The sequence below is a fragment of the Nymphaea colorata genome, chromosome 8 (genome assembly GCF_008831285.2).
Source record: "Nymphaea colorata isolate Beijing-Zhang1983 chromosome 8, ASM883128v2, whole genome shotgun sequence".
In the NCBI taxonomy this organism is placed as follows: Eukaryota; Viridiplantae; Streptophyta; class Magnoliopsida; order Nymphaeales; family Nymphaeaceae; genus Nymphaea; species Nymphaea colorata.
Window position 1 is genome coordinate 18550481 of NC_045145.1, and position 117418 is coordinate 18667898.

General features: G+C 39.3%; 11 protein-coding genes across 15 annotated transcripts; 7 read left to right on the top strand and 4 right to left on the bottom strand.

Annotated features, from left to right (window-relative positions):
* Positions 1–7189: 7189 nt before the first annotated feature.
* Positions 7190–8873, top strand: LOC116258419 (FCS-Like Zinc finger 6-like). Its single transcript, XM_031635565.2, has 2 exons — positions 7190–7734; positions 8431–8873. The coding sequence occupies exons 1-2, from the start codon at positions 7337–7339 to the stop codon at positions 8582–8584; spliced, it is 552 nt and encodes a 183-aa protein (XP_031491425.1). The 5' UTR covers positions 7190–7336; the 3' UTR covers positions 8585–8873.
* An 8971-nt stretch (positions 8874–17844) lies between these two features.
* LOC116259245 (uncharacterized) lies at positions 17845–28017 on the bottom strand. Of its 2 annotated transcripts, none has more exons than XM_050079227.1 (14): positions 27821–28017; positions 26929–27054; positions 26297–26496; positions 26074–26178; positions 25088–25188; positions 23681–23759; positions 22868–22879; positions 22633–22698; positions 22245–22313; positions 21894–21950; positions 21020–21097; positions 18711–18808; positions 18577–18622; positions 17845–18367 (listed from the first exon to the last, which is right to left on the bottom strand). In XM_050079227.1, the coding sequence occupies exons 1-14, from the start codon at positions 27939–27941 to the stop codon at positions 18188–18190; spliced, it is 1338 nt and encodes a 445-aa protein (XP_049935184.1). In that variant the 5' UTR covers positions 27942–28017; the 3' UTR covers positions 17845–18187. The 2 variants fall into 2 exon arrangements, with proteins under 2 accessions (XP_049935184.1, XP_031492826.1); XM_031636966.2 differs by having other exon boundaries at positions 26929–27036; positions 27821–28016.
* Positions 28018–29412: 1395 nt separating this feature from the next.
* LOC116258893 (NF-X1-type zinc finger protein NFXL1) lies at positions 29413–33977 on the top strand. The gene is made up of 2 exons (XM_031636336.2): positions 29413–29843; positions 30435–33977. The coding sequence occupies exon 2, from the start codon at positions 30559–30561 to the stop codon at positions 33739–33741; it is 3183 nt and encodes a 1060-aa protein (XP_031492196.1). The 5' UTR covers positions 29413–29843; positions 30435–30558; the 3' UTR covers positions 33742–33977.
* A 2836-nt stretch (positions 33978–36813) lies between these two features.
* Positions 36814–43707, bottom strand: LOC116259492 (GPN-loop GTPase 3). Its single transcript, XM_031637348.2, has 10 exons — positions 43549–43707; positions 41397–41581; positions 41150–41258; positions 40947–41028; positions 40076–40161; positions 39683–39786; positions 39480–39610; positions 39272–39365; positions 37715–37770; positions 36814–37238 (listed from the first exon to the last, which is right to left on the bottom strand). The coding sequence occupies exons 2-10, from the start codon at positions 41439–41441 to the stop codon at positions 37118–37120; spliced, it is 828 nt and encodes a 275-aa protein (XP_031493208.1). The 5' UTR covers positions 41442–41581; positions 43549–43707; the 3' UTR covers positions 36814–37117.
* A 1206-nt stretch (positions 43708–44913) lies between these two features.
* LOC116258657 (nuclear pore complex protein NUP155) lies at positions 44914–65510 on the top strand. Its single transcript, XM_031635934.2, has 13 exons — positions 44914–45463; positions 47944–48113; positions 49395–49521; positions 56557–56819; positions 56906–58547; positions 58629–58841; positions 59065–59312; positions 61023–61446; positions 61581–61786; positions 61951–62308; positions 64112–64330; positions 64449–64777; positions 65217–65510. Exons 1-13 carry the CDS (start codon positions 45302–45304, stop codon positions 65320–65322), a joined length of 4467 nt encoding a protein of 1488 aa, XP_031491794.1. The 5' UTR covers positions 44914–45301; the 3' UTR covers positions 65323–65510.
* Positions 65511–65772: 262 nt separating this feature from the next.
* On the bottom strand, positions 65773–70118 carry LOC116258576 (pentatricopeptide repeat-containing protein At3g49170, chloroplastic-like). Its single transcript, XM_031635772.2, has one exon. It carries the CDS (start codon positions 69892–69894, stop codon positions 66700–66702), a length of 3195 nt encoding a protein of 1064 aa, XP_031491632.1. The 5' UTR covers positions 69895–70118; the 3' UTR covers positions 65773–66699.
* An 864-nt stretch (positions 70119–70982) lies between these two features.
* Positions 70983–79295, top strand: LOC116258597 (SUPPRESSOR OF ABI3-5). 3 transcript variants are annotated; one of them, XM_031635801.2, is made up of 11 exons: positions 70983–71119; positions 71316–71538; positions 71772–71900; positions 71977–72132; positions 73520–73655; positions 73945–73986; positions 74467–74805; positions 74891–74933; positions 75070–75147; positions 77136–77249; positions 78746–79295. In XM_031635801.2, exons 1-10 carry the CDS (start codon positions 71025–71027, stop codon positions 77203–77205), a joined length of 1311 nt encoding a protein of 436 aa, XP_031491661.1. In that variant the 5' UTR covers positions 70983–71024; the 3' UTR covers positions 77206–77249; positions 78746–79295. The 3 variants fall into 3 exon arrangements, with proteins under 3 accessions (XP_031491661.1, XP_031491662.1, XP_031491660.1); XM_031635802.2 differs by lacking the exon at positions 78746–79295 and adding an exon at positions 78218–78616; XM_031635800.2 differs by lacking the exon at positions 78746–79295 and having other exon boundaries at positions 77136–77520.
* A 1226-nt stretch (positions 79296–80521) lies between these two features.
* LOC116258596 (microtubule-associated protein 70-1-like) lies at positions 80522–88991 on the top strand. Of its 2 annotated transcripts, none has more exons than XM_031635799.2 (11): positions 80522–80536; positions 81901–83307; positions 83465–83550; positions 84136–84201; positions 84301–84471; positions 84569–84739; positions 84867–85022; positions 85111–85257; positions 85443–85514; positions 85628–86173; positions 86296–86484. In XM_031635799.2, the coding sequence occupies exons 2-11, from the start codon at positions 83082–83084 to the stop codon at positions 86482–86484; spliced, it is 1830 nt and encodes a 609-aa protein (XP_031491659.2). In that variant the 5' UTR covers positions 80522–80536; positions 81901–83081. The 2 variants fall into 2 exon arrangements, with proteins under 2 accessions (XP_031491659.2, XP_049934995.1); XM_050079038.1 differs by lacking the exon at positions 80522–80536 and adding an exon at positions 88598–88991 and having other exon boundaries at positions 86296–86480.
* A 1793-nt stretch (positions 88992–90784) lies between these two features.
* On the top strand, positions 90785–92080 carry LOC116259575 (aspartic proteinase PCS1-like). The gene has a single exon (XM_031637431.1). The coding sequence runs from the start codon at positions 90785–90787 to the stop codon at positions 92078–92080; it is 1296 nt and encodes a 431-aa protein (XP_031493291.1).
* A 954-nt stretch (positions 92081–93034) lies between these two features.
* LOC116258930 (cleavage and polyadenylation specificity factor subunit 3-II) lies at positions 93035–109611 on the top strand. Its single transcript, XM_050079196.1, has 14 exons — positions 93035–93168; positions 93257–93428; positions 93546–93618; positions 95403–95520; positions 97264–97337; positions 99451–99587; positions 101480–101543; positions 102465–102530; positions 105146–105215; positions 106477–106581; positions 106773–106914; positions 107331–107427; positions 107589–108596; positions 109383–109611. The coding sequence occupies exons 1-13, from the start codon at positions 93144–93146 to the stop codon at positions 108453–108455; spliced, it is 2010 nt and encodes a 669-aa protein (XP_049935153.1). The 5' UTR covers positions 93035–93143; the 3' UTR covers positions 108456–108596; positions 109383–109611.
* Positions 109612–113135: 3524 nt separating this feature from the next.
* Positions 113136–114208, bottom strand: LOC116258931 (uncharacterized). Its single transcript, XM_031636428.2, has one exon. It carries the CDS (start codon positions 113880–113882, stop codon positions 113310–113312), a length of 573 nt encoding a protein of 190 aa, XP_031492288.2. The 5' UTR covers positions 113883–114208; the 3' UTR covers positions 113136–113309.
* Positions 114209–117418: the final 3210 nt, after the last annotated feature.

The following is a 117418-nucleotide window of genomic DNA, read 5'->3' on the forward strand; positions in this document are numbered from 1 at the left end:
AAGAAAGACTAAAATCTTTCACACCCTTGTTTGTTTCGGGTATGACTTGTACGCCCTACAGTAAAGAAAAAAAGTGAGCCTCTCTTGTCTTTTAGTTAGAGAGGTGTATGTTCACCATGTCCTGCCAGAGCTACCTCTCAATGTAAAAGTCCTCATGCCTAAGAAGAGACGGCTTCTTGTATTCTTTGATTCGATTCTTCTTTGACAGTAAAAAACTCTGCAGTCGTGGATGTAGGAGAAGCTTGTCTGCCAACCACTTAAAATCCCTGTGTCTTCTTTTCCCTTCTCTTCTTCTTCGAAAGGGCATCATTCCTCCTCACTTTCTTCGACTTAAATCTCTTAATCAAAGTCGGGTAGCAACACTCTCGGGGTCTTTTGAGGCTATTTCCAAATGAAAATGAAAAATATGTAACGTTTGCTGTCATAACTTGGATAAAATATTTTTCATTGGGAGAGAAAACTGGTTTGTATTCTTAGTTGGACGCCTTCTCAGAGTCGTCACTTTCTAGGCACGAAGTTCCTGTGACCGAATGCATCCTCCACCGCCAAAACGCTGCCATTTTTCTAAACTGCATTTCTTCCTTAGTGCTCACTTCGAAAGCATGACATCACATGCATGCTTTTTCCACGTACTTCGAAAACTTTTATGCCAAAGCGCGTCTATGACGCATGGAGAAAGAAGCTATCATTACTTTACTGCTGATTTTTCTTTTCTTTCTAGTGCTGGAAGCACCGGCCACTAATTTTTACCACGAGGCCCATGCAAATTTGGAACCTTGGGCCCCGGCCTTAATGATGCACATAAGTTTTTTTTTTTTTTTTTTTTATAGGAGAAGAAAGTCTTTGTCCGTTTTTTGTCCTGATACTGTTATTATACAAAACCGACCGACCACATATATGATTTACGAGGGAGTTGGTACAGAGTTTGTCTTGATACTGCTATTATACAAAACTGACCATATATCATGAGTTGGCACAATGAATAGAGTGAGTTGAAGCATAACAAAAGCCTCACCTGAACAGTGGCAAAGCCACATATAGGCCACCTGCCCACACTAGCTCTTCAATTTCCATTTTTTTTTATTTCTTTTTTATATTAAGATCTTCTAATATTCACTTTGTTTCTAATATTCACTTTGTTTTATATGTAATTGCTTCTTAAGGTATGAAAAACTATGAATCAGTGTTCTTCCAGAAATTTTTTTTGGACGAATGGGAAGAAGGGTAGGCGCTTCAATTCTCTTGCTGGGCAGTATGATGAAATATTCCTCCTACTCTTGCCCAAGTGCGACCATTTTTTTATAATCCAAACCCTAATGATGGCCCTAACGATATCTATAACAAATAACATTGGCAGGAAAGAAAGATGAATGGGTGATTTTTCTATGATGTTTAAGACACTTCTTCTTCTTCCAAAAGTAAGATGCTGGAGAAAGAAAGATGAAAGTTGTGTGATGTTTAAGACACTTCTTCTGCTTCGACATGCAAATCGTCCTTCTCGACTAAGACAGTAGTCGGCAACTTGCCTTAAGACTGTGGAGAGCAGTCTCGAACAATAAATACCCTTACCTTTCTTTCTCACTTTCGACGTACGCTCATCTATGAATTAAGTGTTAAGTTTCTTAATAACATGCAAGATCAGTGACCAAGACACACCCTAAACATAACGAGTCCTTGATAGACAGACTGGGTTCGATTCGATGGGCCTAGCTAGCCTTGTTCCGACAGGACCCACTTGGTCCGTCCTTGCCTCTCATGACTCAACTTCGACCATACATGTAAGCAGGGAAGCCTTATTTAAGAAGTACTTTTTATTGGATCTGGATCTTCAGATCCAGCGCCAGGCCTGCTCAAGGTTCACATCTCTGTTCAGCGTTGGTTCGGATATGGGGCCCATTTTATTATGCTTGGTGTTGTTTACAGTAAATGAGTAAGACAAAAGAAAAGTTAGAAAGGTGTTCTAACATGGACCTTTAATATTTAATGCTTCCCTTTATTCTTTTCTAGACGGTTTTACAAAAGGCTCCTTTTTTTTTTTTTTTCTTTCTCCCCATGATGCATCTTCCACTTGTTGGATGTCCTTTTTTGAACCTTTTTAACGTGCCCTTTGCATTGGATCTGGATCCGGATCCAACTCCTTCTGGTGGAGGCCACCAACTGATTTTCAGGCAAAAAAGAGAGCATGGCAAGGTTTCAAGAAATTGGACCATCAAGATCCGAATCCATTATCGTGCACGGGTTTGGATCGATGGTCTCTCGAAATCTAGACCCTGGCTACAATTGGATGTAACAATAAAGGGTAGAATGGGCAAATCCAGTTCTCCTAGAAAAGGTGCTGTAGATCTTCGATTCTCCGACACTAAAGCGGGGTAGGTGGGTTCTGTAGAAAATGACTGAATTACCCTTCTATTCTCCAAATTATTGAATAAAGTAAGAATTTTTTTTCCCACGAGAGAGAGAAAAATGGGCGATGGGAAATTGGTTATTTTCTGGACATGGACCCCTTGCTAAATGTTATTAAATTAAAATATGTTTAAAAAAACGTAAATTTTTTTGTTATCACACATTAAATTTTTGTTTTTTTGGGAGGCTAACAACACAATGCTCATAGAAGACTCAATACTTACTTCAGAGTTTTAAGTGGTATCGGAGATCGAGTGAAGTACGATATATCCTTTAACTTGAGTGTCGTGATCCTACCTTTTATGGTTCAGAAGCATAGCAACACCCATAAGAATCGAACAGACAACATGCCTTAGGCATGTCCATCTGTCCGACCAATTATGTTGAATATTGGTCCTTGATAATTTTTAAGACTAAATAATTGATCAAGCTCTAACTGGGATCCACATGATCTAGATCCAAAATCTCAACTCGGGTCCACCGAAGCCGTCAAGCGTTCAGATTTGCTCACATGTTCCCCGACTGGATCATGATTAAAAAGTGCCATGACTGATTGACCATACTGGATCTAATTTGGTGGTGCAACCTTTGACTGATTACTATAAGAACTGTCTAAAGGATCCAATATCCCACAAGATTTAGAATCATTCATCTGATTAATTTAGATTTAACCAGTATATAATGATACTTCTTTTTCCTCGCTAAGCTACTTATAAATGACGCTAAGTCGAAGGCCCATCGTTATCTGATTCCTTCTACTATTCTATTTGGTAGTGCAAGATTGAAGCTAATTCAATTACAAGCATCTCAATGTGGAAGATACTAAAGATTTCATGTCGCGGTATTTTAAGCTGTTAACAAATAAACAACTTAGATGGAAGCGCAAAATATATATATATATATATATAGAGGAACGACACAGTGAAAGAAATGTGGGGCATGTACATCTAATCATGATCTCATATAAAGTCCTTCTCCCATGGTTAAGCGCTTCACCAGTTGAGTCCTTCGTCCTGGTATATTTGATCCCTCTACAGCATATACCATATTGTTTCAACTTCTTTATATATTCTCTTCAAATGTGAAGTCGGTGCTTAAAATGCATATATGATGTTATAACATCGGCTGATTTTTTTTCTAACGTGGAAAACGTGTGTAGTTGCTGGAAATTTATAATTAAAATGTACACATATATATATATATATATATGGGGTCAACGGCCAAATCTGATTTAAATTTCAGCCAAGATTTGAGATATATTTTTGTTCATCCTAAAGGTATGAAATATCTCGAGTGAAAATGAAAGATTGTTTAAAATTTATTCATGAGCGAGCCACGGAGGAAGAATGACAAACCTACATATACGCTGGCGTGGGCAGTTGCCCTTGCCAGCAACTGAATTTTTATTTGTTTTTACATAAATGTTTTAAAATTATTTACTTATATATATATATATTGTGCTCCTTCAGAAATAATTTTTTTTATAATAGTGCCTCGTAACAAAAAAATTTTAGCTCCGCCACTGTACGGGGTATCAAGCTTGTAAAAAAACTTATAAAGGAGCATTTCAGATCTAAGATCCAACCTTTTAATACAATGTGAGGCTCATCTAACAAGTTACTGAGTCGAGAATTACCAATTTAAGTCTATTGTTATCATTTAAATGCATAAATGTCTAACCATAAAAGTGGACTGACACGCAAGTTGAAGCACAATGATTAGGATCTACGTTGCTCATCTCACAAACTAAAGAGGGTGATTAGGATCTACGTTGAAATCCATGAATTAAAGATGCAAGGAGGATTATGAATTTGTGCATCTTTCTTAAACAACAAATTTAAGATACTTGTTATAAATCAAATATATTGACAGAGTTAAGCTAAGAGCCGTGAGCCTTTGGGTATGAATTTTCTCAAAACATCCCCTCTTTTTATTTTGATCCTTTCTTTGCCTCTAATTATGGAAACTTGGGATCCTTGAGATATGAGGTGATCAAACGCTTCTTAAGACAACATTTGATAGGCTTCGATATCTACTATTTAAACAAACAGTGGATTTAAAATGCAAGACTGTTTGTCCGATTTACATAGGAAGACGGTAGAATATCTAAGATCAAGAACAGCACCACAAGGTCTATTTAACGTGAAATAACAATTAGTGACACCTGGATGGGCTCCCCATGAGACATTGTTTGTTTGCAAAGGCAGGAAAAGATTGTCTGTGGGGTCTTTTTCTTTATGATGCATGATGGAAGCATGACCTCGCTCGTCCAGCTAACAACTGCAAGGCCCCTTAATTTATTATTTAATGCATTAATCATAGAGAAGTGAAAATACTAGAAGATATTATTAAACGAAGTCAAATGCAGTACTCTTCTCATAAACATAGCTGTATTTTCTAAATAAACAGATGAAACATTCAAATTAAAATATAAATAAATAAATAAATAAATCTCCTGGCCATCAATACCTTGTTTGCTAGGCCCCCTGGCGTCCAACCTTTTTTCTCCAAGATTTTTTCTCCCTCCTCCCTTTTCGTGTTCCGTTGCTGATCAGTGATCACAATGGAGTCCGTCGTTTCTTAATCAGCCTTAGGGCTGACGTCATTCATTCAAAAAAAAATTGAAGGATTCGTACCTTCCCTACTTTTAGGCTTTTTTTTTTTAATGGCTAACCTTTCTTTTTAATTTTCTGTTAACCTCATGGGTCCCACTCCCATTTTCCACCTCAATAATTGACGTCGATTTCATAATTGCGAAGAGAGCGGGAATGATTCACCGCACGCACACACACACCAGGTGGGACCCACTCGCACCGGCTCAGCAGGTCACCGTCTCTCTCTTTCTCTTTCTCTTTCTCTCTCTCTCTCGACTCGGATCTTTCTTCCCAAAAAATGGATCCAAGTTTAAACCGGGTCTGGTTCACTGCCAGGGCCCTTTCAAATACATGGAGCCAATTAAGCTACTAAAAACTAGCAGCATTTTGTTGGTGGAATTTTTTTGTTCCATCTTTCATTCATCTCATTTTTTTATTTCACATAACTTTTATTCCGAGCATTGAGAAGCTAACAAGCAAAAAAATTCTCTTAGCACTAAATTTTCACATGTTCAGGCGAAACTTTAATGTTGGTATTAAAATTTCATAATTCTAAAGCTCCCAACACTAAAGTTTGGTGATTTTCTGCAGCTGGAACTTTTCATTGAGTTTGAACTAAAGTTTTCGGCTTCACAAGAAAATTACACGTGATTTTTAGAAAATTTTACTTGTCCCGTATAAAAATTTTGAAAAATGATATTTCGACTAGTGTCAAAATATAAAAACTTTAGTTCAACTTCTCCTCATGGACAATTTCTAGCTCTCTGCACCTGGTTATAATACAGAAGACTTAAAAGCAGTAAGCAAGCTATTTATGCCCTTCTAAAAATCGGGTTTTCTTACAAACCCGATTTCAACTGTCTCCTAAACAAGCATTAAATACCATTTTTGAATCCAAACCCGAGCATGTGATCTAAACGTGCCCTAAGTTTTAACAACATTGTTGGATACAGATCTTAAATATCCAAACCCAAGCAAAAGACTAAGAAAGTTATTTTAGTCCCAAGAATCAAATTTGGCATCTAGCATTGGAAAAAAGAAAGTGTTGAGAGAGCCGATAAAATGAGAAATATATAACAAAATTGAGGGTCAAGAAGTCCCCTATATACAAAAACAAAAAGAAGTGTTGAGAGAGGTTGTTTCCGCGCAAAGTCACAAAAACTATAACACAATCATTAACATCTTTTCAGGAAAAAGTATATTATGTAAAGTACAACCGATATGCTTTGATTAACAACATCACCAAATATTTTATGTGAGCACCTGTCCGATCTCCAGCCCCGCCTGATTGCATTGGACAATGAAGGAATGGAATATAAACAACATGCGCTTGAGAAATTCATTTACATATATGGTTTGGTAACTTATGCATATGCAGGATTGCAGTAGTTTAACTGCTTTCTAAGATTCAAATGATATTAATGTCTAGAGGCATATATACTGAAAACCCATTTTTGTGATGCAATCTAAAGCCAGGTTTCAAAGAAAAATCTAGCTTTTGTATGGTCATTCAAACATATAAACCAAGTTTTCACAAGAACCTGGTCTGGTGAGTTTTGATTTATCGGGTCAACTAAATTTTCGATACGGTTGCAACGATCCGGGTTGAATCGGGTGGAGTTGGAGTAATGCCGGTGGCCGGCGGGCATTGAAAGCGGAAGGAGCCGCCAGTTTTTACCGGTACGGACCCCGCAGCTTGGCGGTGGAATCGGAGCAGGAAGTCCACACAGTAAAAACCCACCAAACCCAGTCTTAATATTCGCTCAATTTAATAAAAAATAAATGGGCAATTTTACATATCTATGAAACCCCAAGCTTTTACCCAAAATATGAAAACGAGCCATGAAGTTTTCATAGTTCCACACTGTGTTTATTTTTAGGCAGATAAACTCATTTGGGAAAGCTAATTAAGGGAGGCTTTCTGGAAACTGTGAGAGACCTGTGTGAGGTGTTTTAGTTTCGACAAAGTTTGCTCGAGTTTTAGAAATTACTGCAGAAAATAAAGTGGGGGATTTTAAAAAAAAAAAAGAGAAAGAAGGAAAAGGGCTTCTTGTTCATTTGGCCTTGTCTGCAAGGTTATGAAAGAGACAGATACGTGGACCCCACCCCTGTTTGGAGATGCCCCCACAATGGACGGTCCAGATTCCTTCTTCCACCATTTTTAGCCTTTCCCAGGCCTGCCAGAGCGCCTTCCCCTTTCTCCTCTTCCTCTTCTTCCCCGAGAGAGAGAGAGAGAATGAGAGGTGGGTGTGTCTAAGGTGAGAGTGTGAGAAGGAAGCGAAGAGAGGGTGTTTTCTCTGTGCTCTCTCTGTTGAGAGAGAGAGAGGGAGGGAGGGAGGATGTTGCTGGGGAAGAGGCCGCGTCCGCCGATGAGGAGGACGACGAGCATGAGGGCGCTATCGGCGGAGGAGCTCAACCTGGAGGTTCCGGACGCAGGGGCTGCGATCGCCATGGTGATCGAGCAGCAGCAGCAGCAGCAGGGGCACCAGCAGCGAAGGGCCTCCGGCTCTGCTAGTGGGTTTCAGCAGCCGCATCTTCAGAGACCAACAGCCAACGGAGGTTACAACCCTTCCGCTGCTGCTGCTGCTTCTGCTGCCGCCGGTGGCTTGTCGCCGAGGGCCATCACCACCAAGGGGAGGAGGAACTCGGCGGACTTCATGGAAGCAAGCCACTTCCTAAGGGCTTGCTCCCTCTGCAAGCGCCGCATCGGCCCCGGCCGCGACATCTACATGTACAGGTTGGCTCTTCTCCCTCTCCCTCTCCCTCTCTGCTGAAGAGATCCAAGAACCATTTTGGAAAGTATACTACCTCGATAACGCGACTTTTATGAGACGAATATTTATTGCCAGAATATGCTCGCGATTTCGTTCGTAGATGGATGTTATGTTGTAAATTGGGTACTCGATCTTAGGTAGATGTTAGACTACAGGTTTTATGAGTTATGTTCTCGATTCTTAGCGAGATATCACTTGCTTGATACTTTAATCGCTTTACAAGTGAGATTTTTCCTTGGGGTTCTCAAAATTTTTTTAGCTGGTAGGTTGGTATGGATCAACAATAGCAGGAAAATTTTACATTTCAATAACATAAAAGCAAGTAATTCCCATGATTCCTGTATTCAATCATACTTACCTGCTACAGATCTTTGTCAGGGACTAGTTCTCTATCTTCTCCTTTTCTTTCTGAACTTATTTCTGCAGATCATCTCTCTCTCATGCTATATATATATATATATATATATATATATATATATATTGAAAGAGGATTGGAAGGTGTAACTTAGAAGGAAGAAGCATGTTGTCATCCTTATTGGAAATGATTTCTTTAAACTCCGTAGATTCCTTCCTCTCGCCAGTCACCAATATATTTTGATAAAAAGATTTTCCTCAGCTAACTCTAGCTTTGTTTCGTTGCTCCTTTTTGTTTTGGTCAGGGGTGATACTGCATACTGTAGTCTAGAGTGCAGACAGCAGCAGATGAACATCGATGAGAAGAAGGAGAAGTGCTCGATGACATCCATGAAGAAGGAGGCAGTCCCTGCTGGGTCTGAGCCATCCGGGAAAGGAGAAACAGTTGCTGCAGCATGATGATGTACTCATCGTTCAGCTGTCGTTTTCTATGTTCTACCCTATAAATATGTCCTGTTGTATTTTTATAATTTGTAGCAAGGGCAGAACTAGTTCTGAAGTTAAAAGTGGAGTTAGGTCCTTGTTTTTAGAAAAAAAAGTTGGGGAAATGAAGATTATTAGCTCCTTGTATGATTGGCTAGGGTGCAGCAAGAATTTTCCTTAGATGGGAATCCAATGTTCGCATGAGTTTTGAGAGAAAAGAAGTGAAAAAGAAAAGGGAAAAGAAAGGATAAAAACTTAATTGTTATTGTCTTGGACTTCTTACTTCTTCATGTGAAAAGATGGTAAAAGAAAAAAAAAAAAAAAAAAAAAAAAAACTTGGTTGTCTTGTCTTTCTTCTTCCGTCTTTCTTCTTCCGTCTGTGATTGAAACTTCATTCATTCTTAGATTCAAACTTCATTCATTCTTAGATTCGAGCCTTTAAAGGTAACCAGCAGCCATTGTTATGTATCTTCATGTTCAGAAAGGTTTAGTTAGACATATTATGATCTTCTTCACTCATTCTAATGCTCGTGACTGCAACAGATTCCAGTCAGCAGTCTTGTTCTTGATATTGGTGAGGAGGTTAGTGGCCATTAGACCCCTGATTTATTTATTCGTGAAAAGAAAAAGTTAGTGAATTTATATCGTTGGGTTGCTATTTGCCAAGGCAAAACCACGATAGTCATGCATAAATATAAATATAAGAGAACTGGAAATTAGAAAAAGGAAAATGGACTTTCTTTTTTAAATCATATTGCTTTAAATATTTGTAATTATAATAAAATAATTACAATGATACGCACGCGCGGACACACACGCACAAAGATCAGGTGCACTTTTATCACAACCCTTCATTCTCTTTTTCCATTTGTTTATTTCTTATATATTATATATTATATATATAAGATTAAATAATTGAAGCTGCCGACTAAATGGTGTGGAATGAAAAGTTATACCGACGAAATGATAGTGTTATATTGAAAACATCACGATTTTTAACACTTAAGAACGGGATAGAACTTTGTTGCGATATTTTCAAAAGATCGTTGATATTTGTGTGCATGATTGGGCGATAATATATGCAATTGTGTTCTTCGGGGTTTGTTATTTTGCACCCATAATATTAAACTATTTTTTCCGGAAAAAAAGTCGCTTCCGGTCTCACAACGTGGGACCGGACATGATTTCGCACCATCAATGTGAAATGGACGGCACAATTTATTTCCAACCATAACAGTTGAAGGAGCTTTTTATATATATATATACATGGATTCCAGATTCTTACACCACACCACTCAATGCAATACATTGGGTGCTATTATGTTCGCTCCATGCATTGGATGGCAGTGACCGGATGGAATACAATGCAGCAGAAAATGATTATATATATATTCAACAAAGAGAAGTAGGAACTATGTGGTCCTTGCAGTTTTATGTTAAAATATTGGCATTGAACTCTTCTTTTATTTATATATTTATATATATATATATAGTTTTATGTTAAAATATTGGCACGGAACTCTTCTTTTATTTATATATTTATATATATATATATTCAAGAAAGAGAAGTAGGAATTATGTGGTCCTGCAGTTTTATGCTAAAATATTGGCATTGAACTCTTCTTTTTCCCCTCTAACCTCAAGATATTAAGTCCAAGACCCGGATCAAGTCTTGTTGGTGGAAGGTAGAAAACAATAATGGTGAGTTTGAAGGGACCACGCATTAATTGAGCGACTGATTATTCAATCAATCCCGTATTCATTTTCCACAAATTGATGGTGCAGATGGAGATGTGGGTGTGTGGGTCAGACCTAGCTAGGCACTTTTTGTTTTGAGATCTGACCTTATTTGAGTGAGTAGTAAGAGTATTTTATACTACCACCTAGTTAAAAGCCGAAGTTTCTATCCTATGTCCTATTGTTTGAAGGTATTAGGCCTGCTTTTGGTGCATCGAGATGATACTTTCACTATGTTTCAAATTACATATGGGCAACATCCCCGGTTTGAAAATACAATAATTGATGTCACGAGGCTTGAAACAGGAAGTAGCTGCCTACCACCCCCAGTCCCATCTGTTGCGCTAACTCCTTGGAGTCAGATCCTTGTTCATGAAAGTTGACCTAAGGTATTCAATATCAAGCACTATTTACATCACAATTAAGTTTAGTATTTTTTTGTTGGATTCATAAGTTTTAACCCTTGAGTTAGACAAACAGATCAATACCATGTCAGAATCTGAATCCAAATAACATCCGATTTAAACTAAAAGACCCAACTAAATAACTTCACATTAGATCAGATCTAAAACCCAGGTCTAAATTGTTCATATTCTTAAACGTAGATTCAAAACACCCTGAAAATTGTCGGTCTGTGAAAACCAGGATTTGAGAAAACCTAAGAGGGTGTTTGCATGACACTCTAAAGTATAAACTAGGTTTTGGAAGCAAAAGTTGCATTAAAAACCAAGTTTTTGGAGCAATTAAGTGCTATCAAAACCGGGTTTGAGAAAAACTCAATCTTGCCAAGACTTGATTTTATAAAATGGGGTAAAGAAACATGAGCCCTCAAGTTATTCGTGAAAAAACCCGGTTTTCGTGTATCGCCTAAGCAAATAAACCAAATTTTTAAAACACTTATCGAAAAAAATCGGTTTTCATAAAATCAAGTTTTCACGAAACCAAGTTAGATGACAGTATCATCCAAAGATTCCAAACCCTCCTCAATCTTTTAACCAACTTATCAAAACATGATTAGATTATTCGTGCTCTTTTAAAAATATCGTTTTCTCGAAACCAAGTTTTCACAAAACCGAGTTTCGCACAATTAAAACAGCATTTAAGGGTGTCATCCAATCATGGCCCAAAACTTGCATACTTTTATTATACCATTAAAAGTTCTCTTCAAACAATAACAAAAACAAAATAAAAAAAAAATCATAAAAACAAAAAAAATATCATAAAATAAAATAAAAATAAAAATAAAAAACCAAGAAGGAGAATCTCAAGAATGGTTGTTGTGCTAAGAAGAAGTGACGGGTAGGTGTGGGAGCCCAAGAGAAAGAGATGCATCTGGAGTTTGGAAGGAGGGGGTGGGGCCTCTTTGGAGTTGGGCCCCACCTGGGCTTTGTCTCTGAGTCCACCCACTTGTCTTTGGCTCTCCAACACGTCTACTTCACCCTTGCTGTCTTTCTTGCATTCAATTCTCTTTTGAGAGAATCCTCTGCGGTCCATTTCATACTATATGGCAATTTGCTGCAGCATTTAATAAATTAATAAAGTAATATATTATTAGCTTTCACTTTCTGCCTCTCATCAAGGCCCTCTCTCTTTCTCTCACTAAATCATTTTGTATGAAGAAGGAGCTTTCTATGGTTAGGGGTGAAACTAGGAATTTTTCATTGTAAAAATCGAATTATAGTTTTAAAATTGTAATAAGGTTCGAAATATAAATTTTTTTAAATTTTTTATAGAGGTTAAACTAAAATTTTTAAAATTTAAAAGAAAAACTTATGTCTCTAAGTTGCAAGTAAGTAAGGAATGTGAGTGTGGCGCTCTTCAAAACTTCAGCAGAAAACAAAAGTAAAGAACATATCCAAAATATATACGTACTTGTCTAGATCTACCAGATTAATGTCAAAGAGAATAAACCCAAGAAAGAAGAACTTCACTTTAAAATGTGAATATTGTCAAAAAAGACTCTTGTTTGTGTAAACACACACATGTGCAAGTGTGAACACACACACACACACACATATATATATATATATATATATATACCAAAAAAATATTCTAAACTAGATCCAACAGAGAATCTACCGCCATTTTTATGAATCTCATTGTTTAAGCTATCAGCATTAATTCATCACTCTTGACTTTTGTGCAAGTTGAAGTAGGGACAGGAGGAAAAGAAGAGACTGAATGGCAGACTTTAAGGCACTGTCGAGGTGTTAGATACTATATATATATATATATATATAGAAAGAGAGAGAGAGAGGGAGAGAGAGAGAGAGAAAGAAGAGATGGAGAAGGATGGACAAGAACTGGACAAGAACCGATCAACTTAAATTCGATAATGGCACCCTTAGTCTCAAACTCAACATTCATGGATTCAGCTCAACTCGTTGCACTGTCCATCACTTGGTAGAGAGAGAAAGAGAGAAACTTTGATATGCATAAGAAACATTCTCAACATCTGATTTTTCTACATGACAGTAGATGACAGTAGAGATAAAAACAAAAACAAAAAAAAGTTGTGAACACACTGTCTCGTCACCTTCTTCTCTTTGTTTTTCTTTCAATCGCTAATCTGAAAAAGATACATCACTCTTAACCGGATCGTGTTGCAACTAAGTGTCTATCATCTAACCCCGTGTGTGTATATATATATTTATATATAAAAGTTGTTTGGTGCAGCCTATTTTTCAAAGGGTAGTCACATCCCAGAATGCCTGGACAGTTGGTGCAACCTATTTTTTCAAAGGGCAGTCACATCCCGGAATGCCTGGACAGTTAAAGAACTAAAAAACAGAGGGCGATAGCACCCAAAATCAATCTCATCAAGATTGGTAAGATGCGACCTGAACATGCTGCATGCCCACGCGTATATTAGCTCTTTTCCCAATTGATGTTTATATATATATATAAGTTGTTTGCTCCAGCCAATTCAATAATACTTGACCAAAACTGCTGGATCCATCCAGATGGAATATAAACGAAGTTTAGCATACTTTGTTGAGTAAGAATTTCTTCGATTTTTGGTAATTTTAGAATAGGTTTTAGAATCATTTCAGAATCTAACGTTGAATTAAAGTTTCTCTCTCATACCCATCAAACTGGGCCAAATATATGACGATGATTTCAATAATGATGGCGGAGGTGCAGCGGAAAGAAGGAATCAAGCTGCTTCCCAATTGGTGACCGTCCCTCTCTGCTTGTCTTCTTTTACTAATGAACTGTGTTGCACTTTCCGGCGCTGCCTCTCTTTCTGAAGGTTTGTTCTTCTATACATTCTCATACTGCAAGTTTATTGTCTCTGTCTCTCTCTCTCTCTCTTCAATATATATACATATATGTGTGTGTGTATAGAGGCACACACACACACATATCTATAACTAGCTTATAGAAACAATAGGCAAAGCTATAATAGAGGCTATATCTATACTCCCAATTACAGAATCAATAGCTAGAGGCCTACTATAGGCTGTATTTATCTGTTTCCGTGGGTTTCTGCACTATCCTGCAGCAGTTGCATGTAAACTCCATTAGCAAGAAATAAACAACTTACCAGGATCTCCATGCTCCAAAACTTTGGTATTGTTTCTATAATACTAAAAATAATTTTCTTATTAAGGAATTCTATTTATACGTCAGAAATATGTGATTATAGTTTGCAATATATAGAGAGCTCGACTTGCAATTCTGGAATCATTATCGCCGGAAGAAAAAAAACGAAAACATGACTTTCAAAGTAGATGGTACGTTACGTGCAAATGACAGCAGAAAATGTATATCACTAAATACAAATCGGACACACAGGCAGACCGCCAAGAGTAAAATATATAAAACTTTACTTTATAAAATACATGCATTATTATTATAAAGTCATGGGCATCCCAATTTGGATACTGTTGGATTTTATAATTTCTTTATATAATGCCACAAGATATGCAAGTTGCACCTGTTAAGCACTAAATATGTGTTATATTTTGCAGATATGGCGTTTAGGAGTATGTTGTGCTTCCAAGTTTAGGGACAACTCTTGCTTTTTTTATCAGTATCTCTGCCATGCTCACGTGTTGACACTAGTTAATACAAATCTTATTCGTTGGTAAACCTACAAAAAAAAAGGAAGAAAAGAATTTTTAGTGGCTTGGGAAATGCAAGCAACAGAGCCATTGAATTCCACTCATTTAAAGTGACTAGCTGTTCTAATTGATAGTACTTCAACTTATAGGCTGGCGCAGAAATATAAAACGTTCCCCAAGGTTTAATTTATTCAGAGTGAATCGATAATGGCTTGCTTTTATTGGGAGATGAGAATTTTTTTTAGCAGAAGTGCAGATGGTACCTGTAATTGCATGGTTAACCACAGAAGTCGCGCGTTAAAGGACCGGACAGATCATTTAAAATTCTAATATCAATTGAACGTCAGGTGTTTGGTTTAGAGTTTCTTTTGAATCTTGCACATGGGGAACATGAATCGCCATTCAGAGCTCAAGGGGACAGAAGATTTATTTAATCGAGTTAAGAATGAAGTTCGTTCTTGGATATTAGACCCATCTAAATTTTATTTCGGTACTGTTGGATGCAGCCTTTCCCGTGTCTTTTAATCTTATTTCTGTACTGCGTTGCCTGCTTCACTCGAGATTGGGAAAAGAAACCTTTGTGAAAGCATCGAAATGAAGCTTTGAAAAATTATATCAGGTTTGCGCAGATGTTCATTAAATCCCAAACGGCAGCCCCATTTTTGTCTTGTTCATGCTTACGGATAGGGATATGCATAGTAACAGTTAGAAACGCGTATCAAATTACCAGGTAAACAAAACAAAAACATGTCATTTTGTTTTGAATTCCAAGACATCACTCTATTGCACAAACACTGTAAACTCTGAAGTGAAAACCCCTTGACGCCAGCAAAACAGTACATCTATTACTCTTTTTTTGTGAGATCTTTTGCAATATACACTGCCAAAAGGTGCAACTACGAACTATATGCGTCTGAAAATATGTGTGAAAAAAGAATTAAGTGAAGTAACTAGAAGCTAGCGTAAGTTCTGTAGAACCCAAGTTTGCTCATCATGTAAATGGGAAAAAAACCCAAGCTTGATGAGGCTTCGTGCTCGATGTGATAAACATCAATTCCAATGGCTGCCATAACTTAAAAACCCCGCCGACTTTGATCTGGATCTGATGTAAATAACCAATATCGAGTAGAAAAGAAGAACCCAAATGAGCTATCAAAAAGAGAGCGGAAATTTAGTTCTCATTCATGTGCTGTGTGAATAATGTATGCATGCGTTCCCCCTAATCTGGACATGCTAATTCAGTAGAAAAATTCCAAAGCTTTGTTGATTTACGGCATCTCTACTAGCAGCAGAAAATTTGACAGGCTTCCTGTAGCGCCATATAACTGATCTCTTAGTAGCATGGCGTTGGAAGGAAGTAAAAGGGAGAGAAAATGAGAAACTCTGAATTCCAAGAAGATTGCCGGTTTCTGAGCAAACTGCTTCTACCAAATTCACTTATGAGTGAATATGCAAGGAGTATAAGTTCTAAATAGAGAGGGTATTTCCCATCTCTGCATTCGTCGAACAGAACCTAAAAAAAAACGATGGATCTTTGCAGTTATGAAAAGTTGTTGTCTGTTTTTCATCGCCTGCATTAGAAAAAAAAAGAAATCTAAAATAGAATTTTTCAAATTTCCATGCATTTTGGTTATTTAAATTTTTTAGCAGAGGCAAAACGCCACATTTTCTCAAGTTTCCTTTTGTCCAAGCAATGCCAATAAGTGGGTGACAAATTTAGTAAATTGCACAATCCTGCATGACTTAAAATCAGAATTGCAGATTGGAGGAGATGGTGGATCATTGGCACAAATTGGTCTTGTATAGGGTCCTTACGATGAGTGTGCCAATCTTGCACAGGTGAGGATATCGTTATCAGATTGATGCATGTGAGGCATCATTTGTCATTGCAAGCCATAGACGTGTCATTCACCACAGACCACAAGAAACGCAAGTAATCATCGTAGCACTTTGCAAGCTGGAATATTGACATGTCAATTGCTTCTGGTGAATGCAGCCAAGATTTACGTGTCATGGCACCGTGCCTTGGACAACAGACTTCACGTCAATGATCAGTACAGAATGCTGATAGTTTTTCTTGTGTTCACATGATGATATTTGTTCTCTTTTTCATATTTGTTGATATTTGTTCTCGTTTTCATATTTCTTGGATAAGTAAAAGTATTTTACTCTACCACTCAATAAAGAAGCCGAAGTTTCTACTTTTCTTCCATCCCCAAGATATCAAGTCTGTTTCTATTGTATCAGGGTGACGCCATTGTTATGCTTCCATTTTGTCGTTTGTTTCTTTTCGCATTCTATTCTTCAGGCAATGCCTAAATGTGTCTTCATAAGAAGTGTCGTTCTTTCCTTTGTTCCATGACAACACTTGACTGCAGTAGGAAGGCTTAGTTGCACTTTCAATGGATAGCATAAAACCAGGAGACTTAGTTGCATGGCTCCACTGCCGCGGAACGGTTTTGAACTCTCACTGCTTCGTTGACAGTCACGCCACCAAATTATGAAGCCTCAAGTTTTCAATCTCTAAACTTTGTTTTCAAGTCTCTTTCCTTCATCTAATCTACCAACCCAGCGGTGGACAAAATGGTTGGGAAAATAAAAAAGTGAAAGGAAAAAAGGAGGTAAGAGAATGAGCATGTCCGAGTGTGAGAGTGAAAAAGGCTTGGATTTGCAAAAGCACGTACAATTACGAGACATTTGATTGGACTCATAAATACAATTTATTTATGAGTTCCATCAGATTTCTGATAATTGCATGTGCTTTTGCAAATCCAATCATATTCATATGGATGTAATGGTAATCCATGTTCAAATTTGAAAAGTCAATACTTAAATTACATAATTATGATCCATATATTATGAGGTTCTACAACAATTTAGAAGTCAATGATCTATAAATTACCATAAATATTCTAAATTTCAAAAAGTCATTTTTTAAATTATAAATCATGATTCAGGTGCCTATTCCTAATAAATGGACTATTATATAGAATGCGTTTGTGGTGCTAGATTTGCATTAAAAACATATAACTTCAGAAGATTTTTGGTGGTTGGGATAAATAATTGTAGTCTCTATATCACATCGACCGTTGCTATCGCATCTCCGGGAACAATGTAGAGTAAGGCATCCACTATATTAAGACTCTAACGTGAAGAGGGGTTGATTTAAATGATACAGAAATCGAATTTTCACAACGATGTAATACATTACAAGCAATTGGGTCTTTTAGGAAGCAATCATGTAATCCAGGAAAGACGGCTTACCGTTCAGTAGCGCGAATACCATCTGAGGGAGCATACCCTTGTTTTTCTGAAGCTAACTGCCGGACAAAAGAGCCAACCACGCCTATTCTTATGTTCCGTATATCATAATCAAAATGCTGAAAGTTTTTATTGTGCGAAAGCACCCCAAAACATCGACATGGAACTAAATTTAACAAACGAACATGCTAATGCACCAAGTACTTTATTATTCAATCAAATTATGTCAGATAACTCATATGTCTCGTCAGAAATAATTTTCTATGGTCGAAACAACAGATGTCAGTCCTCTGATCTAATCTGGTAGGACAGATCTATGTGTGTGCGCGCCTGTCTATATATTTATATAATAGACGGATAGTGTACCAGACGTGCACCCCTATGCCGGCTGATGAATCAAACCCATTTATCGCTGGCTTGATACAAATCGGCCCATTCAGTCAGATTTTACAAGAGTGATTCAAGCCAGCATAAAAAAATAATAATACGAAAGGGTACAGCGCACAGCAGTAACTCATTTTTTGTTCCTCCCACTGCTTTGAATTTCATTTTCTACTCGCTTGATTTCCTCTTCTACTTTTCTCAACTTGCCCTCTGATTCCTGGGTATTCTGCCTCGTAAGAATACTTCGGAGACCTTTTAAAGACCTGAGGTACTGCTTTTGAGCATCTGCTGCTGATCTACCCTTGCCAAGCTGTTATGGTAGAGAGAAATTAGCGCATAGCTCTCCAATGGGTACCGACATTAGTAGCATTTAAGTTCTGCAAAACCTCCATGGTTCTAGGTTTATTCACAAGAAAAAGTCCAACTCAAGCAGGCAAATTCCACTAAAGATTAGACACTTGCCACAGTAATTTTGTCCAGTCAATAGAATAAGCAGTAAATCGAGTAAAGAAAAGAAACCTGGGCATGATCCAGACTGAGTAATTCCTTCCTGATCTTCAGACACCTGCAAAGGAGGAAAGGAAGTGTAGCAAGCGAATCAACTGTACTAGAGAACAAGACCATGATTCACCATTCCAGGAGCTATAATTTACCTTTCAAAGAGTTCCTCAGCCTCATTTAACCTCCCACCAGATTGAAGTATTAAAGCTAAATTTTCTCTTGCAGCTATAGCATCCAAGGAGTCCCATCCCTAAACAACAGGTTGTGCATGCAGCAATAATCATGCAATAGAAGACATTGCATCAACGGTTCCATCCAATCAGAAACTTAATACATGGAAAAGGGTCACTCCACCTAGCCTAGCCAGTATATAGAACAACACATGCCTCGAAGATTGCAGCACTGGAAAGCCACTAGCATAATACCGCTACTTTAAATGAATCACTGATTTGAAAAACAAAGCATATATTTGAACTTCAAACCACATATATGCACTCAACTTCCATCTGAAAATAAGAATCCAACTACATACCTCCATTGCAGGGCCTTCATACACAAACTAGTTACAGGGTCAAGGTGCACATAACGTCATAACCACAAGATATCTAGCATTGCAGATTCCACTAGCAAGGGACATGGAGTTCCTGGCCTTGAACAAACTTTCGACCACTTTTTAGTAAAAGTATACCACATGGTGGAATGGTTAATTTCTAGTAGAAGAGTGCAATTAGACTGCTTATCATTTTCTTGAAAGAACTTGGATTGGCATGAACATTTTGATTATGATTTTTTCATAGCTTGTACTGAAGATATCTTAAAAGAAATTCCACAACCATGGTTTCCTATATGGCACACACCCCACATCTATCTTTACATGTCCAGAAATGATCATCGTTACTGTGCATCTACATGACACAACTTCCAGGCATCTATATAATGCAAGACAAGTAGTTGCACTGTCTTCACATACACGTACTTTCATATTTCTTTCATGAATATACTCTTTATCTTACACGTGCGGCATGTTGAAGTCAAAGAGAACCGGTTCAACGCTTCCAAGCTCTTTAAAGCTCCTGATCAATTCTCATCGGTCATGAACCAATAAAATGTATAGAACAAATGGTTGAAGAAACAGGGCCAAGCTACCAAAGCAAAACACGACTCTTAGAAAATAGATGTTTGTTTTAATGCTACAATAAATCTGATAACTGACAAGGGGCATTTCCTATGTAATATGTCTATTTAAATGAGAAAACGTACAGTGACATGGTGTGGTAGGCTTAACACCGAATTACTAAAAACATTCTTCCCATTTCGATTTGAATTTTTTTTCATGGTGTCAGAGACTTTCTAAAAGTTTTGAAGTGCTTCTGTTACCACATCAATCTCTTCCAACTCGACTTCATTTTCTGACTCACCCATTGAGCAGATCTCAGCTTTATGCAGAATGTTCTACTTTTCGTGAGTACCTAAGAACTTGCATCATTTTGACAATCAAACTTGCAACTGATACTTACTGGATTTAGGAGTCACAGCTCAGACCGATCCTTCTCACTTACAATTTGGTTAGATACAATGATGCCCCAAAAGTGCCCCAACCAATGCTTATCAAAGGTACTTTTCATCCTAACCCTGAGTATATTCTCTGACTAAAGTGAACAGCTTCTGTTGAGTTGGATTCTTGCTTCTATAACTGGCCTTGGCTGTTCTGTGAACCATGTGAAAAGCCCAGTTCTTCAGCTCGACCATGTTTTTGGCTTTCATCTTATGCTAAAAACTCAGAATTCAGAGGCTCAAGAGTACCTCACAACAGTCAATACAGAACAACAGTCAAATTGGAAACAATAAAAGGTATCCTGGCTCTGTAGCAACTCAACATGTAACCAGTAAGGCAGTAACTTATACATGCATGAGCTATCCTACAGTTCATATTCTCTCAAGTGGGTGACAGTCATGATTCAAAATCTCTAATGTTGGGACCATCTACAAAAAATAATTTTGTTTTGAATGATGTCCTACATGTTCCTGCTACATCAAAAAACTTATTATCAGTCAGAAATTTAGCAAAGATAACCATGTTGAATATGAATTCTATCTGTCATATTGTTGTGTGAAGGACTTGGTTACAGAGGGACTTCACAAAGGAACAAATAGAGAGGGTTTCTACAGCATGTCAATGGAGAAAGAGGAGTCCAATAAGATCATTCATGTTGGTGAGAAAACATTAGACAAAGACACAGTCAATTCGATCATGCTGCAATGAGAATTGTTAGACAAGTTCTGAACAGATCTGGTTTGCTGTTAGACAACATAGAAAACTCATCGAAAAGTTATGTTGTATGCCACGTGAATAAGGTTAGACTCAAGTTTGTTTGTGCCATATCAAAGACACTAAGACACAATTGACGGAACCTTTTAACTTCTCAACAGTTGATATTGGAAAGAAAATCAGAATATTAACCTTTAATAGCTCCAGAACATGCAGGATTTTTCTTTGGACGTTCTCTGCCTCTTTAAATTGACTAGATTGCAACAACATCTACAAAGTAAAATTCCTCCATCAAATTGGAAAGCACTATAAGAAAATATAGCAGAAAGCTTCCAGTTGATATATGACAGAAAACTTTCCAGCAGAAATGTTAAACAGGAAAAAAGTTAAAAATTTACAACGGACACTTTAGACAGCAAAGGTTAAGATTTATAACATTAATGACTAATTCACACATAGCTTCGACTAAAGGATTTAGAGAAAAACACATACACACAAAGTATTCAGAAAATGGACACTTTTGGGTGCTGTCTTTGCTCAGGCATTCCCAGGAACAGACACTCAAGGCATGCTCCAAGTTTAAAGTTTAAACGTGAACCATGCAAAAGTAGTAAAACCACTCATGTGGATCTGGGCCGACCAATTTATTGGCTTGGAGCAGGCAAGTTGCGAAAAAGAATGCAACTCAGGAAGTGCTTAGACTTAGAGACACCCTATCAACTGCCATGAACTCATCAACCTTTCTACTTGATAGGTGACGCTGGAAATTTTTCCAACTGCATCTAAAAACCTTAAGAGTTTAAGACCTTAAACATTAAAAGTGTGAAGTGAAAAGAAACACAATAGGAACTGAATATTGAGATTTTAGTGAAGCAACCGAAGGTATCCTATGAATTGTGAATTTCCACGTGATTAGTTGAAGAAGTTTCTGGAAAATGCATAGGAGGCAAAAAAGAGGATTTTTCTGCAATGAGCAGAATAACATAAAACTAGAAAGACCTGGAAGTATCTAAGCTCAATAAGAATTTCTTTTGTCAGAAAGAACACTAATATAAAATGGCATTACCTGAACAAGATGCTGCATTCTTCGTAAGCAAGTTATTGACTCCCCTTGACCTGCTTCCTGAAAAAGTTGAATATGCAAGACCTGATGATTATAAGCTTTAGAAATTAAAATAGTCAAAAGTATACGCAGTGGCCCTCCGCTAAACAGCAAGTCCTACTTTGACTAAAAACCATAAACACCACCGGGAGAGTGTTGACAACCCCAGTAAATGTTTCAACGCCCACCTCAAAAGCTGGTCTTTGTGAACCATGTGGCTGTCCACTATGGACACCCATTCTGGAGATGTAAACCATATAACCCGTATTTCATTTGCATAGTTTTAACACATTAAAAGTAAACTCTTGTAGGTACCTCTAATATCCTGATGGAATCTTGGATAAGAGCCTCAGAATCTTTAAGATCTCCAAGAAGATGCAAAACCTAGACAAACTTGAAATACTGAGAGATCACTTTTCAAATAGGAGTCATTACCAAACATTTTAGAATAACTGAGACAAAGCTAAATGGACATCCACACAACAAGAATAAATCAAATTAGTTATCAAGCCAAAGGTGACGACATGACACAGACGCCTCCAGTGACAGCTTGATACCTAAAAATATCACCTCAATGACTATAAATGCATATGTGCACTGTGTGCATGCACACATAAAAATATGATACCTCATATCACTTATACACAAACACAACGCAAGTTATTTCTGGTAAAATATTTCGATCCATTGAGACAGTTACTACCTTCCCCAGATGAAACAACGTATTGGCATAGTCTGCATTTCCTAGACCTAGAACCCGTCCCTTTATCTGTGAAAATATTAAAAAGACTATGTCACATGAAAGCAAATGCATGTTAAACACAAACTGCTTTCCAACTTCTCTCACGATAGAAAGGATGTACTGAAGTGAAAGCAAAGCACAACTCCACCATAAAATTAGCAGGAAGAGGAAAAATAAGATAAACCAGATCTCTTACCTTCAAAGCCCGCTGCCATATGAGACATGGAAAGGCATAAAATGGGGAAAGAAACAAAAGAAAAAGTCAGTTGCTAAAATATCACAAAGATCACACTTTTGGGAAAAAAAATATCTTTCATAGAAAGGAATATATCAACACCAAAAATTCTTGCAAAATGCACCGGAACAGAACATGAAGCATCCAACTACCCAGGTGTGCTTCCCCATGGCTGAAAGCCTAGACAATGACTTCCTAATCATGGTTTTCTAAAGTAAGGATTTTATCAAATTTTCACCACTATCACTACTACATTTTTATCCTACATTAGGAAAAAAAAAGCATTAACAGCTTACTAGTTGGTCCTTAGGTATGGAGGTCACATCTGTGCTGTTAGTGTTGTAAAAATAAAACAAACAAAATGAAATCCATGAATTAGATATACATATGAAGAATTGCAGCAAGTACATGCTCAAAGACACATATATGGTCTGGACTAGGGTCTGAGCAAAAGGTATTGGTACTAAACCCAGAACTAAATCCTGCTGGATCATTCCACAAGAAAAACCAAGCTTAGGTCCAGAAAAAGTATAACCCGAACACAATTCACACAAGGTGGAACAGCAACTTTTATACTTACAAAGAAAGTTTGGATCTTAACTGTGTGAAAATTTCCTGACCTTCTTTACTAATTGAACCTACAAAGACTGGCTCAAGTACTTACAAAGTTACAATGCAGATCCCATCAGTTCATCTGTAGGTCAGGATTGGGATTTACCTGACCATGACACCTCTTTTTGGCACGATACTTGTGGGTTAACAGGGTTTCCTTACCTCATAGCATAATCGAGCTTTTTCAAGTTTGTGCTGAAGAAAATAAAGGCTGCCAAGGTTGTGAAGAGCAAAAGCAACACTGCAAATATGAGAATAAATATAAGTTGTGAATTGTGCGTTAAAGCAACAAAGAGCACTATGATAGAGCATAGAACAGTGCATAAGCAACATGCTCCAAAGAAGATATAACAGTATATAAGCAGCATGTTCTGATTTGAACATTAAAATCCTGTTTGAGTACATAGGTTTAATATAAAAGAGAACAACAACCTGCTACAAGGAGTCTCCCAAAGATAAGCAAAACATGAACTCAATTTCACATAGAGAAATACAAATTTTGCTAAGGTCTATAAAATCAATAACTGCTTGTTCTTTTACTCCACAAAAGGCCCTCGGAAGCCGTCACTAGATGGATAGAACATAAATTATATTCTACTTAGCACTTAATCCATTTCAAGCTTCCGTCTGACATAAAGAGTATTCTGCAGACTTCATGACCGAGAAGAAATAATCCATTCCCTCCCATTCCTGCTTAACAACCTGAAAGTGGCAGGACATTGTAGTGCCCTCCATTCCTCCAAGATACAATTTGTTCGAAGAAAAGCATGATATTTTCATTTTATATGCATGGAGTAATGATTTACACATACACTTGCAACCTTAAATCATAAATCTACATTCTAAAGAACAAATGAATGGTATAGACTGTAGCATCATTATTGTTGCATAAATCCTTCGTTGTGTATGTAGTTTGTAACTGATAAAAAATAAATTCATTATATAATCATGCATTATCACAAATTTTAGCAATGTAAGGATCAAAAACAGTAAAAAAAAACAAGAAAACAAAACAAAATAGAACCATGACCACAGTATCATTCTCAGCAATTCATTGACTAAATTTTCCATCAGAGACTTTCTTTCAGAAAATGGTTTTTCTTTGGAAAATTTTGGAAGTTTACAATTTTTTAGAAATGTAAAAAAAACAGAAAAAGGGTGAAAAAATAGGATTTACAGTTTTATTGCTGGATAAAGGAAAAGAACAATCACAATGTTAAAAATGTAGGAATCTAAAAGAGAAAACGTTAACGCATGAAAGAAAAAGTCTAAAAAATTACACTATTTTTGGCCACATATTCTAAACATATCATGATATTTTACCAATATTTATTGGCAGGGTTCAATTTCTGATAATACTGTCATATCTAATGTGGATGTGTAGGTTCACTATGGTTGATGATCTGACCCTAAAATGGCATACTTTAGCAACTTGATGGGATCATTTAGTGGAAACAAAAATTTTGTTCATGCAATTTGCAAAGTGTACTACATGCACACACACACACACAAAAACCAAAGTTGGTGGTTGAGAAACAGGAAATTTAAAGGATTTTTAGATTATTATACCGTACATCTTCAGGGCCCAATGACCTCTCTAAAATACCAACTGATTCCAAGTAGAGTGGTTCTGCTTTCTCATATGCCTTCCGTATTCTATAGAATTCTGCCTGTGATATGGGTGCAAGTGCAACATTAACTGATGCATGGTAAATAAGAAAATATCAATTGCACAAAGTTGATAGTGACATTTGTAAACTAAAGTAAGATTGAACCAGATAAGGGACTAACTATTGTACAAAGTTTAACTGTTTAAGAGGAAGTACTTGAAAAGAATATTTCTCCCCAAAATAAGTCAGCAATTTAGCAGAAATCATACCTGAACTAGTTGTAAGAAGTATGGAGAGGGGCAGAGAAAGTTTGTTTTTCTAAATGAGAAAATCATGGGAATTCAAAAAACTAATAATAGAAAAATTACATACCATCTTATTCATGCAAGAAGGTGATTGTCCCATCACCCCATAATTTCAAACTTTATAGTGCCTGAACTTGCCTAGAACCTCCAGGATGACTTCTAAATGTTACTTACTAATAGAACAGTTGTGATTACACCTTGCACTACTTACTTTCTTTCATCTACTGCTTCTCAATTTCAATTCTTTTTTGGCAACCTTGGTCAGGTCAGCCTATCCATATTTGTATTAGCGACTTCCCTGTTAGTGATAAGAATGCTCAGGCTTAAACATAAAGACAATCTTCTCATGCAAGTTTTTGTTATGTGGAGAGGTTATAACAAAAACTCAATCCTTCAAATGGATGGCTAGCAATCCATCCATACTAAGAGTCCAGCTTGGTCTTAGATCAACTGTTTGGTTACAATCATTCAAGTCTAGTTGCAATTTCAAACTTGTTAAATCAATGGGCCTAGCACAGCTAAAATTTAGATGTCTTTCAGGATCAAAAACAGAAGAAATTGATCGACTTGCAATCTCAAATAACAACTACTCAATACTTTAGCATAAAAATAAAGAAATAAAATCAAAGTGCCAGTTTACCAAATTGTTGCATGCAGACGCAACATGTGCATCACTCTCGCCAAAACCTTCTTTTGCCTCTTGTAATGCTAACAAGAAATATTTTTCTGCTTCATCTAGTTTTCCCTGAAAGGAGGAGCTCCATACCAGGTAAAATATGGCCTCAAAATAAAAATACCTGCTAATAAAAAACAGTGATGTAATGCTGAGCAGTTGGACGTGAAAAGAGACTATGGATACTTACTTTAAAGTAGAGATCCCTTGCGTTGTCTGTGAAGACCCTCCATTTAGATGTATGAATGTTTGAGATTACTGAGTCGTCTTCAATTTTTCGTAATCCAGAAACATATGCCTTTCCAGTAGCACTCTCACTCTCAATGCCCATATCAGTTGAAGATATGTTCTCTGAAAGTATCGGGCTACCACTTATCCCAAAGAAGAAAGCTGCACACATAAGGTTCCTTTTTAAGAAATTTGTTAAAGCAATATATATATATATATATATATATATATCACCGAAATGTATAGTCATAGAGGATTACTTTCATCCACTAATGCATCTGCAAAAAAAAGGACATCTGACAAAAATAAAAACGGTTCTTGTCAAAAGACCTTTACTATAAGATATAAAGACAGCAGTGGTCATCATTTGCACCTACATGTGTGAGAACTGTACTCATCAATTAATAGTTTAAAACTTTAAAGAAATCTATAAACAAATATATGTTGTAAAATAACAGGAAGATCTTTTATGAAACTTCAGTCGTGAAGACAAAGTTAGTTTTCACAAGTATAACGAAGTTGGAAATAAATTAAAGGCTCCATGGAACTTTTGAGACAGAATGTGATGTGGACAGTCACATTAATAGTTTATACCTCCTGATGCAAACAAAGTCATCCACAGAGGTATGTCCTGATGAGTACTCCTCTTGGCCGCAAGATAACATCCAACGGGGTAAAGGAACTTCACATCAACTGCAGTAACTGAAAAGAAAAAAACGTCTATGTTTTTGATAAATAAGCAACTCAATAGTTTCCACGATCTGGATTGCAAGATAGGGTAAGCAACTAGAGAAGCAAGATGACCATTATAAACAGCACTGGGCCAAATCGATTAGTAATGTCATATTCCTTTTTCCCCGTGGGCAGGACAAACGACACCCATGTCCACATATAGCACCTGTATCCCCGTATAGGCACCTAGCTTCACCAATGTAATGAGAAATCAAGTAATTGCAGCAAGCAAAGGCACGCCTACCTGAGAAGAACGGTAACTCAAATTTCCTATTGCTTCCAACAGTTTATCCTAATCAGAAGACTTCTACAGTAAATATGATATGCCTAAGAAGCTGGTTGCCATATAACTCAACAGCTTTAATTGGACAAGTACTGCGAGAAGAAAGGTGATGACCAATAATGGAGCTATTTGTTGCCTCAATGGCCGGTTGCTTCCAGGAACGTGTTGTCCAACACCATACCCATTTGTATATGCCAAAATGGCCCAAATTTCGATGTCGTAGTGAAACCTATACATCGCTATGAGCGCAAAAGATTCAGCATTTTCAGATTCAGCAAGGTTTTACATCCGCCTTAGTATCCAAAGGAACAAGCAATCCCAGTGAACATCAACAATTATAAGCCCCAAGATCATGAACTGACGTATATCAAATAAACTGGTTTTATTTTAGACAGTGAATAACCGCCAGAAACAGGGACAGATCATGCGGAAATGGAAGAGAATTAAAACAACCGGACAGGTTCAACTCACCCACTCGAGGGATCATCGGGGAACGATAAACTCCCATTTTCGTTGCTGAACTATCCAGCCAGCGAAGAAAATTTCCCGACAGCGAGACCAAGGAACGTCGGGACATCGCACCGGAAGCCATTTAGATCGCAAAGAAAATCAGCCGTTAATTATTCCTCCCCGCGGAGGACCCAAACCAAAGAGCGGGAAGAAGGAAGAGGAAAAGAGGAGGAGCGGTTTTACGATGAAGCGAACGGATCGGGTACGGGTCAATCAAGTTTGGCCTGAAATGCTTCGTATTGTAATCATTCAGGTTCAAGATCTGAAACCGATTGAGACCTACCGTTTGGCATAACTTCTTGAGACTGGAGACTCCAAATCATAATTCCAAAAGGAACTCGGAAAGTATAGCATAACTGGTCACGTTCGAAAGACTCAGTTCTTAAATACACTACACTTTAATTATATCTTGTTTTTGATCCACGTCTCAAAGCAATGTTGAACCGCAAATTAAAATAACATTTTTGACTTCTCATTCAATCGCTAGCAAATAAAATTTCAAGTTCCGTTTTGATTGTGTGTTTGATGGCATGGAATTTTAGTTCCGGCTTTAAAATTCTAGAGTTGGGTGTACACGATCAAATGCATGACCTTCTCACAGCCAAACACCACTTAGATATACAGGCATCTCAATCAAACATGAAGGCATGAGTGCCACTGAAATTGCAGATGATACAAACAATGTTCTTTAATAGTGATGAGAGTACACCACCAACTAAAATCGAATAAAAAATAAGCGGCGACCTATTGTCTCTTGCATTACTAGCCATATAAATTGCTACGTTAGATAATTTGTCTCAAACCAGTATCTTAAACGACCTGTTTTGAACGCAGGCATTTTAGGCACCCAGTTTATGCCATTTAAAAATGCATCGAAGTTTGATTATTTCGTAATATCTCGAGCATACTGTCTCGTGACTCAATATACAAGACCGGTTATCTCAAGACGCCCGAGAAATGTTTCAAACACGCTGAACGTAGTTCGACTCTGCTCTTACTTCTGCGATCCAAATCAATCATCAGTCGACCCATCTCCAGTTTTGTCTCATTCCACGACTTCTTGACGGTCCGCCAAAAACTAGACCGTATGATTTCTCGCAACCAGAACTATTTAAAGTCGGGTCTTGGATACGAGAACCCGGATCAAATATTAAAAATGCTTGGGCCCTATCGGGTTGTAGCCTGTAGGGCCTAGCAAAACCCGATCTGGACTCGAGCTCAGTATCGAAACCGGACTCGTCTGCAGCTTTATCGGGTAGTTGCACACACGTTTAAACCCACACCCGAATCCAAGAATCACGTCCCTTGCGGTGCACGAATCTCCAGTCAGCAACAATTACCGCCATCAACACCCACGCTTCAATCCCCTCTCTCTTCCGTAGCACGTAGGCAGATGAGAGATCTGGTTTTGTAAATTGACAAAAACAATGGTGCTGTTGTTGGAACAGAGGGTCGCGCTTATAAACGCGTCCAACTGAAATGAAGGGCTTGTTTTTAAAATAGTTCCTCTAAGATGCTCCCTTCAAAGAAGGATGCCTTTTGCTTGGTCTTGACGAGCGGTTGTTTCCTTCGGTCTCACGACATCGCACCGACCACGCGACTCCTTATAAACTCATTTGTTTCGACCCTCTCGACCGGCTCTCCCCGTCCTTTCTCCCCCGCCAGTTTCTCCTTCTTGCGGCTCACAAGGCAGAAAAAGGGTAAAGGTCTCTCGGCTTGCTATCTCTCTCTCTTTCGGCCTTTCTCTTCTTCGTCCGCGGCAGCAGCCTTTCTCTCTCTTCCTCCGCAGCAGCGGCGCAGGGCCGGTTTCTCAACGCCATCTCCGACCTCTCTCTATACCTTTCCGGATTTTCTTGTTCACCCTCAGCCCTCCTCCGCACGCCCCCTTTTGTCCGGTCGAGGCAGGCGTTCACCGCCTTCATCCTTTTCTCGAGCAGCTGAAGACTGTTTTCTGATCATCAGGTCGGCCTCCACCCCTCCACAGGTATCTGCTCTATCTATATCTCTCCGTCTCTCTCTCTCTCTCTCTCTCACCCCCTGCACGTGCCCCCCTTTACTGCAGCTCGGTCTTTCACTGTTGATACGATAAATGCCACCGCCTCTTTGATTTTCAGGTTTGAAATGTTATACCTGAAACTCTCGTTAATTTTCAGAAGACACGTTTCTTAGCTGAGAACGAAAATGATGGTGGACGCTGGTTACATATAATTGCATAACGCTGATGGTATCAGTGTAATCCTTCTTCATACAGAAGCATATTGGTATCTGGCCAACCAAAAGACGTTTTAAGTGTACTTTGTTGGAGGAGTTTGTCGCCATAATACGCCCTTGCATCAAAAAACAGAAATTTCTAACAGCTCTAGCATTATTTTTTTCTCTTTAACTTGGTGACACATATGCTTTTTTAATATGCATTTATGTGCTTATTGCCACGGAAATCGTAATTGGCAATCTGGTGTTGTTCTTGCTCTTCTCAAGGGTTACTATGGATCTTTTTTTTTTCTTTTGCTTAGTTTGAAAATCTTTCGTATTATGACAGAAATCTTGATTTGCAATTTTCTTGTTTACTCATCAGAAAACCACCCGTCCTTGTTGCGTTCTGCTGTTCTTGATCCAAAAGAAACATCTCTTTCTTTCTCGATTTGTCTGTGGCGCATCAGAGTGATCGGAAAAGCCTTAGAGGGCAACGCCACAAGGCTATGAGGCCATCATCTGACAGCGGCAGCAGCTCCAGGAATGATAAAACCCGAGGACATCATCACCACCACCACCACCATCAGCAACAGTCAAATGGTAGCAATGCCAGACCGATGCGCGCCGAATGGGTCCCCAAGAACACTAACCCTCCTACCCCAGCCGCAGCACCAGCCGTGCCTCCCCCTGCCCAACCCGTTGTGCCCTCTGCATCCAGGAGTCCAGCCGGCATCTTGGGCAGGAAACCTCATCAACAAAGCCATAACAACCCCCACCATCACCATTACCATCGGAAGGAGCCGAGGCGGCGGCTTCCGGACGAGTCTTTGCCGCAACTGGTGCAGGAGCTGCGGGACAAGCTTGCCAATGGCGCCGTGGAGTGCATGATCTGTTATGACAATGTGGGTCGCTCTGCCCCGATCTGGTCCTGCGGTGCCTGCTTCTGCATCTTCCATCTCTCTTGCATCAAGCAGTGGGCGAAGGCCCCAGTGTCTGCTGCTGAGGGTGGTGGAGCGGCTAGTTGGCGGTGCCCAGGATGCCAGTCGGTCCAGCAGATGCTACCATCCGAGCTTCAGTATACCTGTTTCTGCGGTAAGTCCCGCAACCCTGCCCATGATTTCTATCTCACTCCGCATTCCTGTGGGGAGCCCTGCGGCCGCCCACTGGGTGCCCCGCCTTGCGCTCACTCCTGCGTTCTCCAGTGCCATCCCGGCCCTTGCCCTCCCTGCAAGGCCTTCGCCCCTGCCTGCTCTTGCCCTTGTGGCCGCAAGTCCTTTGTTCGCCGATGCACTGAGGGGTTTGCGGAGCTTAGTTGTGGCCAGCCATGCGGACTGCTTCTTGCTTGCGGTCGCCATCGCTGTAAGCGTGTCTGCCATGCTGGTGACTGTGGTTCGTGTGAGGCTTCGATCCCAGCTTCGTGCTTCTGCGAGAAGGTGTCAGATTTGTCGTTCTCTTGTAATGAATTGGATCAAAACGGCAAGTTCTCTTGCAACTCGGGGTGCGGGAAGCTTCTAGGATGTGGGAACCATCGTTGCAAGAAGAAATGTCATTCAGGACCCTGTGGTGACTGTGAGCGAGCGCCTTCATCCATTCAGAGTTGCCCTTGTGGGAAGATGAAGCTTACTGGTGATCGAGCTAGCTGCTTGGATCCAATTCCGTGCTGTTCCGAGGGGTGCAGGAGACTTCTTCCTTGTGGGGAACATCGCTGTCCGGAAAAATGCCATGAAGGCGACTGCCCGCGTTGCTTGATCCTTGTTAGTCAGAGGTGTCGATGCGGTTCATCCTCTCGGACAGTCTCGTGTGCTGAGAGGGTGGAGGGAATGTTCCTATGCGAAAAGCCATGTGGGCAAAAGAAGAATTGCGGCCGCCACCGGTGCAATGAGAAATGCTGCACTCTTTCTCGCTCCAGTTCTGATGGTTTTGGTGGTGGTGAGGATCCTCATTTATGCACCGTGGTCTGCGGGAAGAAACTTCAATGTGGAAAGCATTTTTGCACTGCCCTCTGCCACAGTGGCCACTGCCCACCATGTCTGGAGACCATTTTCACCGATCTCAGTTGTGCCTGTGGCAAGACCTACATTCCCCCGCCTGTTCCATGTGGTACACCCCCGCCAGATTGCCAACTTCCATGCTCAGTTCCTCAGCCTTGTGGACATACTGCCTCACATAGCTGCCATTTTAGCGATTGTCCACCTTGTGCGGTCCCTGTTGCAAAGGAATGTGTGGGCAACCATGTCGTCCTGAGAAATGTGCCGTGTGGGTCTCGGGACATTCGGTGCAATCGGCTGTGCGGGAAAACGAGACAATGTGGAATACATGCCTGCACTAAGATATGCCATCCTCCACCCTGCGATTCCCTAGACTGCAGCGAGAATGGTAGCAGATTAAAGGTTTCTTGTGGGCAAGTTTGTGGTGCACCACGAAGGGACTGCAGACACACTTGTGCTGCAATTTGCCATCCAATGGCAGCCTGCCCAGACATCCGTTGCGAGTTTCCAGTGATGATTACATGTTCTTGCGAGCGAATATCAGCAACAGTCCCTTGTGGTGCTGGTGGCAATGGAGTTCACGTTTATGGGGTCTTTGAAGCATCTGTGATTCAAAATCTGCCCGTTCCACTTGTTCCTTTAGATACAAATTCAAAGAGAGTGGTGCCACTTGGACAAAGGAAGTTGGTATGTGATGAAGAATGCGCCAAGTTGGAGAGGAAGAAGGTTCTTGCTGATGCCTTTGATATACCGACAAATCTTGATGCCCTCCATTTTGGAGAGAGCAGTTTGGCAGTGTCACAGTTAATGGCAGATTTGATGAGAAGAGAGCCGAAATGGGTCTTAGCCATTGAGGAGAGGTTCAAGTATCTAGTGTTGAGCAAGGGAAAGGGTGGGAATGCTAGTGGAGTTCGAGTTCATGTGTTTTGTCCTGTGAACAAGGAGAAGAGGGATGCTATTAGGCAGATTGCTGAGCGGTGGAAGCTTTCTGTGAGTGCTGCAGGGTGGGAACCAAGACGCTTTCTTGTGGTTCATGTCACAGCTAAGTCGAAGGCACCTTCACGGATTTTAGGATGTAAAGGAGTGGCTACTGCCGTGCATCCTCCTGCCTTCGATCCATCGATAGATATGGATCCTAGGCTTGTTGTTGGCCTGTTTGATTTGCCAAGGGATGCAGATATAAGTGGATTGGTCCTGAGATTTGGTGGAGAATGTGAGCTTGTCTGGCTGAATGACAAGAATGCATTGGCTGTGTTTGGAGATCCTGCAAGGTCTGCCACTGCACTCAGACGACTGGACCATGGATCAGTTTACCATGGAGCTGTTGTGATTTTGCAGAATGGCGGGTCTTCTGCAGGTTGTTCAAGTGGTAATGCATGGAGTACGAAGGAGAAGACTGGTCCTGATATCAACAGCGAATCGTGGAAGAAGATGGTACAAGGTTCAGCCGGATGGTTGTCTCAGGATTCATGGGGAGGAAATGAAGCATCTATCCCTGCATGGAAAGGAAAAGAGAATCCTATCTTGGCATCAAACAATCCCTGGAATGTTCTTGAAACGGTGGATACTGTCCCAAGTTCCACAGGTTCACATGAATCACATCAAATTGCAGGCAACCATGTGGCGAAGAGCGGTGATCGAGTTCCTTCTGCATCAGAACCAGGTGAAGAAGTAGAAGATTGGGAACAAGCTTATGATTGAAGTTCTCCATGTCTGTGGCTATGTTATAGTTGAGTCGTTGATGTGGGTTTTCCAGTCATTAGAGTCTTTTGCGGGTTAAGGGGCCAGAAATGATCAGTTCATTTTTGTGGAATGATCCTCCATTCAGGTGGGTAGTTGGTTGTATTTCCGCCATTGGTTGTGTGACCACAATTGAGTTTTTCATTTTTTTTTCCTTTTTTGTCCAATTTTTTAGAGGAACTAGATATTCAATTACAGAGTTCTGGATACTTGAGAAAGAAGCCGGTTGTGCTGTCATGCTTGAGCGGCCATACTTTTTGTGTATTGTATATTCAGATCTATGCATTTAAAGATAATAAATTTGCTTGTTTTTGTGCAAAAGAGATTCTGTTTGTTCTTTAATAGATATACGTGTGAAGGTAGTCTAAGTAGATGAAATTTTGGTGTCGTCCCAACCTCTTCTGTAGCTGAAGGTGGTCTTGTTGGCAATCCATAACCATTTATTTTTGGAGCTTCTAGATGGTTGTGATGTGCTAGTTTTGTAATCACTTGTGTGTTACTGAACGTTCTAATGCACATCCGTGCATCTTCTGTCATTGATTTTCTTTTGAATGCCTGGTGGCAAGAAGCAGCTTCAGCCTGGATGTCATCTTATTCTAGAGATGGGTGGGATGCTAATTTCTGTTTGATAAGCATCATCTTGTGCTTGAGCATCACAGTTTCGAAGTAGTGAGAAGCTGAGAGTGCATGGTTGATGCCTTTAACATTGTATTGAGGAAATGAAATTTGTTGTAATTTTTCATCGTTATGCGTCTTAAAATGTGCTATGTTGTCCTTCTGTTGTTATTATGCAAATTTGTTTGTGGCAAGACTCTATTATTACTAGTCAACCGGTTATCGTTATCTATTGTCAGGAAAAGTTTGCAACCCCTTCTAGTTGAATACGCCAATTGAATACGCCAAGGGGTTATAGCACAATGGTTCAAGGGGTTATAGCACGGTGGCAAGGCGGTCTAATTCAGACCCATGTTGTAGTCGCTGTCACGACTGTATGATCATTTTTTGAACCGTAAAAAGTCCTGAAACAAGCTTTGTGAACTTGAGGTGATGGGCATAGAGGCAGTAGCCTCTTTTCTGGGTGCTAGAATGAACCATTCACTCTAAAAGTGAAAAAAAAAAATCAAAAAAATCGTGAAAGGCCATTATGAAAACTTGAAGCTGGTCTATCCTAAAATTTGAAGAAATATTTTCTACATAAACAATGTAAGCCTATTTGCAGTTTCTTCGCCTGGCAAATGTGTTGTGGTGCCCTGTATTTTCTTATCCTCATGGATGCTGGGAATTGTTTCATTTGGATTTGATGTTGCCCTGCTGAACGCAAGTGATCCCTTATTTACGTGGCTGTCATTTGGTCTGAAAACCGTGCATGGTCTTCTGAAGTTAGAGACTATGGAAAATGGCAGCCACTGCCCAAAAAATGGTTTGAATCCAAGCAAATCTGAAAAGAATCTTTCTTTAAGGTGAAAGAAGCAGAAGCCTGTGGCAGTTGACCAATGTGGAAGCAAAAGAGGAAAATATAATGGTTTTGACCATTAAGGTAGCATTAGTTTCATTGCCAAAGCAACCTTTACACTCGCCCGGTACATTGAAGTTCCTTCACTAGGCAAAATACAGCTGCCACCCTATCGATTTAAGGCCAGAAATCGAAACACACATGCTAATATCCTTAATAACCCAAAAATTCTCACCAAAAGTAGACAAAAAAGAACGAACACTATCAGTATAAAATTGAACCGGGATCACAAATTGAAATGTGTGGAATACATGAACATTACATGGAAAATGTACTATCAAATACCAAGAACTCCGCCATCTTTGCCATCGCCACTGAATTTTTATTTCGGAATATAAGAATGTGCAGCCAGATTCACGCTATTGAAATAGTAAAATTTAGCATTGGAACTTTTAAATGCATCTGCTTTATTAATACACGAAGATACATCACAGACAAATGACAGGTAACTCGTCCTTCCATGCTCGCCCCACAAAACTACATAGGACAATCCTGAAAACCGTGTCAAATCAGCGTAGATCAAGACCAAACAAAGAAATCCGATCGAGTGTTGGGGAAAACCAAAGTGAAGGGCATAGTGGAACTGACAGCAAGGAGATTCAGGCCACGCCTATAGAAATGAAATAAGCTCCAGGACTAGTAGCAGATCTTGTCGATAAAGAGCTTCTGGAGTTCCTCCGTGATGGCCTGGTCCAGGGGGGCGACTATAGCGATACGGAGGCTGAGGGTGTGTTTAAGAACTTCAAGAATATCTCTCCCTCTCTCGCCAAGTTGCTGCTTCTGTTAGTATAAGGAAACCTAGTTGCTGCTTCTGTTAGTATAAGGAAACCTCGGAGAGAGAGAGAGACAGGTGAAGAGTATTGTGGTCTGCTAGGGTAGAAAGGCGAGACACTCAGGTTCCGTCGGACGAGTGAAGAAAGCAAATACAGACCGTTGTTAAGAGAGCCGAAATGGGTCTTAGCCATTGAGGAGAGGTTCAAGTACATGTGATACTGCCTGCAAGGACGCCTTCAAACACGCCAAAATCGTAGATAATCCATAGTGATATAGGCTTTACCAAGGCAACCAAACTTCCCCTCCCTCCGAAATTAATTCAATAAGACAAGGTAGATCTCATGCGCCTCAAGGAGGCGATCTCAGCCGACCCAGATACGTCCTAAATTTCTCGGGGAAAGCTGCCACTAATGTCGTCTTCAATATAATGACAAGGCAATATTTTTTCAGGAACAGACAAGGCAATATATTTAAGACCATTTCATCGAGAGGGTATGAGTGTTTTCTTAGCTAAAATTGCGTATGGTCGTGGGTGCTCAAGTTTCTGATTATGCATGTGGTAGCGAGAAACTTGTGAAGAGTCGAGGAGAAAGCCCTTAAATGAAGACTCATCAGTCCTGAGCTTCTCAATGGTCCTGTCTTCACAAATCAAAGTGATGAAGGAAACTTCGCCTTACATCCCAAAAACTAGGTAAATTAAGAAGTCATATCCTACTATGGTTCATTATCATCATAAGGAAAAGGGGGAAAGACAATGAACAACAATATTGTATTTTTGATAAGGTTTCAAGTCAACACCATACGAAAGCCGTGACCAACCAAGTACAAAAGTTTGCAGCACAGACCAGGCAAACTCTAACCTGATTTGCAACGGATATTTCTCAATAAACCAAGCATATAGAACCAAACTCCGAGTCTTGGCTCCTTAATACCCGTAACCGCAACATATGTACAGCCAATTGCCATAACTGAGCCCGTCAAAATCCAAGATATATTCACGGGACTAATACTGATCATTTACTTCCTACTGGTAAATTATCGTTCTACTAGCTAATCATCAATATCTGGGGCATCCATATCGATATCATCTGGATCAAAATCCCTAATCTTCACATCTGCATCTTCTCCAAATTGGATTGAATTGTCTATATATGACAAGACGTACTGGATACTGCAAAAACGAAAAGAACATACATAAAAACAAAATAACTGCAGACTAACATTCAGGTGGCAGGACCTACGTGCATGCCCAACCCAGATAAGGGACAGTCTAGAGTCAGCATACTACTTGCCACAAGCCCCACGTGATAATATCTAGGAGCTCGCCGGTTCAACCTGTTTTAACAGGCCAACGGGCGGTTCACAGAGCCAACAAATGCAGGGGAGTGGTCGTTCCTTGTGTCCAGATGCCTAAGTGGGTTGCATCACCCCCAAGTTAGCCTGAGTATACACACAAGAGAGAGAGAGAGGGGTATGGGGGAACAGGCTGGACCAGCCTGCTGCAGATGTAGAGTTTGGGCTTTAAGACCGGATAAGAATCAGGCCAACCCTGAACATCACAAGATGGAGCAAAGGTTGCAGTAGGCAAAAACCTTCAGCTGGCTTAATATATCCACGTCTAGCATCAAAATTTTCTAAATGACATACCTGCTTTCCTTTCTCAAATCCAGGGGCAAGAAATTCACCATGCTGTAGTCATCCACCTAAAAGAAACATGTGAAACCATCAGCATTTTGCAAGTCAGATAATGCATATATTGCTACTAAGAAAATAGTAAGAGGGAATTTCAATGATTACTAGCACCAAAAGAGATTAATACTTCATTGCAATTTAATATTTGCATCAGATGCCACCATGTACATGTGATACTGCCTGCAAGGACTTCACAGGCCAGGTTATGTGTATTGGCTTGAGGCCTACGAGTTGACGAAAGTCAGGCGCTTGGTATATTTGGCAGACATCCTTGGTGCAAGTTGAAGCAACATACTATTCTTATGCACCAGAAGGTGTAAACGATGTTTTTTATGATGAAACAGTCAGCAGAGAGCAAACATGCACCTCATGGATGGGCAAGTTTCATTAGTCCACAAAACCCGGTCGTTTCTGCATCCTTACAATTAGAAAGGAAAAGGTATGCATGAGATTTGAACTCTTAACCCGACGGTTTGCAAGTTAAACACTCCAATTTTCCCAGGTATATGATTTCCCAACAGTGTCTTGGATATCACTTTGATATTTTTGCCATAATACCATACATTAAGTCTAGCGTTCAAGAGCTGGTGGACATGTCAAGTGGAAAGGGGAATGAAAAATAGATCGGATATTAAACATCTAAGATTGTTTTCTATCCAAGTCAGTCCTTTCATATGCAAGGCTAGACATGGGCTGGGAGGAGACAAAAATGGGTTAGAGATAGGGAGATTGTTGACGGTAACCAGAATCTAAGAATAATTACTACTGTGAGCAGAAATAATCATGAGTATTATTTCCATTTGGACAACATGACGAACATGCGCATGACAATGACTTGTAACGATGACAGGAAAAGTGCAAAGATGCTATGACTCGAAAAGAAAAGTTATGGTGATAGTTCATAGCAAAAAGAACAGGGACAGCCTATGGAATTTTATCAGAATATGAATCTGGACATAATTTCCTGAGAAACTAATACGCTTACAGGTCAGCCCCGGAATGACCAAGTTAATCCCAAACTAAAGTTTGTTTAGTGACGGTATGACATGACATTGACAAGTTTCTGAAAGATAAACAAACAATGTTCAAGAGAAGCAGTTGATTGTCCAACTTACAGCCAACAAGCTTAACGTTGAGCCCATTGATTTAGCTCCAGCCATGGACAGGGTTCACATCCCCACTAGAAGGGGATCCAAAAGAAAAGAGACCCAACATGCTGTAGTAACTACAAAAGGTTGAAGAGAGTAGTACTCAAGAACTACCATTTGTGTCTATTAGGTCCTTATTTTCACCATCATCAAGAACAACTTTTAAAAAACTAATGATTCTGACCTCAAATGAAAAGACACATATTTAGCTTGGAGGCAAAGTAAAGAAGAACACTCCTTATGAACTATGGGCATGGTTAACAGAGGAAAATTGTTGACATTACATTCATCACCAACCAAACATGTTAAGTGAAAATGTCCCAACTCTCAAGTACTTGAGAAATTTAAACTTTCAGTTACTCACCAACTCAGCCAACGTTTTGTTCAACTTTGCAAACTTCGGAGCCATATTCTGATTTAACTCTGACAACAAAATCTTTGGGTCCGGGTTAAGATAACTGTCATAAACAGGTAAAACAGATGTTAGTGTGAGTGCTCCTGCTAAAGTAACATAAACACATATTCTTAAGACCAAAGCAAGACCATAACAGGAATTAAAAAATGGAACCCACTCTTCAAGGCCTTTTTTGTTCTTCACAAGATCCATCTTAGAAAGAATATTAACATGAGGGATTTCGAGTTGAATCATTGCTGAAAGGGATGCCATACAACCACTTATATACTTGGTCACATCAGTCATGAACTGCAAAATGTAATAAAAATTTAAATTCACGGACCCAGACTTAATCAAGATAGACAATAGTAAGACAGCTACCTGAGAGTCAAGTAGGTATACAGCACATATGTTGAAATTCTTGCGTTTTAGATGGTCCACAAAATTCCGTAGGACAGGAACATGAGAAAATAGTTCCATCTGACCTGATTAAGAATTACAATTTGTCAGATTATCACATGAAATTGATAATTCTTGTGCTTATGAAAGACAAAAGTGCACCACAATCAGCTGGCTATTAAATATTTTACAGTACCATAAGGAAAGGCATCTAGATAGTTACTAGAAACTTATAAATATACACCTGAGCTTCACTGTATCAAATAAGAATAAGAACGAAAATGCATCCCATCCAAAAGGTCTTGTCAATTCCAAATTTTAAGTAATTAAGTTGTACATGACATGACATTATAAAGCATGTAAAATGCAAGATACCTGGGCAATCAAAAACAAGGTAGTCATCGTCCAAGTAGTTCTCTAGTTCTTCTTCCAACCAATCATCCAGATTGTCTTCCAGGTGCCTGAAGAAGTGCTAAGGATAACAACTGTGCGTGAGAGAGAGAGATCTACTGACCTTCTTTTTTCTCTATAACCAGTAAATTCTTTTTTACTTTTAGTGATTCTTGGTCTTTAAAGTTATTTGTAAGAAGAATGGATTACTTTAGGGGAAGATTATGCCAACACAGTAAAACTTAGACAATGCTTCACGATTTTTGCTTTAGACATTAAAAGGCTACTAGTTTAGGTACTGCAAGTACGGCAGCGTGTGAGTGAGCAGGTCGGTATAAGCAAGATGCAATAGTCACTCAATTTTGGTCAATTTTTTAATGAATTTGCTTTTGAACATCAAAAAATGCAGTAATGTAGGCTATAACAGTAAGGCTGTGTTTGTGCATGCATGCATGGGGTTGAGAGAGACACACACAGACAGAGACAGAGAAAGGGAGAGAGATGGAGGAATTGTAATTCTAAATCGGACAGACGCATGGCAATACACTTTGGTGCATTGAAAAGTCTAGCCCAACTATTTGTCTACATGCTGACAGAACGTAGTAGTCTTTCTCACAAGATGATGTTTTCCGTCTCCATTGTCTTGCACCAATCAACTGTGCCATAAACAATTAAAGCTGACACAAGAAGACAAATACAAAGGCCCCATTAACCAGCTCATACCAGTCCCTTATGCTGAAACATATCATTCAAGGTCCCTAGATATTGTAATCTCAAGTACAGTAGTTTCATTAGAACACATGAGCCTTCGAAGAGAACTCACTTATCAACAAAGAATAAACAAAGAGAAGGATACTCCATGCAGTATATAAGAGCTCCATTTGGGCCCAAGCCCATCGTCTCCATAACATCCTCCAAGGTAATAAGCTCCCTGATATCTGACAAACCAACAATTTAAACTTTAATCATCAACAGACCAAATATATGTTTCATCACCAGTCACTGTCACAAATAAGCTTAAACAGATAAAAAAACAAACATCGTCCTAAAAACACACACCCATAGAAACAGGATAATTGAAATTCTCAGCTGCAGGATCAAGGTTCACAATATGGACTGTTCGCCCGATTGCTTCACAATGCTGCTGCAAACTGGCACAGTATGTCGACTGCCCAAAATCCAACAAAAAAAACAATCAATATAAGATAAATACCCACCGTCAAAAGCTGCCATCAGTCAGGAGCCAATAAGAAACACGAAGAAAACAATTAAGAAGGACCAAGACAAGTGAGCGAATAGGTAGTACCTTCCCACTCCCGGCAGGGCCGATCACGAGCTGCGCATAACCCATGTTGGGATCAGTGGCGACGATTCGCGAAGGCGAGGAAGCAAAGAGAGCGCTGGACGACAACTATGGCGTAAGTAGAACACCAGAGGATGATATCACACAATGCACTGAGAAAGGCTGAATTGTCCATGCAGTTATATCATCTGAGACCGTGTCAAGTCACATGAAAGCAGGTTAATGTCAGATAATAGAACATCCAAAACGATAAAAGAGAAATGAAAACAATTCCAGATGAAGCCATAAAAGAACAATCCTAGCACGACAACATAAGATGAACCAAAAGCAACAAGCGAGAAAGCCATAAATAGAAACTGACTGATGGGAGTGGGTACATGGTAAGTGGAAACATCAGAAAAGGGAGAAGTTGGTGGAGAAGATAATAAGAAGAATAACAACAATAATAGAAACTAGACGAATCTTCAACTGTGCATCATTGGTGCATGCTCATAGACAGGCGGAGAGAGAAAGAGTGAGAATAGGGAAGGAAAACATGGGATTCAGCCTGAAATAAGATCAGAAGATTGGTTTCTTAAGATTGATTGGATAATTGTTGTGGCATGTTAATCTGTGAGACGGACTTGGCTCTAACGTGCATTTGAAATATTGGTAAATATGAGCATTTTTCCACTGAATTCTTTTTTGAGGCTGATAGTAAGCTTTGCTTCCACTCTCACTATCTCTGCTTCAGTTGCATTCTCAACTATTATTAGATCAGGCTGTCGACCAACTGAAGTAATAAATTTCACTAGTAAATATCACCACTAAAGAGTAAAGGCTGTGAACAAATTTTTGAAAAGGAAAAATGAACTTGAGAAACCACTCTTGAGGTAAGAGACTTAATTGATCGCATTGCAGTGTAATACTCTGCTGAGAGACTTGGTTGTTAGATTGTGTAAAACTCCAAAATTGCTATCCTGCCTCTAAGATCATAGCATGCTTCGGCAAGAACAAGATAACGACAACCACAAAACTTGAGCCAGCGACTGGCCACCTACAAGCCACTTCAAAATTGTGAAGTATACAATATCCATAAAATAATGTTTAAAGTGACGAATAGTAATTCTAATAACTAGAGACACCTAACCCTAATCTTAAAGAGTCTAAAGGTTAACAATTAATACTAATAAGATTGATAAGGATCAAGCTAAATTTTAGCCACGAGGTGGCATCTCCTGTAAGAGCGTGACGGACGGCCCCTTTTGAAACTCAATTTTACCTTAAACGTTATAAAATAAAATAATGCAATGAACTGATGCTATGCTAAAATGATCATGCAATGTTTCACCTAAATGGAATGCGTGACCAAAAACTGTTGATTCTAGCCATCATTTTACATTTAGGAAGGATCATCTGGTCACCAAACTTAGCCGCTTGTTTGCACTAATTCAAACCAAAAATGAAGATTCATATGGTTTTCTTTGATATGCCGCGAAAATTCTACAGCAGAGATAAACACTGTTTCAGTAACATTTGTTAACATATTTTTCTATGACGAACTTCTGAAAAAACTAAGCATTCAGGATTCGAGGTTTGTTTAATGGCAAGATCACCACTTTCTCCGCAAAAGCAGCAACTAAACAAATGAGTTTCTCATTTCAAAGTCAATATTTTAGTGGAATCAACAAATAAAATCTGAAACCACGAGTGAATACATCAAAACCAGAAGCAACAAAAGCTTCGGGCTACTGAAATCACCCATTCCGGCACCACCGACCAAAAACTAAACAAAAACCAGCAGCCCACGGCAAATTACCTCAGTGAAGGAACCAAACCTCCAACTTGATGCCGTATGGAGTAACAACGGAGAAGGCATCGGATTCTCCTCGGAAACAAGCAGGGGCACCCGATGGTGCCTGTGTTTTCCAACACCGAAGACGATGACTTAAGCCTCAACCGCCAGGGCAGGGCCGACCAATTAAGGCCACCATAGAGGCTGACCGTGTAACGCAGGCCAAGGCTGCCAGCTGGTGGCGCTTATGTAAAAATTAGAACGGAGAGAGAGAGAGATATATACTGAGCGAGAAAATGGCTGTCGGCCAGTCAGATATTGCGGGCCGGCAACCTTCGATCAAGAGATAGAGAGGGACAGAGAGAGGGCAAGATAACTTACCGGAGCTCGCCGGCGAGAGTGGCAGCCTTCACCGCAAAGAGAGAGAGAACAGCGCCGGTACGCGCGTCCGTCGGAGAGACTCAGAGAGAAGGAGGGAGAACGGTTTTTGCGCTCATCCGAAACAGGACACAATCCAGCCCGAGGGTTTCCCGTTTAGAAGACCCCTTTTCTCAACGGGGTGATTTTTTTTTTTAATAAGGAAAAAAAAATGATGCCTGAAGCGTGCGCTTCGAAGCGCACACATGAGCCCTGTTTCGCGCCTCACCCCCTAGTATGGAGGCAATTTACGAAGTGATGCGCTCTGGGGCGCGCGCTTCTTGCCTTAAAAGTTAACTGGCAGGTTTATCAAGCACAACTAATTTTCTTCACATCCAAACAACCAAACTCAAATTACAAAAACTGGCTTTCTAACCATGTTTTCAAATAAATTGATTTATTTGACGAGCCTCTCATACATTGTCTTAGACGGCCACATGCATAGCCTCGAGAATGTACCTAAACAACTTTATACTGAAGGAAAATTATATGAGATTTTCGAAAATACATACATATGATCATTATAAGTCTGATCCAATGTCACAAAACGATGGGCATGGAAAATTGTAAAATTTTTAAAACAAAGAGGGAGTGTTTTGATGTCGTATAGGAATATTTCAGATTGAAACCATATCTAAAGCAAGCACATTTTAAATTTGCTAAAAATTTCCACTCATTTGCGGTTTCAAATGCCAAAATGTTGAGGAAAAAAAAAGCGCTTGCCATGATGGGATGTCTGAATTATTAGAATGTTGAAATCAGGTAGTTGCTGGAGTGGTTAGATGTTTAAAATTTTTAAAGACTAAAAGCACTATAAATTGTTGTACATGACACTACAAATTGTCGCTACACCACTAAACGTTGCTAAATATCTCCAACCCAAATTCGAGGGTGGAGACATTGAAGAACTACTCATATGAAATTTATATAAGATATCAATTATGATTTAAACTTGGGATTTGGAATGGTCGAGGTCCTTAAAAGGTGTGTTTTGAGAGATACATTGTTTATTGTTTAAACCAATGGGGGGAGTCTCATTTTAAAACCATAGAATTAAGATCTTTGGATCTCATATCATTGCTTATATGTAGTGAAACAAATACAATATAAAATAAAACAATTTAAATATCCATGTAAAAGATTTCAAAATCTCCTAATAACTAATGCAATCAACATCTATTTGAATCGAGTTTTTCACTGTATAGAGTTTTGTACTGCCGTCGTTCTCATCCTCAGCTTGTTAAAGCTTGAGCATATTGCTGAAATTCCTCGTCGGAAAATGATTTCAGTCGTCGACCTTGAATCTTACTAAATTTCGTTCGGAAGCGATCTTGAAAAAGGAAGAAATACCACCCTGGTGAATTTCCCTTTTTAGAGCAGCCCCTCCTTCCTGGTTGGGGAAGCTACATTTTGAAAACCCGCCTCAGACCCCGCCAAATCGCGCCCACACTGAAAAACTTTTCTTCCCTCTATTCCCTCTCTCCCTCTATTTCCCTCTCTCTTGGGTAAGGTAGCAGAAGAGGGTAGGAAGTGGTAGAGGGAGAGAGGGCGAGGGCGAGGGCGAGGGCGAGGGAAGCCGGTCTCCCTTCAACCGATTCACCTCGGTCCAATTCGTTTATGGTTCAGCCGGTTTTTCAGTTCCCAAGTATAGGGTTTTAGCTCTAGGGTTTTAGGGGTGGAGTAGAAGAAGAAGAAGAAGAAGAAGAGAAGCGGAGCGATGTTGCGGGCCTCCGATGAGAGGATCGCGTCGGACACTGCGGTCGCCGGGCGCATGGTGAGCGACTATATAAGCCGTGATTCCGCCCGGCGGGTTGATCTCGAGGAGGCTTTGGAAGCTTCTAGATACGCCAGCCACCCTTACTCGTCTCCTCCGAAAGAGGTATGCTTCTGTGAAGATGCTGCTTGCCCAGAACCTATCTTGCATGGATTCCGCGTGCGATTCAGATACTTTCTTTTGCTTGTGACATTGCCACGAATCCTTGTAGCTTGGAGAAACCTTCGACTTTCGTGTAGGCAGTTAATTTTTATTGGTGTGAGCACTCTACCCGTTGTGTACGGCGAGGCTTTGGCACTTATAAGTGGGTAACTCGCGGTGAATGATAATGGTGCTTCACTGGCTGGGCTGCGGGGGCGTGATTTGCTGCTACAGCTACAGAGAGATAAATCACACGCCCTACGAATTGTGGTGTCTGGCATCTTTTAGCTAACGACCAACTGGCGAGTAGCTTTGATTCACTTTCTGGCCTTTTAAGGGAACGAAACGTATGTCACTTCTGGAAACACACATATCATCTCGGTTTGGATCTTGAATGTTATGCCGGTACAATTTAAAGGGATTACAGTACTAAAGAAAGGCGCAAGCCTTGGAGTCATCCGTGAAAATCTGCACCGAGAATAAAAATAAAAACGTTATTTTAAAATGTATGCGGTGTTTAATCTAATGAAAGAATGCGTGCTTATGTGTACATGTGCATGGATGTTTCTATACCACGTGCACATGTTCATGCTTTCATGTAAGTAAGACGTGCTATCTGAGTGTTGCAACAGTGTGGCCAAGGTATGGTATATATTGCAGAAACGGATGCAAAGGTTAGTATTACAGTTTCCATGAAGCATGAAGGCAGATACACTGGAGAGCAAAATGGAAATAAATAAGTGACTGAGAAACAGAAAACACGGTGTGAATGAGACCAGGACAACAAAAGCACGAGAAGCAATAATAAATCAATCAAGAAGTAACGGAGCAGCAAACTTCCTCGTGCATAGGAACTAGGAAGTGAGATTCCTATTAAGGAGAAGAGTTTCTCCAGCTTTCTATCTTCAGCAGAAACATGAAATTTGCTATTAAATTTCCATGTGTTACACACGGGAACTGATGTTTTATCTCAAATTTGCACCAGAGAAGGAGTTGAGTTTAATTCTGGATGTCCAAGTTCATTTCCCCAGTATCCTGATTGAGTATAATTATTGGCACTCCTATAAAGGAAGAAGACTCAGTATGATATCGGGATTAGATTTATAGGTCACTACAAAGTTGCAATCTGTACTTGAAAGTTGAAACCAAGGGCAGCCAACGTTTATCATACAAATTTTGTGTCTCATATTTTTTATGCTTCTAGTTCCCATTTTTAATAAATGGGATGTTACATACATATTTATGTCCTGTACCCATCTTTGAGGACATCGCAATGTTGTGCTCACACTTGCATCCACACCTATGTGACATAGGTTTATGAGTTTACAAGTTTTTTCCGTTGACAGAGAATTACATAATGAAATACTCTTGAAGTTGAAAGTTATTATGCTAAACATGTCTTTAGAAAAAGAATCTAATATTGTCAAGATATTATATGTCATATGAACGTGATATGATATGGCCTGTTTTGAGCAAGTTTAAAGTCCTCCATACTGTTCTTCTCTCTTTTCTGAGGTGCTTGATAAATAATTAGTCAGGTTGATTTGCCTGCACGATCTCAATAGATAATGGATTGTTGCCATTGAGCTGGGAGCACACTCTTAGTACTTGTATACTTAGGGCCCTATTGATTTTACTCTTTCCAGTGAAAAGTCTTGACAACATTAAAGTGGAAGCTTTAAAGAGAAAAAAAAGGATCAAATTTCAAAAATCTTTATATTTACATATATGATGTACCAAACCCATAAATACGCAGTCCAAGCTAATACTCATAAATCTTTAGGATTAATGTGCTGTAGCGCAGGCATACCTGAATAGGGACATCAAAAGTCTTCTTTATTTGAAGTGGCCCCATCGGGCCCATCCTCACAGCGATGTTATTTCATGTGCATCTGGCTGTGATGATTCAAGGCTCAAGTTCTTGGTTGGAAGTTACTAGGACAATCTTATGAACTGTGTATCTTTAGCCTGTTTGCTTGTGGATGACTTGTTTGGCGTGTTGTGCTTTGGATTATTTTAGCTGAAAATACTCACATCATTAACCCCAAGATTTCGTGGTGTATTGACACTGAGAATTCAATCTCTATTTTATATCTGTTTGATTTTTTTTTATTCCTTTTGGACCTTTGGTATGGCTGGGGATAAAACTCTATTGATCATTTACCATTGTTTATGTTCCCATTAATTCCTTGCACTACATTTTGGCATGGTACTAGTCCATTCTTGCTTTTCATACTAAATAATTATCCGGTGCTTTGATAGATCTGAAGGTAGAACCTATTTGGAGTTTCGGATAGTTGAACTTGATTTCGTTAAGGCATCAATATTATTAATATTTTTGCAATGCATAATCTTGGCAGTAACAGTATCACAATTCACAGATGTCGAGAGGTGCTTTTCTTAGTGATTTTCTCAGTACTTATTTTATGAGCTGATTATTGCAGTGGCCTCCTTCTGTTGAGATAGCCAATACCAGAGATCTGCCTGCTGTGCTCATTGATAGATACAATGCAGCTGGAGGAGAAGGAACCGCTTTATGTGGAATTTTTCCAGAAATTCGACGAGCATGGGCGTCTGTGGACAATTCTCTGTTTCTGTGGCGTTTTGACAAATGGTACTAACAGTTATCTGCCTCAACCTTAGAATTGTGTGCATGCTAGAATTGTAAATCATTAAGTTCTTAAGGACATCCGTTAGTTGTCACTCTCAAATCATGGTACCGTTGGAATAGCTGAAACCATCTGTGGAAGTAAATCTCCACTCTGAGTTGCCAACTAGGCTTGTTCTTTATCGAGCAATGTTGTCTAAAGTGTATGTCTACTTTATTAGTTTATTCATGTCCTTTCGTGGTCCTGAAGATTATTTACTAGAATCTTATAGGTTTACTAAAAAGCTGCTATTTCTCTTGATTGTGCAAAATTGGTCCTAATAAGTATAGCATTCCAGCTTACTGGAGTTTTTTCTTTTGTGGTTCGTACATGCATGATCTTTAAAAGGCAATAAAGAACTTGCTTAGTGTTTGACTTGAACTATGTCATACATACTTATGAGGGTGAGGTACCCACATTGACATGTCAGCAAGTGCTAGCATGGCACTGGCACCTGACAAAGAAGATACAGAGTTGCTTCTATTGGATCTGGGTTGGGTGCTTTCTCTTATTCTTTTCTTGTTTCTCCTTTATTCTTTTGTTCTTCCTCTTGTTTTATGTTTTTTTTTTTTGTGGGTTGAGGACCTACCCATGTTTGTTCTAAGTCGATACAGTTTTTGACCTAGGCAGTGTTTGGCATCTATAGTGAAGTAGATAATATTGCTTATTTTTTTGAATTTATTTTGACCAATTGAACGAATCTTCTTTGCTAATCATAACCAATTCATATGATAAATTAGACCTTGTGATGTATCAATATTTTAGCTAAATTTGATTGAAGCAACATCTGAAAAATTTTAACATATTGATGTTCCTTTATTCATAAGTAAACCTGTATTTAGTTTAAAAGTTTGTCTGCATATACAGGTTCACGCATGATTTATTTGTGGATATTCACGTGTATTATATGTCAGTATATATCCTCACCACACACTCGTTCTTGTAAAATTTCAGGGTAGCATTCTTTACACTCATATGTGCATTTAAGATGTTTTTTTACTTTCTTCAAACAAGTTATATTTGCTTTAAGGTCTTCATTGGAGTAGAACTGCTTGGAAAATTCTTGGCTGCTACCACATGCATTTAACAAATGAACTCTGTATCATTAACATAGCTAGTTTGCTACCAGTTTATTTAATAAAGATCTATCTTGTATGCAGAATTTACATAACTTGTTACCTGTTTTATTAATTCTGTGAATATGGTCCTTTGGTCTTCATGCATCATTTTCTTTTTTTTGTTTGCAGGGATGGTCAGTGCCCTGAATACAGTGGTGAGGAACAGGCTATCTGTGCTGTCGGGTTGGCTAAAGCTAAGCCTGGCATATTTGTAGAAGCTATTCAGTATCTTTTAGTTTTAGCTACTCCTGTTGAGGTGATATTCTCATTCTCATTGTGTTCTGTCATCATTGTATTTAGAAAATATGATTTACAGAAGTGAAAAACAGGTTGCTTAAAGCAACAACCAGAACTTAACCTTGTGAATGTGAAACCCCAGTAGGAATACATCCTATGCCACACAGATGCAGGGTGCATGGTATATATATATATATATATATATATATATATCACACACACACAAACACATACTACACAACACTAATAGTTAGAATCAAATTCAATTAATCATATTTTGATATTTCATAACAGTTAACATTTAAGGCTGTATAGCTTTGTCCTAGAAGCCTAGAGGCTTCAAAAAAATATATGATATATAATTAACTTTTATATATTGATATTGTAGAGATACGAACAAGAAGAAGAGGAAGAGAAACAATGATCACGATGTAACGTGGAAAACCCTCAACACGAGGGAGAAAAAACCACGAATGAGGAGGAGTTGGTGCCCACTAGCAGCCAGACTCTCTCTCTCTTAAGATTATCATTAACACATAAGGATTAGGGTTACATGACTTAAGTAGAGCCCAAAAACGGGCTACAAGGCGGGTCGGGTATGGATCCGGACCCGAACCACACAATCTATCAACACTCCCCCTCAAGTTGAGCATACATATCAAACATGCCCAACTTGGATACATTCCTCTCAAATGAAGCTGAAGGAAGAGCCTTCGTCAGAACATCAGCAGTTTGGTCTTCAGACTTCATGTAAGGTAAGATCAACTCTTTCGCATCAATTCTTTCCCGAATGAAGTGACGATCAATTTCAACATGTTTTGTTCTGTCGTGAAGAACAGGATTGTTGGCTAAGTTGATTGCAGACTTGTTATCACAGTACATCTTCATAGGTCCTTCAATCTCTATTCCAATGTCAGTCAACAATATCTTCAACCATAATTGTGACACTCCCATAGCAATTGCCCTATATTCTGCCTCTGCACTGGATCTAGAGCAAACATCCTGTCTCTTGCTCCTCCATACAACAAGGTTTCCTCCCAAGTAGACACAGTACCCTGTAGTGGATCGTCTGGTATCACTACAACCTGCCCAATCCGCATCAGAGTAGCCCTCGATTTCCACAGTCTCTTGTTTCACATACAGGAGTCCCTTGCCAGGATTTTTCTTCAGGTAGCATAGCACTCTGTCCACAGCCTTCAGATGTGCATCGGTTGGCGCATGCATGAATTGGCTCAAAACATTCACCGCAAAGGTGATATCAGGTCTCGTGAGGGTAAGATAAATTAGCTTCCCAACCAAACGTTGATATCTTCCCTTGTCTTCTTCACAGAGAGGCTCTCCATCTCTAAGACTCAACTTGTGCCCAGTGTCAAAAGGGATAGGTGTAGGTCTACATCCCAATTTACCAGTTTCTTCCAGCAGATCTAAAGTATATTTCCTTTGGTTTAGTACAAGACCAGTACTAGACCTAACAACCTCCATACCAAGAAAATACCTTAGCTTGCCAAGATCTTTGAGGTCGAATTCTGTAGCCAGTAACCCTTTTAGCTTGATAATCTCCTCCTCATCATCTCCAGTAACAATCATGTCATCTACGTAGACGAGCAGGATAGTAACCCTGCTCTCCTTCTTCTTCACAAACAGAGTGTGATCTCCATTTCCTTGTTTGTATCCATGACGTAGCATTACTCTTCTCAGTCGTTCAAACCATGCTCTGGGCGATTGCTTAAGGCCATACAGGGCTTTTTTCAGCTTACAACATTTTTCTGGTTCTTCATATCCTGGAGGCATATGCATATATACTTCTTCTTCGAGGTCACCATTTAGGAATGCATTCTTAACATCCAATTGATACATCTTCCATTCCTTCATCACAGCAAGGGATATAACCACCCTCACAGTCTTCATTTTCGCAACAGGAGCAAATGTTTCCAAGTAATCAATTCCATATTTCTGGCTAAACCCCTTGGCCACAAGTCGAGCTTTATATCTTTCAACACTCCCATCTGGTTTGTACTTGATGGTATACACCCATTTGGATCCAACTAAGTGAGCGGCTTCAGGAATCTTCACCACTTCCCATGTCAAGTTTCTTCTTAGGGCATCTATTTCTTCTTTCATTGCATCAACCCACTTGGAGTCACTTTGAGCTTCAGCGACAGTCCTGGGAATCACAGCCAAAGAAAGAGTAGAAACAAAACACTTGTAATCTTTCCCAAGTCTGGAATAAGAAACAAAATTACCAATGGGGTGTTGAGTACATGACCTGACACCCTTTCTCAGGGCAATGGGAAGATCGTCATTCTTCTTTTCAACCTCATCATGAGTCTCCACGGTAGGACTTGGTTCATCCAGGGAAGGAGTGGCATTGGGATTGGAAGTAGATCTAGCATCACAAGTCATCATCTCTGTCCGAGTACCTCGTCTAGAGTAGAACTGTCCAAACAACTGAGGGCCTTCCTTCTCAATGCTATTGTCACACCTTTCCTCCTTCTCAGGTACATCAACATTATTAAGTGATTCTGCTTTCTTGTAGTCCAAAAAATCTATAAACTGAAGTTCCTGTCTCTGAGAATACTCTTCCCTGCCCACAGACTGCTCCCCCTGAAGAGGATTCGCACCAAAGTAAGAGGCATGTTCCAAGAAGGTAACATCTCTCGTAACATAGGCTCGACCAGTAATAGGATCAATACATTTGTATCCTTTTTGCGTAGGGGAGTATCCAACAAAGACACCTTTGATAGACCTAAGATCAAGTTTCTTGACATTTGAACTGTGATCATGGATAAAACATACACAACCAAAAACACGAGGAGGAAGAGGAAATGGTGGACGACTGCCAGGAAGCAACGAGTGGGGAGTCTTACCATTCAAAACACGACTGGGCATGCGGTTAATAAGATAGGCACTAGTAAGAACGGCATCACCCCAATAGTGTTTAGAAAGATTTCTTTGAAACAAAAGAGCCCTGGTGACATTAAGAAGTTGACGATTTTTCCTTTCAGCTACCCCATTTTGAGGGGGGGTATAACTACAGGATGTCTCGTGAACAATCCCTCGTTGTCTAAAAAACTCCTCAACAAGCTGACACATGTACTCACGGGCATTATCGGACCTGAAAGTTTTAACATTCGCACCATACTGGGTATGCACAAGAAGAATAAATGTCTCGATGATGCGAGGAACCTCGCTGCGGTCTTTTAACAAGTATATAAATGTAGCACGAGAGAAATCATCAATGAAAGTGATAAAATACTGGAAACCTTGACGGGTATGAATGCCCGAAGGTCCCCATACATAAGAGTGAATCAGGGAAAAAGCTTCATTAGCACAACTAGAAGAAAGAGGGTACGACGCCCTCACATGTTTGGCAAACTGACAAACATCACAAGAAATGGAAGACACATCAAAGGAGGAACACAAGTCTGGAAACAAATGTTTCAAAATCCCAAAGGTAAATGTCCAAAACGTTCATGCCAGTACATAAAAGACTGAAGACAATCTTCTCTTCTCTTATCTGTCTTGCGGATTGCTGTCAACAGAGCAGTAGCCACACGTATGGGAAGACGATATAATCCGTCAGAAGCTAAACCAATCCCAATCCTCTTCCCTGTCACCAAGTCCTGCAAAACACAACGATCGGCAGAGAATATAAGTTCACAATTCAATTCTTTAGTAAGTCTACTGACTGATAAGAGATTTAAAGGAAACTGGGGAACATGTAAAGCGCCCTGCACATGAAATTTGTCCAACAAGGACAGAGTGCCTTCGCCTGCCACACAGGTAGAGGAACCATCTGCAAGAGAAACACGTTCCCTTCTCGAGGACAACTTATACTCATGAAACAATTTTGGATTACCTGTCATGTGATGAGTAGCACCACTATCGACAATCCATTCCCCCACAGAAGAGTTACCTTGATTGCCAATAACTGCAAGAGCATGATTAGCTGTAGTTTCCTCTGAGGTCTCAGTCTTGTTGACATCGATCCTGCCCAAATAAGCCCTTAGTTCACGAAGCTGGTCAGCAGAAATGGAGACTTTTTCTCCACTAGAGGCTTGCACCTCAGACACAGGCGTTCTCCCAGTCAAAGATCTCCCTCTGTTTCCTTTCTTTTCTGGTTGAAGATCCCAGCAATAATCCACAGTGTGACCTGTCTTCTTGCAGTGAGTGCACCGGCGAAGAGATCTAGATGGGCCGCCAGGACCACGACTCACGAGAGCAGATCTCTCGTTATAGGGCACAAGTTCCCTCTTCCCTTCTTTTGTAACAAGCCTTCTCTGTTCTTCCGCTTCAACACAGGAGTACACATCTTCAATACTGGACACCTCCCCTGAATTCAGAATCTGGCTTCGAACACCTTCAAACTCATCATTTAAACCTGCTAAAAATAGGAACACCCTGTTTTCCCATTCATGAGCAACATAGAGCGCCTGATCATGGGGACAATGCCAAGGAATATCAGAATGATAGTCAAGCTCTTCCCACTTGGCTTTCAAAGCCCCATAGTACTCTGCAACAGACGAGTTCCCTTGTCGAATGCCATAGACTGTCTTCATAACTTGGTAAGTACGAATTGCCATTTTCTTTTGGCCATACATTTGCTCGAGGACCACCCACATGTCTCTAGCAGTCTTCTTGCGAAGGATAAGGGGCTGAATATCGGTAGAAACGGAGTTGACAATCCAAGTTTTCACTTGATTATCCTCAAGAAACCAAGTATGCCGCACATCACTTGTTCTTGCTGGTTCGGGGTTGCTCCCATCAATATAGGCCATGCGACCACGGCCAGCAATCCCCATAGTCATAGCAGGTGACCACGAGAAATAGTTTTCCTTGGTGAGGCGGAGAGTGATGACCTGCATGGGAACATTCTCAGTTCTAGAAGCCCCTATTTCAGTCGGATTGGTGTTGACGGTGGACGAGGAAGAGGCTGCCATAATCACAGACCAGGAGGCAGCAAGGGCAGCAGGAAGCAACCACACGATACAACACCAAAAAAACGGACAGAGAGCAGGAAACGGAACCAGGCAAAGTGGCGCGGCGCCGGAAAAGGACACGGCGTGGGGCGGAAAAAGACCGCCGCTGGACAGGTCGTCGTTTGGGCAGGCCAACGCTGGGCGGAAGCGGCTGAACGGGAACGCCGCTGGGCCGGTTGTCGCTAGGCGGAGACGGCGGAATCCTGAGCGGCGCTGGGCGGAGACGGCGGCGGGATGACAGACGACGCTCGGGCACGAGCGTCGGGCACGGGCGAGACGATGAACAGTGCCGGGCGATTCTCCTCCAACACGGGCAAAAGACAACCAGAAACGCCGAAATTTCACGGCTCTGATACCATGTAGAGATACGAACAAGAAGAAGAGGAAGAGAAACAATGATCACGATGTAACGTGGAAAACCCTCAACACGAGGGAGAAAAAACCACGAATGAGGAGGAGTTGGTGCCCACTAGCAGCCAGACTCTCTCTCTCTTAAGATTATCATTAACACATAAGGATTAGGGTTACATGACTTAAGTAGAGCCTAAAAACGGGCTACAAGGCGGGTCGGGTATGGATCCGGACCCGAACCACACAATCTATCAACAGATATCAAGAACAAACAATATTGAAAAGTTAATATTTATGCATTCAAACTATAATCTGTTTTAGGCTTTTAGCTTTTTTAGCTAAAAGCGTGAAACAGATAATATAAATAATTAAACCAGTTAGTTAAAACAGATTTTGAAATTAATAAATTATTAGGCAATCAATATCAATATTATCAAAAGATTCAAAACAGTAAATCACATAAAAATTATATATCTATATAGTGTATATATATATATGTGTGTGTGTGTGTGTAATGGAGGCTAAATGTAAAGCAGATAATGTAATATGAATGAGTAAATGACATATGTAAAGGAACACAAAATTGGATAGAAACAGACTGAGAGGCAAGAGCAGATAAACACCCAATCTACTAAATGAATCTTTTGATAAACATCTAATGCTGCAACTACTGAATGAAAAGCCAGAGCTCAGGGTTCTTAGAGAAACTGCACTGGAGTGATGAAAGTCATCGATAGCTAGTTGCTGGTCACCCCAAGACCCAAATGCGGAGAGATCTGAGAAGTAAAAGAGACATGCCACTGATTGCCAATTGCTGGCAAGTGATCACCCAAAGACAGACTAGTGAGAGACTAAAACTAGAAGTTGTAATGTTATCAGTCATGGCAAAAGCAGAGAGAGATGAGAAGGAGAAAGTCATGCCTGCTGGTGAGGCTGAAACAAGGAGATCGAACCTCAGTTGTTTTTTGTTTCCCGAAAGCTCCATCATGGGACGACTTTAGCCTTGTATAGAGGATTGCACCCGACTTGCTGTTGACTTGAATTGGGTGCGTACCTACGCTGGACAGAAAAGGGTAGATGCTTTCAGTCTCACCCAGTTCACTTTGACCAACTCAGGTGCCAGACTCAGGCTGCAGTTGCACCCCATTCATGTCAACTCGGTTGTGATACTTTTTTGGGCATATCTATGTGACATAGACTGCATTATCCCCGGTTGGACACAACCTATGAAAGTGCTTGTTTTATAGTCTGTTTCATGCTTGGGAGTATTTTCACCCATCACACTTTATCTATTCATGTTCTATTATTTGAAAAAATTGAACACTATTTTTCTTTTGCATTTTCTTTTTGATCCCTTCACTGTGGCATTCTTTTGAATTTCTATTGGCCTTCAAAGTTTCCTCTGGTCTCCTGAGGGGTACTTCTACTTCTGTTTCCCTTAATTTTTTCGCTGTCTATCCATCTAAATTTATTGACATTTTGTTTTATGCTTCATTTTAAATATCAAAAGGTGGTTAAAAGTTTCTTGATTTTTACTAATTTAGCTGTATGATCCTGGTTTCATGTAACAGTAACAATGGTTGTTTGTGTCATTCATATGTATGTATTGAGTCCGGAACTTGTTCAGATGTTTAATATGATATTCTTGAGTAATGGGTTTAAGTGTTTTGGTGAACGTGGTTGCAGTCATTTAGTTAATCTGCATTTAATTGTGACCTCTGCAGCTGATTCTTTTGGGCATTTGCTGCTCTCCAAGTGGTGATGGTGAAGATCCATATGCTGAGATTGCACTTCAACCTTTGCCAGAGTACACGATACCATCTGATGGAGTTACCATGACTTGTATTGCTTGTACTGATAAGGGTCAAATTTTCCTTGCTGGTCGTGATGGCCATTTATATGAAATGCAGTATTCATCTGGCTCTGGATGGCGCAAGCGGTGCCGTAAGATCTGCCATACAGCTAGTGTTGGGGGCCTTATTTCAAGGTATCTTATCTTTATTTCTTTGAGTCCCTTTTGGACCGTACACTAATGACCATATTTTATGTTTTGATATTTCCTCTTCCTTTTAGATGGGTGTTACCAAATGTTCTTAAATTTGGTGCTGTTGATCCAATCATTGGCATGGTTGTCGACAATGAGCGCTCTGTTTTGTATGCAAGAACTCAAGAATCAAAAATATTGGTGTTTGATTTAGGAATTGATGGTGATGGATCACCTAAAAAAATTGCAGAAGAGAGGAATTTGATTGATCAAAGAGATGGACTTTATGGGGGTGTGCGTTCTGCAACTTCTAGGGTAGCTTCTCGTGCATCAAAAACCTCTATCATTTATATTGGACCATTATCTACCTTGGAGTCAAAACGTCTGCATCTTGTTGCTGTTCTCTCTGATGGTAGAAGAATGTATCTGTCTACTGCTTCATCTGGTGGAAACAGTGACTCCATTGGGGGTTTACCAGGATTAAGTAATGCTCTCCACAGACCCTGTTCTTTGAAAGTGGTCTCAACTCGGTCTTCTCCCTCTGTTGGAGTTGGCACCCTTCCTCTTGCCGGTAGACCACATTCTGAAGATTTGGCTTTGAAGGTAGAAACAGCATATTATTCATGTGGATTACTTGTTCTTTCTGATTCTTCGCCTCCGGCGATGTCCTCTCTTTTGGTTGTGAATAGGGATCCAAGTGCTCATTCTTCTAGCTTTGGTGCTGCAGCAAGGCATATTAGTGCATTACGTGAAACAGTGTCTTCACTCCCTGTTGAAGGTAGAATGCTTTATGTGGCTGATGTGTTACCTTTACCAGATACAGCAGCTATGCTGCAATCATTGTATTTGGAATCATATGGCATGCATACTTTTGGAAAATCATGTGAAAGAGCATCTGTACAACTTTGGGCTTTGGGGGATCTTGCAACTCAACATATTTTGCCTAGACGAAGAGCGGTTATGTTCAGCACTATGGGTATGACAGAGATTGTACTTAATAGACCTGTAGACATTCTTCGAAGGCTGCTAGAATTCAATGCTTCAAGATCCTCACTTGAAGATTTCTTCAATCGTTTTGGTGCTGGAGAGGCTGCAGCAATGTGTTTGCTACTGGCTTCAAAACTCCTTTCTTTTGAAGAAATTTTAGTCAGCAATTCTGTTGCTGAGAAAGCTGCAGAGGCATTTGAAGATCCAAGGTTGGTTGGTCTCCCGCAAGTTGAAGGAAGTAGTGCAGTATCAAACGCAGTTACTCCACCTGGTGTGGGATTCAATATGGGTCAAGTTGTTCAAGAGGCTGAGCCCACATATTCAGGTGCTCATGAAGGGCTCTGCCTTTGTACTGCTAGATTGCTTTCTCCTCTATGGGAGCTCCCTGTTATGATTATGAAGGGTAGTGGTAGCTCTGAGACCAATTTCCCACAAGGGGTCATTACTTGCAGGCTTTCTTTTGAGGGGATGGAGATCCTTGAAAGCAAGATTCGCTCCCTAGAGCAATTTCTACGCTCCCGAAGAAACCAGAGAAGAGGGCTTTACGGCTGTGTCGCTGGCTTTGGAGATCTGACTGGTTCTATCCTGTATGGAACTGGTTTAGGTTCTGGAACCTCTGAAGATGGTGCGAGAAGGAATCTATATAACAATTATGCTCAGAGTATCAATGCAGACAGGGGGACAGTAATTGCCAGTAAAAGGCCAAGGCTTCCTTATAGTCCTGCAGAACTTGCTGCCTTGGAAGTAAGAGGTTCTTTGCTTAAACATCTTTGATCGCTTGTCCTTTATATGCTACTGTTGGACCTTATTCTCTGCTTGATTCAGGTGAGGGGGATGGAATGTCTCAGGCGATTGCTTAGAAGATCTGGTGAAGCTTTATTCTTACTTAGGCTTCTTGTACAACACCAGATTACTCGTTTGATCCAGAGTTTGGATGTTAATCTGCGGTTGAAGCTGGTTCAATTGACTTTTCAGCAACTTGTTTGTTCTGAGGAGGGTGAGCAGCTTGCAACAAGACTTATTGCAGCACTCATGGAGGTAGTAGTTGTTCTTGCTTCTAGTTCTTAACTCTCATGCCCTTAAATGTGCTGTGAATGTTAGTCACGCTAGGCATGCTGAGAGTTTCTGGCTGCTTTTCTTTTTATTAACCTGGGATTAGTAAGATGGGTCTTTACTGTCTGCATGTGTTACGTAGGCATTTTAATTCTTAGATGCAACATGGGTCTTTTTGTTAAATAAAATTTTCTGGACTTGCTTTCAGTACTATATTGGTCCAGATGGCAGAGGAACATTGGATGATATCAGTAGCAAATTAAAAGAAGGTTGCCCAAGTTACTACAATGAGTCAGACAACAAATTCTTTCAGGCGGTAGAGTTCCTTGAGAGAGCAGCTATTACTGGTGATGCAGATGAGAGGGAAAAACTTGCTAAAGAAGCTTTTGGCCTGTTAGCCAAAGTGCCGGAGTCTGCAGATCTGGGTACTGTTTGCAAGCGCTTTGAGGACTTAAGGTCACTATTCCTTCTACTTGAAAGTTGGAACACGACAACAGCTACATGTATTATAGTTCTTCTGCATATCTTACTGTACATGCCTGCAGATTTACATTTTATATGAAGTAGCTAGTAAGATATGCACCTGCTCATCATCTCATGGTTTGTAACTTTTATTTTATATTTTGGTTATGTTAAGAATGTCTTCATCTCTCTGGTTTATAGAATTCAGTGAACGATTTTTTTAGTTCTTTTCATCACATGAATGCTTGAAAAGTAACTTAAAATTGTCATCATCATCTAATCGTTTTGTCCCCTATTGTTCATCAAAATCTATATTTCCTAATAATATTGAGCAGGAGATTGTACTTAACACTATGTTGCATGGACACCTCAAGAAACATGAAGTGTTGGTTGCGGACTGTGTCTGACACCAACATACCTCGACATGTCTTGGAGACTTCATTTTTAAAACATGAAGTGTTGCATACACACATCAACTTTCTTTCTCTTTATTCTTTATTCTTTTTCTTCTCTCCCTTTTTTTGTTTTTCTCTCTCTTTTCCTATTTAATTTTTTCCCTCTCTCTCTTTCTCTCTTTTGGGGTTTCCGGGGGAACACTTAAAAAGGGAGGAAAGTAACAAGTCCTTTTCTAAAGGACGACCAGGGTTGTCCTTTTAAATGGAAAGGGTCTTTCGACTCTTTTTAAAAAGATGACCTTCGTTGTCCAAAAAATTGATAACACCTGAATGTCTTTTCAAAAAGGGTCAGTCAGGATGTCCTCCCTTTTCACTCTGAGTCCCTGACATTGTTCAAAAAAAAAATCATATAAAATATTAATACAGCCATGTCCAAGTGTCTAATTTTTTAGGGCTCGCTGTCTATGAGATTCGTGCCTGTGTCCAACACAAATACCTGTATTTGTGTCCATGCAACCTAGACTTAATGGCTATATACTTTTTAATCCAGTGAAGAACAGTGAAAAGATGAAATCATCAAACAATAGCCTGATGCTTGAATGGCATGATTCCAGTATGCTCAAGAATCAAGATGCAGATGATCCAATAACAATGGATCAAATATAAAGGCCTAGGCACTGGCCTCAATATGGTCCTAGTTAAAAATACTTTTGAAGGTGAGTGTCTAGTGCACCTTCACAACATTTAGTTCAAAGAATATACATGTTAAGTGGAAGCCAAAACCTGTGTCACATGGGTATTAGTGCAGACGTGGGTGCAAAACAAACTTGGCTGTAGGGTGATGACTTTATATATATAAAAGGCAGACGTTGCAGATAACAAAGCAAAAAAATGGGTTATGAGACTGAAGTCACTGAACTATGGCGTGTATGAATTTATGGTTCTTTTCATTGCAATAAACTCAGGCCAAAGACTAGTTTAATGTGCTTATATATGCTATATAGTTGACTGGACTTGTCAAAGTTACAATTACATTTGGTGAGTCTGAGCAGCATCAGTACCCTGTCTGGGTGCTGCAACCTCCTTAAAGAATCTGCATTACACTGGTCAAAATCAAATTAAATATTTTATATGACAAATCTATTCTGATATATTTTCTAGTGGCCAAATTGGCTTTTTTCTTTTCTTTTTCCTGTGTTAATTGTTATGTTTCTTTGTTACAGGTTTTGTAAAATCTGCTATATGTGTTTGAATCTTTTCCAACATTTGGTCTGAGTTATTTTCCGAATTATTGTCCTTGTTTCTGCAGATTCTATGAGGCTGTTGTACGGTTACCATTGCAGAAGGCTCAGGCTCTTGATCCCGAAGGAGATGCCCTGAATGATCAAATTGATGCAAATCGTCGAGAGCAAGCACTTATTCTTCGTCAACAATGCTATGATATTGTAACAAATGCACTCCGTTCTCTAAAAGGTGAGACTGTGCAAAAGGGAGCCCAAATAAAGTTTGGATCTGCCTCTCGAGTTAGTGGTAAACAGGCCCTTGATCAAGCTTCCCGGGACAAGTACATTAGGCAGATTGTTCAGCTTGGTGTGCAGTCAACTGACAAAGCATTCCATGAACACTTGTATAGAAGTATGATCGACCTTGGTCTTGAAAATGAACTTTTGGAGTTTGGAGGTCCAGATTTGGTTCCCTTCCTGCAGAATGCAGGCCGAGAGCCCTTGAAAAAGGTTGTTGGTGTTTGGCATGTAGATGCTTAGAATCTTCAATTCAATTTGGTCTTTCTATGTTCAATTATTATATGAATGCACAAACTTTGCATTTTATTCCTTGTATGACTTCACATTTTTGCTTTCTTGTTCAGGTGGAAGTGGTGACAACGCCACCCTCTTTGCTGCCACAAATTGGACACGAGAAGGGTCCTATTCCATCTCATCAAGTGAAATATATCGAGCTGCTTGCACGATACTATGTGTTGAAGAGGCAACATATGCTTGCAGCTTTGGTACTGATGAGGTTGGCAGAACGGCAGAGTGCAGACGTTGGTGAAACTCTTACACTTGAGCAAAGGTCAGCCTGAAATGGCAGGTTTTATAACGTAGAATGCTTTGACTTGGTAGTCATGTTCCAGTATTGTAGGTTAAGCAAATACACTTGTTTGTGACTCGGAAATGTTTGCTGAGCATTCTTTTTTTCTGTCCCTTTCTTAATCATAATTATTTCATCGGAAACAGGCAGCAGTATCTAAGTAATGCAGTGCTTCAAGCAAAAAGTGCTCGCAGCACTGCTGGTCCTAGTTCATATGGGAGTCCTTATGACAGTGGTTTGCTGGATTTGCTTGAGGGGAAACTTGCTGTTCTTCGTTTTCAAATAAAGATTAAGGGAGAACTTGAAGCTCTAGCATCGAAGCTAGAAGATCCATCTGGTTTACCAAGAGATTCAGCTCCAGATGATGCCTTTCCTCAAAGGAATCTGATTGCCGATGTAAACCTGGTCAGTACAGCCAGGTCCAAGGCAAGAGAGCTAGCATTGGATCTAAAAAGTATTACGCAGCTATATAATGATTATGCAGTTCCGTTTGAGCTTTGGGAGGTATGTATCTTACCCTTGCTGGTTGTGATGGACCTGAATCTATTCCATGACATGAAAATGCTCCAAACAAGCCCCAAATTTTGATTGCCTAAATCCATTACCATGATCTGACCATTGTTCACTTCATTAACAGAAGCTACTTTGTCAAAGACAGCCTTGCAGCTCCTAGGATTGGCTGGTTGCCTAAGCTAGCTGTTCTTAGTTTACCTGTTGGTGGCCTGTTGCTTGGAAATGCCGAGAACATCCCTTAGGCCAAACTTAGGCACTCACGAACCCAGTTTTTTTCTTCCTTAACATAATTTCTTGTTTCATTTTTATTCCTTTTTTTTTCTTCTTTTGAGACACTCTTTTTGGCTTTTGTGCAATATATAATTTTCACTTTTTTTTGCCTATGATTTTGCATTAAAAGTATGTGTGTGTGTGTGTGTGTGTGTGTGTGTGCGTCTGTCTGCACACACTTCTAGTTACATCTACAGTTACTATTCATATGCTATTATACTTTGAATATTTGTATGTTATTTATTTTTTTACTTTACTTTGCATATATGTATGTGTGTGTATGTGTTTTTTAGTGTGTATTATCATCTTAATATTCTGGTTTATTAAAGCTATAATAAACGACAGTTTTACGAGGATTGCCAACTTGAAAGCTGTGATCATGTTAAGGATCTTTGTTCTTCCTTTTTTACTTTTTAATTGAATTAGTAACTTAAGGTTTTATTTTGGGATTCTAGTTTCCAAAATTCTCTTTAGATAATTAGCAGTTGGCATTTAGGGAATAGTAAGATCTTGCATGCTCTATAACATGGAAAAATATTGATATTTATTTGGTGATTTTTCTTTTTTCAGATTGCTATATAACTTGTAAACATTGATTGTTCAACTTCATTAAATTTGATCTTTCAAGCTTTTAGTTATGTTTATTACTTTATTATCATGTCATGAAATGCTTAATGTGTTTGTATTACTGGTGTAACCGTATAAGTTGTTATAGGTTTTATTGAGAAATCATTTAGTTTACTTGTTAGTTTTAACATTTTTTCGTTGAGTAATGCCTTTGTTTCATTTTTAATTTAACAATTAATATTGCATTTAATTGTTTTACTTTTTTCTTTCTTGGGAGGGAGCGGCTGTACCAATTTTTTTATGACATAGTTTCTGTGCATATATATATAGATGTGTGTGTGTAGACAAGGACTGTAATTCTCTGTAAAATGGGTATAGTGTTCCTACGGCCCTCAGTGCATGTGCACCAGGGCATGCACACTGAGGCCACCCACCCACCCGATAAACCATCTGGTACGTCTGAAGTGGAAACATGATTACTTTAATTGAACCTTTTTCTGATCAGGGTTGATGGCTTGCATGTGATAGTAATATTCCAAACCTGGTGCATTTCCCTCTGACATCCATGTGAATGTTTTATATAATATTTAATCTCTCATATATCTCTATGTAGGAATTTTAAAATGATGTACATTTGTGCAAAAATGTCATATGACATTCATATGCTCGAGAAAACGGAAATTTTCTCTTCTAAATGTCTCTGCTTTAAATATGTGCTGCATATAGCTTCAGGCTTTAATTGTACAAAATGAAGCCTCATAAGTCATAAAGCATCCTGCATTGCTTATAGAATATAGTCATTATTCTCATTGCCTGGTCTAGAAGCCTCTGGAAAAGAATGGTCACCAGCTGCAAACTGAGAATCTAATTCCTCCTTTGATAAGTTGCTGTGTGAGGCTTCCTTGTCATTTATGTGTGCGTGTTTTCTTTTCCCCTAATGATTTATTAGTTTTACAGATCTGTCTTGAAATCATTCACTTTGCCAACTACTCTGAAGATTCTAACAGCAGCATAATCAGAGAAATCTGGGCTAGGTTGCTTGACCAAGCCATATCAAAAGGTGGTGTCGCGGAGGCTTGCCAAGTGCTGAAGCGAGTTGGTTCTCAGTTTTATCCTGGAGAAGGGGCTAGCTTGCCATTGGATACAATTTGCCTGCACCTTGAGAAAGTAGCACTGGTAGTTCAATGTTTATTATGATATTCACTGTCACATTCAGAATCTTCTAGTTTTGTCATGTTTGACAGAGTTCTTTAGTTTCATTATGTCATGTTGATTTTATGATTTTGTGTTTCAGGACCGAGCAGAGTCAGGTGTCGAGTCAGTTGGAGATGAGGATGTTGCAAGGGCTCTGCTGGGTGCCTGCAAAGGTGCAGCTGAACCTCTTCTGAACACTTACGACCAACTTTTGTCAAATGGAGCAATCTTGCCTTCACCAAATCTTCGCTTGCGGCTATTAAGATCTGTACTTGTGATTCTTCGTGACTGGGAGGTATCAATAGTTGCACAGAGAATGGGTACAAGTTCCACTGGAGCGAAGCTTATTTATGGAGGCTTGTTGACCTCAGAACAGACTACAGCAATAAATCAAGGGATAAGAGATAAAATCGTTAGCGCTGCTAACAGGTCAAACTTTTTTGCTTGCTTCTTTACGTAGTATAATGTTCTTCTTAGGATGCCGTAGATGTCTTCTCTGGGCAGAGCAGCAGAATGGCACGCATAATTGCATGCATGGAAGCATCAACAGTGCAAGTGCACATTTACATGTTGACATATGTTTAAGTACCAAAACACCCACCGATATGCTCATTGACAAGCTTCATAAGAACAAAAAACCACTATGCCACTTTCATTTTGCATTTTATATAATTTAAATGTGGATAAGCTTGTTCGATGCTGAGGGAAGTGATGGAAATTGGTTCATGTGCATTTTCAACTGTTGTATATTATTGCTTACCTTCTGGTTGGTAGACTGCAAGTTACTATTCATCTATTCATGCTGACCAACACTGCCATCTCTCTAGTATCTGTCATCCAGTTTAATCTTGATGACTTATGTTTCCAGGTACATGACTGAGGTCCGGCGATTGGCTCTTCCTTCTAGCACCACAGACGAGGTCTACAGGGGCTTCCGGGAACTTGAAGAAAAACTTTTGAGTCCCTTCTTCTAGTGGGAGGGGCTTCTACATGTGTATCATGAATGAATAAATATCTCAACCTGTTTTACCTCTGAGTCTTCGACTTGGATGTTGAATTAATCTTTAGTAGAATGGCTGAATTGTAACAATCAAATTATGCATTCTTTCTAGAATTTTTTTTCACACATGGAATCACAGTATGTTGTAAATAGTTTATTGTCCTTGTTCTTTGTGGCATATTGAACACGTCTTATTAACCAGAACGGAAGAACACTTGAACTGGCAGAACAGTGAGCAACGGTAATCTCGGTTTGGTAGTCCGGTTGAATAATGTTTGGATGATGCTGCAGCGAAGGGATTCGCCTTGAATCTTGCACGAAGAGAGTAACAAGCGACAAATTGGCACATAAAATATGAAGAAAGTGGAAAGGATAATGAAAGAGAACAGAGGGAAAATACTTCAATTAATCAACCGTCTCCAATGAGGACCTAATCACGGATAAGGCAATACAGAGTGGATATACAGATTTGAAACAAATGAAAGGTTCAAACATTCGAAAAACCTCTCGCTGGTAGATGCAGTCACGGACTTTTATTCACGAAGAAAGCTATACATCAAAAGGAATATACAAAAAATAAGGCCAGCACTGAAGACAAAACCAGTGACGGCAAACGATAAGCCCAAATAAATTTCCACGGAAGAGAAAAAAATAAAGCAGAAACAGCAGAGAGACGTTCCATTAGCACCAATGCAACCTCTGCTGGAATATCAAAATTTGGTGATGGTGAGCTTTTCAGCCGATATGGGAACCTGCTCCAAGCCCCCTTCTGCAGTCCAGACTCAGAGGGAACGCTTTAGCAAATTGTCTCCAGGCTGGCGACACTAAGCTCTAGCCAAGTCGGGAGTCTCGGCTTGAGCTTAACTGAGCCTAAGCTCAAGCCTAGCCGAGCTCGAGTTCTCACCTAAAGCATTCGAGCTGGCCCAGCTCCTTCGAACTCGGCCTGTGAATAGCATTGCCCGAATCTATATCTGCAACCAAGCTTCTGCCTCGAGTCACTTGCCTGTATTTGGACCTGAATGAAGGATCAAAGAATCTAGGCTTGAGCTGGGCATGTAAATGGTCTGGACCCGCTCTGCATCAGCATCACTCTCCCCCTCTCTAAGTGTTTTTAACTGTTTGCCAAATATTGGTACTTTGAATAACGTGTTGATGTAGGTTTTACCTTGTTCATGTGTATGAAGAACTTCACTTGACATTGTGCCGTGATTTGATTTTATTTGGATGAATTGTTCAACTGCACCACTTGCACCACAAAACTGTTTGGCATTTGAGCAAATTGAAAGATGTTTACTTTTCGATTAACCTGCTTTCAACGCTGTTGAATTCTTTACTAAATGACCATTGATATTTACCAGTAATCCCCACAAGAGCAGATTCCATCTCTAAAATGATGAAACCTGTTGACGTCCCTGATAATGATTTCTCTGTTGGTAATAGTAGAAATGAGTTTCATAGCGGTATGGCAGTCTCCGCATATCCGTAAGTTCTTGAAGACTCTGATTGTGGAACTTTGTGGCAAACGAATGAGTCCTAAAGCTACTGCTAATCTCTCACTGTGGTGCAGTAGGTAGTCTTCTGCATCATCCACATCTTGAAGTACAAAGTTAGTATCTGGTGCATATCCGACTGTTTTCATTTTCGAATTTAAAAAAATCAGCAACGAATAAATCTCTTTACTTAGTGGGTGCTGCTCATCACCAGCTTGGAAAACGTGTATTTTATTATCTATCTCTGTCCAGCTGACTCCAGGACTCTTGTTAATGCATTTACTTTTCATTCGCCTTCTAATTTCTTTTGCTTCTTCCCACATTTCCGCTGCTGCATAAATATTTGATAATAAAACATAATTTGCAGGGTTTCTAGAATCCATTTCAAACAGGTTCTGAGCTGCAAGTTTTCCCAGGGCTATATTATTATGCAATCTGCAGGCTCCTAGTAACGCTCCCCAACTGAAGACATCTGCTTTAATAGGCATTGCTTTGATGATATCATATGCATGGTCCAGGTAACCTGCTCGAGCAAGCAGATCGACCATGCAATTATAGTGCTCGATTCTGGGAATAAGTTCAAAGTCCTCCAGCATGGAGATGAAAATTCTCAAGCCATCTTCAATCAAGCCAGTGTGACTACATGCCGTCATTACTGAAAGAAAGGTGATATCATTTGGCTTGACACCCTCTTGCTGCATCTGGTTGAACAGATGCATGACATGTTTGCTGCAGCCGTGTTTTGCATAGCCAGCAATCATGGTGTTCCACGTGATGATGTTTTTCTCAGGCATCATAATGAACATTTTGCAAGCGCTCTCAATGTCGCCACATTTTGCGTACATGTTGACACCAGCACTGTTAATCATGATCATTTGGTCGTTGCCTGATTTAATTATGCAAGCATGCAACTGTTTTCCCTGCCTAAGAACAGCTGTATTGGCGCATGCATCAAGCATTATAACCAGTGTTGACCCATCCAACCCACTGTTTTCTTCCCTCATTCTTTTGTATAGTTTGAAGGTCTCATCCTCACATCCATGCCTGTTGTATCCTGTAATCATTGTGTTCCATGAGACAGTGGTCTTCTCTTCCATTTGATCAAACAGATTTCTCGCTGCTTCAATCCTGTCATAGCCAATAAATGCTGAAAGCATCACATTCTGAAGGAACACATCCTTCTGGGCGGTGCTACTATACACCTTGTATGCGCAATCCAGATTTCCACACTTCGAGTGCATGTCTATGAGATTACAGCAGATAGTTCCTTCCTCCATATGATTGTTTCTTACAACGTACCCATGAATTTGCTTTCCCCTATCGAGGTCCAGAAGGCTGCTGCTTGCAGAGAGTATGCTAGCAAGAGAAAAACGGTCAGGTTTGATGCCCGCTTGTTGCATTTGGTGCATAAGATTTAAGGATTCATCTGGCTGATCCTGTTGTTCATATCCAGTGATTAGTGCATTCCATGAATAAGCATTTCTCTCATCCATTCTGTCAAACATCTTACGCGCGTCATCCAGTCTTCCACATTTGACATAAAAATCAACAAGTGCGGATTCCAAGACTAGATTAATTTTGGCAATTGTTCTCAGAATGTGAGCATGAATCTGCTTTCCTTGGTGCTCATGTCCTTCATCACCACATAAGGTTAGCAGTACCGTGTAAGTATGCTGATCTGGTTCCATATCTTGTAATATCATCTCATGGTATAAATCAAGAGCTTCCTTGACTCGACCATCTTGGACGAACCCTGCAATCATTGAATTCCACGAGACTAAATTCTTCAGCTCCAACTTATTGAATACAATCCGCGCGTCATTGACTCTACCACTCTTTGCATACAAGTCTATCAAAGCACTGCCAAGTACCACGTCTGAATCCAGTAATCTTCTCATCAGGAAGCAATGTAACGCTCTTCCAATCCTTGCATCGGACAGGCTTATGCACGCCGTGAGAATGCTTCCTAGATTGAACCGGTCGGTCCTGAAACCTGCTTGTTGCATTCTAAAGAACAATTGGAGTGCTTCATCTGGATGGCCAAGATTAGAGTAGGTAGAAATTAATGTGTTCCAAGACACTTGGTCCTTCGTGCTCATGGTCTCAAACACCAACATGCTATCATCAAGATCTCCAAATTTACCATACATGTCAATGAGTGAATTGGCCACAAAAACATCAGAAGCATGGCCAGAGGTGATAACCATTGCATGAACTTGCCTCCCTTTCCACAAGCACCTCAAAGCAGCACAGGCCTTAAGCAGAGTAGCGCAAGTGAAATGATCGGGTGCTATCCCAGCTTTCAGCATTTCATGAAATGCTTCCCATGCACCTTCCCAGAGGTCAGCCTGCACAAAAGTACCAAGTGCTGCATTCCACGAAACCACATCCTTCTCATCAATCTCAACAAACGCCAAAATGGCATCATCAACCCATCCAATTTTAGCATACCCATCCACCAAAGCACTACCAACAACCGGATGAGGATTCACTCCGGATTTAACCGCTAAACCGTGCATTTGCCTGAACATGAAAAAGTCTACCACAGAAATACACGCCTTCAGAGCGCTGGGGAAACTGAACTCATCAGGTGCAAGTCCAGTGTTGATCATCTGAACAAAAAGTTTCAGAACATCCCTATGTCTATTCATCTTGGCATGGCCAATGATCATGGCGTTCCATGATGCCACGCTTTGTTGAGGCATTTCAGCAAGCATTTGGCCCTCGTTGAACACACTGCAGCATTTGCCATCAGAAACCGAAAACTGAGTTTGCTGGGCAATGTTGCATCGAAGCTTCTCACCGGGCAACGCATTCTCTTGCAGAAGCTTAACCCATGCAGTCGCAGTTGTGGAAAGAAGACGTAAGTTTGGCGGCGACTGCAATGCCTTGAGGTAAGTACCATGGTTGATTTTCTGTTTGTGATGGTATTGGTGCTTGGGTTTCGAAGGGAACAGATGAAGCGGAAGATTGGGGTTAGATAGAAGAAGTGGGTCTTGAAGAAAGTTGAGATTGATGGTGGATGGGTGGAGAGTCCAGGACGCCATTATCGCCATGAGTGCATAAATCAAGTGGTTTCCTTTCGATGAGTGGCGATGGAGTTGATGGCTCAGCCCAGGAAAGCCAATCGAAGCGCTGCCACATACATCAAGATTTTGCGTCGTCGGAGAGAGGAACGGCAGGAATGAATCCTCAAAATAAGTTGATCCTATTCCAAAAAAGGATCGTCAGGTTTTTGAAATTTTGATACATGACCGAGCGGTCAACGAATAACCTGCCTTTGTCGCTGCCTTCTTAGCTTCTGCTAAAAGTTCGATCAACCTTAGTAAAAACAGTGGGTATCTCTTTTCCCTTTTCATTGTGTTTCTTGGACATTGGTCCCATTGCGATATTAATCATTTTTGACATCTACAATTTTAACACAAATTCGTTATTGTGTTATTCACTTACGATAAACATACATTGCATATAATATTTGGAGAACACTTATTGATGTTTATTTGACTTATTCATTTTTGTCTTTGTAATGGTGCTTATATCATTGCATTAGGAGGAACGTATCATTTGTTAACAAAACTTCAATGGCAATGGCTTATTTGGAATGAATAAGGAAATATATAAATGGATTCGTTGATATCTGTAAGACATAAACAAAGGCCATGGCAGCCTAAAAAACAAGCGTATGAACAGCATGCGATCAATATTTTTCAATTGCTTGGTTTTACTGCATTGTATTTGCAACATATTTCTACCATTTCATGCTATTGTTTTGAGCCCTTATATTAAAGTTTAACAGTTACCGTTCAATAAATTTGTCTCAATTTCATTCTGGTATCAAATGGCCAACCAAATATATTTTGATAACAATACTAGAATAATGTGCATAATCCCGTCGAATATTATAAGGGCTGCCAACTGCACAACATGTTCATAAAAAAATTTGACTCATTTTTACCTTTAAAGGTCAGTGGAGAAAAAACGAAGCAAGCAATAAATATCTTTCTTTGGTAGAAATAAAATTTGGGACTCCTTCAAAAGATAAAAGTATGGCGAGGCTATGCCAAATTTTAGGGAAAAAGTGAGGCTAAATGGAAAACTTCATTCTTATTTAATTCAAACCCGCTTGCCGCAAGACACCACTGAAGATCTATGTGTCTCCGAGTGTCTTATTCTCAGCTTGTCTCTAATGGCGGAAGAAGAGCCTTCGTCCTCGCGCTCTCACCTGAAACGGCGTGCTGTCGAAGATCTTATCTCTGAAATCGAGCCGAATAAGCGCCCCAAGTACCTTCGCTGATCCATTATTTCGCCTCCCTTATATTGTTGATTTTCTATTTGTTAGGGTTTTTCTTCCTCCTTGTTACCTCTAGGGAACTTGTTTTTGTTTTATTTTTTTATAATTTAGAAAATTTTCTGGATGTATTTTGGTGGTTTCATGGTAATTCTTAGATGCCTTGGCGTCGTTGGGTGGAATTCGCAGGCAGAGAGAAGTGAAATTCCCCAAAGGGAAGAAGGCTAAGCAGGGGGTTGAGCCCTTGTTCGATGATGCCTCTGCAGGTGGTGGCGGACCAGTTCGCTCGACGGACCCTCGGGTCGCTGCAAAGGAGAGGGCGGTCCGTCGGAACCAGATCACCGCGGAGCTGTTCAAGGACCAGGACAAGGGAACACCTGCAGATATCGCCTCGGCGGAGGTCGACTATGAGGTTCTTTGGCAAACCCCAGATTTGTAAACTTTATTCCTTCCTTTTTTCTTTTGCGCGTTCGTTAGTTGACGAACGTGTTCATTTTGGTTATTTTCTTTGTTTTTCCATTTTATAGGATTAGTGGCAGTTACTTTCGCTATTTTCTGTGTTTTCTCTTTCTTTGGCTGTGTGCTCTGTCAGTCAGTTGTTCATATTTTTGCTCTCTCTCTCTCTATCTCTCTGTGACGCGGCAGGATGAGGAAAATTTGGACGACGAGGGTGTTCCCATCGAGCCTTTCAACTTAAACAAAGAGAGAGAAGAAGGGTATTTTGATTCGGCTGGAAATTTTGTAGAATACCGAGTTGAGAAAGACGAAATTAAGGTACTAAGGTTTAAAATCTTACACGTTTGATGTTGAGCGTGCTCTAGTGTGCTGATTTGGTTCTGCACTTGTCAAGGATGCATGGATAGACAGTGTTGGTGTCAGTGTGAGGCCCGTGGATAAAAGTTTTAAGAAACCTGAGGACACGGGGGATGATTACCATGATCTCTCTTCTGCAGAAATTGGAAGGATCAAGAGACGCATAGCTAACCTGCTCGAACCAGGAGAAACGGTAAACTTACTGTGTTGATTTCCGCCCCTCTAAATTTGGTTGCAAATATATCCGATTGCCGCAGAAGTTCTGTTGGTAGTATAGACTAGAGGGCTTAGTGTTGACTGGTATATGACTCCTTAGGAGCACCCTTGGAACTTGTATCTGTAGTATACAATAAAGGGTTGACTGGTTCACAAGGGTAAATGACTTGGTTCATGTGATGGAGTTAGCTTTTGCTACAGAGTGTACTTGTTCTCTAATGATTCCTGTTACCATTTTTTTAACGAAAATTCTTCCTTTCTTTCAAATACAATTATGCAAAAGATTAAACAATATTTAGTTGGATAGCATTCTCCTCTCGCAAGTAGAGTTCATTGTTCAGTTTATTTGTATCTCTTTATGTTATAGTTGGAAGGCTTTTTGCTAAAAGTTAATTTACTTGGTGGGGTTGTCGTGGAGAATGATTGATTGGCCTTCCGTGCAAAAAAGTAAAAGTAGCAAAAAGAAAAAATGCCATGACACTCACAAATGCAATAGAGTACTTGTGTTAATTCTTTCCCAGAAACAAAGTTAATAAGGTATTAAGGATTAGCCCATATGAAAGTTAAAAGGAAACAATTACATTACAAATATTACATGGTTTCTTTCTTTAACAACATTGTGTTAATAACTTAATTGTATGCGAGTGTACCTCCATCATATTATGCTTAGTTGTTCCTTATCCCACACTGGTTATATGTAAGAAATATGATTTTGTTACAAGCCCATTTCGTAGGATCACTTTATGAATACCTAGGTTATAATCTCATACATGTGGGTTAGAATATGTAGCATTAATTATCTACTGAAGTTGCTCATACACTAGGACTGGCAAAATTGTTCTTGCTACAAGATTATTTCAAATATGATCAGTTTACAAGCATTTAGGTCATGATCTCGTGTATATAGTTAAAAGTTGGTAGCCAACTTCTTTACATCTACTGAAGTTGCTTATGCAATGATGAAAATTAGATTTATTTGGTGAAACATAGAAACTCTCTTTTCTTAAACATGTCTATCCACTTGATGATAAGATCAGCAAACTAGTTATCTTTCTCAAGGATGGCAGCTCCATCAGTGATTCTACATTCATGTGACAGCTACTGGTTACATACATTAGAGATATGACTGGAAAATCACCTATTATATCAACAGAATATGGATTAATGGGGTTGAAGAAGCCAATTAGTCTCTATAGGCCTATTTTCCTGCATCTTTGTTGACAGTGCTGCTGTTTTAATCATTTGGCTCCTTCATAGTTTCATTTCTGGTAGCAAGAAAATAGTTTACTCTTTTCTTGAAATGGCATCGCTATAACTTATTCTTGCCACTTATGTAGCTCATATTGTCATTTGGCAAATTTCAGGTTTTGCATGCTTTAAGAAGGCTCAAAGGAACCTCAAATGATAAGGGTAAACGAGGAAAAATGTCTGGAGAAGCAAAGGCTTTATTTGACCAGCTAACTGATGATTCAATGAAACTAATGGAGAGTGGTGATTACAGTTGAGTGTGTTGATTTCTTCTTTAGGCCCTAGTCATAAATATCTTTGTTCTCTCAAAACTGAAAGTCTTGGCATTATTCAGAAAATAAAAGTTACATGCTTTCGACCTTTCCTGGAAGTTGCCTGAGACTGCTTCTGGTCTTCTTCTTGATTGTAGCATATTATGTTCACGTCGTTTCAGAAAGTGGGCACAGGAAGCACCTAGTTCTGTGTTCAACATTGTTTTACATTTTATTTACAGCTTGTCACCTTGATTATTAGTTAAGTTTTGCAACTTTTACTTGTGCAGATGTTTATCATGACAAGCAGGAAACTTTCGTGCGAGAAGCAGGTCCGTATTTCCAGCATCTTATTTTCAGAAAATGTTGTTGAACAACAAAATATTAGCAGTGTGTTGAAGTGAAAAAAATTATCTTTATCATGTCTGAGTGATGGCATGCAGCAGAATCTTCTTCAACCATCATTATATATCCTCTGGATGGTGTATCTTTTCAATTTGAGCTCTTCTAACATAGTAGTCAAGGAGTATATGTTATACATTTGTTCTTACCTGTCATGAAGTTATAATTGTGTGTTATTGCTTATATTGTTACTCTTGTTACTCTTTGTAACTATATCTGGCTTGTTTTCTAGCATTCCGTTTGTTGCTAACCGATTTTTTTTCCATTAGTTACCTTTTACTATATGCATGTAGCCTGTTTTCTAGCATTCTTCTTTGTTGCTAACTGATCCTTTTTCCATTAATTGCCTTTTGTTATAGGCATGTTTTTGCAAGGCATGTCTAACTGTGCTTTGTTTATTATATCTACAGAGGGATATGAGCGCATAGCCTCTGCAAAGGATGGCAAACCTGCTGATGATGCCAATGATCTTGATTCCCACGTGGCAGGAGAGACATTTCCAAAGGATGCAGAGCCAATGACTGATGATATATTTTCAAATGATGCAGATCCAGGAGTTGCCTCTATTTCAATGCCTAATTCAGTCCAGGATATGTCTGCTGACCATGATGCATTTGACATGTTTGGTGAGGAGGATGAGACGGGTACATCAAACCCAACTACCAAAAACGATGGTGTGGATTCTGATTCAATTTCTCCACCGTCCCAGGCTGTTGAACCTAGCGAAGACAATCCTGTTTCCCAATCAGGTATTGAACAAATAAAACTTGAAAATGCCACTTGAGAGGTGAGTTGTTCTCCAAATGCATAATTTCTTTTAAATGGTTGTTTCAGGAGATGATCAGCAAACAGATTATGTGTTTGATGAGTCATCAGGGTAAGCACATTTTTGTTGAACTATTTTCCAAGAGAATATACTTTTTTTCGTCCATGTAACATATATATATATATATATATATATATATATATATGCGGATAGAAACCTAATCTGTTTTGTTAACCTCTGACAACAGGTACTATTACAGTGCCAGCTTGGGATATTATTATGACCCTACGTCTGGACTTTTTTGCTGCAGTACATCGGGAAAATGGTAGTGCCTCCTTCCTGATTTTTTGCTCTCTCTCTCTCTCTCTCCCCCCCCCCCCCCCTTCTTCTTTTCTCAAGCAGTCATTATTGATTTATTAGGTTATACATGTCCAAGTGAGAACTCATGTGTTTGGTACATCTATGTTCGATGAGTAGCCTTGTTAGTTGTTAGTGCTCATTGAGTATTTGTTCCTTGCTCGTGCTTGTGTTATTGCCTAAATTCTTGAGTTAAGTCTTCACGCGTTCAAGAAATGACTATGAATTGGTCAGAAGTTTATCAATGATTCCATTCTATTGCTTTTTAACAGAAAAACATAGTTTTATCACCATGTTCAGCTTACTGTGATCAACCATCTATAATTTTTGTGCACGACAGTTTACTGGGGTGTAGATTGAGTCTTAAGCAACCTAATTGGCAACAATGTGAATCTGTCCTACATTTGCAGGCGCCATGTCTTGAATTCTACTTGGTATCAGAATAACTATGTCAAAAAATTAGGGAAGTAATGGTTTTAACAGGGACATCATGTCAAATTCTTAAAGTAATTTGGTAAAAGTTTGGCGGCCATGACTTGGTGCATTAGAGAGTATATCTGATTTTTCCTGGCATACTAGGAACTGCATGCCTGTTCCTGGCATTCCAGGAATGGGACGGTACAGAGAAGTCATCTGGGGGCTATTTTTGAGTGATGGGAAATGGATGCTCCTCTATTCCTGGCGGAACTAATCACTCTGTCCTGGGAACGAGGTGTTCCCCTGAAATGCTGTGTTGCCTTCCGTTATTTACTTGGTGGATGGGCCTGATGCACTTTGTGGAGTGCCACATTCCTAGAAGAGCTGTTCTAGTGCTTTTCAAACAATGTCATGACGGAAGAACTGGTTGTGACCCTCAACAGTGAAGTTCTTAAAAGTATGGAAGTCCCTCCAGAAACATGCTGTGGATTGTTTGGGGGATTAATTTGAATTTCTGAATTACTGCGACATTTTCTATATTGCATATATGTGGCATATAGCCTGGCAACCAGAATCAGCTCTACTGTGGCTGTTTGTATTTGTTGTTGGATATACTTCACATCCTATTTCGATTACATATAACCTTAATGTCTGTAAGCTTCCAGTGCATGTAATCTGCATCCCGTTCACACCCAATGGTCTAGGATAGTTTTTGGCACTCTGTTTTCTAAAGAAAGTCTCCTGATTACGTTGTGAAAGTTATACGGTTTACACTGACAAGATTTTCGTCTACCTGGCCTGGGTTTGGAGTCAACAGTTCAACAAAGAGTGGTGCCCATCTTCTGGCATGAGCTGGTAGAGGTTTGCATCACCTAGGGATGTTTAATGGGTATACTCAAATACTGATCCGATTTCAAATATGTTTAGTTGGATCTGGCCAGCATGTTTGGAATCGGAACAATCAAATTCAAATTCATTATGCAGTTTTATAATTGGGTCCAATATCTGACTGGAAGTTTTTGTTTGGTGAACTCGAATTCAGCTTTTAAGATTTAAGGTTTGAATAAGAGTCCAATTACATTGGGTCCTGCTAAATTGAATTTTGGAGATGGTGGATATGACACCAATCCAAATGTCTACTTCCCTCTGAATTCCAACTTGGTTTTATCTATGCCTCTCCAAGCTGTTGGGTGTCTGATATTGTGTATAATAATGACGAACGTGTCATAAATATGGGTACAATAGTGACGAACGTGTCATAAATATGGATTTGCATTCTTTTTTTGGTTTAGTACCTTCTTCTTAGAAGAAACTGTTTACTGATTGTCATGCCTTTTATACGGATGCACAGAATTTCTGTTTATCTGGGTCTTTTGGACTATAAGATCTCTCTCTGCTTTAGGAACTAGTGGATCTTTTATGTGTGATTGATCTTTTTCCTACCTGATCTTTTCTCGAGTAAATTGTTGAATGGTGATAGTGCATCATTATGTGTTTGTTCAAACTTCAAATTATGCTGACAATAGTTTGTATTTGTAGGTATGCATTTAATGAGCAGAGTAACACATACGTAGAAGTACAGGAGGACGGGTCATTTGTTGCAAGTTAGTAGATGGCTAGTTTTTGCAGTAGCGTCTATGCTAGGAGCTTCAGGTGCGTGATTCCTGGATGAACATTCTTGATTGTGTTTTCCTCGGCCATGTTTCTGACTGGTATTCGGCAGCAATAGCATGAGTTCAAGCGGTTCACGTTGTTTAAAGGTCATCTAATTTGTTGCATATGAAGTTCGTTTTAAGGGTAGAAGTTATCTATACTGTCATGGTCAGCAGGAACTAAAACCTGAGCATGAAAGTGTGTAACGTACGATCTTTTGTAAATGTTGTGATTTTTTGGCCATTTGTCTTATAGGATTTCATTCATCCAAGTCTTGTACTGAAGAGGAGGGAGCAGGTGTGGACACCTCTTTCCCCCCACCTTCTGTACAAACCGATGATCTGAATAATCAAATCCTCAGGAAGGCTAATATGTTTGGTTCTTCTAACAACGTTGTCAATCCTTCTCCTATCAAGTGTTGAAACATTTGCGCCTGTCTAAGTTTGATATGGTACCAGTATATGTTGGCTATGTTATTAACATACAGGGGCTAGATTTTTTTTTCTTAATGGGGCACTAAGCATATAGTTAACAAATTTTAAATTGGTCATGGGACAGTGACCCAAGTCTCGTGGGATTGTTCTATCTATCTGACCCAAATCAATATGTTTAAACCACTAATTTAAGCTTTCTTAGAATGGCCCCACGAGCCCCCAACCTACCTACGCCCCTGTTAACGTAGTTGGTATCATTCCACTTCTAATTGGATATAATGCAAAGGTTGCGTCTAAAAAAGGTGTATGTCAGGTTCTGGTCTAAGTTGAGAAGGAAGAGGTAAAACGTAGACCTCTGAGTTCTTTTGATTGGGGATGATACAAAATATGCGCCTCAATTAGATGCAATTCGGTCCATATTCTAAGTTACAAAAAGAGGGAACCTGCATAGGTCTGGTTTCGTCTCAGCAAGTACCCTTCTTACGTTTGGTTATTTTGCCCTTTCCTTTAGCAGTTTGCTATGTTCGATTTCAGGGTTTACCAGGAACCTATTCGATGACTCGAGAAAAAGAGTCAGAAGGATGCTGCTTAAAAATACAAGTTGGCATAAAAGGCCGACCACGAACACGTATTGACCATCTTCATTTTCCTACATTGCAATCGCTCCATCTCTAACAAACCTTATTATGCTTAAGTGGCAGGCTTTTGCCAGACTACTGGTGATCCAAACAACGCAACTTGTTCATAGGCGGTCATCCTTTTTAAGTGCACTAACATGTACTGATGAGCAGCGTTTTTCCTGGAACTGATTTATCTTTTCTTATGCTTCCTGTTCAAACTGTTCCTTGATCAATGTGACATGTTAATGTGGGCATGTTTGATTGCCGAAAATGATTTTGACAGCATAAATCCAAGTGTTCGTTTGGGTGTTTAGCTAGATCCTGTCAAGGGCAACTAACTTTTTTTCTTCAAGTTATTTTAAAAATGGAAAAACTAAAAAGTATATATCGGCCTTGTATTGCATTGGACGCGGTTGATGTTATGATGTACACTATGATGCAGGGCGACATTGATGACGTTGATACATTTAAGACTCGGGAACTTGCCGGGCGTGGGTTGGAGTTGATCCTTAGCTCATTTAAAACTTGAGCCGGCCTTAGGTTGGAGTTCGATCCTTGGCTCATTTTAAAACTTGAGCCGGCCCTAGGTTGGAGTTCGACCCTTGGCTCATTTTAAAACTTGGTCCGGGCCTTGCCTGACCTTGCAACTTGCCTGTTTACTTTGGGTCGGGCTGTGTGGGAATAGGCCCTTTACTGAAGCTTGGATTAGAGTCACTTTTGGAATTGAGTACCCAATATAGTTTTTAGGTTGATAAACAGGCATTTTGTTTTGTATAAAACTTGAATCTCCTGGTGTATTATCGTCTGCCCTCTTTATGATTTTTTTTTTTTTAGTTTATGATTTGCTTGGTTTGTCTCTAATTTTGTTGTTTTACAATAAGGATAAGACATTTTTGGCTGGGGACTTCATTCGTTTAAATTAAAGTGGGGAGGTCGCTGTATATTGTTTGATCTGTGCCTATAAAATCGGGCTTGGCCCAACCTATTTGTTACCGGGGTGGAGCGGGCTTTTTCCGGGTTAATAGGCCTTTGCAAGTTGGGTAACTAGCTGGCTCAGTCTTTTTTTTTTTCTTGTTTTGTTGAAGAAAACAAGCTTTGAACCCTTTTTGTTTATCGTGTACTGCTGAGAGGTCGCTCCATTATTGAGATCTGATTTGGTCAATCAATCGTGTCTTAGAAGTGTTTTACATGATATCTTTTTGGAGCACTTCGACTGTACATACGTCTTAGTTCAGTAATTGAAAGTTACGCGACACTATTAAAGGAATACATATGCGTTATAAATCGTTTAAAAACTTGGTTATTAGTTCATAGAGTGCCACATGTAAAAATTATTTTTACCACTAAAGCAAATTTTTGTACTTTGACTTTAAGGAAATAATTTTATACATGACACTCGCTGAACTATTAATAAAGACTTAAGTTGATCGAGCAGCGTGTATTCTCATAGTTATCAATTTGCTCTTTTCTTTGTGTGGGGGGGGGGGGGGGAAGGCATTGTCTTCTTGTAAGGTGAAATAGCGAAGATGATAGAAGGAGGGTCCGGCGGTTGGTTGGAAGTTGTAATCCTACGTCCTTTTCTATGTTGCTGGTGGCGCCTTTTTGTTGAAAAGGACAGAGAGAGAGAAGAGGAGGACGAGGGGAAACGAGAAAAAAATGAGGAAAATAAGTGGAGAAAGAGAGTCCCTTTCAGTTGGGTGCGTTATCTTTTTCATGCTCGGAGCGATCGTGTCTCTCTCTCACTTGATGTTACTTTTTCTCGTCATTTTTGTCGCTTTTCCGCGGAAAGGTTCCCAAAGCGGCTCGAGATGCGGACAAACACATCTAGTATTTTCTCATTTAGGGTGATTGGACTCTATTTGCCTTATGAACTTAACATGCTCTTACTTTCGATCGGACACCTGAACCAAACCCATACCCAACCCCATGTGATCCCAAACCTTAGTAAAGAGGCTACGTTTCAACTAACTTGTCATGTTCATGACATGCTTCTAACCGTTATTCTTTGAATACTAGATAATTTTTAAGTTTGCCACAAACTTTTAACGTCTACCTTTTTTTTTTTTTTCATATAACATAGCTGGTTAGATTGACATATTAGTGAAAGTTTAGTTCTTCGATTCTCGTGGGTGTTATGTATTTGTACTACAAGCAGTGGGTGTGAGATACTTTAGTTGATGGGTGTTTGCTCTTTATCTAGGTTTCGAAACAGCCCTGAACGTCAAATGTCGAGGTAAGGGCTTTGGTTTATTGGAGGTATCTCTCTCTCCTCTCCTATCAAGGTTGACAAATTATTACCTGTAATTATTCAGCAACAATTAATAATGAACATGCATTCAAAAGGGTTGTAGCGCACTCAGCGGCAAGGTGGTCCACTTCAAAAGGGTTTAAAGTTCAAATCCTGTGGGCAATGTTATAACTATAGGGGTGATGTTGTAGATAGATGAGTACAAGGGGAGGCAGTTGTCTCTCTTCAAGGCTGTGGAGATAACCCAAAAACAAAAAAAAGAACCATTGACGGACATGCATACTGTTCCTCCTAAAACTTATGTCTCTATCTATATGAATTTTGGGTGCCGTGATATTTTTCACTAACATCTTCAAGGGGAGTTGGCCTTAACCCATGCCGAGGTTTTCTCTATATAGTATTTTGCTTAGTTTTCTCTATATAGTATTTTGTTTAAATGTAAGCCACTACAAAGTGGTATCGAATCGCTGATAGGTGTCTTCTATCACCCAATGTCATTTCAAGCTACGTAATACATCTGGATCCATGTGCACCCGTCTTGGCTACGTGGCTCATGATCGAGCCCAAGTGTGAGTCGACGTGGGTCGGGCCAAAGCGCAGAGTAGCATGTGGGCGCGCACCGTGTGGACTCACATGTGGGCAGTTTTCCACACAGTTTCACAAACTTTATTTATTTGCGCATTAGGGATTTCCGACCATGGATTTATTCATATACTACGTGTCTCTTTATCATTTTATTGCCCAAGTTTTTTTTTTTTTTTTTTTTTTTTTTTTTTTTTTTTTTTAATGAATGCCTCTTGACAAAAAATTTCTTGTTCGGCGGTTGGTTGACATAGTCTATATAATAAGAAAAAGCTTTTCTTCAAATTACCCCTCAAATTTCATCAACGCACGCCAGAGTTTTGGCCCCTACCAATTTTCAGGCAACTTGTCAGCAAGGGTCTGGCAAATGGAGAGCGTTTGCCGTGTTCATTAAGGGGCACTTTTGTCTTTTGACATGCAATTAAAAAATACTTTTTTATGGTGGGGTCGACACTATTTCACCATAAAAAAATTAATTTTTGTCATTTCTAGCCCCTAATACATTCTCTACTAAAATGATTGAGCCAAACACATGAAGTGCAAAAGACGTGTGGAAAAACAAAAGAGTGTTTTGCTCATGCGGATTGCGTACCCTTTCATTATTGAACTTCAGAGTATAGAGGTCTAAGCTAATATGCATGAAGGAAAGATCTAAGAAAACCCAAATCTATGGTGAATTTACCTGAAAAAACAAGTACAGTGAATGGTGATCTTCATTTTTTCTTTAGTTCCTTTGTGAGCCCTGTGCCTTTTTTTTTTTTTTGCAGATGTATACAACAGAACATGACTCCCATATATTCAACTTTTGACTTGCCTTTGACTTGAAGATCTTCGGTTGGTGGTCCTTTTTCATTTTATATGCAGTCCAATTGATGAAGGCACACCAGAAACAGGTCTAAAAAAATGGTTTAGTGGGGAAGAGGAAGATCAATTGTATCTTGTTGGGCATTTTGCTTGCTAATCACTCATTTGATCTTAACTAACTTGAAAAGGCAATCAACTTTTTCATGGTTGATTATAAACTTAATCCTACCTGACCCACTAATATGATCCCACTCACGTTGAAAGCACAAGTTATCTTTCGGAAAACTGTTGCTAATGGTGGGGTTCTTGTTCTTGTTCTTGTTCTTTCTTAAAGTGATCTGTACGGAACTCTCGACGCATCTCGACAGTGTATTTGTAGGTCATGAATTCCAACCTACCCCTAATAACTTCAGCTCTTTGGTTAGAAATAAGGATAACCAACCACTTAAATAACCTTTTATAAACACCACGAGATTTTTCATAATTTTAGATAAGATTAAATTTTCACGTTACAGTATTGAAATTTATATTTGATGGTTTGGAATTTTGATTAAAAAGTGAAAAGAATCATAATTTCTAGTCGAACTGATATGAAATCAAAGCTTCAGGTTTTAGTTTCTTAATTTCGGAAATACAATACCTTGTTTGTTTAAAGATTTCAACTTCAAGTATTTTGATTCTAAAATGTCATGAGTCTAAGTGTACCAAATGTCCCTTAAATGATAGTTTAAAGTGGTTTCCAACAATAGAGAATGATAGTATTAAAGTGGTTCCCTAAGGTTGGGTTCCTAGTAGTGAAAGATCGGGTTCTCAAATGGCTTTTCGGAAACAGTAATCACTTAAAAGAATTTCACGGGAAAGAATGGTCATGTATCGAAATTTTACTATGAAACTCACAGTGGCTCTCTGCCTCTCTCTCCCTCACTCTCGACTCTGTGCCAGCATCGTTGTTTTTGCAGACGAGGAGAACCGAGGCCGAGAGAGAGAGAGAGTCTTTGTCCATCTCCCAGCCTTCACTTTTCCTTCGATCTTAAGCAACTGAAAGCGTGGAACGGTGGAAGTGATTCGGGGTTTCAGGAGATTTTTGGAGTGCCTCCGGCTTTGAGGGTTTGGATGCGAGGAAGGCAGATCGGGCGTAATTAGGATGGCGGATGCTTCCGGCGAGGGAAGCCGAGAAGGTTCGGCACCGGAGCTAAGCTGCAGCGGCAATGGTTCAGCGGGGACGCCGGCGCTGACTGTCTCTGGTTCGTTCAAGGTGAAAAAGAAGAGCGTGATGCGGCCGAGCCTGGATGCCGATGAGTTCATTAACCTCTTACACGGTTCGGATCCGGTAAAAGTCGAGCTCAATCGGCTAGAAAATGAAGTTAGAGGTGAGTACCGTTGGTTGCCTTCGATCTGTTTTTTCGCTTTAACGAAGGAAATTTGAGAGATTTTCCCCGTGAATTCTGGCAATTGAGTGTGAAATTGAAAATGTGCGTTCATAAGTTTTTTATGAGAAAATTTAAGGGTTTTTTTTCCCTTTTCCAGACAAGGATCGTGAGTTATCCGAGGCTCAGGCGGAGATTAAAGCGTTGAAATTGTCCGAAAGGCAGAGGGAGAAGGCGGTGGAGGAGGTGATCTCATCTATTTGTTAATTTCGTCAATTCTATGATTTACAAATTTAATCATTGATCTAGATCTGATTGCTTCGAACAATTTTTTTGGTTTTAATCTGCATTTCACTTATTCATCTAGGTTTACATAGTTGTCTGTCAATTTACTGTTTCCATTCAGTTTCAGCTGAGATGTCAGGAATATCACCGTATTGCGTAGACGGGGCTAATTACTCCTGTATTTTTAAGTAGAAAGCTCGTTATTCTCAAAATATCAGTTATTCATCATTTTAATTGGAATCTTAACATACAACAGTGTTCTTTTTATTAGGTTTACTCATGATAATTTTGGCTTTTACTATTTTGTGTATATTCTTCTGATTTAAAACGAAATTTCCTAATTTACTGCGAGTATTTCCTTGTCGACTTTTTTTCGTGAGATTCCCTCGCCCATATTTTCGCGAGAACCGAGATCTGTGGAATTCAGTTTTTTGTTTCCTGTTCAGAGTCGCCTATTTTTCCTCATCTCGAGTAGATAGTAGTAGTTCAGGATATCGAGTGATCTATTTACTTGCTTTCTGCGTCCTTCTTTTGAGGGGTTTCTAGCTCAGGGAGGAATTGGCGAAGGTGGAAGGGAAGCTCAAGCTGACAGAGTCTCTTCTGGAAAGCAAGGTACTTGGTGAACATCGATAAACTGTATGATTCATTGACTAAATAATCATTTGCTTCGACACTACAAGTAACTTTGAGTGAACGGATGTCTATGTGCAGAACCTTGAAATTAAGAAAATAAATGATGAGAAAAAGGCATCGTTGGCTGCACAATTTGCTGCGGAGGCAACACTCCGAAGGGTTCATGCTGCTCAGAAAGATGATGACATGCCCCCAATTGAAGCCATTCTTGCACCACTGGAGGCAGAGATTAAGCTTGCTCGCCAAGAGGTACTACAGCAGTTTAAACCTAGTCTTTACTGCAAACGCTCTTACAAGGGAATATGCTTGTAGTTTATGCCCTTTCCGATGTTTTTTTCTTTTCTAGATTGCAAAATTGCAGGATGACAATAAGGCATTAGACCGCCTTACTAAATCAAAAGAAGCAGCGTTGATTGAAGCTGAAAGAACTGTTGAGATTGCATTGGCAAAAGCTTCTTTGGTGGATGATCTGCAAAATAAGAACCAAGAGCTAATGAAACAAATAGAAATATGCCAGGTAAGACATTATCGTTGTCTAATGCCTTCTTCAATTTCGGGCTTCTGAATTGTCATATTTAATGTGCGCGCATCAGTGTGCCTATACACTTTTTCCTGTTTGACTTTAACTTTAAATTCTTTGTCAGGAAGAAAACAAAATTTTGGATAAAATGCACCGTCTGAAGGTTGCGGAAGTTGAAAAGCTCAGCCAAACTGTACATGAACTGGAAGAAGCTGTTCTAGCTGGTGGTGCAGCTGCAAATGCTGTGAGAGATTATCAGCGTAAAGTTCAAGAGATGAATGTATGTATGACGATGTTCCACGTGGTATGACTATAATCCTACGAAAGTAAAAGATTCTGAGTGTAACATTTCTTTTGTTGCCTCTTAGGAGGAAAGGAAGACCCTCGATAGGGAGTTGGCCCGTGCGAAGGTCACGGCAAATAGGGTTGCTGTTGTGGTGGCAAATGAATGGAAAGATGCGAATGATAAAGTTATGCCAGTCAAACAATGGCTCGAAGAAAGAAGAGTTTTGCAGGTGCACAAAAAGTTAACTGTTGTCCCATTTTTTTCTGTTTCCCATTCTAGTCTATACTGTCTGTTACTTTCCTAGTGATAATTGTTTGATATTTTTCCTAAAGCTAACAAGTATCACTGGAACTGTTGTATATCATCATGTAACTTGCTTCCTGTATTTGATGAAATTTGTATATACATATGTAGGGGGAGATGCAACAGCTCCGAGATAAACTTGCTGTGGTAGAGCGTGCTGCTAGATCTGAAGCACAGTTAAAAGTCTCTCTCTCTCTCTCTCTCTCTCTCTCTCATGCTAAAAGCCTAGAATGTTGCTTTTCTTTCATGGCTCTCTCTCTCGCGTAAAATGTAGCTTCTCTTTCATGTCTCCTTAGGAAAAATATCAGCTTCGATTGAAAGTTCTTGTGGAAAGCTTGAGAGTATCTACAAATGGTACCACAAGGTCTTCCTCAGAGGGAAGAAGTGTCAGCAATGGTCTGCCACGGCGGCAGTCCCTTGGCGGAGCAGATAATATTTCTAAACTGACAACCAGTGGCTCTCTCTCTAAGCGGCTGTCTTCCCACTCTTTCCATTCAAGGTCTTCCATTTCAAGCAGCAATAGCATGGTGTTGAGACATGCAAAAGGGGCATCGAGGTCCTTTGATGGTGGTAGTAGGTCATTAAATCAGAGCAAGATCCTGTCAAATGGAACAGAAGCTAGCCATTCTGTTGATGAAGATTCAAAAAGAACTAGAGATAGTGAGACACATAATTCTTGGGAGGATAGCCCTGACGGGAAGTTCAATGAAGTTCCAAAAGGTGATGGCAATGAATATGTCTCTGTGTTGTTATATGATATGCTACAGAAAGAGGTTATAGCATTGAGGAAAGCTAGTCTGGAAAAGGATGAAACCCTCAAAGATAAGGATGAAGCCATTGAGGTACATCAAACTTATGTAAACTTAAATTAACATGGTGCTTATTAAATTAAGTACACCACAGAGAAAAAGTGAAAATAAGCTGTCGTACTTATTTCTTGTCATTGCCATTGCTTGCATTTTAGATGCTGGGAAAGAAGGTAGACACACTAACGAAGGCAATGGAGGTGGAGGCTAAGAAGATGAGAAGGGAAGTTGCTGCTATGGAGAAGGAGGTAGCAGCTATGCGGCTTGAAAAAGAACAAGAACAAAGAGCAAAGCGACTGAGTAGTTCCAAGGGTTCCATGAGCTCTCAGGTGCTTCTTGGGCGGTAGGTTTGATCTCTCTGCATGATTATATTGCTTTAGAACAATGATTTTTGTTCTTGTGCTTCTGATAGCTTTCCAGCTGATCCTATGTGAAAATCTCCAGCAACATGTTAGGATGCTGCTTCACCTCGGGAAATGTGATATTTTGCATTGCATCTGCCGCCATTGGACCCATAACAGAGACCCTGACAAATATGGTCCATTTAGTCTGAGCCTCCATAACTTGCTTGCAAGGCTGTCCATGATCATCAAAGTTCACATTTATGCCAACTAGGCCAAGCCTTCTTTACTTTTTTAGCAAACATTTGTTTGAATTGCTTAGTTAAAAAAGTGAAGAAGAAAAAAGGAAGAATACATGCCATCATTTGTTTGTGGAAAGTGGGCTAAACTAACATTCAAATCTCCAGTTGGTACTTTATAGAAATTTTTGAAGGACGCTTTTAACATGTTTTTGTTCAAATAAAATTTACATTCTAGGTTCTAAAATAAATTTGTCTCCATCATCATTTCTAGTTTTTTCTTCAATAAGTGCAATAGAAGGATGAGATGCCCCTTCACTGAGCTGATTTGTCTACCTTTTGGTTGGTATTCACATCTTTCTTATTGCCAGTTGAATTTGGATATGGGAGACAGGCTTCACTTGGATTTGTATGCAAGTTGAGTTTTTACTATATAACCATAAATTTTCTTGCTTGATGATGCTAAAAAAGTGGTTGTACTGGTCACCATATGGTTATAGACCATGCAAAGGTACAAGCTTAGCACCTGGCACCTCGGTACCTAGGTGGGGCATCAAGACTTTTCTGTTCTAGTTTTTCATTTTTAGTTGACGTGTTTAGCTTTTCTTCAAGGTTGTTAACTGTGTTGGTAAGACCTGCTTAGGCATCAAGGTGGTCTTTTAAAGCCCTGATGCCAACTTACTTTCACTTTGGCTGGCCTAGTTATAGAGTTGTTCATTTTGTCTGACAACTAAGTCTTAGTTGCCAGAAGATCTGAAGGCTTGTCTTTTCGGTCTTTACTGCAACTTGGCATACATCCCTTTTTTTTAGACTTATATTTTTCATCGTGAGCATTAGCTATCCATATCCATTTTCCGTTGTACAAAAGCAGATTCTCTCAACGAGATGGGGTGTTCTATAATGACATTGGGAAACACTTGGTGTGAGAGCTAACCATTGATATAGTATAGAAAAGCCAAAAGAGAGGCAACCTGTAGTCTGTTCATTTTAGAAGGCAGTGATGATCCTTTTTAACCTGTACTTATCAAGCCTTCAATTTTGCAGATTCATAGCATATGACTTTTAGAAAAGAAAACTGGCAAATTGTTATTCAAGCAATGCTAGATAAAGTATAGATGGATATTGAGGGCTCTATCCTTGTAGGTGTTCATCTGTGGTGCTATGACTGTGCTGCTTAGGACTTGTTGTGGTTCATCAAAAGCCAAGAGTGCAGCATGTTTTTGTGCTTAAAATCTCTTGGCTAGTGTCTCGAATGGTGTGTTTATGCTGATATTGAAAAAATTGTGGTTTAAGCATTGTAGACAAAATATAGATGGAGATCAAGGATTCTAACCCAGTACGTCATTAATCTACGTTGCCATGTTTCTGCTACTTAGGACTTTCTATGGTTCATTAAAAGTCGACAACGCAGCATATATTTGTGCACAAGAATTCTTGGTGGATGTTGTGATTGTATGTTTATGCTAATATTGGCAAATGTGTGAAAAGATGGCCGCATATTTTTATGAATGTTCTGTGTGTAGAGAGGCCTTGTTGGCTTTTTCATGTTGCAGCCTGGGTAGCCAAAAAAAGTGGCAAACAATTTGTTTTAGGCTGTTTGGATTTATTATGATAAGTAAATGATTTTTTGAAAAAATTATGATAATGAGTCAAATTACAATTCTTTTGGGATCAATTTTTTGTATGGTTCTAAGAAAAACTTGCTGCTTATTGTATCTTGTTATGTTTTGTTGTGAACACGTTCTCTGCAGATTCTTTGAGACTTGCAATGATGCTGATCCAGTTTATCTTGATGATTCTTATTTTCCTTTTTTGATTGTTGGGCTATGTAAATCTTTGTTTCCATTGCACTGATGGGAGCTAATTTTTCATGCACACAGACATTGAAGAAGCACCTCGTGAGTAGCTGAAGAGTTCTGCCTGTGATGTTAACAGATTTCGTATTTTAAGGGTGGCATACTGTGTAGCTTTTGACTTTTTCCTCCATATTGATTAAGCTTGTAAATGCCGTCTTCGTGCGCTCCTGTGATGGCAGAAGTTGGAGCTGGTGGAAGAAGCTGCTCGGTGTCCATCTTGATGGTTGCTTGCACGAAGCAGGACTATGGCATTTAAAATGTTTTCTAACCTTTAGAATGTATTGATAAAGTGCTTGATTGATTGTATAGGTCTCTTTCTACTCTAATTTCACATCTTGTGCATATGAGTTTGTGAATATCTTGTAACAGATCTCTGTGATATGATTTGTTGTGCTATTGGATAATACTGATTTTGGTACTTGTGGGTTAACCTTCTTTGCATTACATGGAGAATACAGGGTCTCGAGAGTTTTATGCGTCCACAAGAATAGAGCAGCTGATTTATGACGGAAGCATGGCCTTTCCTTTTTATGGAAGATAATGCTTGTTGCAGTTATAGGAAGTTTGGCTAACTAATATGACTGCATTTCTGCATGTTCTACGTGCACTGAACCACTGACCCGTTTAATTTCCATCTATCTAATTTTTTTTTTTTTGATAGGGGCATTTCTACGTATCCGTTCCATATCTGATATGATAATCTTTAGATTTGGGTTGTGCAAAGATTGAAGTAGATATGCATTAGGACCAGATTTGGATTTGTCCTTACAGATTTGAATGAATATTCTAAGACTTGGCAACGGGCTAGCCCTGGGACAAAGTTCGACCCTCTAGCCCATTGAAACTTGGGCCTGCCCAGCCTATCGACTTAAGAGGGCATTTGGTAAAAAGAATGCTACATTCATTAGAATGCAGTGTTCCGTGAGTTATGTTCTAAAAGTGAACGCCTGTTTACTAAAGAACGCGGTGTTCATTACCAAATGCCCTCTAAAGGTCTAGGCCGGTTCGGGTCATGGATCTCTAACAGGAGCTCGGTTAAGGGTAATCTGGAAAAATTATTTAGATAGATTGCAAGAAGCATTGTATTGTCAGATCTATGTTTGATTTGCTGCATTTTGCTAAGATTATTTGATTTAAAGGAATCATAAATAATTAATGAATTATAGCATGAGAAATTTTTCTTTAAAAATTCTACGAAAAACGAATTTTTTTTTTTTTGGGGAGAGAGTTTGATTGCCCAGATTTATAATTCTGGCATTATAATACCGGAATTATAATTATGGAATGGAGTGGACTAGGAGAATTACTCCGCCTTCCAAACTCTCTCTCTCTGCGAAATATGCCTAACGTATGCGGACAGTAATACGGTTTTATATTTCAACAAAAAATCATCTAAAGGTTTTATTAACATATAAAATGGCTTTATGAATGAACGGAGTTTTATCGTCGAAGTGAAGGTCGTCCAAAAACAATCTAACTAGCCTTATTTGCTGGTGACCACGTTTTCTCAATGCTATATCGGTGCATATCCGTCTGCATCGGCTCCTCCTGGCAACGAAGTAGGAGACAAGTTAGGCCCTTTCAGTTGGCTGATGCTCGTATTCTGGCCATATCAAATTTGAACTGCAAAGGGCAGGAGAACAATAGTCTCGTGATTGCACAGTTGAGAATGTGAAAAAATGGCGCAAGCAAGGTCTCATTTCCAGCAACACCACGAGATAACAATAACAAAATATATCGAAATACATTAGAACAGCCAGCAATGACGAAAAATTTAAACCAAATCCAACTTCACTTTGAAACTTAATGATGTTCCCCTCCCACATCATGAACCTGGCATGAACACAACTTACAACCACCAGTTCCTCTCCTATATCGTTATCACAGAGATTCATCTGTTCAATGTTACGCAACTAACAGCTCGATTGATTAGGTACACCACAAGACTGTTGTATATAACCTCTTTTTACTTGTTCCTTCTAATGGCTCATAAGAAAGCCAGAGAAAGCTCTCAACAATACAATGAGATTGAGGTCAACTTTGTCCAAATACTTGGTGCAACAGTGAGCTGCTTGGAGCTCTTGCAAAGGGCAAACCTCCGCTTCTCTGCAAAGCAATGTATGTTCTCAAACTCAATTTGAAGTGGTGACATCCTTTTAACTTAGCAACATTTGAAGATCTGTTTTTAACTAGGCAAACTAGTTGACTGCCATGGTGTTCTCAGTGTCTTCTCTTCCCTTCTCTTTACCAGCACTGCTTCTTGTGTTCTCCCTTCATGTTTCAACACCAACTGCACACCTACACCAAAACCAATCCTTCTCCTTTCCAATCTTCACTCTTCCACTCTCTGGGAATTCTTCTGCTCTTTCCCATTTCAGACATAGTGTGCAATTAATCTCCCCACCCATGAGAAATCACTTCTTATACCAGTCTGCCCTTTCTGCCCAACTAGCCATTGGATCCCCTCCCCAGATCCAATACATGATGCTAGACACTGCTACTGACTTTACATGGGTTCCATGTGGATCCAGTGAGGGGGATCCAATCTTCATATCTACATCCTCCCAGTCCTTTTCTCCACTTAGTTGCAATGCTTTGGCTTGCTGGTTTCCCAGAGAAGATGGCTCAATTTTGATATCTTGCAGCAGCCAGTATATATGCCAGTACTCTTTCACCTACACAAATATCAACCAACCTAGAGGCTACTTTGCATCGGATGTGATTAACTTTCCTCAGACAAATTATCCTGGATATCGAATTACTTTCGGTTGCCGCAGCAACTCCACCGAATTAACCGGCGTTCTTGGACTGAACCTTGGCATGCTGTCATTCGTCAAGCAATCAAACATACCAAGATTCTCTTACTGCATTCCAGGCCATAAGCCACAGGCGCGTGGAACACTGGTCATAGGCAACAACCCAAACTCAGCATCACTCAAGTACACAAGGTTACAGAGCATAGGAAACAAGAACTTGCCTTACTATGACTATGATGCATACTCATTGAAGATACAGGGGATCATGGTGGGAAACAGAGTTCTTAGCATCTTGAGTTCGGTTTTCGAGCCCGGGCACATGGGTGCTGGGCAAACAATCATCAGCTCTGCAACTTTGTTTACCCATCTGGTTATGGATGCTTATAGGGAAGTTAGGAGAGAGTTCTTGAGACAAAATTGGAAGTTGGTGAGCAAAGTTAGCACAATGTATGCAGGCTTAGGGGGCCTAGACCTGTGTTTTGAGCTTGGTTCAGCTGGATCAAACTACATAGAGGGACTCTCTGGGGTGGTGCTGGTGTTTGATGGTGGGGTTGAGCTAAGGGTTGAAAAGGATAAGTTACTTGCAGAGCTTGAGCCAGGATTATGGTGTTTTACATTTGGAGGAACAGATTTAGTTGGTTTAAGGGCCAGCATCATTGGGACTTATCACCAGCAGGATCTGTGGGTTGAATACGATATCGATGGCGCGGCGATAGGGTTTGCTCCGGCTGATTGCAGCAAATTATCATGAGATCAGCTTCAAACTGGTACTTGGTATATGGCATGGAAGAGGAGGAAGACATGGCTAAGCTTATTACAGAACAGAATCTGCTAGCACATTGACAGAGTTCATGAACTTGTATGTTTCTTTCACAATGCCAAACAAAGCTGTTTATCCTGAGATGTAATGCGAACTACTATGTTACTTGATACTTCCTTGTGATAAAGTTGTGCAACAAAATATGGCTACGATAATGTAGTCATGTAATAACGATTGTTGCAACAATCAGTTTGTGAACTGAATTGGCATGAAATACATTTTGGTGAATCGGCTGATTCATCTATTCAGCTGGATGGGTTGTGAATCGGCCAAAAGTACTTGAACAATTCATTTTATGAGAAAATTAAATTTAGAATAAAAAAATAAAATACTTCTAAAACAGCAAAATATTGAAACATGGCTTTTTAATTTGGCAAATAAATCAATTCAGTCTGCTACTGATTCGGTTCAAATCTTCCTCGCCAATTTTGATAACATATGTAAAAACTGATGAATAGATGAAGAGCATCAAGCTGACAAGAGCTTGGTCCACTTATGAGTTGGTTGTAGACCTTGAGGTCTATTTAATTGGTAGAACGCATTGTTCCTCGTACCAAACGCCCGCTCAAGAGTTGGTATCAAAGCATATGAGATTTTAAATCAATTGAAAAACGCCACTTCTTTGATTGGTATGATAAATTTTGTGATATGAAACCATATAATTGGTTCATAGGTTTACAAGACATCCAGTTTACATATACAATCCCATTGTGACATGATTATTACATAAATTCATAATTATTTATATATATATATATATATATATATATATATATATATATATATATATATATATATGAAAAGCCCTTTGCGGTTCGGGCCCTCGAACGGATGCCCAGTCTGAAACTCCGGAGCATATATATATATATATAAAGCCCTTTGCGGTTCGGGCCCTCGAACGGATGCCCAGTCTGAAACTCCGGAGCATAAATTGCCCGCAGCAGAGCGCGCGAACGTGGAAGCAGAGTAGCAAGGTGGCGGGGAAGCGAAGGCGATGGGAATCGACTGCCTGGTTTTGGGTAACGAAAACCGGGAAACCCTAGGTCTTCTGTCGTGAAGATCTTCAAAAAGAAACCCTGAAACCATGGTTGGTGTGTGTTGTCGCAGGTGCGGGGCAGGAAGTCGGGAAGAGCTGCGCGGTGGTGACGATGGGCGGGAAGCGGATCATGTTCGACTGCGGCATGCACATGGCGTACCAGGACCTCCGTCGATACCCGGACTTCTCCTCCGTCCTCCGGCCCGGCGAGCCTCCGATCGCCTGCGTCATAATCACCCACTTGTGAGGACTTCTTCTTATTGATTCTCTGTCTTCACGGTTGTAATTTTCCTGGCTGTGGAGAATGTTGTGGTAGCTGTAACCGTCCATTATGTTCTCTTGTGGGATGGCTCGTTTCAGCCATTTGGATCATGTTGGGGCGCTCCCTTACTTCACGGAGGTTTGCGGTTACAGCGGGCCTATCTACATGACGGTGAGCTTGTTCTCTCTGGTTAATGTTCTTGAACTTTAGCAAATTTTCGTTCGTAAATGTGGTGTTTGGAGGAGTTCATTTATCCATTACTCTAGATTGGGAAATTAACGGGCTCCGTAGCGGGAATGGCATGTCTCTGCTTAGTTGTCCGGGAGAGGATTTATTCGTCGAGCAATGGCCAAACGAGGTGTTTAAATGACACTTTTCATTCACAACAAGTGAACAGTTGGCAAATAGATATTGCTGTTGCGCTGGATGAGTTGGTGGTTCTAGGCGCTTCAGAAAAAGGGAAACCAAGATCAAGATCTCTTAGTGATTTTAGTATGACCTGACTTTTCCACCTTCAGGAAGCTTGGCCTTGGTGGGTCACCGTCAAGGAGAAGATCTCGCATATTCGTGTTCTTCTTCTTCTCGTACTCGGTTGTCTACTTTTACTGTTTGATGAATGCTTTGGCTGTAAAGTTTCTTTCCACTCAGAGTTCAGACTGGTTTTTGACTCAACAACTTCACCTTATCTTGTGCATACTATTAGTTTTCCACCTGAACCGTACCTGAATGGAGGTCATTACTAGACGGATACCGGGCTACTTGTGCAGTTCTTGGTCTAGGTTTCCGGAACCAGCTAACTTGAACATTGTAGTTACCTGACCCAGGTCATCTGCCTTAAACTAAGCACGGTTCCAACTTCCAAGTTCCAATACATTAATAATCTCATCATCTTCGTCGACTGCCTGGATATATCCACAGGAGCTCTGTGGATGCTCGATAGTGGTTAAGATGATTACTTTGCGAAATGTCTGACTATAATTAGAAGCCTCACTTGTTGCTTGCCTTGCTTTCTTGATTTTACGAACTTTGCTTTTGCCAGCAGTTTGGTTACAGTGGCACAAAGTTGGAGAACAATCGATTATTGGAGAAGAGTTTTTTTTTTTTTTTTAAATTTTATATGTTGCTTACCTTTGTCTATTCTTCATGGTTTGAAATATCATTGTGATTGCCCATACGGTGCTTAGGTTTAGATATTTTGACCTAAAGGCTAAATTCCACTTATTTTTCTAGATTTTCTATTTTTTATGTCTTTCCGGAGTTTGATATTTATAACCTTGGAAAAATCTTCAGAATTATGTGTGGGCACAATTATGTTTGTTCGTTCGCACATACATGAAGAGGTTTTGCAAAATGATACTAGTTTTCCTCATGTATTGCAAAATAAATATTAATTGGCCTCATGTATTATGAAATGTTTTTCCACATGTATCTCGTATGTACTTTTTGTGTGCCTTTGTGTGCTTGTTGAATGACTTCCGTTTGTATATTCCCATGGTTAGGAATATTATTGTAATTTGTGACCACTCACAAGGTGCTTATCTACCAGCATTTTGATATAAAACCCTCTAGGTTTTCCTAGATTTTTACATTCTTATGTCGTTCCTGAGTTTGGTAAATTACCTTCATTAATAATCATTGGAAAAATCTTCAAAATTACGTTTGGGAATGATTGTCTTTACTTGTTCACACATACATTAAAAGCCTTTGCAAAATGACATTAATTTTCCTCTTGTATCTACTCCATGTGTCTCTATGTGTGTGTGTGTGTGTTTTGTGTTGTATGTATGTATAATTTGAATGACTTTTATAGCATAAGCATTCCCTTCTAGAAGATGTTCATTCATTATGGAAAATAAGTTTGGATAGCTCCTCTATTTTTCTTCAAATCAAAATGTGAATCTATAGCGCACCAAGAAAAAATTATAAAAAGTTCTGTGTTTGTATAATTGGTTCAGTATCCAACCAAGGCTCTAGCACCTTTGATGCTCGAAGATTTTAGGAAGGTTATTGTTGATAGAAGAGGGGAAAAGGAACTATTTACTGCTCAACAGATTCTGGACTGCATGGGGAAAGGTGATTTTTTCTTACAATAATTGATGGGCATTTTATGTGTTGTCAACCTTTTTTGTTGGGTTTTGTTCTATGTTGTTAAGGCCTCGCCTAGGTGTGGACTAAGCGTGAGTCCACACCCGTCGCCCAAGTCCACCACTTAGGCGATGGGATATGTGTTGGCGCCTAGGCTGGTGCCTAAGCTCGCCTAGGCTCCAACATGCCTAGTCCATGGGAAAGTGAAAAGTCACCTTCCCTTTCAATTAAAGTTTCTTAATTGAGTATATATTGTTATGTACTTTGTGTTGTATTAATTACTTATTTTTATGTATTGTTATGTTGTTATATGTATACACTGTTAGTCACTAGTTTGTTATATAGTATTGGGATACCTCATACCTGTTATATGTAGACATTAGTATGGTTATGTTATGTACTCATATCATATAGTTATATGTATTGTTAGTTTATAGTACCTGTTATAAACTTGTATGTATATACTATTATGTTAAATTGTATTGTAATACAATTTGTTCCTGTTATATGTATGGTTTATATGTGTCATATGTATATACTGTTATATATAGTCTGTTATACCTGTTATATAGTATTGCATCAACCTATTATATGTATATACTGGTAGCTTGTTATATAATATGTAGTATTGTGATACCTGTTATATGTATACGTTAGTATAGTAATGTACTTATATGTATTGTTACTGTTGTGTACTTATATGTAGACTATTATGTATTGTTAGTCTTTTTTATTATATTATGTCTTTCCTTAAGTACAGATGGAGTAAAGCCTTCCTGCGGATTTACATTTCTTTTTCTAGAGATTAGGTTTAGTTTTTTTTTTCCTTGTATTAGATTACATTTAGTGAGTAATGTTAAACTTCTTCTATTGATTTTACATATTCAATGAAGTAAACAATTAACTTTTGATTGTTTAAGTTGATTATGCTTGTTATATTACTACTCTCCACATTTCAAATATTAGTAATAGTTAATCAAATAACTTGACATATTAACATAACTAAATTTAAAAAAAAAAATTGGTTGCCTTTTTTGCCTAGGCCTCGCCTAAGCCCACCTAGGTGCTAGCTGCTTCCCTTCTCCCTGGCAGTGTCTGGGCGACTTGACAACATAGGTTTTGTTGACAAATGAATGCCTTGGGAAATTTCTTTCATCTCAACTGGGAAAAGGAGAAAGAAAAAGTTACAATCTATCATACTGTTTCTCTTTTTGTTTCTAATGAAGCTGCTAATATCTGATTCTTTACATGGCTTTTCATCAGAAAAGCAACCTTAAGTAAAATTACATGCAAATCATTATATGGATGATTTTCTTGATTCATTAACTGGTACTTGATTCTTGTTCATTAACTGGATGGCCTAGAAACAGGTCTCCCTTTTTTCCCCTTTTTTCTCTCATCGAAGAGCTGCTAGATGACTAACAAAATGTGATGGGTGGGAAAGGATGTAAAAAATTCTTCATTCAACAGAATCAATCGGAGTTAGTAGAACCTACCTATTATGGATGACCAATGGGGAGGCCACACAGTTGGGGAGTCAATCCATTCTATATAGTCTGCCTCCTCTTGGCTCATCTTGACCTTTAGAAATTGATTTTCTATAGGAGAAAAAATGTCTGTTATTTTCACTTTGATACTATTTTAACTGTCATGGAAATGCTCTCCTTAGACTGATGGACTTGTTAATTTCTTGTCCTCAAAAGACACTAAATAATTATTTTTGCTGTACAGTAATAGCAGTGGACTTGCGGCAGACAGTGCAAGTTGATCCAGATATTCAGATACGTGCATATTATGCAGGACATGTATGTTATGTTATCTTCATTTATCTAATTTGTATCTATAGATTCTTAATTTTATGTCCTTGGGCAACTTTGGAAGGCAGAAAAGGGCATCAAACGGTGCCCCTCTCTCCCACTTTTTGTTACACCCAGGGGAGAAAATGTGGGTTACCCATGTGAAAATGGGGGCTTTTGGTGGAGGGACACCCTCCACCGTGCTTGAACGTGACCTGCAAGGTTAAGACTTAAGACAAACGGTCTGCTCATACCATTTATTTCCACCATCAAACATGCCTTCAGAGGATCATTAAGTTCCTCCTGTTAATTTGGTGGCTTTGGGTGGATATTATTGCTTCACCAGTAGAATTTCACCCTGAAATTGCAATCCTGATTGACAGAACTTTGCTCCAAGTTAAGCTCCAATTACAGCATCTTAACTGAGAGACTTTTTGTCTTGACCTCAAATTGTGTGTACTATGCCTTTGTATGAAAGAACAATATTAACATGGTGAAGCCATAGTTTTAGTCTTTTAGACCTTTCTGCCAGCGAAGTTGGACTCACCAAAACTGCACAAGTCAGCATGACCATGGTCTATAAACATGGGTGTGGTTGCTGGTGCGAGTGCAAGTGTGGGTGTTGCACGTTTTCAAAAATCATTGATATATACTGTGCTTTTTGTGAAAAGGTTAACGTTAAAAAAAAATTGCAAAAAAGACATGTTTTCTTGAAAGACCTTGTAATAAATTTAATACATTATTATCACACTTTCGTTTTTGCATCTTTTCCTATGTTTTATTTTTATCTTTTTTAACACTAATATAATCATGGGCTTTAAAGTTAAATTAAATTATCTGTTATCATTTTTATCATCATTGAAACATTATGTTTGTCATTTTATGTAGTTATCTTTTGTGTCTTTCGATTGATTTCTCATTCATTTTGTGTCTATCTAATTTTTTGGATTTTTATTTTTAAAAGAATTTGTTGAGTTTTTCCAAGAAAAAGTACCAAAGAAAAACCTTGCCGTTAATAAGCTTGTTATTATATTAGAAGAGAATTTCAAGACGGTAAAAAATTAAAAAGAGAGTTCATAAACTGGGCCTCGTTTGGAAATGATAATAAAAGAGAGGTTTAAAACGAAAAAGAAATTTATAAGGACCCTAATCCTTAACATGATCTGCTGCATCTTCTCCTGCTGATAGTTGTACCTTCTGTTCCTCCACCTCGGCTTCTCCTCCTCCTCCTCCCCTTTCTTCCTGCGATATTCTTGTCTGTAGGGGCCACAGTCAAGCAGCACCCAAAATGGTGCATCCATGCATTATGCTATGGTATGGGTGTAGCAACTAACAAATTATTTTTTTCATCAAATTGTTGATAGAGCAATAGCTTGTTCTTTGTTAATTTTGTTGTTCGTAGACAATCAATCTTTCGATAGCACACATGTACAATGCAAACAAAGGGAAAATAAAGAACAACATAAAAAGTGGAATATTTGAAATATATTAGAGAAAGCCCGAATGAAAATATATACATTTATCTCTTTTTTTTTTTCAAAAGTAAGTCTTTGGAATTTCCTTGGGACCCAAACTAGGCGCGATTTAATGTATATTTTTTTGTGCAAGACATGATAACAGGGCAACTTTCTTATGAATATTCCAGAATATGTATGCTCAATACATTTCTACTAATTTTGGAAATTCACGGTAAGTCTTTGGAATTTCCTTGGGACCCAAACTAGGCACGACTTTAACATCAACTAGCTCCCTTTTGGTTCCTAGTCTGTCAACTAGCGATTTTGACTAAAATAAGTTATGAGGCCTAGTTTATTAAGTCTTGTATATGGTCTTTAAATTTTAATAGTTTTTTAGAGCCTTTTGGAGGATCAAGAAAAAATAGAAGACATTCATTGGATCGTTGGAACTTATCACAAAATTATTGCTTGATTACTGTATCTTTTGTTTGTTTCACTTGCAGATTCTACTTGAATGAACATCTTTTTCAGTCATATCTACTGTTGTGTTGGGAATTACCTTGGCACAATGTTTTGTTACAAAATCTGTTGAACATGCTTGTGCCTTTTGTATTTAAGGAAATGGTATATCATTAAGGATTATTTATTACACTTTGTACTGCAAGGTCCTTGGAGCAGCAATGTTCTATGCAAAAGTTGGAAACAGTAGTGTTTTGTATACTGGAGACTACAATATGACACCTGACAGACATCTTGGAGCAGCCCAGGTTGATCGTTTGCAGCCAGACCTACTCATAACTGAGTAAGAAATGATGCTGTAATTTATGCATCATGAATCATTGTCTCCATTGGAATTATAACTTTCATCTTGTCTCATGCTTGAGTATCTTAGAAACTTTTGGTTACTTGAAAATGTGTTCTTTTCATTTTCATGGATATGAACTCTGATAATTAATTCCCATTGACATCAATGGGTTAATAACCCTGGAGTTCTCTTGGCAAACAATGTAACACAGACAGCCCTGTTTAGGGGGAGTACCCCTGTTGACACTGGTACTGGTACTAGTACTGTGTCGGAGATGGTGCTGACAGTGTCGGTGTAAGGTCAAAGCACCCAGGCCCGTGTCCATCCTTTTTGGACTATGTCAAAACTGACCTTTTTGTCTTAAAATTGAGGCTTTTTTTAATCCTATCATGTATATACAATTATACATATAACCATTGTTCTACTTACATTTTCTTTGAGTTCCTAGATAATATAAGTTTATAACAAGGTTTTGCAGTCGCGTATGCTGAACTTTTTATGTTATATATATATACCCCAAACCCACATTTTTGAAAATGCTCCGCACCCATACCCATATGTATGTGACATAGCTGACAAGTGAAACTGGTGGGACCAACTAAATCTGCATTTTCGTGGAAGGGTTCTCTGGAATATGAAGTCTGAACCAGTCTTATAGAATTAGCTGGGTTGCAGATTCAGTGGCTGTCGGCTGATTTAATGACATAAGCTGAATCAGCAAAAATTATTATTATGTTATTTAAATAGAAAATTTAAAGCAAGTGAACTGTAGAAACTGTTTAAAAATGATAAGAAATGAATGGTGTATGCCACTTGGTACCGTGGAACTGTCTGGTGAAACAAATTGGTTAGGAATCATGAATCAACTGATTCGGGCTGTTTTTTCAGAACATTATTCTGATCGTTGTAGGGATATATTAATGAAATATTAGGCATCTGTGCTCTTACATTCAACATATGTTAGATTATCGGCCAGTTTCTGTATGGAGTCCTTGTTTTGTTTTCTTAGGGGAATGTTTGTTCATGCTCTTTTTGATGTGATATGCATTAGAATTTGCCTTTGGTGACATGCTACTCTTTTATAATTCTCTTTTATGTCATATTTGTCTCTCTCTCTTCTTGGATCTTCACATTCACTGTTTGAGTTGCTTTGCACACACATCACATACTCCAATTGTTATATCTGCATTTGATGATGTAGAAGGATTCTTATCAATGATGATATTAGGACAGAGTCGAGAGACTAAGGCTGAAGCTATGGCAAGACATGATGATGTCAGTTCAAGAGAGCACTCCATATTCAGCACTGGGTCATTGGTTGGTAATTGTAGATCCTTTTGAAGATTTAAAGCCAAATGTTTATGACTATGACTCAATGACGCTAAAAGTTTGCAGTAACAGTAAGCAATTCATGGAAAAATAAGAGCTATTAACCTTTGGGGAAGAATTCTAGAAAACTGCATCTGGAAACAAGTATCCACTTGTTGGATGCACACAATCTCTGTTGAATTTCATCTAAGGACTACACAAGATAATTGAATATCTTTGGGATTTTACGCTCTTGGGCGTGCGACATGACCTTTCGGGTAGGTCCGGTTTCCTTGTAAGAAACAAAAAATATTGGACTGCCTATTCATTTCAATTATTATGGAAAATATGCAATCTGATATGGGCAATACAAAATTATTTTCTGCTTGAATCATTGTAGTACTGCTGCAAGCAATTTTCTTTTTTTAAATACATTTGATTGACTTGATTCTTCTGGAAGAGGCTCCTTCTCTAGATTTATATCCTACGCAGATTAACGTTTTCAGCAATTGTCCCTCCCATTTACTTCTAACTATCTATATCTATATATGCCATCTTAAAAGTCTATGTCATCATTTCAGATCCACGTATGCAACAACTGTACGTGAATCAAAGCTTGCACGTGAACGGGAATTTGTTCAGGCGGTGAGATATTGGTTAAGCTGTAGGGTTGTTTGGCTTTCCAACTTTTAAATATGTCTGTCTTTCTCTCTCTATATATACATTCTGTGTCTTTCTTATGCACAAACCATACAGGAACATATAGACACACACACACACACACAAAATATTAGCAACATTGTTGATTGTCATTTGCTCTGTATGTATTTTCTATTTTTCTCATTTGACACAGACACATGCACAGAGAGAGAAAAAATATCTTACAGATGATCTTTAAATTCAGAAACTATGTTACTTGCTTGAACCAAGCCAGTCTATAGTTAAAGGGTGCACACACAAGAGAATTTGAAATGTGTACAACTTTTTATGCATCTTAACTGTTTCTATTTTGGACAAGCAAGTAATGAACTGTTGCCGTTGTGAACCCTTGGTGATCTGTTATACTACAGAAAATCCAAGTCTTTGAAAATACTTGTTCAATATCTTCATTTTGTTGAATAGTGTCGCATTGCCACTTAATACTTGTCAAGTGCTCTTCCTTGAGATGGGACAAGCAGACAAGGCTATGAAAAATGGAGATTCATGTGTTTCTGGTTTACAATGTTTGTCATAGTATCCAGTGGCTTCTTGAGGATCATCAGCAGATTATGTTCTTGGGCTTTAACTGATTGGAATTTTAGTTGCATATCATTCTTTTTGATACATGATCACATGATTTTGCCATATTTTAGTGCACATAAGCATGAAGATTATTTTTAGTGTAAACTGTTTTCAGATATGATTAGGAAAAGAGTTGTATAACATATGCTCTGCAGATTATATTGTTTGAAGTTTGAACATAGATTTCTATTGGATTCCTATGTCTGGCTTGGGTTTGAATTTCCTGCTGTAGAGAGTAACATATTTCCCTGTTTGGATGATAAAATAATGTTTATTGCCTTCCAGGTTCATAGTTGTGTAGGAGCAGGAGGAAAAGTATTGATTCCTGTATTTGCTATGGGAAGAGCACAGGTAATGGGTGGTTCTTTGTTAACATGTTCACTGGGCCTGTGAGACAATCTATGTCACACAGCCACTAACTCTTTTTTTAAGGCATCAGCTCTTTCGGGATTTGCCATGGACCTGATTATTTACCATGTGGAACTGTCAGATCACATTTATCTCTGCAGTCATGTGTTTTAGATAGTGTTTGCTCCCCCAGAATCAGAATTATGGAATGAGCACTCTAGAATTTTGATTCTGGAAAAAGTGAAATGGAATCTTGATTCCTCATGCCAATACCATTTTGTGTTTGCATGTTCGGAATTGGATTTCCTGGAAATTTATTTCTGTGTTGGATGGGCATGGATGGATGAAAAAGAGAACCATTGGAAACTAAAGCACGGTTTTGAATTTTTTTAAAAACTATGGGTTATTGTTGTAATGGTTTATAAAGGATTAACATTATTTCCAAAATTTCTAAAAAGTGGTGCGATGTCGAAATAATTTTTAAAAAGGGTGCCGTACCATTTTGAAATATTGTTAAAATTTATAGGGTAGACTTGAAAAATTTCATAAGCCGATTGACGTTTTTTTTCATTTTGATTTTCCTTTTCTCTCTCTTCTCTCCAATCTTTTCTTTCTCTCTCCAATTCCCGTGACCGGCAATGCGTTGGAACTGATCATGGTTTGGTCATTAGTGTCGCCGAAGGGTTGGTGGAAAAAATCCAATGCTAGGGAGGTGAGTTTCTCATATTCTTTTTCATTTTTTTATGCTGAAAATGAAAACCATGATTGCCATTGTCATCAACTGTTGTTTTTTCACTCTCTCAAGTCTCTCTTCCCTTTCTTACACTCAACGAAGACCCTCTGCGATGTCGAGGGTCTCGGTCGACCAACCAAAAATTGTCAAGTGTCAATGCCTCGTGAGGATTTTAGAGCTCTCTTCTATGTCACCTGAGTGCAGGTACCGGAGCGGCACATCCCAAAAAATTTAGGTGCGGCGGTGCGGTAAAGGTATTTTATTATTATTATTATTTTTAGTTTATTATATATATAACAGAATAAGCATGTATATATTATTATTACAATTTAGTTATTAATGTATATAATATACTTGAATAATTGTATTGCATAGGAAAATATCAAAACAACATATATTATATAAGCAATTTACTAATATGACATTCTAACTAGGCTCGGGTGTGAGTTGGTGCCGCACCCATGTCCGGTGTGCACCCGACTCGATGCGACTTGGGTGCAGTAGTAAAATAGAAGAGTCCGGGTGACTTAGGCTCTCCCTCTTTCTACCCAAGAGGGTTTTATAACTTCTTTCTCTCCCTCTCTCTGCTCGAGCTTTTCCTTCACCAGATGCATCCTTGTTTTTTTATTTATTATTATTATTATTATTATTATTTTCATAACTGATAGGACTGCTGAAGCTGCCCCTGTAGCCAATGTTGTAGCGTCGTACAATGATTCAAAATTTTGATCGGTGGATCATCTTCACACCCCTTTGTGTGGGACGAACATTCCAGAATGAAAATTCCGGTTCCCCGACCAACGACTAGAAATTCTGTCCTCAGTTTGATAAAGCCCGGATGGACCCTGAAAATTTGATTTTTCATTTTGGGTACACACTGCATTTCCTGGCCTTCAAACGTGCCCTTAAGGATTCAAACTTCTAATTTAGCTTGGACTTTTGGGACATGTAAAGCTTCCAAAAACAGGAAAAAAGAGCTTTGAAAAGAAGTGATTTTAGTTTTTGTTCTTGTCTATTAGAGTTGTTAGCTAAGTTACTTAGACGCTACAATTTGACTGCCGCACTCGTGTCGACATGACTCAGGTGCGGGTGTGGTTTAGATTCGCACCCGACTCGGGTCAACAAGAGTCGGGTGCGGCTGACCGCACTCGATCATTTTTGTCTATTTTGGACACACACCTGAGTTGTGTTTGACTCGAGTTGGGTGCCGTCAAACCTCGTCAAGTCTATTTTTCTCTTTTTTTGATATTTTGTTTATTTTAAAAAATTTTAACGTTAAAAGGAGGCTTTAACATTTTTTTTCCATTTCTGTGTTCTGTCATGGTTTTGTTGTTTTTTGTTTTTCTTGTTTAATGTTTGTACTTTGTAAGCATGTTAATGCTTAATATGTTACGTTCATATACACAATACATTATAACTAATAAGTATGTAATATATAATATTCATATATAATTTATCCATAAAGTGTGTAGTGTAGAATGTATAGACTATGGTGTATACTCTAAATTTCTTAATTCTTATATGTGTGTGTGTGTGTGTCTATATATATATATATATATATATATATATATATATGTATTATAATAATAAATTAATAATAACAAATAAATATTCTCGCCACACCTAAATTTTTGGGGATGTGCCGCACCGGCGCCCGCACCCCGCACCTAGGTGACATAGCTTGTTAGATGCTTGTGTCTACTCTATTGGTTGTATTTGAAGTCACTATGATTATTGGCTGAAGTTGCTGATTACAGAATGTCATTAGCAGCAACTGTTTTTCTATTTAATGATTGAAAGAATCTCGTTCATTAGGAATTGTCTGCTGTTTGTTTTTCTTTTAGAACTCAAGCAAATAATTAATCTTAAATATGTTGTCATGTAGGAACTCTGTATACTGTTGGATGACTACTGGGAACGTATGAATTTGAAAGTTCCTATTTACTTTTCTTCTGGTAAGTTCAAGCCTGCAACAGTGATTCATGTTTGTGGTAAAGCTTATGTACATTGATAGGTTCTGATACATATCATTTATGGCTTGCTTGTCTCACTCATTTAAGCAAAGTGTGGTGATTTTAAACTAGAAGAAACCAATAGTTCATAATTCCAGCGACTACTGCTATTGGGTCATTGAGATCCTGTAAATGGATGCATAGTGGTTGTCAATGTGGCTTAAAGGAAATAATAAAATAATTCAAAGTTTTATTCTGAGTTCAGTGAGAAGATCATTGGTGTTTCACATCTGGTGAAGCTGCACCTCTACAATATTACCTCTAGTTCATTATATATATATATATATATATATATATATATATATATATATGTATATAGGATGTGGATCTCCCCAGCCATCTGGATGCTCCAGCTCCTCACACACACATCCTGATGATGTGGATTTCCCCAGCCATCCATATGCTTTGGCCTCTCTCACATGCAACCTGTTGCATTGCATTGGGCTGCATGTGTGAGAAGTCGGAGCATCCGGACGGATGAAGGATTTCAGCTCTTTATATATATATATATATATAATTAACTGCTGCTTAATTATTTTAAACAGTGTCAGGGTGTCTTCATCTTTTAAAGGCAATACCCTGTGTCGTTCTTTTTGAACACCCTGGCCATCCCTTCTAAAACGACAATCAGGAATGACCGGGGTTGTCTTTTATGAAAGGACGACCAGAGTGTAGTTCCCCAAACCAAGAGTGATAGAGAGTGTCATGCATGACTGTGGCTTGAAAGAGGGAGAGAGATAGATGGGAGGGAAAGAAGAAAGAAAAGGAAAAAAAAAAGAGGGAGAGAGAAGAAAAACGAGAAAGAAGAAAGAGAGAAATGGAGGGACACATGTTGAAAAAGAGAGATGTGTGTTGGAAAAAGGACATGCTTGTCTTTTTTTTGGACACTTATATTTCAAAAATGGCATGCCCTAGACATGCCGACACATGTCGGTGTAGGACACAACCCAAGCCAATACTTCATGTTCTTTTAAGTGTTCATGCAACATAGAGTTGTCATTTATTCTGATTCCTTAAGTTTGGAGCTTTCTCCCTTCTGAGCTGTACTGATCAGATGTTATTTGCCAAATTCCAATATAAACAGCTAGAAGATATAATTCAGTTTATGGAGATATTAGCAGTACACTTGATTATTCAACAACTCAATTCTGTAAATTATTTTTGTGGCTTATTGTTCTTAAATTTTGTTTATTTTCAATTTCAGGTCTGACCATACAAGCGAACATGTACTATAAGATGCTTATTGGATGGACTAACCAAAAGGTCAAGGATGCATGTGTTACACACAATCCTTTCGATTTTAAACATGGTGATTTGTCTACAGCATAAGTTGATTTAATCTTATCTGTATCTAGCACCTTAGTTTTTAACATATTGCTTACCGTACGAGGATAATAAAGTATGTTTGTTACACTTGTTTCTGTTAAATTACAAAGTTTGGATTGTTGTTTACCTAAATATGTTTTTATTTTTTTAATGATGCAAATTTTGGTTCTGCAGTTCGCGATTTTGAGCGCTCTCAAATCTATAATCCTGGGCCATGTGTTCTCTTTGCTACACCTGGGATGCTCACTGGAGGGTTTTCTCTTGAAGTCTTTAAGCAGTGGGCTCCTTCTGAACAGAATCTGGTTGCTCTGCCTGGGTAAAATTTTCTCTTACTCCTGAAGTACAGATGGTTGGTTGCACTATCTTCGATATAAATGACCGCTTAAGATCATAACCACATGTTTGATTTTCTTTTATGGGTCCAATTCTTGATAAGTAAATGCAATTCAAGTAGTTCTTTTAAAAAATTATTGGCTTAGATCCTCATATAGTTTTACTGCATACAAGCAGCCTTGTTTTCTATATTATGTTTTATGGTTGGATCTGTGGAAAATATGAGTGTCTTCAGTATATCACCAGTGTTCAGTACATAGCCCTGAAATTGGTGAAGTACCATAGCATATTGAAGTTATTTGTTTGAACTGTGAATGTTTTGTTTCTATTCTCCATGTCTATGTTTTCCGGAGGAGTATCTGTCCTTGATTTGAGTTCTTCATTGTGTTATTTTTTCAGTTATTCTGTTGCTGGAACCATAGGCCATAAGCTGATGTCAGGAAAGCCAACACGGATTGATTTGGATAAAGATACACATATTGATGTTCGGTGTAAGGTATTGCTCTCTCTCTCTCTCTCTCTCTCTGTGTGTGTGTGTGTGTGTGTGTGACTCTAGGACACATCTCCTCTCCCCTCACCTCCCCATTCTCTTTTTGAAGGCACTTTACGAGTTGTTTAGGAGTGAGAAATTTAAGGTGATTTTTATCTGCTGACTAGATTCACCAGGTTTCATTCAGTCCACATACTGATGCCAAAGGGATTATGGATCTTGTGAAGTTGGTTTCTCCAGATCATGTGATACTTGTTCATGGGGAGAAGCCTAAAATGGCTATACTGAAGGGTAAAATCCAGTCGGACCTGGGGCTTCCTTGCTATTATCCAGCAAACAACGAATCCGTGCATGTCTCCACAACTCAGGCAGTGAAAGTTGATGTAACAAAAACATTTATGAAAAGCAATTTGAGATCAATCTCTGACTGCTTATACAAGATAATAAAAAATGATGCTGACACGTTACGATGGACTGTGGAGGTAGGTAGAGAGCATAAACATCAAGCATCAATTGCCGAGGGCATTTTGGTTATGGAGAAGGCCAAAAGAGCCAAAATTATGCATGAAGCAGAACTATTGCCCGCTTTGAATGCTGAAGAGCATGAAATTCAGTTTGCTTATTGCTGCCCTGTGCGTATTAGCAGCATTGAACACAAACACTTGTGTTTGGCAGATGGAGGCTCTATGGAGTTGTTCAATGATTCCCGTGGTGAATTTGCTTCTACACCAAGCTCATCCATTGTTAGTTCTGTTTCTTCTAACAGAGTTCAGTCCACCTCTTCGGAATGCTGCCGTTTGCTTCAGTGGCTGTTTATAGAATTAAAGAAAGCAATAGATGAAGACATCAAAGTGACAGCTGATTCTATACAGTTGAACTCATTAAACATCCAGACTTGCCTAAAAAATAGCTGCTCTTACAGGAAAGAGAAAATAGATGATTGCCAGCAAATGGTGTTTTTTTGCTGTAGATGGTCATTGGTGGATGAAAAATATGCAACGGCAGTTCTTTCAATCATGAGAGCCCTGAATTAAGTGGTGATCAACTGTTTGTCCTCCCAAAATGTGTGGTTTACAGATGGATGATCTTATTCAGAATGCACTGCCTTCAATTTTGCCTGCCTGCATCATGCTGCCAATTTAAGCGTGAAACTTGAACATTCTGGCATGTTGCAGGTACTCTTTAGCTTTTATTTTCCTTGACTGTTTAACAGTTGATATAGTCCATGACTCCCCGCAAACTTCTATCATGGTTACTTATCAATAATGTATCTTAAGGATCAAATTGTCGTGGTGGGATATTCAATTGAATATAAAATTTAACTGGAACAGGAAAAATGAGTGCAATAGATGTATCGATTGTACAAAGGAGTGAAAATCAAAATTGACTGAAACAAGTACAGTAACATTTCATTGGAGCATTATCAGTTATCTACTGCATCGCTTAACAAGCTAAACTGTAGAATTTTGTTGTATATGCATCATCTACGGGTTATGGCAATGTGACCTGAAATCTATAATTTTTCAGTTTGATTTGTATTGAAAGGGAAAAATGGGATCCTATAAAATGTGTATAACCAGCTAGTTATTATTCCCCAGAAACAGCCAAGAGGAGCTCCATTTACCTGTCTAGGGGGTTGGATTTTTACCCTTCATGTTGTTGGTCTTGAGTTCAGTGTCAGGGATCCTTGGCATGATCTGGTAAGGCTTCCTCCTAACCCCAGCGATCCAGTTTTTCGTCCATGCATAAAGAAGTGGTGCGTGGGAAGTGATTTAATTAATAAAGCATGAAGGCAAACTAGTAAGGCCTGTTTAACCTTGACCACATAATTGAAATAATGTAAACAATCAACAAGGTGAGTATAAGTAGAGAATTATGGTTATGACAGTCGGAAATAAGTCTTCCAGCTTGATTTCTCTATTCCAATATTTGTCTGAAGCCTTATTTGGTTTTCTGGGCAGGTTTGCATCGTCAAGCCTCATTTCTTGTTTCAAGGTAAATTTAAAGCCAAAAGTGGAAAAGACTAGCAGAAAGAGGGGCAAATCATGCGTCGACATACAGGGTTTGAGTTCCGTTGCATATTTACAGAATTCCTTGCTTGTTGGGAGATAAAACTAAGCATCCCCAAGTATACCTTTTAAGATACGCTGTAATTTGCTGAGTTTTCATAAGGTGGATGGCTTCTAATCATGATATAGGTTCCTTCGACTGTAGGAGTATCTAATTTACACGTTTGATTAACCAAAATCTTTCAGTGCTGAGTGGTTAATGGACACATTTTTTAGGACATTAATTTTTCTCATTTTGAGGCTTCCAAAGGTTAATGTGGCGCCTAGAACCTGGCTTTTTTTTTTCCATGTAACGAGATTCAAATTTTAGTTGGATCCATGCAAGTCTCAGACACAGACTTGAATTCAGGTGGAGGACCCTACACAGAATCTGAATCCAATTACTCGCTGCCTCTGTAATCGGAGTAAATAGGTATGTACATGATTTTTCGCATATTGGATTTGATCTTGAGGTTACTGTTTCTGTTCGTAGTTCTCTGATAAAAAATCATGTTAATATCGGTTATGACTAGAGAGCAATTGGATTTGCTTGACCTCAGCGCAAGAGAAACGAACGGGAACTTTCCTCGAACTTATTTTGTGTTTTTTCCCCCTTACTCCCTTTATTGTGTTAATAACGTTAATATCTGAATACCGAAAGATCTTAGATCTCCATTTCATCTTTCTGCACGAAAATAATTTAATAGAAAAAGGGCATTTAATTTTTACGTACGATGACGATAAGTAGCGACAATTGTAGAGCCGACTTTCGCCATGAACAGCAAAAGAATAAAGCAGTCTACCAACATCTCTAGCCGTGAAGAGGCGATAAATGAATAATGCATACAACTGGAACTAGCTGCCCCAAACTGTAGCTATGACTCACTGAGTTGGCAGCCGAGGTATTTTTTGGTCGATGTAATGAATGGAATCTAAGTGAAGGGGCCTCCAACTATCGAATTTTGGAAGATTGCGAACCCATTGAAGCACAGAATGCGTGGGACAGAACGGACAACGCAGGCTTGGTAAGCTCTAATTTTTTAAAGCCGACTGTCTGCTCTCAAAGGGCTCCACTTATCTGATAAAGGCAGCTCTCTAACCCCATCAAGCTTTGTGGACCTCATGCATTTGAAGCACGGATTGGTCAAGAAAAAGAATCACAAGTTTTACGAATCCTAAGCCTGCCAAAGGGTGGCCCCTTTTTTTTCCCTTCTTGAGAGGGGGAGAAATTCACCGAACAGGAAATAAAAGATGGCGACGTTCACCGTTTAAGCAAAATTACCTCAATAGAGAAAGAAGGGCTGGGTATTGGGTGTAAATTGAAAATCTAAAACACAAAGCACATATGTGAAATTGGAGGACCACAAAGGAGATAGAAGTCCTACTATCTTTTGTGATAGTTAGTACTAATGGTATACAATTGCCATGGTATAGAAAATGGCAAACGCGACCTTGAAACAGGTGTCTTTGAAGAAATCCAAACTTTACAAAATTGTGACGACTAAAAATTCACATTTTCTTAAAAATCCACCTGGGCAAGGTAAAACACGTTAATTTTGAACTTTGCTGGTTTATTGAACTCTGCTTTAGGATGCAGATTTGCCGAATAGAGCTCAAATTCACACTCGTTTTACCTTTTTGTGTCCTCTAGCCATAGAAACGCCTTAAGTTCAAACATCTTTATTGTTTACAGCGTGAATGAATTTTAGGTGATCAAAAGGTTAATGACCCGGTGAACAAAGGGCTAATCACCCACCGCTCAGAAAAGAGGCTCGAAGCATCCCTCCCCACCCCCTCCCATTCCCTCTACTTTCGGGATCCTGAACTGTTTCTGATGGGAGTTGTGCACCTTTTAACTTAGGTACCGTGAGACGTAAAGGCATAGTTGAACTAAGACTTACCTTTTTATAGGACCTTTTTGCCTTAGTCAGACCAGCTACACTAGCTTACCACCAGAATTATACACAAAAGAAATGATTGAAACTTCAACATGCTTTTTTGTTATACCCAAAAGTAAGGTGTAGTTATTGTAAGATTTTCAGAAAATGGACACTCACGGCGAGGAATTATAGCTCACCATGATCCACGTTTGTCTGGTCCCTGTCTAAAATGTGTTTTTATTTGCTCATGCCACGTGGCTATGTCTCATAGGTTCCTCCCCAGCTCATTCTAGATCCTGTAGAGGCCCATCAATGTAAGGGACCTAACAGAGATACTTTTGGTTATGACCATTTGTTCACCATTTTGGTGGGGATCTGTCAACGTCACTTGTTCTTCCTCTTGGACCGGTCCAGTTGTTGATCCTATGTTGGCAAAGACTAGACGCAAACACGGTTCCATCAGCGAGAACGTGTGCCAAGTTGTTAGTGCAAAACTTCGATCCACACTTAACCAGAGGATTGAACTCATAATAATCACCAGAGAAGACAGGATTTTAGTATGTATATTCCAATCCGAATTTAATTCATTAGAAGTTGGATCTAGTCTTCTATGGCATTCATGGGAGGGGGATCTCGGATACCAACCTTGGAAAAATCTCAAGTTTCATTCATTGATCTTGGGAGACAAGAATCAAACTAAAGAACAATCAAGATGTAGTTAGATTGATTTGAAACGAAAATCGCAACGTTACCTTAAAGATTACTGACCACAATGTGGTGGTACCAATGTCTAGTGGGCTCAAGAAGGCATGGGCTACCTCAGGCTGCCCACGTCAAAGTTTTAATGTGCCTCAGAGATGGCTGCAACGGAAAATGTCAAGCGAGTGATTCTACACCACAACTTTGCATTTGATAAAGTCTTCTGCCATGAGCATGAATCATCTGGTATCGTGTGGCGTAATCTGCTCAGGGATCAGCGACTGATCAGGATCCTCCCTCGTTGGCATACTTTCTGTTTGATTGCTACCTAAAAATAAAGTATACTGAGTTGAGTTTGTAAAAAAGGAGAACTTCTGCCATGACCTAAACGAAGACTTCTAATGTTCCAAGATGGAAAAGGCTTCGCGGCAAAGTTGAGGATACGCCTCTTCTAAGAAAATTACCACTTTTTCTCACACGCTTAGGCCTGGTCACGGGATTCTCACAATCATTTAACTGAATTTTTACATATGTAATGACAAGTTAAATTCATTGAATAGTTAAACTGAACCAGAGTGGGCTCTCAAATTTATAGTTGGATCCCTCGACTCATGCCCAAAATCCACCATCTTGACAAAACAAAGTTGTATCATGATAAAGGAAATGATCGGTTCACCATAGTCCACTTAGTGAAGTTCAATGCTAAATGTTCTACTGTTCAACCAGAGTGCTTGATTTTTCCGGTTTATGTATAGAAACCGATGCTAATTTTTTCAGAAAATGAAGACCAAATGAACAATGATGAGTCCAATCCAATTTTACTGAGACCACACAACGGGCTGTAGGAAATGAACAGAGAAGAAGGTGAGTGAGGGAAGGCAAGCGATGAGAAGATCTGGCTACAAACTACCCATTGCCCATATGCTACAAAATTCGCCAGCTCTCCTCTTCAATGGATTCAAACAAGGCCAACAGCAACACGTGATGACATGAAATGCTTTTCTTTTTCACCACAACAGACAACTTAAGGCCAAGTTTTCCTTTTCCATGGGTAGAAGAAAATGAGAAAGAAAATGGCGGATCTTCATGAGAAAAAAGCCTTATATAATTAATCCATGACAGTATGGTTTCTAGCCAAACATCATATATACATCTAATTCTCTTCACAGGATGAAAATATTTACAATTTGCAGTCTGGATGAAGGAGCAGAGGCAAGTCACAAAATTATTGCACCACCGGATACGTATGTATGCTGCCTTATCAGAGGTGCGCGGAGCTCACCACCACAAAGCATCCCTTCTCTCCCGTCCGGCCTTTGGCAGCTAAGCTGGTCTCGACCACACCTTCTCCTGGACCACAAACCGCTGAGGCATGCCTCATCCATGCTCCTCCCCACCCGAGCCACCCCTTGAGTCTTCTTCTTTCCGCGGCCTTCCTTTGCTGCTTGTTCCTTGCCGTCAACATTTTCCGGCCGCCGTCCAAGCCATCGTCGTCGACGAAGATGCAATTGTCCTGAATGGAGTCCTCTAGAGCATAAGTTAGCCGCTTAGATATGCTCTGGATTTCATAGGGGTCCAGTAGTGAGTTCGCCGGTGGATCCTGCCTCGGGCTAGTGCTGGGTAACCTTGAGCGATCCGTCAGTTGGTCCCTCATGGCCTCAAGCTTGTATCGAGATGGCCTTGGTGGCTGCTTGGTCCTCCATGAATCGAATTCTCGAGCCGGCTTCCCTTCTTTGCCGGACCCGTGCAGGTACCAAGCCCATGCTGCGGCCTTCACCAGCGCTAATCCGTCTTCTGCAGCGCCTGAGTTGAGTTTTGATTTCCGGTTGGTCATTGGGTGTTGAGCATGAAGCACTAAAGGGCGTTGCAGAGAGAAAGAGAGAGATGGAGAAAGAGAGAGATGGAGGTTTTCCTCCTGCACTTGTGCACAAGTAGAGAGATGGAGGTTTTCCTTCTGCACTTGTGCGCAGGTAGAGAGATGGTAGGATTGTCAATCATGGGAGGAAAGAGATAAAGAGGGAGAGCAAGTGCTCTGTTGGGCAGCCTTCAATTAAGCCTTCCTTCTTGGAGAGGGGGAAATAAGTTCTCTAATAATTCATCCAGACCTTACAGTCAAAAGCTAAGGTCCAGTGAGAGAGAGAGAGAGAGAGAGAGAGAGAGAGAGAGGTGGTAGGCGGACCGTGACCAGATAACGAACCTAAAAACTCAATCTGATCGTAGTAATGGAAATTGGCATTACCCAATATAATTTTACTTAATTATTGACTATAACTATAGTACATTAAGTACATGTACAGTGTACACAATAATCCAGTGAATTCTACAAGTACCGAAATAAATGCATTTTTGTACCAACACATGCATGCGTGCGGTAGTGAAATTCCACTAAAGGGGCACTTGGAGATAGGCTCCGTAATAAACACATGGTGCGCGAGTGTAATTATTTACCTTTCATAGAGAAAAGAGATTCATAGTTAGAAACTCCAGTTTCACATCGACCGAGTTTATCTAAGCACCGTTTCTGATAAACTAAATGTCAAATGTGGGCAGTTTGGCAAATTGGAAACCTGAAATTGGCTCTAAAAATTTTTAAATTTTAGTTTCATATACCTGAAGTTATTAAAGTTTTTAATCTTGAACAAATAGCTATATCCGTGGCAGCAATCTCGATCTTTTTAAGTGCAACGGGTTGCTTTAAAGCGCAACTTTCTACTGCAAATAACTATTTCCAACGAACGGATAAATAAGACTTTTCTTTGTCCCACAAAAATCTCATAGTCTATATTAGCTAGAAATATATTATGAGGAAGCTAGACACTAGAGAGCTGTCTGAGTTTAAGAATTGAAGAACAGCAAAGAGAGCTGTCAGAGTTTAAGAATTGAAGAACAGCAAAGAGAGCTGTCTGAGTTTAAGAATTGAAGAACAGCAAAGAGAGCTGTCTGAGTTTAAGAATTGAAGAACAACAAAGCTAAGATCACCTCAAAGCTAGGATGTTGTACCACTGGGGATGGACGCAGATGTGAACATGTGTAGCAAATTGCCCACACAAATTCACAAAAAGTACTTATTTTTATATTGATACCTCAAAATAATTTTTTTTCCCATTTATCATGGCCTTTAAAAATTTTAAATCTTATTACAAGTGCCCCTTAACCAGAAATTTTTAGTTCCACCCCCTTCTTGGGATGAAATATTCTTTTGTCTACGAAAGATGGAATTACGAACTCCATCCAATGAGAGTTCCAAATGAGGAGGAAAATGAAGATTAAGATGCAAATCAATGAGGCGGCACCAAATTAGCTCTCCCTTGTTCATAAGTTTTATGCGTCAATGTCACCACAGGCGGTGGTGCTATAGGCTTCAACAGCTTCTAGACATTCATCGTTGTGTTTATGTAGGAAAATTTTCCCAGAATTCCACGTCTTTCATATGCAAAGGGTCAGGAAGCTTATTAGAATACAAGATGCTGATGACGGAAGTAATCACAAATTGCTCGATAAATGGTCTTCCTTTCTTTTCGGTAAAAGAGAGAAAATTATATATATATATATATATATATATATTATATATATATGTTTAATTTTTTTCTTTTAGATTGAGCTGTCTGGCTGGTAGAGTGTTTGGGAATTTCTTCAATGCATATGCATGGTGGTGCCTACTTGAATAGTGCATGTCTACTCATCCAAACATTAGGAATACCTTGTAAGTGTTTCATACATTTGTCCTATTTGAGGTAGACTCATAAAACACTTGAATTTACCCTAAATTTTTGCTCCAAATTTAAAGTAAATGCATAAAACACTTGAAGATTGAATAATAAGTGCCCTATAAATCTATCCTAAATATGACCTTATTTATGTAGCATTCATATGTTGTTCTTAATGCTAAACAGCGTGATTCACCCGGTAGCGCTCTAAACCCTTAACTCCAATACGTCCTTCGCATAGATTGGAGATGAAGTGGAGGGTTGATATGACCCCTTCAACAAATTCGGCCAATATGAGCGGAAGACATAAAAATTGTTAAATATAATTAACCCCCAAGATAATAGTTTTTTATTGTATGCATATATTACAACACAAACATGCACACGCACAAAATACTTAAGAATAATCTCGAAAGGTATTAAAGAAACTAGCTTCCAGTTATTTTTACTTTGACACTAAAAGATAAGATACCACGAAAACATAAATTCACTAAATTGAATGTGCTCAGCATTTTTTTGGTTTCAGATAACCATACAGAAGTCATCAAAGCTACAGGATAGAAAAGTAGGCTAATATAAGAACAATGACAAATAGAACATCGTACTGGGCTGCGCCCATGTCTTCTTTTAACCGTTTGCCGTTGCGAAGAAGAATTTGGAAGCGAGACCTGGGCCATGCATAACACAGGTCCCTTTTTTTCTTCTCTTTTTTGTGTTCGATCCTATGCTCTTCTCAATATCGTCGTTGATTTTTCTTTATTCTAAAAGGGAAGGATTTTTGGCGCCGAGCACAGACAAAAGTTTTATGGTGCCAAAGAAGCATTAGTTTCTGAAGGGCTGCTTGGACAATAGTACTGTTACTGTCCCACAGAATGTGGCACAAAAGAGATTCATTTTTTGAGATAAATTTATGGAACAGGAACAGTGTGTTACTATTGCCAAACATCCAAGGTAACAGGGGAGGAGAGAGGCTGCTGCAAGCAGCAGCAGAGTGACATCCCTAATGAAAAACAGAGGAAACAGAGTAAAAGCAGAAAATGGCTAACACGATGACGGAAAGTTGTGCATTTCCTTTTCCTTCTTGAATGCTTGAATATAGATGTTTCTCAATAAGAATCGTAACATAGTGATTAAGACGTTGTGTACAATAAAATTAAGATTGGTCAACCTCCAGAAGCTTCCTGCAATTTCTTTACTACTCAGCAGTGGAATTTGCACACCCTTGCTTTTAGAACAATTTTATTCTTTGACGTTGTCTCCCCAGACTGGAGCATGTAAGTCACAGATGCCCAGTTTGCTCTTCAAAAGGTTGAGTGTTCCTTGAACAAGTGATTCAATAATAGACACTTGCATGTCTGCTAGTAATCCTTTTAGGTACACCAATTCACAGGCCTTAGCTATCGAACGCGAAACAGTATGTTGTTTCTTTGTCTTTGAGAAAATCAATGCACCTCCCAAAAATAGACAATACCCGGTGATAGAGCATTTATAAGCAGTCGTGAAAATCTTTGTTTGCCGGAAATAACATTTCTTGTCTTGGGCTTTGCTTGAGATAAGAGGCAATTGAAGAGCTGCACTGTAATCGGTAATGTTCTAAGGTAGGATGGTGCACAAGCCTGCTCAAGGTGTATGCACCAAATGCATGATATCTGGTTGCATGATA

What these genes read in the sequence shown, in the direction of transcription:
- LOC116258419 (XM_031635565.2), top strand. Translation starts at nt 7,337, where the DNA reads ATGTTGCTGGGGAAGAGGCCGCGTCCGCCGATGAGGAGGACGACGAGC. An exon ending in CGCGACATCTACATGTACAG is followed by an intron (nt 7,735 to 8,430) that starts GTTGGCTCTTCT and finishes TGTTTTGGTCAG; the next exon opens with GGGTGATACTGCATACTGTA.
- LOC116259245 (XM_050079227.1), bottom strand. Translation starts at nt 27,941, where the DNA reads ATGGCTTCCGGTGCGATGTCCCGACGTTCCTTGGTCTCGCTGTCGGGA. An exon ending in CCCGATGATCCCTCGAGTGG is followed by an intron (nt 27,055 to 27,820) that starts GTGAGTTGAACC and finishes TCAAAAACATAG; the next exon opens with ACGTTTTTTTCTTTTCAGTT. An exon ending in GAATGCAGCATCTTGTTCAG is followed by an intron (nt 21,098 to 21,893) that starts GTAATGCCATTT and finishes TTTACTTTGTAG; the next exon opens with ATGTTGTTGCAATCTAGTCA.
- LOC116258893 (XM_031636336.2), top strand. Translation starts at nt 30,559, where the DNA reads ATGAGGCCATCATCTGACAGCGGCAGCAGCTCCAGGAATGATAAAACC.
- LOC116259492 (XM_031637348.2), bottom strand. Translation starts at nt 41,441, where the DNA reads ATGGGTTATGCGCAGCTCGTGATCGGCCCTGCCGGGAGTGGGAAG. An exon ending in GCTCTTATATACTGCATGGA is followed by an intron (nt 40,162 to 40,946) that starts GTATCCTTCTCT and finishes GCACTTCTTCAG; the next exon opens with GCACCTGGAAGACAATCTGG. An exon ending in ACAAAACGTTGGCTGAGTTG is followed by an intron (nt 37,771 to 39,271) that starts GTGAGTAACTGA and finishes TGTTTCTTTTAG; the next exon opens with GTGGATGACTACAGCATGGT.
- LOC116258657 (XM_031635934.2), top strand. Translation starts at nt 45,302, where the DNA reads ATGTTGCGGGCCTCCGATGAGAGGATCGCGTCGGACACTGCGGTCGCC. An exon ending in CTGTGGCGTTTTGACAAATG is followed by an intron (nt 48,114 to 49,394) that starts GTACTAACAGTT and finishes TTTTGTTTGCAG; the next exon opens with GGATGGTCAGTGCCCTGAAT. An exon ending in AAGCGCTTTGAGGACTTAAG is followed by an intron (nt 59,313 to 61,022) that starts GTCACTATTCCT and finishes TTGTTTCTGCAG; the next exon opens with ATTCTATGAGGCTGTTGTAC.
- LOC116258576 (XM_031635772.2), bottom strand. Translation starts at nt 69,894, where the DNA reads ATGGCGATAATGGCGTCCTGGACTCTCCACCCATCCACCATCAATCTC.
- LOC116258597 (XM_031635801.2), top strand. Translation starts at nt 71,025, where the DNA reads ATGGCGGAAGAAGAGCCTTCGTCCTCGCGCTCTCACCTGAAACGGCGT. An exon ending in CGGCGGAGGTCGACTATGAG is followed by an intron (nt 71,539 to 71,771) that starts GTTCTTTGGCAA and finishes GTGACGCGGCAG; the next exon opens with GATGAGGAAAATTTGGACGA. An exon ending in CAATCCTGTTTCCCAATCAG is followed by an intron (nt 74,806 to 74,890) that starts GTATTGAACAAA and finishes TGGTTGTTTCAG; the next exon opens with GAGATGATCAGCAAACAGAT.
- LOC116258596 (XM_050079038.1), top strand. Translation starts at nt 83,082, where the DNA reads ATGGCGGATGCTTCCGGCGAGGGAAGCCGAGAAGGTTCGGCACCGGAG. An exon ending in GATCTGAAGCACAGTTAAAA is followed by an intron (nt 85,515 to 85,627) that starts GTCTCTCTCTCT and finishes ATGTCTCCTTAG; the next exon opens with GAAAAATATCAGCTTCGATT. An exon ending in ATAAGGATGAAGCCATTGAG is followed by an intron (nt 86,174 to 86,295) that starts GTACATCAAACT and finishes CTTGCATTTTAG; the next exon opens with ATGCTGGGAAAGAAGGTAGA.
- LOC116259575 (XM_031637431.1), top strand. Translation starts at nt 90,785, where the DNA reads ATGGTGTTCTCAGTGTCTTCTCTTCCCTTCTCTTTACCAGCACTGCTT.
- LOC116258930 (XM_050079196.1), top strand. Translation starts at nt 93,144, where the DNA reads ATGGGAATCGACTGCCTGGTTTTGG. An exon ending in AATCGACTGCCTGGTTTTGG is followed by an intron (nt 93,169 to 93,256) that starts GTAACGAAAACC and finishes GTGTTGTCGCAG; the next exon opens with GTGCGGGGCAGGAAGTCGGG. An exon ending in TCTGGACTGCATGGGGAAAG is followed by an intron (nt 95,521 to 97,263) that starts GTGATTTTTTCT and finishes TTTGCTGTACAG; the next exon opens with TAATAGCAGTGGACTTGCGG.
- LOC116258931 (XM_031636428.2), bottom strand. Translation starts at nt 113,882, where the DNA reads ATGACCAACCGGAAATCAAAACTCAACTCAGGCGCTGCAGAAGACGGA.